The sequence below is a fragment of the Solanum pennellii genome, chromosome 10 (genome assembly GCF_001406875.1).
Source record: "Solanum pennellii chromosome 10, SPENNV200".
NCBI classification, from domain to species: Eukaryota; Viridiplantae; Streptophyta; class Magnoliopsida; order Solanales; family Solanaceae; genus Solanum; species Solanum pennellii.
Window position 1 is genome coordinate 2,783,628 of NC_028646.1, and position 143,727 is coordinate 2,927,354.

Genomic DNA, 143,727 nt, shown 5'->3' on the forward strand with positions numbered 1-143,727 from the left:
AAACATCAATATATATCTAATTGAGTATGTTTTTCTCATTTTGCTCCTAGTATAGAAAATCTAAGTGAAGAACACATACACATACTTAAATATTGTGATTGTTTAGATTAACTTTCTTTCTATACATTGATGAAGATGAATTAAGGGTAAAACATGAAATATTGTTATTTTTGTGAATAAGTAACAAATTAAAGTGAACGGGGAGAGTATTTATATGTCATTATTACTAAAATAGACGGTTCTAAATACTTGTTTCGTCCCATTGTATATGTCATCTCTTTCTATAAATAGGTGGACCATAATACTTGTCATTTCATAAAATTTATGCATAAATTATCATAGTTTACCTATTATATCCTTGATAGAACAGTTAATTAATCTTGAAAATGTAGTATTTATTATAAAGTTGACTTAAGAAATATTAAATAAAGATGGAAGGGTAAAGTTACATCATTACTGAATGCAAGTGCAAAGTAAAAGGTGACATATAAAATGGGACGATATGAGTATTCATCATTTCACAAAATCAATGCATGAATGTCATTGTTCTTCCAATTTTACCCTTTAAAAGTTATTAATTTTGATAGTATAAATTTTTTCAATATAAAAAAACTAAAAATTTGTTCATGATCATTAGTCAAATCAGTTAATCAAAATAAATTAATTCATATTTATTTATTAAAAGATTAACTTCAAGAAAACATCAAATAAGGGTATTATAATAAACGTACCTATCTTCTCAAGGGATATGAGATCCAAAACGATGGTAACTAAATAAAATTTAAAAAATATAATGAACAAATAAATATGAACGGAAGGATTACTCAACCAGTAATATGAATAGTCCAATCTTGATGGACATGTCATTGTTAATTATTGGACCAAATTAAATGTAACATTTAGGGATTGTAGTCCCAAAAAGCTTATCTATCACTTACCACAAGTGTTTTGAAATTTGAACCACATATACTTTCTTTCGTCTTATATTATTTAACCTCCATACATATTAAAAATAAATTGTTCATTTTATTTTTTCTAATTTAAAATAAATTTAAAAAGAATTTTTATTAAACTTTTTTATAGTATCGATGTCACAATCGAAAACTACAAATCGTGATGATATCTACGTTTTCATTCGATAGGTAAGTCAATCCAATAACTTAACTAATTCAACATAAACGTGAAAAGATAAGTAGCAAGAAAATATCTATAATTTTAAAATTTTAAAGTATCATTAATATAGATAAAATTGTATGTATATAGATTTTATATACCATGGAGATAGACAAAATTAAAGATTGTATATAATGATTTAGGGGGTTTCAAACTCTACTTGAGATGATAAGTTCAAAGTCTACTTGAGATGGTAAGTTCAAACTCTACTGAAATAACTGAACATTATTTTCTTATAATTTGAATTTAAAAAATCCTTCGAAGATCTTTTATGTGTAAAAATATCTCTTTACATAAATAAAAGGGAAAAGGCTCAAATATGCCATCAAACTTTTATAAAAGACTCATTTATGTCATCAGTTAAAAATTTGGCTCATTTATGCCATTAGCGTTAAGAAAAAAAGCTCGTTCATGCCATTAATTTTTAACGGTGGTTTTGCAAAACCATTTTTGACACGTGGCCAATTATAAGCTCAATGACATATTTGAACTTTTTCCCTAAATAAAAATTGATAAATTTATAAAACTATAAACAAAATTATTTATATTTTTTAATATTTAATTAAATAACAATATATATAAAATTATACGACACTAAAGGAGGGTGCATGAATATGACAACACAATTACAAGTTGCTAGGACCAATTAATATAAATACAATAAATACAAATATGAAAAAAGGTCAATTATACTGTGGCTTTCTGAAATAATGAATTCACAAACTACTTAATTAATTGCTGCCAACACATCTAGGTCCCAACAGTTAATAGGGACACGAGTAAATTCAGAATTTAAAATTTATAAATATTATTTTAAAAATTTTAATGTCAAAATTTTTATATTTTTATATTAAATGATTATCTCTTCTTTTTACTATAATTTACAAAAAGAAAATGTAAATTTATGTTTCAGATAAAACATAATAATAATAATAATAATAATAATACATTCAGTATAATTTTATAAATAAAATCTAAAAAAATTAAAATTTACATAGACCTTATTCATATCTTGTAGAAATAAAGCTCACTTGAAAAAAAAGTAAAACAGTTCGAAAAGAAAAATACAAAAGACATAACAAACAAATGATAATAAAAAAAACATTACATAATATTCAAAAAATAATAATTAAGAACAACAATAAAACAATGCGAGAATATTACTAATAATAATAGAAGTCAAAATACTAAGAGATAACATAATAATAGAAATCAGATTAATTTAACTTAATCGAACTCAATAATTTAAATTTATTTTTTTAAATTAAGATTTTAAATTTTAGCTCCGTCTTTTATATAATAAATAATAATTTAGAAAAACCTTTCATATCCAATCATTCTTCACCATCAAAATAAGGGAGAAAATGATCGAAAATTACAGACAAAAGTGCACGTTGTTAAAAAGATATGGACGGTGCATATTTAAAAAGCGTAAGCGGTTACGTCAAATTAATTTATTTATATATAGTAGATGTTAAATTTATATATTATTTTTTATATTTAATTATATATCTTTTTTAATGAATTCAAATAAATTGAACTTAATATATATTGAAAAGGCATAATACATAAATATGTCCTTTAACTTGTCTTCGAATCACATTTATGCCCTTCAATTTTGGGTGTGCACAAGTAGACACTAGAACTTGTATAAAGTTGAACAAATAGACACACATGTCCTACATGTCATTTTTCGTCCAACGTGGTGTCTTACGTGTATTTTGCCATGTAGGATTCATGTGTTTATTTATTTAAAAGTTGGATAGTTAAAGTGCATGTTTGTGCATTATGAAAGTTGGAGGTCAAAGTTAAAATTTGAAGTCAAATTTAAGATCCAATATATATATTATGCCTATTGAAAACATAGCATTTTCTATTCAAATTAATTAGACTTCGATTAAACGTCAATAATTTAAAAAATAATACATTTTATGAAATTTCATATTCAGAACTTGAAATTGAAACATTAATACGCGACAAAATATTCATAGCCATGCAAAACGAAAAATTTAAAAAAACGAAAACGTGGACAATTTGGTAGCACATATTCTATCATTTTTTTTTCTTAATAAAACAAAAACAATAAATAGTTATTCTTGCACTGTGAAACTTGTTTTTATTTACACAAAAAATTTAATCATTGATGCTTGAAAACTAAAATTATCACCAACAAACAACTTTTATTGATTTTGTATGATTTTAAATCGTACATTTTTGTCATATTATTTGATAAGATTTCATAATAATAATGCACGTTATCTGATTATACAACTAGAATTTTTTTTTTATCTTGGACGACAACTTAAAAAAAAAAATTAGATCATAATCATATATATTTTTAATAATTATTAAGGTATTATATATAGGTGAACAATTTATATGAAAATGACATTTAATTTTACCATTACCTCATTGCTAGTTATTTTCGTTGCGTTGAAAAGAGAAAAAAAATCATAGCATTTAAAAATTTATTTGATGAGTTTAATAAATAAAATAGTTTTTCACTAGCATAAAGAAAATAAAATTCTTTGGAGGCTAAAGAAAATGAGTAATAATAATAATTAAACATTACTATTTGTCGTGTTTCATGACCAAATAAATCATTTTCATTTTTCTAAATTTTAATTAATACAACTTACTAAGATAATTAAAAACATCTAAACTACTACAAGTAACCATAAAATTATTTTCATGCACTAACGTAAAAGTTATTTACACAATTAGATCACTACAAAAGTATTAAAGTCATGTATATGTTTGTGTATATCAATTGAAAATATATATACAAATATACATGATATGTACATGTAATATACATTCTCGAGGTAATATTTTCCACATCGATTTAGGTCGAAATTTTGATTCCATACTAATCGAAATCTCCGGCAATGATCCTTAACGTTTGTGCATATCAATTGAAAATCTATATGTGATCTACAAATATACATGATATGTACATGTAATATACATTCTCGAGGTAATATTTTCCACATCGATTTAGGTCTAAATTTTGATTCCATACTAATCGAAATTCCGGCAATGCTCCTTAACGTTTGTATATAGCTTCGCGCTCCCGGTGATTCCCAACCACACCCACTTAAATTACTACTCAAAATATTAAATTTCGAGTTTAATTGTGATTTCAAAATCGAAAATCGAGTTTAATTTTACATTTGGGCTTTTCACATTGACTTTTTTTTCTAGAAGCCCAACTATTATAAATGGGTTAGGCCCAATTCATATGTAAAATCTAGTTCTGTTATATCCAATCATAAGTTTTCATGAAGTATTAGTATAAAAGTTGTTTACATAGTTAAGTAATTAGTATGTAATTAAAAGTAATTATATCTATTAGAATTGAAAGGTTAAAAAATATAGAAAGTAATTTGGTGTAACATGTTAAATTATATTGATGGATTTAAATAATATGTGATGCTTTCGGTATGGAGAAAAATATTTTTCGATTTTCTCAAAGTTTGATTGGTCAAGATTTTCAGAAAATATTTTATTTAGAAAATTAAGTTTCTCTAGTAAAAGTACAAAAAACAAATTTACAAATGACATTCATACTGATTGTGTCCGCCACACCCTCCAACATACCTCACTACAATGATGCGATTATTGACCATTTTCAAAATCTCAAAAATGCATTTAGATAATATACTTATTACCACATTAAAATGAATTTTAAAAATACCAAAGTTTGTACTTTGCTATCATTTATGGAATATTAAACTTACCTCGTGATTCACCAAATCCTTGTTGAACAATAAAAAAATAATGAAATAAACAAACCAAAAACTGAATATTCCAAACATTGGAGATTCAAAATATAATTAACAAGAAAAAATCCATAGAAATAATCCCCATTATAAAATCTTAGTACTTTCCGTTTAATTAATTAATTAATTTTCTTACCTATATATTCCACTTCATTACACAATACACAATTCCTCCACTTCCTATAAGTCCAATATTGTCTTATATATTTTACAAACCAAAAAAATAATCAAGAACAAACACTATGAGTTCCATTTCTTCTCATGATTCACAAAATGACATAAATTGTTATCGTGTTTATGTCTCGTTTTGTGGCAAAAATTCTAACGATAACATGTCGAATTGGATATCATGTTACCACCCTTCAACGAATTCGTGGAATACTCATGTCACATCTATTCCAGGTCTTCTGGAGAATCATGTCCTCAAGGATTTCGCGATTACTTTTATTGGTGAGGAGATTTTTGTAATTGGAGGACGACAATGTCACAAGGACGTAAATGGTATTATGGAAAATAATAACGTTCACGAAATCGATATACAAATTCTTCCGTTGGTACTAAAGTACAATGTTGGTAAAAATTGTTGGACTAAATGTGCACCTTTAAAAACTCCAAGGTTTAATTTTGCATGTATGACATCAAAAGAGGGTAAAATTTATGTAGCTGGTGGACAAACAACATTTGATGGTGCTAAGGGTACCTCTTTGGCTGAGGTTTATGATCCTATCTTAGATGAATGGAAACAACTACCTAACATGAGCACCACGAGGTACGGACTGAAGTGTGTGACTATCTCGTCAAATTATAATAAGTTATTACGATCAGAGTATATTTTTAGTTACTTATGTTATATTTTGCCTCAAAACACTCCTTCTATAGACCTAATTATTTTAATACATCAAATAGAATACTTTTTGGAGTTTCACTACACAACATATGTAAGTTCTAACAAAAACCATAACAAAAAGCAATATAATCTTCATTTTTTTAGAAATTACGCGGTTAAGCAAACTTATATTATTTAATTACTCATCATAGCTATAGTTTGCTGTAATTACCACTCGCGACTAACATTATACATTAATTTCGTGGAATGACTTCGAATTTGTATAATTAGTCACGTTTGTATATGTATAATTCATTAGAATATACAAATACATATGTATGATATACAATTATCTAACCGATATACATATACAATTCACCTCTCTCCCAATTTTTTCCCTCTCTCGCTCGTCTCTCTCTCTCCTCCCTTTCCTAATCTCGCTTGCCATATATACAAATGCATATGTATAATATACAATTATCTAAACGATATACATATATAATTCACCTCTCTCCCACTCTTTGCCCTCTCTCGCTCCGCCTCTTTCCTCTATCTTCCAGTCTCGCTCTCTCTCCTGCCTATAACATGTAGCTACGAATTGTATTATCAAACTATAGCTATGTAGAGTAATTAGGTTATTTTTTTAGTGACTCTATGTGAAAGTTCCTCTTCTTTTTTTCTTTTTTTTTTTTTTAACAAATTTTAGCCAATATAATCATTCCATAATATGTGTATATATATTATCAATAATGTATATATAGTATATACAATCATCATTACTTGTTATACAATAAGTATACATGGACCACGATAGTTACAAATGGTACTTATCGCTAGGTGAGTAAAAATCTTGATATCATGCATGTTGAGTTGCGTAACCATCTTATCAAAAAAATCATTATTTAAAAAACTACTCGATTATATTATGTCTTAACAGGTACAAGTGTATTGGTGTGTTATGGCAAGAGAAATTTTATGTAGTGGGGGGATTTGCCAGAAGAGAAAACACTCATGATACTCATCAAGGACCCTACATTATGGAAAGAAGTTCTGCTGAAGTGTACGATCCAGATCGCGACACGTGGGATTACATGGCTAGGATGTGGGACCTAGATGTGCCACCTAATCAAATAGTGAATATTGATGGGAAGCTTTATAGCTCAGGTGATTGTTTAAACACATGGAAGGGACATATTGAGTCCTATGATGGGAAACACAATTTATGGTACATAGTGGATGGTTCAAGTTCACCAATTTCTATATTAGATGACACACAAAATAATTGGCCAAATTTGGAAAGAATGTTTTGCACTATGGCTCCTATAGGGACAAAGTTGTACTTTTTGGCTGGTTATAGAAATATGTTGGGTGATAATTATATAACAAGAACAAGAGTGAAGTACATGTTTTTGAAACAACAACAAATGGAAATGGATGGAGAAGTTTAATTGAACCATTAGAGGAACAAGGGGAAAAAGAGCTTTGTAGCCATGCTTGTGTTATGAAATTGGATACTTGACCATATTATATCTTGGCTTGTTTACACTATTATCAAATAATAGTCAAAATTATCTATTGTATATCCTTATCGAAAATAGAATTGACAATCGATATACACATTGAAGGCAAATGTTACATTGACTTTTCTTTCAAAGCTCCGTATAACTAATTAAAATTATTTTGATTATATCAGGTCCTTCATTTACTATAGATATCACTACAACAAAAATAACTTTTAGCGACATTAAATATTGATACTAATAAAGAGTGCTAACTTCTTTACCGACATTAGTTAAGTGTCATTACAACCTATGTCGCTAAAGGCTTTAGGGACATATAAAAAGAGCGACAATTACCGCTAAAAATACATATTTAAATGAACACTCTTCTAATTTGACTTCATTTCTAAATTGTCCATATGGTTATATACCTATATTGAAATTGTTTTTAATTCCTTATTTATCGCATAATATTTATATTAAAATTTCAATTAATTCTTATTCAATTACACAAAATTTATTACTCATTGAAAAATAAAAAAATTGTATAAAAAAAAATCATATTTATTTAACAAATCTTATTCATTTTACCATATTCTTCGATGATTATTCGGAATCAAAGTGTTTAGGGTTTTGGCTTGTTGTAAATTATCAAAGCATGAAAAGAAGAGAAATAAAAGTTGGACCCGATCACGTGACCCGACTTGCACGGGTCTCTCGTCTTTTTCTTGGTGGTCCAAATCCTCCCACTTCACTTTTTTTTTTATCGAATATTTATATTGGAGATTGATTAAGTTAAATTTATATGTAATATGATTTGATTTTAGAAATAATGTTTTTAATAATAAATATATACATATATATAGGACTTAGAACTAAAAGTTACTAGTTAGAGGCGGAGGAATCTTAATTATTCATCATGATCTATGTTGGTCGCTCCCTTCATCTAATATGTCATCGAATTTTGACAAAAGGTTAAGTTGTCATGTTGCATTTTTTGAAAGTCAATTTGATTAATTTTCAGAGTTAAATTAAATTATATTAATTTGTATTTTAAATAAAAGATTTAAATATTCAAAAACTATATGAAAAGTACTATAAATTGCAATTTTTTGCATATCAATATGATGAATAAATTCATCTTAAAATTTTAATCAAAATTTATAAAGTTTGACTCTAAATATAGAAACCATAACAAAAAATAGAGGACTGAGGGAGTATATTTCTGTTTGAGAAAAAAAAAATCATTCATGTCATTATTTGTTAACTGAATGATATAAATGAGTCACACTTTTAACTAATGTACATAAATAAGTTTTTTTCTCAAAGTTGACATATTTAAACACTTTTTTCCATTTTTAAAAAAATTATTCAATTAATGATGTGGCTGAATCATAATTGACCACGTGCCAAAAAAAAAAGAATTTGCGAAAATGAAAATTATTTTTTTTAGTTAACAAATAATGACATGAATGAGTCTTTCACAAAAGAAAATGACATAAATGAGAAGTTTTTTTTTAAACTTTCGATATATCACATCTAAATAACAGAGTTAAAAAGATATATCAAATCATTTACCCTTATAAACGGAAAAGATTATTTACAGTCTTGGAGTATGAAATTATGATATAATTATAATTTCAGCTTCTTTGAAAGTAATTAGTATTTATATATAAATTGAAATTCAATTCAAGCTAAGAATAACTTGAACGAGACACAACAGTCTGCTTAGTTTGTTCTTAAAAAAGATTAGCAAATACTTTTTAATTTAGAAATAATTAAATTAAATTTCTTATTTCTTTTTAATAAATAATTTTTTAATACAAAAACAGTAGAGATGAGCCAATTATAATATGCCACGTGTCCACTAAATTAGCGTAACTTTAGCAGTTGTTTCAGTTATAGTTTCTTTGTCTGAGGGAACCAACGAAATATATAAATTTTATCGATGAGTTTTATTAAATAATTCCCTTCTTGGATAGAGTTAATTAGTTCTCTTTACGAGTTTGATAAAATTAATCAATTTAAATTTAAATTTTGTATTTTTATTTGACTCACGAGTAACCTATCTTTTATAACGAGAAGTTTTTTTAATATATCATCAAACTAAAAAAAAGAAACGTTCATATTAAAAGTTTAACTCATTATTATGTCATTGTGTTGGAGAAAATGTTCATACATATCACTTGTTTTTTAACTTTAGTTGTGCAATTGTCTCTGCACCTTCCGTTTATATTTTATTTTGTCATAATTTAATTGAATACCGAGTTTATAAAAAATATAATCTGTCTTTTATATTTTGTGATCATATATAAAAAATATATGTAGTGTATTAAAATATTTTTCAATCTTATGACCTTAACATATACCATGCAAAATATTGAAATTAAAAAAAATACTATTGAATATATTAAAAAATGAATTGAGAAAAAAAAACAAAATTTGTTTATAAAAAGAACACTAAAAAAACATCATCTTCTTCCCCTCTTATGTTCATCATTTTAAAAGCAAAAGTAAATGTCAATGTGATTTGCTATCGTCGATTGAAGTTCAACAATTTATCGGCCAGATATAATTGTGGTTGGTGTTACATAATGTTAAATATGATGAATAGAACCAGAAAAAGAGAGCCAATTGTCAAATTTCTGATTTTTGCAGTATGTGCCATAAAAAGACAATTTTAGAAACGACAAAGAAATATGAGAGTGATCACTCTTATAATAATAATAATAATAATAATAATAATGCTCATTTGTTATTTAATTAATACATGGTTTTGTATTTGTCTCTTATTATTTGTCACATTCTAAGGGTTTATATATAGGCCTAGGCATCTAGTAGATCGAGCAAAAATGGTACTATATTTAATGTACTTTTGAAAAGATTTGATGTGTAAAATGGTTTACGTGATAGAGGGGATGTGTAGTGGAGATTTGGGTACAATATTATGGGGTAAATTATATTTAGAATTTTAAGAATCAAAGTTGATGGATTTAATGTATTAAAATATTATTATATAAGAATTTGAATGTTAAATAATTGAGATTAATTTTTTCAATATTTGAATTTGCATAATATTTATTTTCATTGTAATTAATAACTACAAAATTAATTAACAAATCAATCTATTTTTATAGCAATAAATTATTATAAAAGATTTTTTTATATAATGACCGATGGTGATGATGTCTTATATTAACGATGGTTATGAAAGCAGACTGTAAATGGTAGCTTGTGATTGACAGTAGTGATTGGAATTGTGGTAATTTGTGGTAAATGATGGTGATTGATAATGTTTGTGATGATTAATAGTGATGACTGGTGATGGTGATTGTTGATAGTTGTGATAGTGATGGTGATTGTAATTATAAACGATGAATAGTTAATGATGTGGCGACTAGCTGTAATAAACGAGTATAATAATGATTGTGGTTAAAAATAGTATGGTGATCAATAATGTTTTGTGATGACGGTGATGGTTGGTAGCTGTGATACCGATGGTTGGTGATTGTAATTGTAAATAATAGTTACTAATGGTGATAAGTTATTATGTTGAATGCCGATAATAATAATTGTGATAAAAAATAGCATTGTGATCGATAAAAAATGGTAGTTGATAATGATTATAAAGTGGTGATAACAACTAGCAACAAAAATGAATGGAGTAGTTGAAAAATGTCTTCTCCATGAAAAATCTTAATAAAGAACTTTATAAACTATGTATGTTCAACGGTCTAAAGTTTGTTCTAAAGAATAGTAAAAATTATTAGAATTCATAGGCATAATACATATATTGGACTTTGAACTTGGCTTCAAATTTTAATTTTGACCTCCAACTTTCATAATACACAAACAGACACTTAACTATCCAACTTTTAAATAACTAAACACATGAATCCTACATGGAACAATACACGTAGGACACCATGTAGGACAATAAATGACATGTAGGATAATATGTGGGACATGTGTGTCGATTTGTTCAACTTTATACAAGTTTAAGTGTCTATTTGTGTATATCCAAAGTTAAAGGCATATATGTAATTTGAAGCTAAATTAAAGGACACATTTATATATTATGCCGAATTCATAATATGTCTACTCATAAAGTTCATAGTTTGTGACTTGTATTGTATTAATTAGATTATATATTCCCCCTTATCAATATCTCCTTATTCATCATATATATTAATAGAGTCACACCATCAATTTGTTTGGCCTTATAACACTTCTTTATAGATGGTATCATAGACAAAGTATCAAGTAGTGTTATAGATCATGAGTCTTAGTATTACACAAACAAGATCTCCTTGAGAAGGCATATATTAGACAAGAAGATCTCCTTGAGCAACTTTATCACAAATGTAATTTATAGTATTTAGAATGATAAACAAAATACTAGATCAACCAAACAAGTTGAACTTTGCGAATATATATCTAGACACATCAACTAGTTACATTGTATCAGTTAAACACTTCAACTTATAAAATAATTATTTAAACACATTCAAAATTTATGTATCATGTTAATATCAAATATCCACGAAACACAACAATAAAAGTTGAAGTGCCTAAATCTACATTCTCATCAAAAGATATCTATCTGTATATGTAGTTAAAGAAGACAAATATATCCACTATTTTAAATGGTATATGCAGATATCCTCCGTTATACTTTTGAAATATTGGTGCCCATGCCGTCCAAACACTAGAATATACATACCGTTTATACTAACGGACATACACGTGTCATAATCTTATCCACTGATAACAACATTTATTGAATATCATATCAACGGATAAAATAGCGCCACATGTCCCTATTTAATCTTCCGTTAGAGTGAAAAACGTATGTGTTCTAGCTTTTTGACGGCAGGGGCAACAATATCTCAAAAGTATGATGAGGATATCTACATGCCATTTACGATAATCCAAGCGTATATTTGTCCTTTTTCCGATCTATGTATAATGCCTTTTTTTTCTTTCCAACCAACCATAGTTACATTCTAATTAAACAACATTATTCCTAAACAAACTAGTCATTATACCTTGATTATCTACTATAGTCTTCCTTTTTATCCTCCTCCATTTGCCCATCCCAAAGCTAAAAGCTTTTTCTTCTCCCTCACTCTATTGTCCACTTCTACAAGAACCCAAGAAAAGCTTTAGCTTTTCCAAGCTAATACTTAATTAAACTAACCAACTTTTCTCATTGAAAGTTACCCACCTCAAATCCATCATCACTACACACTACACCCCCACATCTCAATTTTCATCAACCAAGTAAAGGGTATTTCTCTGTTTCTTGAACTATAGCTTCAGACCCTTTGTTCAGTTCTTTCAGACAAAATATCAAACAGATAGAGTGCAACAACAAAACCCACCTCAAATTCATCACCACTACCTTCTACAGACTTGTTGGAGGAAAGAAAAACTGGGTCTTTACCTGTTTCTGGAACTGTAGCTTCAATCGCTTTTTTGAGTTCTTTCAGGCAAAATGTCAAACACGTAGAGTGCAACAATGAGCTGACATTTTTGTGTCCATTGGTGATGTTACAGAAAGAGATTACCTTGTTTTCACTCAATGGGAAGACGACAAATTAATGGTGGTATTGATTTTTGGGGAATCGTGCCACCGCCGAGTATGGCTCCGGCAGAAACAAATGGTGGTGGTGAACTAGAAGGAGGAGATCATTGGAGAAACTTTGACAACTCTGTAAATGCTGTATCATTTGGTTTCGTTGCGACTGCTATTCTTATTTCTATGTTTTTAGTAATGGCGATTTTCGAGAGATTTCTCCGGCGAAGACCATCGTCTTCCGGTGGTGATCGGAATAGTTCCGATCAAATGAGAGTTCAGAGGAAACTTGATTATCCTTCTCCTGAGGTATGCTTTTATTTTCACACTTTTTTATTTAGACGCAATGCGTGTTATTCGTTTCGTTTTATATGATATTATTTAAATAAATAAAATTTTTTATGAAATAACGAAATGTTTTATGCTCACGTATCAAAATAATATTAATCCACGAAAAAAATTTTAGTAGCTAAGTTAGTTCATTAGCGAGACTTGAATTAGGACTCGTAATTTTAAACTTAACATATTAGTTACTCCTTTCTATATGCATTCTCATTAAAATGGTTTGGTTATGTAAAATCTACTAGCTAGAGGTACGATTTAGATGTGTTTTGTCTTTTTAGATTTTATTTATGAGATTACATTAAATTTGTTGTTATTATTATTGTTGATTATGTAAAAATTACTCAACTAAATAAGTGTGAAATCCTTTTAAAAATAATCAATATCTTTTTTATTATGTTGCAAATTATTGTTTTGAACTAAATTTAAAAGCTAAAAACACAATAAAAGAGAATCTATTGCATTATCATTATAAAATGAAAAGTTTAAAGTTGGAATTTTGAACATGAAAAATTAGAGCAAGTATTAATGAATTGAAATGTTTATTATATCCTTGGTCCATTTTTTACTTCTTGTTCCTATATTAAACATTAAATATCTATTTTTATTTGTTCAATTAAAAAATTAGAACTTAATTATCGTTATGTTGAGATAAAATGAGAAGTCCAAAGTTAGAGTTACTAATTATGGAAAATTAGACCAAGTATTATTTCCTAAATGAATTGAAATATTTATTACACACTCTTTGTCTATTTTTATTTGGCTATTTATTAGTACATATTTTTTCTGTGCTTTTTGACAGTCAGTTTGATTAATTTTCAAAATTAACTTAGATTATATTAATATTATACATTTCTTTTTGAAAAATTAGATATTAATTTTTTTTATGAAAAGTACTATAAATTACTTTTTTTTTACATATTAATATGATGAAAAAATAATCTTAAAATATTAGTTAAAATTGGTATCATTTGAATCTAAAAAAGAAAATTATGAAAACTAAAAAGGAACATAAAAGTATTAAAAGAGTTTGATACTTTTACTTGTTCATATAGAAAATTAAAAAATTATTTATTGTTTGGTTTTTAATTTATTTCAAATATATTTATTATATTCAAACAGTGATATAATAAATTTATCATTTTATTAATTATTTTTTTAAAAAATGTATCAAGTTAAATATGTACAAGTAAAAATGAACAAAGAAAATATAAGTCAATATTTTAGCCTTTTTAATATTAAATTACGTTACTTATCGATCATACTAAGACGCGTAAATTAAAATAGGAATACTTTATTTTCAAGGACCGCAATGATTAGGCTAACTAACTTTTTTGTGACAGTTAATTGTTTTTTTCTTACTGTCATTATTGCGTCTCACATAATTATGACTATTACAATAATAACTTATAGCTGTATTATTTGAATGTGATTCTGTTCATAATTATCATTTTGTAGACCTTAGTAAAAAATGAATCATTCTTGATCATCATATCCTTGGAAAATTTTGTTTGAATTTTTGATCCAATTTATTTTACTTTAACCTAAGACAAAAAAAGAAAAAGTTATTAACATTATATTAGTTAAACATAAGAGTTTTTCATAATTTATTTGACGGAACTCTGAATTAGTGAGACTCACAAGCTTCGAATAACAAATGCTTAAATCGGAAAAGAAAATGTGTCAATTATCACAAAATATAGGGTGATGAGATTAGGGGCGGATTTAAGAGGGGGGTGAGGATGTTCACTTTATCTCTTCGATAAAAAAATACACGATTTATATAAGATATTTTTAAATTTTAAAAGTTGGCTCAGTGATTTAGGAAATTCAAAATTCATCTTGAAGTTCTATGTTCAAGTTTCTTAGTTCTAATTTATTTTTAATTTTAATAGCTTTATCCCTAGTATTGTTTTAGTTATAGTCCTTTTTCACCAACTTTTTTGTAAATAGTTTTTAAGAATATTGCACACATTTTAGCAGAAAAAATGCTGATCAACATTCTTTTATCATATTGACATTAATGATCTATGTTATTTGGACTCTTTAAAAATATCAACAGGTACATTTTAAATTCTCTAAAGGTAATGCATTTGTTGAGGATTATATTAGAAATATAATTAAATAAGTGTGTTGACTCTAATAGCTTAAGCTTTTAGATGACATAGTCACATGCTTCAACATGATATTAGAGCAGGCAATGATTCCGAGAGTGAATTTCACGGCCACTCATCTCAAAAATAATTTTCACATGCTTGACTTATGAAAAAACAATCAGGCCCACACGTGGGGGAGGGTATTGAGGATATAATAAAATAATAAAAATATGTTATCTCTAATATCTTAAATTTTTAGACGAAATAGTCACACGCTTCAACATAATATCATAGCACACAAAGAGACTCATAATTCAACTTCAATACCTTAATACTTATAGACTATTTTTAATCAGCTAACTCAAACAGACTCATAATTTTTATCAATAAACTTAAATTTATTGGAAACATCTCATTCCTATGATTCTTTTGTCTAAAACCAAATATTTATTAGACAAGAGGTTGCCATGATGGCCCCCATTGTGTTTTCTGCATGGTACACTAGCAAGTATAAAAGACTTTTTAGAAAAAAGACTTTTCTAGTTGAAGCCCATGTTGTGTGTGTCCCATTTTTTATGCATATTAGAAGACATTAAAGCCCCATGATATGCTATTTTATACAAAGAGTTATTCAGAACAATAGTTTTTTAATTGTCATTCTTGTCCCAGCATCTTGTTGAAAGAGAAACTATAGCTTCCAATGACATCCCACCATATTTTGACTTTGGAGGCCATGATGACATATGAGCTTATGTTGGGATTCAATATTTTTTTTTTTATAATCGTGGTGTTCGATTTAACTTGTGTGTATTTTTACTAACTCTACAAGGTACCTGCTATTTTCCCTTAGCAACTAGCAGATATCGAATAGTTGTCATTTTTGCCTTCGCTGAAATTTGAATTTGAGATATCATGATTATTAGTCCACTTCATTGACCATCAGGGCATGTATGTGAGATTTTTTAGAAGGACAAGTGGTGTTATTTTTTATATTCGTACACAATATTTTTCATTTTACTTATTATTTATATATCCATTTTAACGTACGGTGTCAAGTAGCAGTCCTCATATATAATCTAATTTTTCGTAAAGAGGATTCAGATTGACCCCCTCGACCCTACCTGGCTCTGCCCCTGTCCTCGGGGCTAGATGTATCCACACTTTGGACCACACCCTTGGGTGTCAATGCTGGGATTCAACATTGTCTTGACATGTTACCTTTTTTGGGAGAAGATCAATGAATTAGGATTTAAAAATTTAGAATTTTGAAAGATTTATGAGTGGAAGTATTTGAAGTTTCTATAGTGGGTTGCATTATGACATATTTATTAATTGTTCCTTTTCAGTTAAGTACACTTGTCTAGTATTCTTCCCAATATTATTGCTAAAAGCTAAGATTCTTTTGCTTTAAATATTTTGATTAATGGCTATAATCATAATTAATTTATATATACCAAAATGCTTAATGGTGTGGAGAGAATTGTTTTTTAAAAAACAAAACTAATATGTTTCACTTGAGTCAAAGGCCTGTCAAAAATAACCTCTCTATCTTCACAAGATAGGAGTACAACTGCATACATCCAATCCGACTCCACTTGTGAGATTATACTGGATATGTTATTGTTATTGTTGTTCCCTGTTTTATTGTTACGATTTCTACCATGAGAAATCTAAAATGTACTTATTGCCTTTGACTCTAGGCCTCAGTGGCGTAGCCACATAGAGGACACCCTTTGTCGAAAAAAATAGCATATATAATAAAATGATATAGGAAATGATTATATAACATATTTTGGACACTCTTAACCTAACATGCTGCTATTTCTGAACGCCCTTTAACAAATTTCCGGCTTCACTACTGTCTAGCCTCTCATTTAATTGGCCACTTCGTCAACTTCTCGATCCCTTATGAGTGTAGCACACACTTCTATATCTTTTCCTATCTATAGTCAGAGGACTCTGAGCTACTATAAGTCTACAAAAGGTTAAATCGCATAGTTAATGTAGAAATTTTTAATACTGACAGTGTATATAACTTAAATTTCATTTTCTTTTGTTGATGATTCTAACCTATATATGTGGAGCTGCCTAGATAATGTTCTTCTGTTAATACTTACAGATGACTTTTTACGCGAATGGAGTATCAGTACTGATGCCTGGGGAAGAAGTTCCTACCTTCATCGCACATCCTGTACCCGCGCCTTCTACTATGGAATGTACATCTCAACCCCTTCATCACCAAAACGACGCGTCTCCTTCAAGTCCAGCCTCAACTTCTACTAGTCATATCTACAGTTGACAACAATACAGATAAGAAATTGAAATTTATGGTTGTCACAATCACAAAAACCTCTATGTGTAAGTAGATATTTGTTAGGAAAAAATGTCCACTCATACATTAAAACTTAAGGGCTTTTTAACCTTGAGGAACTTTTCATTGTTTTACGTTATAGTGTAATATGATTTGAACACTGGCTTTCTTATTCAAACCCCTTCTTTACATGGAACTAGGATTTTTGTAAGTTGTTCTAAACATAAAGAAGTAAAAATACGAAGAAATCAAAAGGATTAAGTAACTATTTTTTAATTATTATTATAAAGGTATTTTTCATCTTGTATATACGTTTTTCAAGAAGGAATTGTCATCACCAATGGAAGTTAAATCCAATGATCTCTCCTTCCTACCTTCAAGTGTTGATATTTGTTTGTGTCGGTGCAGTGACGGAATTTGAACTCGGGTTGGATAGAAAAAATGAACCCTTTTCAATATTCTGCCAAGGGTCACACTTGTGTCAGTGGGATCAAAAGTTAATAAATACATATAAAATTTAAAAATTGATATAATATACATATATATACTGTAGTATTTCTCAGTGAAGTGGGTTTGAGCCTCTATAGGTCCGCCCTTGTGTTGGTGTTGAGGTTTTACCCTATAATTTATTTAACAAAAGAGATTGAAAGAACATTTTAGTACATTACACACATATTTAAGATATGATTACTAGAATCTTTTTTCATTAAATTTCGTCCAATCAAACTAAGACATTTTTTCTTTTGTCCCTCCTTAAGAGCTACTCTCTTGGTGATTCGAACCAAAAATCCCATGATCGGATGTGTGGGAACAAGAACATACTCTATGAAGTTCCACTAATTAAGAGGGTCTACGAAGGCATTAGGGTAAAAACAATTTTTAGTGTCGATAAATATATACATTAACAAATTAGGGAGCTAAAATCTTTACTAACATTAGTTAATTCTCATCCGATCCAATGTGGATGTAGGTTTTAGGGACATTTACAAAGAGTATTAATTACCGCTAATAATACATATTTAGTAATAATTAAGTTATTGTCATTAATCAATTGCGGCTAAACATAAGCCTTGGTGTCGTGAGGATAGAGTGTACACATACCTTACCACTATCTCACACTACAACAGAACATCTTTAGCGACAATTAATATACACAATAACAACAAAGGCTAAAATCTTTATCGGTATTAATTAATTAACTTTAGTATTAGGTGAATTTCACACATCTCAACTAATCAAACTTATCCAAAATCTTCAAACTTACATAAATCCCTCCAAATTTTTTCCTGTGAACACCCGCAAATACCTTCATACATTTTTTCTCATACATAAATTTCCCCAATTTATTCTGCTTAAAAATAGGCAAAAAAATGACCAAATGAATGATAAACAAAAATTTCATAACAGAAAATTACAAAGAAAACAAATATTCACTAATGACTCTTAATTTAATTCAATAATAATTGTGCATTGTGTGATAAATGCACATTTTCTACATCCCCAATTAGTGCTACAGATTATTATTTTTATTATTTGCATATATTTGTTTCTGTTGCATTTTTTGGGTTTGCTTTTAAGAGCATAGAGTTTTTTTTAATTATTGAACAAAAAAATGGCCTATAATGATAATCCTTTTGCAGAAGAAGCTAACGTAAATCCGTTTGCGGTATGTCTCTAGCACGATAGATGAATTCATTGTATCTGTTTTCTGATAGTATTTGCATTTGATTCGTAGTTGTCTTTGTTATTCCTCGTTCATTTATTGTGTTTCAGTTATCACATTAGTTGGTTATATATGGTTGTTGCTCCTTTTTTGGTATGTTATGTTATGTTTTTTGTTATTATTTTCTATGTCCTCTTTACTTTTGTATTGTTCCGTTAGATGCTATGATGTTCGTTACTCGAGTTGAGGTACCTGTCTACCTCCTCGAGGTAATTGTAAGGTGTTTGTACACTCTTCCCTCTCCAGACCCCGCTTTTGAGTAATTTTGATACATTGTTGTTGTTTTTGATTTGTAGTTTAGAGGAAAGTATTGTTCATGTTGGTGGTGTAGTTTCCATTTTTTATAGTTGTGTTTTTGTCTTGTTAGAACAATATAAATGCCCATGGAGTTAAAATATTGTGTTTTTTTAAAATCATTTTTGTTTGAAAATCTATTGTTTTCAAGCCCTGGAATGGAAAAAATCTTGATAGGAAGTGTTTCCCTCTTTAATGAACCTTATACAACACGATATTGGAGTAATGGTAAAGTCGTCCCCCGTATGCCCTCTAGTCACTGGTTCGAGCTATGGAATAAGTGATTAATGCTTGTTTCATAGTACTTGTGCCTAATATTATACTCCCTTGAGGTGTATCTTTCCTCGGACCCTGTGTAAACACGGGATGCTTTGTGAATCAGGTTGCCCTTAATTAGGAGCTTCTTTAATTTCATTGCATACCTTGCTTATGCATCATTTTACTTACTAAAATGTTCAGAATGGGAGCTCCGCTCGTGGTTCAACAGTCGATATTCCTCTTGATAGTGCAAAGGTGAGATTAGTTAGTTGACAATTTGAACTTTGTATTTTAGCTTACAAATGAACACAGTAATCGTGTGTTTCATTGTGAGACTACGGTTTAATGATCCTTTTTTAACTCGCGTAACTATTCAGGATTTGAAGAAGAAAGAGAAGGAACTACAAGCTAGAGAGTCTGATCTGAAAAGAAGAGAAGAGGTAGGCTTGCTTAGCACTTTATATAGCTTTGTTGCTCGGACTCTTCTAAAATGACAACATGTGTGTGTGTCGGATTCTCTTAAAGTAGTGAATTTTAGAGAATCCGACATTTGTATGACAACATTTTTGTAGAGTCTGGACAACATAGTTTATGTGATATCAAGTTATGCCTTTGTGACGGACACATTGATCCGTCACATTAAAAGAAGTTTACGCGGTAGTAATTCTCTGTTTTCTCTGTTTCTTATAGGATGTGAGAAGGAGAGAAGAAGCTTTAGCAGGAGGTACACATTTTCTCCATTGTAGCTCTTGAGCTAATAATCAAAGTTCTATTCGACGAATAATTTGTTCTTTATATCTGATCTCTCCGTCTTCTTTCGACAGCTGGTGTTGTTATAGAGCATCGTAATTGGCCACCGTGCCTCCCAATCATTCATCATGATATCGCGAATGAAATTCCAATCCATCTACAAAAGATGCAGTATGTTGCATTCACTACATTGTTGGGTACGTTGATTTTCAGTAATATTCTCAACACGCCCTTCACATGTTGACATTCATTCTTCTTTTCATTGAATCAAGCACGTGAAATTACTTTTTTTGATAAAACGTGGTTGGTGAGACTCGAACTTGATATCTTTTAACTTCAAACTTTTTGAATTGCAGGTTTGGCGGGTTGTATGGTATGGAACATTATGGCAACCGCTTGTATGTGGATCAAAGGAGGAGGTTATTGCGAAACTAAAATCTTTTTAATCCTTCAGAGTCGATATCTCAAATGGTCACTCAACTAAAGACGACTTTCTGAGATAGTAATAACTGTTAGTTGAGTGATATCTCAAATGGTCACTCAACTAAAGACGACTTTCTGAGATAGTAATAACTGTTAGTTGAGTGACGATCAGTATAAATCAACTATCTAACTTAACCTTTTATGTATCATTATAGACGTTGGCGCATGGTTTTTCGGTCTTATCTACTTCTTAGGTATTCCATCAGCCTACTTTTTGTGGTATCGTCCTCTTTATCGCGCGATGAGGTATTATATTGTTATGTTTTCTTATAATTTTGTAATGTTCTTCTACATATGTCAGTGACTATTTTCTCATATCTATTCTGTTTGCAGGACTGATAGCGCGCTGAATTTTGGGTGGTTTTTCTTTTGTTATTCGGTGAACACACATTCTTCGTCTTTTTCATTACATTTTTTTGCACTTACTTGTCAGTTAGAAGTCAAGTTTGAGTGTCTGTTTATGTATTATGTCTATATGTATTGTAGATTCACATTGTATTCTGCGTCTTAGCCACAGCAGCACCTCCATTCGTGTTCAGGCAGAATTCCATTACGTAAGTTTGGATGTTTTTCTCGTCCTTTTTCTATAATCGTGGTGTCTGTATCAACTTGCCCTTTTTGACTAACTCCTTTTTACATTCTTTGTTTCAACAGTGGTTTCATAATTGCAATTAATATTATCGGCTGGAATTCGATAGTTGGGGTAAGGCTATGTCGAATTTTCATACAAATCAAACGTCTTCTCAACTTTACGCGATCAGATGAATGTCGAATCCAGCCATTAAACCTTGATTTTACTTGCAGATATTATACTTCATTGGTGCTGGACTCTTTGCTCTTGAATCAGTGATCAGCATATGGGTTATTCAGGTTTAGACCTACTCCTATAGTTAAGGGATTATATGTCATTTTCTCTCATGTGTACACTATGTATATATAATAGATATTGAACCCCTTTTGATTTAGTTGAACGTGTACGTGACCCTTTTCATGATCTACAATATGCAGCAAGTGTTTACGTATTTCAGAGGGAGTGGAAAAGCCGCGGAGATGAAGAAAGAGGCTGCAAGATCAACGATTAACACAGTCATGTGAGAGCTAGAAAATTTTCTGGAGTTTTGAACTTTTGTCAAGTGTGTTCTCTCATTGTTTCTTCTCACACCTTAGCCATTTTAGATAAGCTTGGTTTTTTTTTTTTTTGGTTAATGTGACTTCTCAAGTACATACATAGTGGTTGTAATATGGCTTTTTGGCTATACTAGTGTTGTGTTAATTCTTAAAATCTCAAAACTATTTTTCACATAACTAATGTTATTTGGTACATTAAAGTTGTTTGAATGTAGAGAGTTATGATGTTGCAAGATTTTTAGTTTGTACAATGTGTGTGTGTTTGGTGTCAATCAACAATGAGAATTGAACTCACATATATACCTCGAAATGAAAAAAAGATATTATTTAGCGTTTGTCGTCCCACATCAGTAGGAAATGAGAAGTAGAGAGTTGAGAGGTAATATAAAAGACGAGGTTTGTGAATTGAGTAAAGCATACCTTTCTCGGCCTTTTGGCTAAGATCAAGTGTAGTATCTGTTCTTATCAGTTTAATATCTGATATGTGGGTCATTGACTCACACGATATTAACTCAATTTTTTAAGGGGGGAGATCCATCAAAGTAGCTTGCTACTTGGGTCTTCATGCGTCGCCTAGGCTTTGCACTACAGCCCAGGCCTGGCGCACCCCACCAATTCAAGTTAAAATATTTGTGGAAACTAAGCAAATACTTTACCTTATAAAAGCAAAATAACTACAAATATATACAAAATCCAAATAATATACAATTAATGTATTGTCTATATATATACAAGTAGTTCTTTTAATGTAAAATCAAGAGTAGAAACAACAAAGAAACACACTATTAAAATAGGAAGACCAGTAGGTATTTGGAGCGAAATATAAAGGTGTCTTTTATACTTGCGAAAATTCAGCATGCATAGGGTGTGTTAGAATGTTTTTCTTGAATTTCTTATTTCTTTTTTTGTGTTCGACATATTAGCAAAAAATATTGAAGTATTTGTCTATAATCTAAGCTAATCTTATGAAAGGTAGGGTGTGAAATGGTGGAGATGAGGGCTACGAGGATGGGTTGGAAATGAGGTGTGTTAAGAGGGCAGAAGAGCACAATCAATGTGTGTAGCATTTCCCTCATGTTTGCTTGTTCTTCCATAATTGAAAAGCAAAAAGGTAGAGAAGGAAAAAAGGAACACCAGATGAAGATATTGCATTACATTTAGCTAAAAAAAAAGTATGAAAAACAGGAAACTGGGGATAGAAGCGTATCTCAACGGCAGGGGAACCCGCCTCCCCCTATCAAAAAAAAAAAATATGCATTAAACTGAAAATATATATGCAAGAAAGAAGAAAAGACTATGGCAGAATAAACAAGTATACTGAAATCTCTTTTGCGGAATGCACCTTTCTTGCTTACGCTGATGTACAGGTAAACCATCGTACTACAAAGTCGAAAGAACATGTAGTGAATTGCGTCTCACGGAACATCAGGATGAATATCCGGGTAGGTACTTCAAATCTCTGACCTCATTTCACTATAGATGCACAAACCTCTTGCAATGCCCATCACTGGCGGGCGCCATGCAAAATAATTGTCTCAATAAGCAATTTATTTTTAGTTCCTCTGCAACCAACTCCAACAGCTATATATCTTGTGTGGTCGTTTCACAAAGCCGAGCTCGGCCAGGATTAAGTAGTGATTCCGACATCACCCAACCCTGCAACATGTAAAATGATCAATAACCTCCATAACTAAATAAAAGGAACAGCCTCTGGTGCAAGTATACCATAATCAAATTGGCAGAACAGACAAACAGTGAATTCCATCAATATTTTGCAATTAGGATTGGTTACATGTATAATTGCGTGTCCATGAACGTTCATCACTAGTGGCAATTAGGATATGTTACTTATTTTCTAGTGTTTGGTAAAAAAAAATAAAGAATATTGTCCCAAGAGAATTTTTATATACTTTTAGACAGAGACTATGGGAGTGGAGGTGAGGTGTGTGGGATGAAGGATTTGGGGGAAGGGATATAGGGTCTGAGGTATGTGGGGAGAAAGAGTTTGGAGTTGGGAAGGAGATAATCATCACGGAATGCCACTTATTGAACTAATTTTCCGTGAAATTATTTTCCTAGAAAAAATGTTCTCCAAAACATCTTTGACCAACCAAACCTAGGAAAATTGGAGAACATTTTCCTCCGTGCAAAAGACACCCGATACTCCAGCTCTTATTTCCTAACTCTGTTTTCCTTTCTTACTGAGGAGAGGAGGAGGAGCAGGAACTAAAGGAATGAGATTGAAAACTCAGCTATTCTGGTTTATTACACCTTAGCCCTTCCTGATACTTCTCCTCAGCTTTGTATTTTTTTTTCAAAGTGTAATTATATGTGATTATAGGTACAAACAGAAGGTTCAGCTGCAATAACAATTCATCTCTATGTTTCAATTTTGTTTAAAAGTTAGAAACAAAAAGGATATATCGAAATAGTCTAATGAAGTGGCGAATTTCGCTTCACCTGTTCTTTAGCTTTGCTCTTGAAAGGTATATATAAAGCAGAGACCATTTTATAAGATTCTGCAACATGAGCTTGAAGATCAGCAGTTGATAGCAAGGATGCTGAATGTTCATCTTCATGTTGCTTCCTGGAGGAAGACTGTTTGTTGGTGGATGAACGAATGATGTGCAGAAGCACATGGCCCTGTATTTTAAAGTTAATTAGGTGTGGTAAATTAAGAGTTCCACATTCATCAATGGGTAAGTCAGATGTCTTACATGAAATGCTGCTTTCAGTACATCATCAGACTTGGCTTGGTCTTTGAGCAGCACATATATGTTTTCTTTGGAAGGATTGTATGTCACTATATAATGCTCCTTCTGTTGATCGAGATTGACATGCAATTCATGAGCACGAATACAAGAAAATGGTAGAATTTTGCCACATAACAAGCAAGAGATGAAAGCTTGCTATGTACACAAGACCTCCCCTTGACATTCATCCTTCCTAGAAACATACCTCAAATATGGGCTTGACAGAAAGATATGAGTTTGGATCTTGGAAAGCTTCTTTAAATCTGGGTCCTGCAACCATTTAGTTTAAATCTACAATGAATATATCTGATGAATTTATGATTAGCTGACAAAGGAAACAATGTATTTTCCTTGTAATTACCAAGAACAATCGGCCTGTGCTGTCTCCATGGAAAATTAAATATGTCTTCCCTTGAATTTCCATCCTGCAGTGTTGGAACTCTCCCTAAAGAGCAAGTAGCACAATAAGACATCAACTCGGAGAAAAAAGATATATGGCTGTTAATTTATCTTCCCTTTCCTGCTTTGCTTCACTCGTAGTAAGTTTTTCACATTTTTGGATAACTCCACGGGAAATCAAAATGAAGAAGAAAAGGTAAAAGAGGCAAAACATAATTTCGCTAGATTTGAGTTAATAAAATGATGGAATGTCCTATTGTAAGATGAACCATGCAGTTGTGACGACAGTCGTTAACAGCAAACAAAATCATCGTATGAAAAGAAGCTCAATCATAACAGAAAGCAGGAGTTGTGGAGGGAGAGAAGACTGCAACCAACCTGTCCTTAGGAAAGATTCTACTGCTACTGTAAATCTTGCACGGTTCAGGGTATGCAGCACAACAGATTTCACCTAAGTCATACAAAAGCAATAAAACACCTTCAGTCAAATGGGAAAAGAAAACGGGAAGGAATCAAAAGAGTTTGTTAAGAGATGCAGAACTATAAGTCAATGCACACTATTTAACCTCTCGGTAAGAGCTGAAGACATATCCAAATGAGAGGAATGCAAATGTCTTGACCAAGGATGGATTCCTTTTGGAAATCAAGATACTTAATCCTGTCCCAAGCTTCATAAGAAACAATTCACACAAGTTATTCCAGTTCAAACACATTAGTAATAAGATGCAAAATAGAAACAACTAAGCAGATAAATTTGAACTCTTATTCAAGTAGAAAATAAGCCCTTCAATTCCCCCTGAAAGGAAAAAGGAAACATTTTACGGATTGTCAAACTTGTTTTTGTTATTCTTTTGTTTCTCATAATTCTTGCTTCACTCTTGTAAATTCTTTTATTTTCTTTTTTATCATAGAGAACTCTTACATATTCTCATTACTATAAACTGATATGTTTGGAGAGAAGTGCACCTTATGAACAATAGATCCTTTGAGATTGAAAGTTGGTAAATTTGGTGTTTCAATGTGAATAATATTTTAGCTTCTGAATCGTGAAAAATCAAGGCCAAGATGCTGGAATTTATATTGAACACATTGATTGAGAAAGAAGTCTAATATTACAAAAAAAAAACACAAGATGCCATGTAGTATTGATATATTTAATAGACACATAAGACGAGTTGAGGTGTCTATCTAGTCATGAGCTAAGTTTGAGTTTCTAACTTACAAATCATGCCAAGTTTAAGAGGCTATCTAGGTATTTAGCTATTTTGCATTGAAGTATAATATAATTAGAATAGCATAAGTCATCAAAATTTAGTTTGAAATATCTCTCTAATAATAAAAAAGATAAACAGTAAAACACTGATATTTTATTACTGTAAATATTACCATATTATTATACAAAGTTATACACATCATAACATGTTTCACTATTTTGATTCCTGTTCTTTAACCAAATACTTCAATCACCAACGATAAGATGGAATGGAAGTACAGTAGCCCGACAATTAGTGTAAAAAGAAAAAAAGAAATCCAGTAGTCCAACAAATAGTAATTCATAGTAAAGACCATACTTAAGTCTTAACATCTACGAAACTCCCTGGTTCAATGATTTCTTTATTTCCGCAATTCTTGAATTAAATATTGGTTTGACTCGAACTCAACCCATTTTTAGCTGCGTAAATATGGGCAGATTATATTACGACCCATTTTCTATTCAACCCTTTCTAACCCGCCCAAATTTTACCCAACCCACATGTTTGCCACCATTATGTGTAACAACGAGCCCAAACATCACATAGCATCAAATCTAATGTTTCATGAGTGGAACAAACACATAAAAAACCATACCCTCAAGAGACACTGTCACAAAGTTCTGATGGTTGAATGATCAGCTTGCAGATGTATTTACCAATTCATTCATCAGTCTCATAACAAGTTATATATGTCGCAAGCTTGAGGCACATGAAATATATGCACCAGCTTAAGTGAAAGTGTTAGGATTTGTATGCATATTAAGTATCATTGATATCCTATATAACTTAATTTACTCTGTTGAATGATATTGTAATTATGTATTGATTCTCTTTCCTTTCTAGGATTGTAATAATTTAAACTCCAATAGCTTGAGGATTTAATCAAGCAGTGTTTCTCTTCCTTCCCGTCTTTCTCACAAGTGTCACTTCCAACATAAGCAAGTGAACAATTTCAGTGAAATTCTTTGGAACAATATGAAAATACAACAAAATAGTCGATCACAAAGTCAATTGCAGCTTCCCTACTATGTAAAACTTTACTGGCCGTTTGTTTCAGTTTGCCTTCCACCAAAGCCCTCGGAAGGGAAAATTTGAGCGAAAAGTTAGTGAGAAAATGAGTAGGTAAACAACCACCTCACTTTAAAAAACAGCAACAATGGCCATAAAATATAGTGACTACCTCTTCTGCCACTTATCCCTTTCAAAAGAAGGAAATAACAGAACTGCTACTTCTTCTTGTGGCAATGACACTTGAACCAGTAATGCAACCTATAGTATATTACACAACTGTGGCCAGACCAGGATAAAATTTGTTTTGAGAAGTGGTCTCAAGCAGTGTAATGAAAGGCGCTCGCCTCGTCGCCAAAGGCGAGAGGCGAGGCGAAGCGAGGGTGGCTCGCCATTCTCTGGCGAGGCGAGGCGAGGAGAAAAAGGCGAGGCCCTGGCGATAATGGCGCTGAAATGGCGAGAGAAAGGCGCCGCCTTTTTGATAAAAAAAATTTTGACTTAATAATATAGTCAAAATTAGGGTTTTTTTTTTTACTTTCGAAAATTTCTGAAACTCGCGACTCTCTCTCTCTCTCGATCGATAAACTCTTCTCTTCTCCCTCGCCGGCCCTCGCTGCTCCCTCGCTGTCCCTCGCCGGCCCTCGCTGCTCCCTCGCTGTCGCGTGACTCGCGTCTCTGCTCCCTCGCTGTCGCGTCTCTGCTTCCTCGCTCTCCCTCGCTGTCGCGTCTCTTCTCCCTCGCCGGCGACCTCGCGACTCTCTGTTTTCAGGTAATGTCGCGTCTCTGTTCTTCTTCTTCTTCTGTTCTTATTTTTTCTGTTCTTTCTTCTTCATTTTTTTTTATTTTGGTAAGCTGCGTAAGCAGCAGTGAGGACTCAGGCAGTGAGGACTCAGTGTTAATTTTTTTAAAAAAATTCTTTTCCTAAGACCTAATTATTTATTCCAATATTCCTAAACAGCGAATTAATTGAATTTGATAATCAATGGCGGATGCTAGCAAAAAGAGGGACATTGGATGGAATTATGGCACTCAAGGAGCGACGAAAGATTCGGTCACTTGTAACTTTTGTGGGAGTACTTTCAATGGTGGAATAACGCGACACAAACAACATTTAGTGGGTGGTTTCAAAAATGTTAAACAATGTGCCGCTTGTCCGTCGGAAATTAGAGAAGAAATAAGGGCTTATATGCAAAACAAAATAGCTAATAATCCCAAATTTCAAATGAGGCAACCGGAAGAATTTGTTGATATTGATGATCTTGATGAAATGGATGATTATGCGGAAATGAGGCCTCCCTCCAAAACTCAAAAGATATCTTCTAGTGGAGGTTCATCCACCGCACGGAGTGTGACGAAAGGACCTTTGAACCTCTATTTTTCACAAAAATCAACACAAAAAGGAGGCTTAGAAAAAGGAGGAGGAATCGAAGAAACAAAGAAAATTCTAAGAGAGCGTGCGGTAAGTGCTTTTGCAATTTGGATGTATGATGCCGGGCTCCCTTTTAATTGCGTCAATCACAAATCATTCGATAAATTTATTGAGGCGGTTGGACAACATGGCCCCGGAATGAAGCCTCCTACATTCCATGAAGTTAGAGTCACTCACCTTAAAAAAGAGGTGGATAAAGTAGAAAAAATTGTTGAGGAGCATAAAGTGCAATGGACAAAGTTTGGTTGTTCCATTATGATGGACAAATGGACGGCACGAAATGGCAAAATGATCATCAATATTTTGGTGAATTCTCCAATCGGTAGTGTATTTCTTGGTTCGGTTGATGCTAGCAATGAATCTACCGATTCCACCAAAATGTACAAGTTATTTGAAAGCACTATCGAAAGAATTGGACCGGAAAAAGTGGTACAAATTGTCACCGATAATGCTAGTGAGAATGTCAAAGCGGGAAGTATGATAATGGGTGCGTATCCACACATTTATTGGACTCCATGTGCCGCTCATTGCATCAACTTGATATTTGGTGACATATTCAAGGTTAAGCCATATGCTTCCGGTAATCAAGCTATCCTTTAACTTTATTAAGTTTCTTTATAGTCAATAGTCAATAGTCAATACTCAATAATTTATTAGCTACTAATTAATTTAATTTAATCTTTCTATAACAGTTTTTAAGAAGGCCATCAGAATCCATTCTTACATTAGTCAAAGGCCATTGTTGTTAAACTTGATGAGAAAATTCACCAAAGAAAGAAATTTGGTGAAACCGGCCAAGACAAGATTTGCAACGGCATTCTTAACTTTGAGAGCTATGTACATTCAAAGAAAAAACTTGAAAACTTTAGTCCTCTCAACCGAATGGAATTCAAGCAAATTTGCAAAGGAAACTTCGGGGAAAGAAGTTGCCAATCTTCTTATTTCTATCCACTTTTGGAATGATGTTGTTCGGGCACTTACAGTTTGTAGCCCTTTGACAAAAGTGCTTCGTTTGGTGGATGGGGAGAAAAAACCACCAATGGGTTATATTTATGAGGCAATGGATAGAGCCAAAGAAGCTATTGCACATGGTTTTCGTGGAGTTCAGAAGCATTATGAGAAAGTGTTTCAAATTATTGATGCAAGGTGGTCAGAACAACTCCATCGGCCTTTGCATGCTGCAGGCCATGTTTTGAACCCAGGATTATATTATAAAGCTGAAGAAGAGGGAACTTTATTACAGAGTTTGTGGACCGAGTATTATGCATGTGTTGAGAAGTTGGTCCGTGATACAACAATACAAGATGCACTAATCGCTGAGCTTCCTAAGTACAAAATGGCGGATGGACTATTTGGTTGTGGTCCGGCTAAAAGAGCTAGAGACACAAGGTCACCGGGTAAGTGGGTTGATTTAGATCTTACATTCTTACTTATATTATTTGACTTACTTATAGTCACTAACCTTTAAATTTATTTTATTATAGTTGAATGGTGGTCACTATTTGGTAGTGAAACACCAAACTTGCAAAAGTTTGCCATGAAAGTGTTAAGCCTAACTTGTAGCTCATCTGGATGTGAGCGAAATTGGAGTGTGTTTGAACACGTAAGTAAAAATTTATATCCTATTTTTCATATTATATTATTATCAATATCAACTAGTTAATATCAATAACTTATGCACAGATTCATTCCAAAAAGAGGAATAGGCTTACACTATCGCGTCTCAATGATCTAGTGTACATTAAGTACAATAGAACATTGAAACGCCGTTATGATGCTCGTGATCTTATTGATCCAATTCGCTTGGATAACATAGATGATTCCAACGAATGGTTAGTTGGATGCCCCGAAGATCAAGATGATGAACTAGTATATGAGGATGATGATCTTACTTGGGGTAGTGTTGCTACGGCAATTGGAGCGGACGAGAGTATCTATCATCTTAGGGGACTTTCTTCAAGATCAACAGTACTTGACAAGGGCAAAGGAGTAGAAAGTACATCTTTAAGTTCATCTTCAAGTAGGACTCGGACACTAATTGATGAAGAATACGAGGAGGAAGAAGATGAAGAGCAATATAATGATGTAGAAGATTTTGATCTTCAAGAGTTGGATAATTTTGAAGAAGAATAGACTTTTAAAGTTTTGGTTTATTGTATTTTGAATTGTTTGGTCTTTAAAGTTTTAGACATTCTATTGGTTTTTGAATTGAATATTTGCTAATATGTGTTATTGCTATTAAGACTTTGGATAAAATATGCAATTAAATATTTTTAATTTTTGGTATTAATTGGCGCCTTTATTCAAAAAGGCAAGCGCCTCGCCGCTCGCCTCGCCGCGTGGCGAGGCAGGCCCTTGTCGCCTTTTGTCGCCTCTCGCCGTCCACAACACTGGTCTCAAGTGGTCATGCAATTGAAATCAGAATACTCATATTGCCAATTCAATATGCTTGTTAAACATTGGATTTGATGCAATGTGAAGTTCGGGATGCTTTATGCTCCGGGCTACCCTTTTTATGTTAAGATCAAATCAATATCTACAGCACCAGAAAAAGAGAAAAAGCAGGAAAGAAAGATTAGAAAAGCTTACTAAATCAGCAAGATTTCCAACGCATTCCCCCTTAGCTGTTACATCCCCAATATTTTCCCCTTTAGCGAAGGCCTTATATATAGGAGTACGAGTTGAAGTAGAAGTGACAGCACCTACATTCTGCACGTGATTCAAGATAAACCTTGAGGGCTTAGCTAACTATATGTCCATGCAACGGGAAAAAATATGGAAAAAAGAGGACAGTGGCAAACCTTTGCGACATTCGCAGCACAGGCTAAAGGAAGAAAAAACTGCGGCACGACAGCAGTTACCAGTTCAACACCAGCTCCCAACTCCATCAGAAGATCACCCGCGAACCTTAGCTGAAGGGCAACATATTGAAACAAGCATTATAAGGAATATGAACAAGTTTAACAAAATTACAAGTTAAAGATCAAGCCTTACCCATCCCATAGCCCAAACCAAGAAAACAAAATATAAACAAAAAAAAACACAAAACAAACCAAAAGAAAATTTAGAGAGGAAACAATGGAGCATACCTGTTTTAGATCATAATCGAATTTCTTTCCCTGCCGTGCATAAAGCATCTTCCCCACCCGACCAGCACCATCCTGAAAATTGCATACACCCTCCAGTTTGAATTCATGGAACATGAAAGGAGCTGTTTCTATAATCCATTTTGAGCTCAAGGAATATCATAAACATGTAACAGTTAAAAGAATGAGCGCATATCTGATTTGGGATTATTCAACGCTGAGAGAATCAGAAGCAACAGAACAGTCTTAAACATAGATCTTGAGCATTCTTGACTTCTTTAGATACATAAAGACCCCACTACATACACACAGAGAGAGACACTCAAGCCAGAAACAATTAAAACTAAAGGTTTTTTTCCTCGTTTGCTGTCTCGTCACAATTTTCAGGATGGATTTGATTCAGATTATGAAGCTATCCTAGAAAATAATTCCACATGATTGAATGGGCGCTCCTGCCTCTCAGTCAGAAAAAATTAAAGAAAGTATCTGCTTTTTGGGTGACAGGGATTGTAGGATAATGTTTCATCTCATATGGTGACCAATGGCAGCAAGAACAACCAATCTATAGATATTGGGAAAACTTATGAAATTATAAGACCGTAAAAAGGATTAGTGGCTGCTGGGAGAAACAAAAAGAAAACTGCTGAATTGTGTGAACCGCCTCATCTAAAAGTTAAACTGATAGAGAAGGGACACATTTATTTATCCTACTATGCAATACGCTCCGGCACATGTAGGCCTATTGTTTTAGGCCAAGCACGTGCCAATATTTTTGTCGATAAGTAAGATAGAGACTCTAATTTGTCAGCTCATGTAGCATCAAATTGTGAGAACCAAATCATCTAAAAAGTTCAAGCTCAAGAAGGAAAAACATTTGTTTATTTTAAGTCTGTAACAAAAATAATACTTGTTATTAGGATCTTTGGGAAAATATTGGACTTTGTTGGCATATAAATAGCTTTAAATACACATGTATCTGATATGCAGACTCAAATGCCAAATTGACAACCCAACTCACAAAACTTATTCCAACTTTTTGCATAATATTTTCCACATTCTTATATCAAGTCCCAACTCTAAGTAAAATGTCAAGAGAGAGAATGCAGACAATGTTAAAGACTCCATCTGTACCTTGAGAATCCAGTTAATGGCTACAGCACCAGGGGTAGTTCTATGTTTGGAGACTCCTACTGAATTTAAGAGTGTTTGTGTCGTAAAAACTCCCATTGCACCACCAAAGAAGTGCTACAAGTGGAAATCAAGAGGTAGTTGGTTAATAACCACAACATGTTATGAAAGATTAGCCAAAAGAGCAATCAAGACAGAGCATTTATTTTGTTGCTGTATACCTTTAGTGCCCTCCATGTCATGTATGGTACATAAGAAGGTGTAACACTGTCAGGAAAACCTTCTGGAACCACATAGGATCTTATGAATGACATGAACTCCTGCACCACGTGTACAATAGGAACATTAAAAAAATACATTTCGAATAGAGAATCTTTGTCTATTAAGATTCATGCACAATTTCTTTACTCACACGCACAATGACCATCTTACAATATACTACTAGGCACTCCTCATAGAGACGTACTTTAGTAGCTTACAGAAATTATAAAACAAGAGAAAATGTTCTGATGATTACACCAGAGAAAACCCTTCCACTTTGCTGAAAATATGCCTAATGTTGGAATTTCAGCAGCGTACACTGTATAAACAATGTGCTCATGAAACAATTTAGAGAACTTCTGCTATAGCAATTTTGATTTTTAGCTCACTCGCTAGTTCACCACTTGATCACTTAAGGTCAACTGAAAATTCCTTTCAACATATTTCTCCAACTATTTGAATTATTATAGACAAAGACTATATATTCTTCACCAGAAATTTGAAACTACTAGACGCATAATATAGTTCTTGTTCATTGATGTGAAAGCCATGATACTGTAATCTTCCTCATTTAAGAATCTTAAACAAAAGTTCTCATTTTCCTTTTTACCTCTGAAAAGATTCAGGGAGAAAGTTGATACTGTAATCTTCCTCATTTAAGAATCTTAAACAAAGTCTCATTTTCCTTTTTACCTCCGAAAAGATTCAGGGAGACATGATGAGACAGAGCTGCTTCTACCTGGCACCTGTTATTGTGGATTGTCATACAAAAACAGGCTCTGTGATTGATTAGTCAAGGTGCCGCAAGCTGTCTCAGACACCACCATCATTTTAAAAAATGAGGTAATATTGTTTATGCAACTACTCCCTCCATCTCAAATTGTTCCTTTTTAATCCGTTTCAAAAAAGAATGTCTCTTTCCATTTCCTTTCAACTCTGTAATTCCAACTCCCAACGTTGCATGTTTGAACTCACAAAGATTAAATTACATTTTCCTACATCCTAAACGTTTTTTTAGTTCAAGAGTCACAAAATTCAGTCAAAACATTGTTTATGCAACTAGTATTAGTTTTTTAAGAATTGCTAATTTAAATAGCTACAGAAAGCACAGAGTATCTCCAATTCTAATACATATACCAAACAAATCAATCACATCATCGTAGTAGAGGAATCAAAAGAAACAAACCTCAGCAGGAGCTTGTGGAGAGTGCAAACTAACAGCACGAATCGCATTCTTCTTCTTCTTCTTCTTCAAGTTCAATTGTTCAGAACCTACACTCTCATCAGCAAAATACTTCCATCTACGACCATCGATCTCTTCACAACAAAGCAATCTCAAACTCGAATCAACAAATTCCCGATCTACAACTCCAAAACTAGAACTTTCCGGTACTGAACCAACCGACGTCACATAAGGAGAAGAAGCAAGATCAGCACTAATACGGAGGGTTTCACGAACAAGTAATTTAGCATCCGTTGCTGTTAGCGTCTGAGATGAAGAAGAAGAAGAATTTGTAGGTGGTTTAAGCTTCATTGTTATACTTTTTGGTTATGGAAGAGAATCTCAGATTAACCAAGTTTTTATGAAGGAAAATTCGGAGCTTTGGTAATGTCGAAAAACGGAGATTAAGAGGAAAAAGTGGTGGGACATGTGGAACACAGAAAAGTTAATTTTTTAAGAGGCGTACGTCGTTTGCATTACTCACTAATATTTTGGGATAAAGAAGGTGGGACCCCTATGGAGTCGGGATGACAATAGGACGGGGTAGGACCGGTGTAAAATGGGTTTTAGTCAATTTGAACCTATTTTGCTCAGTTCAATATAATTTTATTGTATCAATATCGATTGTGGTGTAGTGATGAGACTGTTTTAATTCTGTACGGAAAAAAATCATGTTAGAAATGCTACCCTTGAATAAGTATGGGTTTCGAATATTGGGTGAGTTTTTTCTCATTTCGTTGTATTATTGAACTATTTTTATTTTTACTATTTATTAAACTTTTAAATTCTTTGTAAATAGAATTTTGATTTATTTTTGTTATTCTTTAATACTTACCTAAATATTACAAAATTACTTAAAATTTATTTTGGCTTTAATTTATCAATCTATCTATCTATATATATATATAATAAGTCGATCCAATCAATTTTCTTACTCCTAATTGAATGAAATCTCCCAAATCAATCCAAACATATGTGTTCTCATATATGATCCAAACTCAACATATTGTGAAATAACATAACTATCCAAACATAATGTTAAGGGTCACAAAATAAACTTTACCATTTTAAAAAATTTTATGCCAAATTTGAAGCCCCTTTTTCTTTCTATAATTGCATTAATGGTCTATGCTAATGCAAGTATTCAAGATATGGAAGAAGGTTAAAGCCTTTACTTAACAAGATGGATGCAAGTATTCAAGGTTTGGTAAAAGATCAAAAGTTTTTGCTTAACAAGATGGAGGATAGGGTTTCAATAAATTGTTGGAGTTTTTCAAACACAATAATAAGCAAAAATAAATAAATAATTCATATATTGAAAATATGATTATAAAATTAAAATCTAGGTTAATATAAAAAGTATATTGGATGAACACCATGTAATTCCTATTATTGTGTAAGTGCATAAAAAGAAGGGTAATACATATCGTCAGCATATGTCTAACATTGAAAATAATCTCAAAGAAATTGTAAATTCTACATTTCAAATGTCACACAAAAACATACTCAACCACTTAGCATATCATAACATAAAGTAAATAGAAATGATACGAAAATTTTTAAAACTCTTTTCATACAATTAAAGTCTTTATAAAAGTAAGCGGAAGTTTACAATACTTTGTCTCAAACCATCTAAAACATCTTGAATAAATCTTTGGGACCCAGCTCATACAAAAGTCAAACAAAAAAAAGACATAAAGGAAAAGTGATCACGTCCTTGATGCTCTGAGGACTTACCAAATCTTCAACTCCTTGATCTACTAGAAACCTGACCACGGAGATCGAACTCAATATCATCGGACCCTACATTTTATAAGAATGTATGCAAAAGTATGCATTAGTACAAAATGTAATAAATATGATAGCTAGCATAACATAAGCGTTAGCCAACATAAAACATAAGTTTTAAGCATAAGAGTTAATAACATAATCTCCAACATAGTCTATACTTAGACTTTCATATCATAAGAGAATCATTTTCAGAAGTAGCCCAAAGTATACTTGTGAAATGTATAAATAAGACCCTACAATCTCATCCATACTAAGTATCCCTTTTAGGTCATCATAATCATACTCACCATCCTTTGATCTCATCTTAGTCAAACATATTAGAAGAAGCAACTATAGCAACAATCCAAGCTAAACATATAAGAAACACTTCATAAGTAGCTCCAAGTCATACTTGTGCAATTGAGGGATAAGACCCCATAATCCTATTCATACTAAGTATCACTTTAGGTTATCATACATACTCATTAGTTGGGGACTAGTCCCTCTCTTAAAACCGTTGAACACTTACAAGATACTTCTTGAAACATGCCTTAGTTCATCGTTCATGGACAATGGAAATCACCTTTTAGTCCTACATATTTTGGAAGGCCTTTCAAGCTATAATCCATACAATTCATTGCTCATGACATAATACATAATAAGAAATCATAGGTATTTGCCTCCATGTTCACAATAGAGTTTTATGTAGGTATTCGCCTTTACATTACTTTATAAGGATTATAGGTATTCGCCTCCATGTCCGTCATAATAAGATATATGTATTCGGCTTCATGTCATTCTAAAGGCTAATGGGTAATCACCTCTTGTCTTGTTGTAGAAATCATATATTAAGAGTAGTCACTACACACTTCTCATATCATGACATGGCAAATCACCTCATGTTATCTATCTAGGTTTAAGGGACTTCACCTCACATTCCTCTCATACAAAGGTCCTTGGGGAATCACCACAAGCCTAATCAAATTTCATAGTCCTTGGACTTGAATTCATTTTAGGTGAGCAAGGTTCAACCTAGAACCATTCTATGTAAGAGGACCTTTCATATCATATCATATTCATGCATAGATGTGTATGTGAGAATATCCTTTCAACAACACAACAACATATCATGATCATAGACATTTCACTCTCAAAGTATTGCTTAAAACATATATATAAATTTCATAAAACATGCATAATATCATATCTTGCCCTTTTAAGGGTCAAAGCTCGTATCAAATCAACACATCTAGAATTACTACATTAGACATGAATTTCATCATAATTCTAGTGATTCATCACTTCACACAATCAAACATTCATAAGGTAGATTAGATGGGTAAAGTCCTTCCACAACAACTCTATCTAGTAATCTACCATTATCATATAAGTTTCACTCTTAAAGCCTTAATATACATAGTTCATCATATTGACTTTTACTTTCAACACCCTAGTAATCAACATTCATGACTACAATTCTTACTCTCAAATCTTTACCTCTTATATTCATCATACATACCTAGATTACAAGACATCCTAGATTACAAGACATTCTAGTCATAAGCTTCATTCTTAAGCAATTCTAGTCATATCTCATACTGAAGATTGAATCTCAAGTATTACTATCAGGGGCGGATCTAGGATTTTGGAGGTAGTGAGTGCCACAAAATTCATGTAAGATAAAAGGATTGATTGCTTTTAATTTTGGGTCACAATTCGGATTACTGATTTTTATTTTATTTTTATATACAAATTGATCAAATATGCATGTTAGTGATATTTTCTTTTAGATATTCTGAGATTAGAGATAACTAAATAAATCAACTTTTATTTTCTTTTTGGAATTAGATGTTTTATTAGCTGAAACTCTGAGAAAAAAAAAAGTTTTTTCTTTCAATATTGTGAATTGTTAAATTTCACTTCAATATTGTCCACATAGATACACCACTGATTACTATTCCTGATCCGTCATATATACTTCAAAATAATTCAATTCATGTCTATATACTTTTATTCATACACAATTACTATACACATTATCAATTCTAGAAGATCATCTCTAAGTCTTCAATTATTTTCTTTAAGGCATAAACTCACATTACTTCAATTTTATCAATTAGGATAGTAAACTCACATTACTTCAATTTTATCAATTAGGATAGGATTAGCATAGAAATCATGTAATTTCATCTTAATAACATGATTTACTACTAATTTAATCACAAGCAATCAATATCCACTCAATTGGATTCATACTCAACATAATTCACAATATTGAAAGAAACCCTAACGTGGATTTCTTCATAATTGGGAGATTTCTTAGGGTGGCTTAAAGCCAAAATTTAGAAAAAGAAAGGTACGTTTATTTAATATTATATATATATATTATTCTCCGAAAATTGTAATTAATTATAATCTAAAAATTAATTTTTCTTTTTCAAGCGGCAATATAATATTAATTGTAATATTTTGTAAGAAAATAATAAGCATATATAAATTAATGTACGTTACATAACAACACAAATATTCAAATCTCTTTTATTGATTGTAGTTTTGAAAACTTTTCAATAGAATCAATTATTATATAAACTATCAAAATCGTTCTAAAAGTGTTTAAAAATAAGATTAAGATTTCACTCATCAAATATGTCAATTAAGGTATCATTTTTTACTTATATAATATTTTATACTAATACTTTTCAATACATAAATCAATATTATAGTAATTGTTTTTTTAAATACATTCAAAGTTAAGACAATTCTTTTAAAAATTTAATTATTTAATAATTTAATTAGTTTGACAATCTGACAAAGTCAATATTAAAGCATGATTGATTCAAATTAATATGAATTAGAGAAATAATTAAGAAACAAAAAGTAACTATAAATCAAATTGTGTATGATTTTTCATTATTATTACATCAATGATAAAATTTCAAAAAATATGTGCATAATAACTAGTACAACATCTGTCCCCTTTTTATAATATTTCGAAACAAGTATTTTTATAGAATACATAACAACTAAAAAGAACTAGAGAGAAGTAATAATAAATACGTACTTCCTTTATATTCTACTTCTCTATTTTGTTTCCTAAGATCTGGTTGTCTCTTTTTATGTATGTATATCTCCTTCATCTAAATCTTGCCTCTTATTGGAATTTGGTTTTTTTTGCACATCTTCGATAGGTTTTCATAACTTAAGTTGGGGTTTTCGGAGGCCCTAAAGTCACTGCTTTAGTGGCTTTAGAGTTGAGCCGCCCTTGCTCTTGAGTTTGGTTGAATATTAGCGAGTTGAGTTAGATTTTCGCGGATCAAAATGAGTCAAGACAATAAACAGGTCAAGACCTAATTCAATTTAAATTTGTTTGGGCCAAAATGAGTTTGGTCAAAACAGGTTAATAACGAATTAGTAACGTGTCATAATTCAACCCGTCCAATTTTTACCAAGTTTTAACAAGGGGAACTTTCACATATAGCCACTAAAAATAGCCTAATTACTCTCCATAGCTATAGTTTGATAATTACAATCCGTAGCTACATGTTATAGGGAGGAGAGAGGAGAGAGGAGAGAGGCGAGAGAGGGCAAAAAATGTAAGAGAGTTGAATTGTATATGTATATTGGTTAGATAATTGTATATCATACATATGTATTTGTATATATGGATAGCGAGATTGGGAGAGAGAGGAGAGAGGCGACCATATTAGGAGAGGGAGGAGAGACGCGAGCAAGATTGGGAGAGAGAGGAGAGAGGCAAGCGAGAGAGGGTAGAGAGTGGGAGAGAGGTGAATTGTATATGTATATTGATTAGATAATTGTATATTATACATATACATTTGTATAAAAAGCAAGCGAGATTGGGAGAGAATGGAGAAAGGTGGGCGGATTGGGAGAGGGAGGAGAGAGACGAGCGAGAGAGGGCAGAGAGTGGGAGAGAGGTGAATTGTATAAGTATATTGATTACATAATTGTATATTATGTATTTGTATATTTTGGTGAATTATACACATATAAATGTGACTAATTATACAAACTTGAAGTCAGCCCACATAATTAATGTATAATGTTAGTCATGAATGGTAATTATAGCAAACTATAAATATGATAAGTAATTAAGTAGTACAAGTTTGTTTAACCGCGTAATTTTCCCTTTTAATAACTTTATTTATTATTCGAAAAAGGGGCAAAAATGCCCTCAACCTTTTAGAAATGGTTCAAAAATATCATCCTTCCACCTATTACTTTAAAAAATTCCCTTTACATTTTTTAGGTTGAGGGCAGTTTTAACATGGGAGCATTTTAAAACCATTTCTAATAAGTTGAGAGTACTTCTAACACTTTACTCTTTATTATTTTTATAAGCTTTTAGTACCTAAAAAAAAATAATTATATAATATTACATATATAAAAAAGTATTAGGACAAAATTTCTCAAAAATCAATTTAGATTACATATCAAATTAATTTTAATGGGTGAGTTGAGCTAACAAACAGACGGATCAATATAATCAAACCAAACCTAAATGAGTTGGGTGGGATTTGATTTCGCCACCTCGCTATTATTATTAAAAGGCTTGTGCCACTAGAACCCTTTGAGCTATGAAGTTCTATATCCTCTTGTTACAAGGGCCTTGTAAGCTTACCCGGTCAAAGGTTACATACACGAGAGGAATACGCGTTGCATCTTGAAACAAGAGTCACCCATACACGAGAGGAATACACGTTGCATCTCGAAACAAGGGTCACCCATACATGAGAGGAATACAAGTTGCATCTCGAAACAAGGGTCACCCATACACGAGAGGAATACAAGTTGCATCTAGAAACAAGGGTCACCCATACACGAGAGGAATACACGTTGCATCTCGAAATAAGGGTCACCCATACATGAGAGGAATACAAGTTGCATCTCGAAACAAGGGTCACCCATACACGAGAGGAATACAAGTTGCATGTCGAAACAAAGGTGTCCTGATAAAGCTCTTTGTCAGTATTTGTTTAAATCCAGCTCTTCCCGGTTATCTTATTCACTCTTTTTTCTTGCATCTGTCGCCGAATCTCAAGAGCATCAGCCCACCGGCCTACTGCTCTATACACATTTGCTAGAAGAACATAACTTAAATGATAATCGGGATTTAGTTCCATCATTTTCTTTGCAATTCGCTCTGCAACGGTAGGATTTGTATTGCTAGTACAAGCACCAAGTAGGGTAGCCCAAAGGGAAGCATCGTTTCTGAATTCCGAACCTAGAATCAAGCTTTCAGCTTCTTCTACCTCTCCAACCCGACCTAGAAGATCAACCATGCAACTATAATGCTCGATATGAGCTTTGATACCATACTCATTAATCATTGAGAGATAATACTTTCGCCCTTCATCAACCATACCGTTATGACTACAAGCAAAAAGAACCGCGATAAAGCTGATATAATCTGGCTTAACCCCTTCACTAATCATCTCCTTGAACACTGCAATAGCTTCTGCGCCTTTCCCATTCTGAGCAAATCCAGATATCATTGAGTTCCAGGTAACCGAGTTCCTAACATTCATTTGGCGAAAAATCACATAGGCATAATTATCAAAGCCACATTTTGCATAGAGATCAACTAGAGCTGATTCCACGATAACATCACTCCAGCCACCTCTCCTCAAATACTGGCAGTGAACTTCCTTCCCTGACTTCAACGCTGCCAACCCTGCACAGGCACGAAGAACAGTCCCAAAGCAGTAAAGATCAACCTCCCCCATCGTCCTAAAGAGCTCAATAACAATGTCAAACTCACCCTTTTGACAGTAGCCACCCATTAACGCACACCACGAAACAGAATTCCTCTTATCCATTCGGTCAAAAACACGCTGAGACACATCAACCAACCCACATTTTGCATACATATCCACTAAACTACTATCGACAATCACGTTCCCACAAAGACCAGCAGTCACAATCTTAGCATGAACTTGTCTACCTTGCCTCGTCCTACCAGAATTACCTAATGCAGTCAGCACACTTCCAAACGTAAACAAATCCGGGGCCAGTCCATTCTTCTTATGCATTGTATAGAAGAACCCCAAAGCCTCCTCGTGCAATTCGTTCCTCGTGAGAGATGAAATAACTGAGGTCCAACAAACAGCATCTGGTTCAGGCAATTCATCAAACAGCTTAAGTGCATCACCTGATGCATAATTCTTACCATACATATCAATTAACGCACTCACAATCACATTATTCTCTTCAAATCCACGGCTTATCACAACCCCATGAAATCCACTCCCTAATTTCAACTTCCCAATATCAGAACAAGCTTTAATCACAGCAGACAAAGTGAACCCATTTGGCTCAAAACCCATATCAATCATTTCCCCATATAACTCCAGTGAAATCTTAGGCTTCCCAATACGAACATACCCCGTTATCATCGAAGACCAAGCAACAACATCCTTATACACCATTCCATCAAAGAACCTCCGAGTTTCAAGAAAATTTGAACCCAATTTGAAGTAGAGAGCAAGTAAGCTATTCCCAACGAACCGATCCGTTTCGAGCCCAGTTTTGATGACATGGGTATGGAATTGAACCCCATGATTGAATGAGTGAGATTTAGTACATGTCTGTATCAATGTAGCATATACGATTGGTTTTGAAGAGATTTTTTCTGTGGTTTTGAGAAGCTTTATAGCTTGAGACAGTAAACCTGACCTGCAAAGATGGATAATTTCTGATTCTTTAGATGGAGTATTTGTGAAGAAAGTAACAGAGCTGTAATGGCGATGAACAAATAATTTCAAGAACATTGACACTATCTGAAGATGAAGTTTTCAAATTTAGCACTCTCCGATGGCCTTTTATAAGATTGGTTCACACTCACTAAAGACAACTTTGGCTAATTTCAAATCGAAATTTCAATTTTTTCATTAATACGATAAAAAAATATATTTTAAAATATTGTAATCAAAATTCATATTATTTGATTTTCAAAACCACAATTAAAAATAAATGAAAAAAATACTATCGAATATGAGCTAAATAGCTTAAAATATACGATAATGATACACCCGAGATAGCTAAGAGATTATCTTTTTTCATTCAAATCATAAAGAATTGTGTTTACATATTTTCTAATAGAAAGAGCGAAACAAGGACAAAACCTAAAAATTACTCGATACTAAAAAAAAAAAGTTCGACAATCATATACATAATCAAACATCGATATTATTTTACATAAAATCTTGTGTACTTCACTGTCTACGATCAAAAAAGTGTGTATTTTTTTATTTGTTTGTTCTCTATCTACACATTTTTTATACATATTAATTTAAGCATTACAATGTATATGTACAAAATGAGGGAAGCCATTAACAAATAAGAAATTACTTCTATAAGTATTGTAAAAATAAAATAAAATAAAAATTCTTAATTTATAATATTTTCTACAACCTACTAGTAATTAATGGTGACCAAAGTGGAAAAGTTAGTACAATAATAAGAAGAATGATAAGGAGAATAGCAATGCAAGTACATTTTCTTGAACTTTTTTGCAACTCCCTAGCCTCTGTTAATTGTTCTGTTCCTCTTCTAACAAATGAACTTGCATGTGCCACATGACTCTCTATATCATTCAATTGTTGTCCTTGTGCTTCTACTAATGCAGCCATGTCTAGAAATATTTGATGTAGTTCAATCAAATTCTTCTCAATCTCCTTCACAGCATCATGTCTTTCTTGAATTTCTGATATTGTATCCATAATTTGTCCTCTTCCTTGTTCTTGAATCGCCTTTTGTAGGAACGACTCGCTCTCTCCACTTGATATTAAGTTATCTATAAGTTCATCGTCTGCATTCTCTCCTGTAACCGTGAAGTACCTGTTATTAAACACATGAAATGATTTCAGACTAAGAGACATTTCTAAATATGTATAAGTTTAGTAAATAGACTAATAGTACCTTCTTGCCACGGTATCTTTATATTCTGAATTCATCTTCGCTCTCAATGCTTGAAAATCATCCATGAGAACTTTTAGTTTCTTCCCTAAACCGCTAACTACAGAAGTCCTTGTTCGATCAGCAGAGGATCCTGGACCACAACCCAAGTTCTTTCTATTTGCTACATTTGATCTTTCTAAGCCTTCAAGTTTTCCTTTAATAATCTTAACGCGTTTCAAAACAAGTGTCACATCTGAGTCCATTCGAGCCCTTATATCCTTTACTTTTTTTGCACTATGAACGGTTTTGCTCTCTTCGTTTGAATCTTGTAATCGTTTGTGTAATTTCTCAACCTCCTTCATATCCTCTTTCACATTCTCTACATCTTCGAAGAATTTAGCAAGATCAATGCTTTCGTTATGGGAAGGACCGGTGCCCCCAGTCCCTAATTCCAAATCATCCATCTGGACCTGTTGTTTTAGGTCCTGATACTTTTTAAGCGAAGGAGAAAATAAGTCATTCATTTTTATAAATAATCACCTTTTTCCTTTATTTCTTTTCGTAGTAGGTTGAATTACTCTTACTTTTTTTCTCTTGTATATGCCTTCTCTCATCAATCGTCGCCCCGGAGTAAGAAGAGAAGGCAATAAGAGAAATGGCTTCATTAAGAGATAATAACAAACCATGATCATTGTTTGGTGAAGATTTGAAAGTAATATTATTAGAGGTGAACCAGTCAGTTGTTAGTAGTAATTAAAATTCCACAAAAACAAACTTGAGGACAGTAGATAATATAGGAAGATTTGTTGTTTTTTTGGCCACTTGGTATTACATAAAGAAACTTGTCATTATGAATTATTTGACCAAATAGGAAACTAAAATGCTAGATATATATGTGTGATATTAGTGATCGTAGGGGTGGCTCGACAATATTAAAAAAAAAACATGTTTTTTAAGCCTTCGAATTTAAGGGGCTTTATTTTTAATAATAATAGGTTATAAGTTATTATTTTTTAATAACTATTGAATACTATTGTAGTAAAAGTAAATATTTCATGAAAAAAGAAGGGATTATTAGAAGAAATTTGACGTATTTGGAATAATATATCTCATGAAATTTAAAACAATAATGGTTACATTATCAGATTAAAACTAAAATAAATCAATTATATAAAAGTAATTAACAATTTAAGTTTAAGGCATCGTTTGATTTTTGTTTTAGATCATTAATGCGCTTGAGCCGCCTCTGAGTGATCAAAGCGAAGTGCATGATATATAAGTTAAGACGCATGTCATAATATTAACATTTCTTTCCTATATATACAAAATATGGTATTAAGTGAAAATAGTAAGATGTTTAAGGAATTCTGTTTGTCTATTTTTATTTATACTAAAAATAATTTAATTTTCAATTTTTTATTTTAACATTAATGGTATGAATCTACGGCGTGGTTAAACTATATCTTTTTTATTTTTAAAAAAGAAATCTTTAATTTATTTTTCAAATTTTGCGCATGTCAAACACATATTGACATAGAATGAGATACAAGACAAATTATACATTAGAACAACACTTCCTACTTTATTTAACACGATTAACTCTTCAGATTACTTAAAAGATAACAGTTTTACTTGTACAAATCATTTTATGTTTGAATAAAATTTGCAGAAAATCTTATAATTTTTTGGTAGTATATTTATGTCAATTTTTTTATTTGGAGTGGGTCTATCTGATAAAATTCTCCTAATAAATTATTGAAAAAATATATTTATATTATTTATGAGCAACGGAAAGCAGAACCGACCTTAGCTCAGTTGGTAGAGCGGAGGACTGTAGTTGTTGCTGGAATCCTTAGGTCGCTGGTTCGAATCCGGCAGGTCGGAATGTTTTTTTTTCCTTTTTAAATTTTTTTTTTTCCGAAATATTTTATAATCGAGCCGAACCGATTTATAATATCAACCTATCTAGTGTAAGCGTTTGAGAAAACACAACATTATGCGTCTGGCGGGCCGGAATGGTTTTTTAACTTCTTTTAAAAAATATTTTATAATTAAACCAGACCAATTTATAATATTAACCTATTTATGTAGCAAGTGTTTGAGAACACACAATATTAACTTTTTCTATGTAGTAAGCGTTTGAGAACACACAATATTAACCTATCTATGTAGTAAGCCTTTGGAACACGCAATATTAACCTATCTACATAATAAGCGTTTGAGAACAAGCAAAAAAAAAAATTCCGTCAAAATGAAATTTTACCTTAAAAATGTGAGAGAAAACGCCGTTGCCGGGGATCGAACCCGGGTCACCCGCGTGACAAGCGGGAATACTTACCACTATACTACAACGACTTGTTGTTTTAATCACTACTGGTTTACGTTTATATTTAATTGTTATAAGAACTTTGTACAAAATTTTATTATTATAATTGATTAATACAATCTCCTTTGATTCATTTTAGATATGATCCTAAAAAATATAGGATCACTATTCATTTTATATATGAACCTAAAAAAAATATAATCACTGATGATGAGTCAAAATTGAAGTGTCAAATGCTTGCTAAAGAATTTGGACTTAGTTGATAAATTTTCTGGATGTTGCAATCACATAAAAACATAAATTTTGATGCTTAATAGTCAAATTAAAGTGTCAAATGCTTGCTAAAGAATTTGAATTTAGTTGATAAATTTTCTTGATGTTGCGATCACATAAAAACATAAATTTTGATGCTTAATAGCAATATAAGTCTTCCTTCCAATATATGTTGCAATATCTCTAATAGCATGTTCTTACTTCGTCTTTTCCTTAGTAAGCCATCAAATTTGATCACTGCCAAAGAAATAACAATTTACATAGTGAATGATACAGTTATGTTGCTTCTATTAGTGTTAGTTTCACATGGTCTAATAAAACGAGTTCTTTGGAATTCTATATCATTTTCTAACCCCCAAATAAATCATGTTTGAATATAAAATCGAATTCAGAATTCATACCGAATTTATAAGGAATCAAAATCAAGAAATTTTTTTATCCAGTTAAATAATATCATATAAGTAGAAACAAAAAAAAGTACTAATTAACACAATACACTATAAAAATCATTTGATAGATTACCTTATAATTAAGTTTAGTTAACACAATATATTAAGAGTCATTTAATACATTGGATGAAGATATCATAGGATTAAGTTTAGAGTTAAAAATAGTAATTAGTTAACTTTTAGGGTTTAATTATTGTACTTTTCTCTTAAATAAAACACACTCTTTTGCGGTTTTCGTTTCTCTCTCTCTCAATTCATCAATGGCGGCTGATTCCGACTCCTTCTACTTTCCTCTTGAACTTTTAAGAGAAATTTTACTGAAACTTCCGGCTGAATCGTTAATTCGATTCACAGTCGTATGCAAATCATGGTATTCACTTATCACCAGTTATCCTTTCATCTCAGCTCACTTCGCCCAAACCCCACATTCCGAAACCCTTTTTGTCAGGCGTTATGACAGTTCTTGCAACAGAGAACACTATTTATTGTTTGAAGACTCTAAAAATCGACCCTTTAACTTGAATTTCACATCGGAACTGTATTTCCCATTCAATTGCCCACTTGGGTATTTCAGAATTGTTGGCAGCTGCAATGGCATTCTGTGTTTGTCAGATGATTTGTTTGGTGAGTTGCGGAGTCTTATTTTGTGGAACCCTTCTATTAAGAAATTTATAATTTTACCAATGCCTTCGATTAATCCTCAGTCGCCTCATATGTTTGTTTTTGGATTTGGTGCTGATTTGCGTGAGTCTGATGACTATAAGTTGGTTAGACTTGTGTATCGTAAGACCGATGATGTTGTGTATAAAGATCCTCCGGAGATTGAAATTTATTCGATTAATAGTGGGGTTTGGAGGATAGTGATTGGGGTTGAGATTAAGCACTGTATAGTGGAGTTTATGTGGTCTCAGGTTTTTGTGAATGGAGTTGTACATTGGATTGCGTATGATGTGGTTGCGAATGGTGGTGAACTTCGGAGTTTAGTTATGACGTTTAGTATAGCGGATGAGGTGTTTGGGGAGATTATGTTGCCGGATGCTTTAGTTGGTGTAATTGCAACGCATTTATCGGTTGTGTTGTTTGAGGAATCGCTTGCTGTTGTTAAGTATGAGAGGGAGATAGATGTTGCTTCATGTGAAGTATGGGTGATGAAGCAGTATGGAGTTTCGGAATCTTGGAGTAGATTGTATCGTATAAATTTGGTTGCAGGTATGGAGAAAGTAGTTGGATTTAGGAAAAACGGTGAAGTTCTATTTTCAACTAGGAGTAATGATTTGGTTTCGTATGATCCAAATAGTGGACAAAATTGGGGTCTTCGTATTCAAGGGAGCTCTCGCTCGTTTTATGTTCAAAATTACATGGAATCACTTATTTTGCTTAAAGGAAACAATGTCGTTTCGCGTGGGTTGTTGGAATGAATGGGAGATTTATGGACCGAATGAGTAGCTGGACTACAAAAGTTATCGATACAATAAAGAAGAATGTGATCACAAGGCAAGACATTTTACCAAAGTTAATGGTTGTTTCAAGGTAGTGGAAGTGATGTTTTATATCAAATTTGGTAGATATTGTTTAGAGCTATCTGATCAGAAGGTAATATACTGAATGTTGAATTACATGGAATCACTCATTGTATTACATTAGTTGTTAGTGTAATCTTGTTGTGAAACCTTATCCTAATCAAGCAATGGACCTTGTCTTTATTCGTCGATTATCATATCGAGTGTCATATTATTTTGTTGTAGCTACTGTGATTTTCATTGTTCTTTTTTCTTTTTGAGCTAAATATGGTTAGCCCTTTTAAGATGATGTTGCTACTCTTCTTTGTATATCAATCAAATATTTTTAGAACGATCCGTACTCGAAAGACTTGATTTCTTTTCTGCCATTGATGCGAAAATCAAATACAAAACTCGAGTTCAAATTACATGGAACTTCACAATAGACATCTCTGTTTCCCGGATATGTCAATCTTGATGTACTACCCAGCTGCTACCGGGGGCTGTTTTCATACCCCTCTTGATCATCTCTCTTCTGAGTTTTTCCGCTTCCTCAAATCGCCCATTACTGGAATAAATTCTTGCCAGAATCACAAAATTTGCAGGATTCTCAGGCTCTACTTCAAATAAAGCTCTTCCAGCTATTTCTGCTAGCTCAACTTCTCCATAAGTTCGACAAGAAGCAAGTAGTGCTCCCCAAGCTTTTGCAGTTACTTTCACTGGCATTTTCCTAATAACGTCATACGCCTGATGCAATCTTCCTGACCTACTCAATACATCTATCAAACACGCGTAGTGATCACTGCTTGCTTCAACACCATAACGAACTCTCATACGAGAAAAGTACATCTGTGCTTCATCAGGTAGTCCAGCATGACTACAAGCTTTCAAAACCCCAAGAAAAGTAATTCCATCAGGCTTGATATTAGCCTTCTGCATTTGCTCGAAAACTTCAAGCGCGGTTCTTGCTTGACCATGAAACGCGTAAGCTGATATCAAACTACTCCAAGCAACCACATCCCTGTTTCTCATACTAAGAAACACAAGATGAGCTTTCTCAAGACACCCGCAACGCCCATAAGCCTCGATTAATCCACTTCTCAATTGCGGATCTGGATCAATATCATTCCTTATCGAATACCCATGAATCTGTTCGATCAAATTCACATCCGCCATACCAAGACAAGCACGCAACAACGCAAGAACCGTAATCAAATTTGGCCTCAACCCCATCCTCCCCATCTCTCTGTAACACAAAACAGCCTTACTAAACCCATCCTCTGTCTCCGCCAACCCCGCGATAATCGCGTTAAAAGTAGAAGAATTAGGCTCCACATCCATCACTCGAAACAACTCCAACGCCCTCCCAACATCATTACAATGCGCGTAAACCGATATCATCGAGTTCCAAACGACTACATTTCTCTCCGGAGATTCATCAAACAGTTGGCGTGCATACTCTACAGAGACACATTTCCCGTACATGTCTACTAATGCACAAGCAACAAAGGGGTTGGAACCGAAAGAGGCTTTGATTGTGTGTGCGTGAATGGTTGCGCCGAGCTGAGAGAAACTCAGCGCGGCGCAAGATTTGAGGGCGAGAGGGAACACGAAGGGGTCGAGTGAATGAGAGAGAGTTGAATGGATTTGGTGGAAAAGAGAAAGAGCTTGTTCATGTTTGCCTTGATTGACATGAGATGTTAAGAGTTTTGTGTAAGAAAGCAAAAGTTTGAAGTTTGAAGAAAAAGAACTCATTGCTTTGTGCTTTTTGCCTTGTTTTGAATATATATATACCCAATAAAACAAAGTCGTAATGGATTGTTTTTTTTCTCGGGTACCTTAACTACGTTATTTTCCTATTAAATCATTGAACCTCCATAATTTGTTTCGTTTAAACAAACACTGTTGTCTGATGTGGAACCAGATTTGTGAGGGGTATTGATAGAGGATACATATGTTGTTTCAGAACTCATTAATCCAATTGATAATGAAAATGTTCAAGAATAATTGTATTTTACTTAAATCATTTGAACACATTAGAAAACAAATGAGACTAACACGGTTTGTCTTCATTCCTTCAATCAAAATTATTACAATTCGAACACAATTGAAGGCATTTACTATAGAAAAGCCGATCAAAATCAACCAACAGTGTTTTAAAGGAACAAATTATGGGTAGTTCAATAATTTAATAAAAAAAATGAACATAATTAAGGTACCCGAGGAAAAAAACTCGACAAGTTTAAGAATCTGTTTATGTATTTGGCCACAAGAAAAATATAGGCAATTGTTAATATGATACTGCACTATGTATGATATTAATAATATTTTTATCAAGTCATACCAATCAAAAAGTAATTATATAAATAAAAATCTAATTTATACAACACATCTGGAAAAAAAATTGATTGTACCAAAAAAAAATTGCACTAAAATACAACTATTTTCCTATTGAAACACACAGCAGACCCAAAAAATTGTTCATCTCACCTAATTTTTACATAATTTATGCATAAAAATTTTCAATTTATAGATTTATGAATTTTTCGGGTCGGGTCACCGGGTTGTCTGGCGGGCTACCGGATTTTGCAAAACCCCAATTTTCTGGTGATGGCAAAACCCTAAACCCTTAACAACAATGTCGATTACTCTCTCATTTTTCTCATCTTCAGTTCCCACTCTCAAGAAAACCCATAAAATCTCCTCAAATTTTCCTTCAAATGCTTTATCTCATAATCAAATTCTTGATTTTCCCTCATCTATTGCCAGAATTAAGCCTTTGAAACTCGAATTGAAACACAAATGTTGTGGGATTTTCAATAGTGATTGTGGATTTCAATTACGTAGGAAAAATGGGTTTATTGTGAAAGCTGAGAGTAGTGGAGTAGATTATGGGAACAGTGTTGATAAAGCTGAAATTGATGTTCGTGGAGAGAGCACAATGCCTGATAGATTCAGATACTTGAGTAAAGAAGCTCCTGATAAGCCTGTTAGATGGCCTTGGTTCATAGGTATATCAAAAAAACTCTATCATATGTACTTTTTGTAGGGAAAAAAACTGCCGCAAATAAAGTAGAATGGTTATAAATGATTCATATAGTTGACCCCAGAAGGCATAATTGATTGATTGATATGTCTTTGAAACTAATCTTTTGGTAATTTGGCTTTGGTATTGCTGTATGAGAATTGAATTGCCCTTACAAAAAGAAAAGAAGTCAGCTTTTGTTTTTCTGTTTTACTTTCTTTTGATAACAGTGGTGTTTGGACTAGCTTGCTGGCAACTCGACTAGTTTCATGGTGTACCTGCTACCTTCCGCCAACAAAATGGATATAAATATATAGTCGACCCCAAGCAGGCTTAGTTGATTGATTGATATGTTTGTGAAACTAATCTTTTTACAGTCTGATTGTACTCTAGCTTTTTTTTTACTGTTTTACTTGGTTTGATGTTTCATGTGCTGTTGTTTGCTAGTGTAGTGATTAGGGAATTCGTAATGGGAACAGATGAAAGATATTGAGATGAGGATAGAGATCATCCTGTGCAATGCATGAAGTCTGAACGAATGCTGCTCTTATTTGAATGAAGGGGGGAAAATGTGATCTTTATAGAATGAATATTGTTATTTCCTTCCAGTAGTTCAATGGCTTAAGATAATAGCTTAATAATGGTAAACTAGGACTACCTATCCTCCTGTTTGATTCTGGTTAACTCTCATCTAAAATAGATTCTCGTCTCTTTATATTTAGTAAAGTAGCTGATATAAGAAAGGCACCAGAAGGAGAAATTGAACTTTACACAATTCCGGAAAACCATACACTAGTTAAAAGCGGTCTCAAAAGTCACTCTATAAAGCCATGTGCATGATACAATCCCATTCGTACCTGCTTTGACAGAATTGTTTCCTTGAGGATCTTTTTTCACAATTTACACTCTGTTCTAGGTGCCTCAGTTACCTTTCATTTTTGTACTAGATTTTTTGTGTTCTCGTTTTCTAAGGTTCATGAATAAACTACAAGACAGTCCACTTTCTTCAACAGCGCTGGATACACAGCAAATGTATTAATTTGTGCAATCAGTACGTATAGATAGATTCTTAAGTTTGAGAACTAGTTTAGATCTTGAGCCATGGGACAGGTGAACCATATACCTATAATATCATTTGACTGAGTACCTATTATTGAGTGGTATAATATGCATGATGACTGAGTTCCATAGAATCACAATCCCCCCCTCTCTTTCCCATTGAATGAGTATAGCTGCTGCTGAGTCGTTGGGTGATATTAGTGGTAGTGCAGCTACATTTTCGAACCTTCAGTAAGCAGGTCGCTATTCTCTTTATCTAATGAATGCCACAATATTTTGAACAATTCTTCAAAATTGATGAGGGTTTACTGTTATGTCTTTGTTTGGACTACATGATACCGTAAGCTGCTTGATAATATTTTTTTATTGATACTAGTAGAAAGAAACCCAAGATACCACGTAGTTTTGGTGGAGAACTTGCTGGGAACACGTATCTACTGTTAGAGTATTGTGTACTTGTTAATCATTTGATTTTCTTACGATTCTCATTTGGGTAGTAAACCACATTCGTGTTCTGCACTTTTCATGTGTAGCTCTCTATTTATGAATAAGTGTTCCAGCTATAAACATAGAGTACTTCACTGACTCCGTAATTGTTGTCAATATGCAGCATTAGCCTTTCTTCTATATGCCTGGAGGACTGTCTTATGGGAACTGGGTAATTGGAAAAAGGCTGTGGATGCTGTCTTCCGATTTCTCGGTTACATCTCGAAACTTGCATTCGCTGTTGTATACTACTTCATAGGGGATCAGATCACAGCTGTAATTAGATTTATTGAATCATCAATTTATTCCATTCGAGCTTTCTACTCCAGTGTAATTGCATATGCACCAGTACAAGAGCTGACAACAATCATCATTTTGGCCTCTTGTGTTCTTGCTATTGGTGAAGCGGCAGCTCCAGATTCTGTGAACAGCCAACCGTACCTTCTTACAGCAGCTGGAATAATGGGATATGCTGCTGTGAGAGGTTATATTTCCGAGCTGTTCTTTTGGTTTATACTCTTAGGCTTGTTTCTCTTTGCTCGATTTATCAAAAAAAGAGATTATGTGTCTTCCGCAATGCCTGCTGCTGCTGCATTAGCTGCTGTGGGAGAACCTTGGGTTAGACTGGTAGTAATGGTCTCTTACGCTGCTTTGGCCATTCTGCAATACTCTAAAACACCTTTGAATAAAAGTGAAGGGGAAACTACCGGTGCAGTTAGGAAGGTCCCGGTTCCTCTGATATGTGCTGCATTGGCCATTGGTGTCCGACTTGCTGCAAAATGGGCTGGTTATCGACATTTGACTTGGATGATCGTTTGACATGCAACAAGCTTGCCCCCTTTTCGAGCTGGTAGAGCATATTTAGTTGTTAGTTTCTACAGTGAGAGCATGTTCTCTCATTTGGCAGAATTGCTTGTTGTTTCTCTTTTTATTGCCTGTCCAGTTCTTTTTGTACAACTTAGAGCTTATTTTCTTTCAAATTTTGCTCTTGACTGTACTAAAGTTGTAATCTTTGTTGCCTTCTACATATATGAAATTTCTCAATTTTGAGTTCTGTTACAGTTTTGGTCCAGTCGTACCATTGTTTTTAGCAAATCGCATCGTATTCATCATTGTCATTAATGGAAACTTCAACATGAAACAGATGAACTTCACGTGTCCAACTTATTCGAGAAAAAAGGTTAAATTTTATTTTTTCGGTGGGATTATTTTATGCCACCTTCTATATGGGATAATATCCACCATGGTATAAAATAATTTTTGGGATCAGCTAATATCTCAAATAAAAAATGGGATAAATTAATCCCAAATTTTATTTCGAGTTATTACCTTTATTCCACATGTCAAATGACCCTATTATATTTCATTTTTAATTCGGACAAGGGCCTAAAATATCCTTAAAATATTGAAAATGGTACAAAATTACCTTCATCCACCTGTTGGCTCCAAAATATCCTTGTCATCCACCTTGTGTTCAAAATTGACCACTTTTTAAATTGTTTTAAAATTAAACTTTTTAAATATTTTTTAAAATACTTGGCGTTCAATTATTGATTATAATTATAATTTATTAATATAATTTATAAACCAAAACACTACACACTCATTACTAACTAAACCTCACCCAATTAATAATTCAATTATAATATCAAAATCGTCATAAACACTACTAAAACACGATGAAATTATAGATTTCTGAAAATGACATTCAAAATTATTCGAGTCCGAATCGGAGCCCCAATTAAATTTAGGTTGAGCCGCTTATTTAGGAGGACACTTTCTTTCAAAATAGAATTAGAAATTTATGATTAAAGGTAAAGAAGTAATACATCCCGAATTGATTCATGCACTTTTTTTAAAGATAATTTTATAAATATTTATGATTTATTTTAAAACTTTAATATATTATTTTGAAAAAAAGTTACATATGAAGTAACATCACATAATTGAGACGTAAGAATAATTAAGATAAACATAGTTAGACTTTTAAGTTTATTGGTGATTTTTATTTAGCCACTTAAATGTATGATAATTTACTTCTATAATTTTTAAAAACACTCAATTGGCGGTAGCTTGCATTAATAATGTGACGGGTTCATTAATTTAGAGGGATTTAATTATTAATGGGGTGGGTAGTGGATTGATTTATAAATTATACTTATAAGTTAAATTACAACATACAGTTGAGCACCACGTATTTTAAAAAATATTTAAATAGTTTAAATATAAAACCATTAATAAGTGGTCAATTTTGAACTAAAAGGTGGATGACAAGGGTATTTTGGACACAATATGTGGGTGGGAAGGGTATTTTGGAGCCAATAGGTGGATGGAGGATAATTTTGTACCATTTCCAATACTTTGGGGGGTATTTTAGGCCCTTTTCCGTTTTTAATTGTGTAAACAGGTGTCTAAACTTTGATTGGTATTCATAAAATTATTGATATGAGAAAAATATGTCTATTTCAAAAGTAGTTATTTCATCATTCAATGTTATTACTTTATATGTTTTGTTGCCGCTTTAACTATTTTAAGATTGAATAATGTGATTTATTTGCTTAATAGGTAAATCCTTTACATCAATTTTTAAAGAATAAGAAAACAAGGCAATGATTTGGTTAAGAGAACTTATTATAATAGGAAAATATATAAATACTAATATGAATTTGGCACGAACACTTGTTTTAATACTTAAATTATACAGGTGTTTATATATCTTTTAATATATTTGATGTGAATTATTTTCAACCTTTCGAACACTAGTCATGTGCGTGTGTTGTTACAACTTAGAACGGCGCGTTAGTCATCTTTTAACATTTTTTTAAAAATTAAATTTGCCCCTCCAACGGTATTATCCGACCCATTATCCATTTTAAGAACAATCTTCACTTTTTAAGAACCCTAATTACCTCTTCTCCCTCACCAACCCACTCATTCAAAAATGGTGACCTAATTTATCATATTTTTCTTGATTTTTCTCAAATCTTAACTCTTCAAACCTAAAAATGAATCTTTGAAAGAATTATTGTTCTTTAAAATGTAAGATTCAAACTTATTCTTTTTCATATATAATTTTGATTTTTGTTTTCTCACTTTTCAGTTTATCAAGATTGTCGTTACTTCTTGAACAAAAGATTTTGCAAATCCTTCATTTCTTCACAAAAATTCTAAATTCAGCAAATCCTTCACGCTAACGGAAGAAAAATCTTCAGATTAGGTCTTGCAAATTTGACAGGATGAGACTCGGGCTTAGAGATCGGGTTGTATTTTGGAAACGAGTGGTTATATAAAACGGGTAAGATATTCTTTATATCCTTAGCGACATGGATCAATGAAAACGTGCGTGTGTAACAAAGCCCAACCTTCAACTGGGCTGGTGTTCGAAGGGTTGAAAATAATTCATATAAAAGATGTTAGGAGATATATAAACACTCGCGTAGTTTAAATACTAAAGTAAGTTTTGGCCCAAGTTCAGAGATTTTTTTAATGTATTTTCTCTATTATAATCATAACAAAAGTGTGTTGATTGTCTCGTTGATGAAAATATATAAAGAGATAATAATTTGATAACTTGCATGGTAAAATAGAAGTTCTTAGAAATAGTTTGAGATAGTCATGATACCTATTATTCAAACTGAGATTTTTTTTTTTAAAAAAAAGGGAAGAAAAAAAAAATAATCACGTAAATTAAGATAGAAGAAGTATCGATACAAAAATCAAACATCAAAATTTATCTATAATTAGTGGACCAAAAGAACTATTAACTAGAAATAGTAAATTGACATATTAGATTGACTTTGGATTAGTTAAGATGAATTAAGTTAATAAATGGGTAAACAAAATGAATTTCACTTTTTGAAAGTTTTTGAAATTATTAATTGTGGCATGGTCTCAAATACATGTATTTAGTGCGTCCATATATATATATATATGAATTTTGGATATTTGAGATCAAAATTAAGAGTAATTTGTTTCAGATACATTGTATTCAAATAGATTCGTATGTATTTAGGATACATAGACTCTCTCGCTCGCTGCTCTCTATGTATCTGAAATGTCTCGAATATCTTATACATACATACATACATATATATATATATATATATATATATATATATATATATAATGTGATTTGTATGTATTTTAGATACACTAACTCTCTCGTTGCCTCCCTCATATCTCGTTCGCCTCTCTCCTATCTCGCTCGCATCTCTCCTTATTTTATATGTATTTAATAGCGTATTTAGTGACAAAAATACATATATTTAGGTGTGTTTGACTTGAAATTTAGTTAGTGAAACAGTATGTAACTATTTCAAACTATTAGAAAAATTAGTAAATATGATAATTTTTTGTAATTGAAATTTCTAGCTTTTATTTAAATATGGTAGAAATATTTATATGACTAAGAAGTTGTTCTTTAATAAATAAGTGAATTAATGATTCGTTCAAAATTTATTTGGCTAAAATGGATTCAATTGATTTGAGCTAAAATGCATAAAAATCACCTTGTTCAATTCTTTCTAAATTTTGATTATTTTATTTATTCTTTTTAATCAATTTTTAGTATCAAATTAAATTATTAGTCTTCTTTATTAACACTCAATATCAAATAAAAAAATAATTTAACAAAATTTCTCGTGAATCAATCTAAATTAAATAAATATAATACACTCTTTGATGGGCCCAAACATAAACGGGTCGAATGAAATTAGGATTTGATGGGCTAACAACTCGGATCCAGGACAACACAATTAGGGTTTCGCCGCCCCCCTTTCTCTTCTATATAATGCTAACAACTCTCATCTTCTTCATCATCAATCACTTCTCAATTTAGCCTCCTCCACTAACCCTTCAATGGCGTCTTGTATTTATTTTTGTCACTTTTTTTGTAGATCTCTGCACGTAGCCTCCCGGGCTCATCCGATTTATATTTTTTACATGAAGTTAGAAGCCCCAAAGCTCGTGCTATAAGTTTTTTTGCCGTTTAGTGTTGCAGTATTAGCCCTTTTGTACCTTTAATCCATGGCTCATCTGTGTCAAATTAACGGCTAAATCCTTTTTTTTGTTGATTATGATGCCTCATATCACCTTTAGCTTTTCTTCTAAATTCAATGAAAAATATAGCTAGTCAACGAGGCATAGACCAAATTGCGGTGTTTACGTGGGGTTTATGCATTTTTTTCCTGTTGTTTTACTCCTAAGTCCACTGCTATATTATTGATTGATTCTCCAAAAAAATATTTTTTTTTTGAATTTTGGCTATGATTAGAAGATTTATCCGCGCTTCTGAGAGTAATCTATGAAGCATATGATAAAAAAAATGGTTGAATTTCTTAATATGAGCCTAATTTATTTATTGATTTGTTTGAAATTTGGCAGTGATGATATAAATTCAGCTTTAATGCCAGTTCTGCTTCTGATTTTCTGTGATTGATAGAGCTGTTCATATTTCTGAGCCTAAAAATTCTTGCTTTACATTTTCATTAGTTGAGTTTTATTTAATTTTTTGTTGATTATAGGCCAGTGATGTATGGTAATTGTCCGTACCATATGAGGAGCTTTTTAGCTCCATTGATGTTATATTACCTTTAGCTTCTGAGGCCTTTTAGTTTCTTCCTCGTCGCATAAATTTGAATTAGTCGAACTCCAATAGCTGATTATCCTTATTTGTTGTTGTACATAAAACCATTTTTAAGGCTTCTTTATCTGGTGGTTGAAACATAATCCATTTTCGATCAACTCGTTCCCTAGAAGCAATATTATTTGTGTTGCTCTATCGTATTTTTACTCTTTTCATAACCCCTTTTTGTCAATTGTGTTTGGAGTAACACTGTGGAGCAGCTACATTTTAAAAAAATATTTGTGCTTATGATGATATAGTCCATGTTAATGAGGTGTGGTAGATCCAAGACCTTGCTTTGCAGGGAGAACCACTTGGTGAAACTATATTACATATGATCATATTGGATTTTTCTGAGGCTTTTTGATCATTTTGAGTTCACTATACCCTTACTCCTTTAAATTTTGGGTGTAGGGTCTGATAAACTCATATAGTGTTTATGAGGTGTTGTCATCAGCTTCTTCTTTTGTATCAACATGTTTGGAGTTAAATAACAGCACTACATTTTTTTTGTCATTTGTTTGAATTCTTTAAAAATGTTGTTACACTTTTTTGTTGTGGTTTAATGCTTGATGAATTGAGTTTACTCGGGCCTCATTTGTTTTTATTTAGATTAAGAGGTCTGAATCTGAATACATATATACAAATTTGAATATTAAGAGGTGGTCTCTAAATCTGAACGCTAAGAATGTTGTTTGTTTTCAATATTTGAATGTAGAAGTGAAATTAAACATTATATTAATAAAATTCTGCAAACTTCATTCTTTTCGAGCTTCAATCTAATAATTTTCCTAAAATCAATTCTAAAGTTAACCAAACTCTCTTAAAATTGAATATAAACTCCAAACGATATTTTTAACTATTTGTAGGAATTGGCTATCCAAACTAATCGCAAACGAAAGAGCAGTCAGTGATTCGTAAAAGAAATAAAATTTGTATCAATAATTAATTAGATAAGTAATCTAATTGTAACAAATGAAGAAACATAATAAACGGTCAAATGAATTAAACTTGAATAAAAAATGTAGTACACACACTTTAAAGCTGAATTAGAAGAGAAAATTAACAATAAATGAAAAATGTAACTAACGAAAGACATGAGTGATGTTTTGCAATATGTATTACAAATATATTTTGCAAATGTTATAAATGTATTACAAGTGTTACTTAAATTATTTTGGTTGATATTACATAAAAAGGAGTGAAGTTTGTATTATATATTATAAATGTATTGTTCGTGAATTTAATACAATTTTAGTGCAATTATGAAACATATGTAATATAACTTTAATACAATCGCAATACCTTTCCATAAACTTCACCTTTTTCGAGTTTCAATATAATATTTCTTCTAAAATCAATTATAAACTAAACCAAACCCTCTTAAATTTGTGCTATAAACTCCAAACGATATTTTTCAATTACTTGTAAAAATAATCCATCCAAACTAATCACAAATTTGTAAAATTCCAGTAATTAATTCAAAATTTGAATATTTATAATGACTATCAATATTGAACTCTTGTTTCTATAGTTTGAAAGATTTGAAATTTCTATTTGAGAACATGATATTGTACATTTTTTTGATTTTTCGTTTTGGAAATAACTAGTGAAATATAGATAAAAACTGATTCAAAACAATTATTTAAATGAAAAAAAAAATTGAAAAAAAAAAGAAAAGAAGAAGAATTAAAAAAAAAAGAGAAAGGATGATACAGGAAGAGACAACGAAGAAGAATAAAAAAGGAGGAAGAGAAAAAAGAGACGGAGAAAGAGGCGAAGGTAGATATGCAGTACAATATTTTAATTCTAAAAAATTGTTATAGTTTAGTTAAAAAAATTATATTAACATAAATAATAAATATTATTTTAATATTACATATTTATGTGATTTTACCCATTTTAAATTTATTGTCCTTTTTTCCGTTCAAATACTTAAATTTATAAGGCTTACGATTGAACACTTAAACGCAAGCCATTTTTGCAGCAAGCCCAAATGTTTTATGGATGACTTTCAAATCATACTTAGGTGAAATTATTACAAATAAAAAAATGATACCATTAATTGGTAGTGAAATTTTTTTAATTGAATTGAATCGATATAAAATCTTTGATATATTATAATAGTGCATTCAGCATATTGAAAATTTAGATACACCTTTAATGTCACATCAAGGAGATACAATTTATGGCTTAATATTTCGATTAAAGTCGTTTTTAGTTTAAAACGTGACAAAAAAAATACTTGACGAGAGAAATCATGCCTGTTTACCCGGTAATTGAGGTGTCTAAAATGTTTATTTTTTAATTAAAGAATATTTATTCATTGTATTGAGGTGTTTTGGAAATAATTTTTTCTATATGAGAAGTGTTTACTGAAAATTTTAGAAAAGAAACAAGCATTTTTAAAGTAACAGAAGCTAAAAGAAAGTAATTTTTTCGAATATTTTTGGAATATGAGAAAAGTTATTTTTAAATTGATTAGCTAAATATAAGTTATTTATTTTTTAAAAATGTATTTTAAAAAATTATTTGGGACAAGATTTTTTTTCAAAATAAATATATTATGAAAGTTTAAACCTTTGTATAAATATCAATTTCGTTAATTCTCAGTTTCTCCTCCTTTTATTGGACAACTTGCACATTTTGGACAAAAGGAACAAAATATGAGTTTAATTAAGCAATTTATATGGTTGGTGTAAATAATTTATATACCAATTAAGTCAACTTTTACATGTAATGCATCATATGTAAAATTCTTAAATCTCACATTTTAAGAAAAAATATTTATAGAATTATTTGGATGATCACAATAATAATAATAATAATAATAATAATAATAATAATAATAATAATAATATATCTTGTATAATTTCGCAAGTGACGACTATGAAAGCTAGAGTGTATACAAACATTATCGCTATCTCGTAGATGTTGAAAGATTGTTTTTGAAAGATCTTTAATTTCAGAGCAGTAAATTCACAAAGAAGAAGAAAATAGTGTAGAAAACATATGAACTAACAAAGGAAGGCATATAAAAAAGGGATAATACCCAATTACCCCCCTAGCCTATACCCAAAATCCCTACGACACACCTTATCTTTGATGAGGTCCTATTACCCCCTCCAACTTTTTTTTTAAGTAATATATTACCCCTTGCGTGCCTACGTGGCAAAAATCGTGATTTCACCCATGTAGGGCGCGTGAGTGCGGAGTGAGTGCAGAGTGAGTGCAGCTTTTGGCTAACAATGGCCAATAAAAATGAGTCACGTGTCAAAGCAATTTGAAAAAAAATTCAAAAATAAATTTTATTGTTTCTCTCAAAGCATCTTCTTCCTCTTTTCAAAAAATAACCCCATGTTTATGGTTCTTCATTTTTGAAGAAGCTCCATCCATTATCATTCAAGCTCCTTGATTTGAAAAGGTAAAGTAAAATTTAATATATTCTTTACATCTTTTTATGTCGATTATTAATTCTTATTTTATGTCGATTATTAATTCTGAACTTGATAATTATATTAAACCAAATGATAAAATAATAAAAGATCAATTTTAACAATTTGAAACAAAACTCATTATCTTTATTCATATAGATTTATTAATTATGGGGTATAGGGAGTGGGGTGGGACGTGAGAGAGGAGGAGTATATTTCATTAAAGTCACTTTATCGAAAACTGAAAAAGTGGATCCCGGCGCGTGTTCAACAAACAAATCGACTTTGCAGATTATTTTTGCCACGTAGGCACGCAAGGGGTAATATATTACTTAAAAAAAAAAGTTGGAGGGGGTAATAGGACCTCATCAAAGATAAGGTGTGTCGTAGGGATTTTGGGTATAGGCTAGGGGGTAATTGGGTATTATCCCTATAAAAAAGGAACAAGAACAATAAAATAGTGTGATAGTCGAAATACATTGAACAGCAAAACTGATGGATATCCTAATTAAATTCACCACAAACCAAAACCCTCGAAAAGCAAAAACAACCATTCTCTAACAGTAACCTTTTACTCAGGTATGCGACCTTTATAACCTCTTATCTAAGGTCATGTAACAAATAAATTAAAAAATATGTCATGTCTTGTACAATCATCTTTACTAATACTTTTTCCGTCAACGTCTCTCTCATCAGCCCCACTATAACCAATTTCTCAGACCTTCTTATTGGGTATCTAGGCATCTCTTTTCCACATGTCCGAATTACTATCTCAATTTTTTTCCTATCTTGTCCACCGCAGAAGCCACTCACACTTTAATACGAAAATGCCCATTCAGAATACCTATACTCCTAGAATGCGCCCACACATTCATCTTAAAACATTCGCATTTCCTGAACATAAAAGTTTTTGACTAATCAACATTTAGTCTCATACAAATAAGTGAGTCTAATCACCACTTTATAAAATTAGTTTTAACTTTTGATGGTATCTTCTTGTTATACAAGATGTCGGATGCAAGCCTCTACTTCATCCTTGTCTCACCAGCACAGTACGTGACATCATCATTGATCTTTCCATATCCTTTGATTTGAGACCCCAAATATTTAAATCTTTCACTCTTGGGGATAACTTGAGTATCAAGTCTCACTTTCACACCCATTTTATAAGTTTCATTATCGAATTTGCACTTCAAATACTCTGTCTTGAACCTGCTCTTTCTAAACCATTTAGAATTCAAAGTTTGTCTCCATGTCTTCAATTTATTATTGACTTTGATGTGTGTTTTCTCAATCAAAACAATGTCATAAGTTAATAACATACACCAAGATATCTCATTCAGAATATATCGCGTCAATTTATCCATTATGAAGACAAATAGAAACAAACTCAACACTGATTATTGGTGCAAACTAAATCTCAACTACGAAACACTTCGAGTCTTCTCTCATAGTTCTTAACCCACCTGTAAAATTAAAACAAAGAATATCAATAGGGAAAAATTACAAAGTATACTACTTAATACTATTATTAACAAAATATCAATATATACTTATATTTAATTACAAAACTAAGTTTTTACATTTCATACATAATAAAAAATTTTATTTTTTATTTTTTTTCGGAATTTTCTCTCTCTGGCTTTTAGTAGTTTGTGCCATATTAAATGGAGTGTAATTTGGTATTTAGATTATCAATAATTTTCTCTCTTAATAAACATACCCATATTCACACGTTTTTTTTATGTCCTTTTTTTTTTATGTTTTGTGTAGTTATTATTGGGATTCCTTTTATATAAATATTACAAATTCCTTTTCACACGTTTAAGTATTTTTTTTTCGTTTTACGTGTTATAGTCTTTTTTTTTTTTATATCGAGTTATTTATTTTATTTAAAGATTTTTTAGGTTTATCGTACCAATAAAATTAGCATTATTTTCAATAAGACAACTTTCATATATAGCAAATAAAAAATTATAAATAAGTTTTTATGTTTAAATGGATCCTAAAAGAAAAAATAAAAAAGACACGAAATATGAAGACACAATTTTTTAATGTACAATAAATTAAAATGGGAAGAAAAGAAATAAAAATAATTTTAATGGTCAATTTTCATGACATAAGTGACCGTTCAAAGAATTAACTTGAATTTTTTAATGCTCATAACCTTTAATTATATAACAATGAAACTTTAATTTGGAAAATATCTTTTGTTAAAATAAATAACAATAATAATAATAATAATTTTCATCCATACAAACTTACGAGTTAATTAAATTAATTTCAAAATTAAACATAAAAAAAAAAAAAAAAAAGAAACACAAGAAAAATGATGATAGAGAAAAAGAGTAAAAAAAAACATGAATTCCACATAACATATGCTGCTCCGTTTCATTTTATGTGATACTTTTTGTTTTTCGAAAATCAAACAATTTAACTTTGATCAAATATTTGTGTATGGAATCTTCAAAAATTTTAAAATGAAATTTATATATTTGTAAATTACGTAAAGAGTATTATAAGTCACAACAATTGATAATTCAAAATGTTAAAGAATCTATAAAAAATTTACGATAAAAAATTGATTTGTTTGAATCTCAAAATGCGAAAAATGTCACATAAAATGAGACGAATGGATTAATATAATATAGATAAAATAATTCCTCACACAATTAATATGAATAGTTGTGCCTCACAATAAAATAATTCCTCACACAAAGTCATTGCCCTTTTCCCTATTATAAATTATATACTAAGCAAATTTAATATATGAGAATGTTGCTTGTGAGTGAACCAAAGAATTATTAAATTAACAGTTGTAAGATGTGTCACATGTATAAACCTTAGATAAACCATCAAATTGGGAACATCGGACTAAGAAAAAAAAATAAGATTATGAAAAAAGATTAACTAATACTCCCTCTGTTCACAATTGTTTGTCAGGATAAAGTCATACATTTTTTTCAAGAAAAATTTAATATATGGTATAATTTTAACTAATATAACCTTACTATAGCAAGAATATCAAAAGTTTACATAACTTTTCAATTGAACAAAATAGAATAATTATTAAGGACAAAATCTTAAAAAAAATCACAATTTAATTTTTGATTGTTTAGATTGAATAATAAATATTGTACATCTATTTTTAGTATATCTATTTTTATTATATCTGCCGAACAATTGTCTAAGGAGGGAGAAAAAAAAACTTGGATAAACAAATTCTCAAATCCCATAGTTTGGACCCAAAATTTACATTTTTTAAAAAGTTGTCAGACTAATAATATTTTCAGACAACTCATATAATGACACTGTTGTACTAGTATTCTTTTCTTTTTTTTTCACCACTCCTTTGTCTCATAATTACTCATTTTTAAATTAAATCAAGATTTTGACAGAAATCCTGAGAAAAGATTCAATCTTTGAACAATTTTTGTTAAGAGGAAAAAGAAAGAAGATGAGGGGTTTCACATATTTAAGCAAAGTTCTTCATAGTCATTCTTCTTATTCTAAACTTTTGGTTCTCTGTTCTATCAGGTTATTCTTTTTGATCCCTTCATTTTTGTTAAATATTCTTAGTGACTTCATTTTTTTTTTGTTTCTTGATGATTTTTCACTAACTTGTTTGTTATTTGTGTAATATGACTCTGATTTTGAACCAAACAACTCCTAAGAGCTTATTCACTTTAAACTCCTTTATTTCATTACTCATTTGATTCTTAGGTCGTTAGCTTAAATCAAGATTTGACAGAAATATTGATAAAGTTTCAATCTTTGAACAAAAAATGAGGGGCTTTAGATATTTTAGTTAAGCTTTTGGTAGCTAGTTTTCTTTATCTCTTCCTTTTGGGTTCTTGATTTTGTAATGAAAGGAGAATCTCTGAATTTGTTTTGATACTTGAACATATTGTCATTTACTCTTAGATCCAAAGAAGCTAAATGAGAATGTTAGAGTGAGTTAAAGTTTTTAGGAAATGGACTAAAGCTAAATGAGAGTGTTAGAGTGAGTTAGAGTTTTTAGGAAATGGACTAAGGGTTTGCTTATATGGACTTGGGCACTCCTCCGAGTTAACTTTCGAGATTGAGTTAGGTCCAAGTGTCATATCTTTTTAGGTGATCATTTGTTGTTATGACTCCACATGTTGGTTTGAATAATGTGAATTTGTATATAACAATGTAAACACTTAATGACCATTCTTTTTTTAATTCTCGTGGAGAATAGCTCGAGAAATCGGATGCTCTACAAAGGTAAAATTGTGTAGCTTGGATTCAAAAGTTGTAATAGAGTTTTTAATGAGTTGAGCTTGACAAAACATGGCCGATATCATTTTCTTTTATTAAGTTAGACTTGAACTGGTTTTGGCTTTTGGAAACTTATCTCTCTGATTACAAGGTTGTTATGGTTTTCTTACTCCGTCGTTTCTGTTTCTTATAGTCCTAGACACGTGCCTCTTAAGTTTTATACAATGAAAACGTTTATAGAATTCACAACGAGAGCAAATGCATTTATAAACTGACCTACTAAACTATAATGACTCACTTGAAGGATTGATGTTTAATGTATGAAATGTTGTGGTCCTTTAAAGAATGATCTTTTTCATCCATATTTCGTAGAGGATTTTGCTACTTATACTTTTCTTCTGGCTGTTACAGTACTGGAGGTCTGTTGGTATATGCGGAATCGAATGTAGAGAGTGGAAAACAAGTTGTTGAACAGAATCAACCAGAGTCTAAGAAGAAGAGAGTAGTGGTGCTTGGAACAGGATGGGGTGGTACCAGCTTCTTAAAAGATCTTGATATTTCTTCATATGATGTAAAAGTGGTTTCGCCGCGGAACTATTTTGCATTTACACCACTGTTACCTAGTGTCACATGTGGTACAGTTGAGGCACGAAGCGTAGTAGAGCCGGTCCGGAACATAATAAAGAAGGTAAGGAAGTTATGATAAGGAACTTGCTTGCATTTCGTTTTTAGTTTTATGTTGTAGTCACAAGATTTGGAATTAATAGTATAGCTTTGTGCACTGCATCTTAAAAAAATCCTTTTGCCCCTTCAATGCTTCCTCTTTCACTGGGTTTTCGATTGTTCCAACCTGATCCCTGGAATATTACATTTAGTATGTGCTAAAGTTTCTCCTAGGCTGCCTTGTTTTCTTTTGAAGATTTTTCTGCCTCTTATTGTTTAATTTTTGTTGATTGGTCCGGCAGAGAAGTGGAGAAATTCAATTCTGGGAAGCAGAATGTCTGAAGATTGATCCAGAAAACCACACAGTATCTTGCCGTTCTGGTATCAATGATAATTTGGCAGGACATAATGATTTCTCCCTACAATATGACTATTTGGTTGTCGCAGTAGGAGCTCAAGTAAACACTTTTAACACACCAGGTGTTATGGAATATTGCCACTTTCTGAAGGTATGATTCTCTTGCATAAAGCCTTTCTTAACTTAGTTGGGGATGCATGCCATTTATTCCCTATGTTGCTCGGACTCTCTTAAAATATTGCCGGACAGTGTCAGATCCTCCAACAATACACTTCCGTTGGAGGATCCGACACTCACCTTATGATATTTCTTAAGAGTTCGGAGGACATTTTTTACTCCTGCTAGGGACGTGTCTTTATGCATTTCTGAACCTGATCAGATTGAGACATCTCTTATTTTTCTTGAAGTGTAAAATTTCCTTTCTTTAAAATAAATGAATCATGTTTCATACAGGAAGTTGAAGATGCTCAAAGGATACGGAGGACAGTAGTAGATTGTTTTGAAAAATCTGTCATTCCTGGCCTAAGTGAAGAAGAGCGAAGGACCAACCTCCATTTTGTTATAGTTGGCGGTGGTCCAACTGGTGTAGAATTTGCTGCTGAGCTATATGACTATGTTTATGAGGATTTAGTAAAAATATACCCTTCTGTTAAGGATTTTGTGAAGATAACAGTTATTCAGTCCGGAGATCATATCCTGAACACGTAAGATGCACCATTCCTAGATTCACTTTACAACTGAACTTTTAATACATGCTACAGCCTCTTTGATATAGGTGTTGTGCTGAAAGATTTGAGAGTAAGGAAGATAGAGAGGTGTGAAGAGAGTTAAATTCATACAATGTGCTTCTTGTGGGCATTCTTTTGTTATACTTCGCATACACTTCCTAATAAAGTATATTTTGTGTTCGCAAGCTAGAGTGAGTTTAAATGAATAAGTGAGGATTCACATAACCGACCACAACTTGGTTGGGAGTTGGGACTAAGGCATTGTTTTTGTAATTTCCACTCGGTTAAGAGACAAGAAGAATTTTTTAATCAACAACCCTTAAATCGCAAGTTTGTGTCTCTGCAGATTTGATGAAAGAATAAGCTCATTTGCTGAACAGAAATTTCAAAGAGATGGAATTGAGGTTTCGACAGGTTGCCGTGTCACTAGTGTGTCTGATCATTTCATCGGCATGAAAGTAAAATCTACAGGAAAAAACGTTGAAGTACCTTACGGGATGGTTGTATGGTCAACTGGAGTTGGTACCCGTCCATTTGTGAAGGATTTCATGGAGCAAGTTGGCCAGGTATCTTGCATTCCCTTTCTCTTAGTGTTTCATGGCGGTTTCTGCACTAAATGCATACTTAAAAAGTTACTCTTTTTGAGTTTAATTAATTAATCACCATTTAATTTTTTTCATTTCCCCTTTGAAGGAAAAAAGACGTATTCTAACAACTGATGAATGGTTGCGAGTGAATGGCTGTAGTAACGTGTACGCACTAGGTGATTGTGCATCTGTAGATCAACGTAAAGTAATGGTAAAGAAGCCTTACTTTAAATAACTGTACTCAAATATTTAATCAATTTTTTATTTGTAGTACGTTCAATTCTTTATCTATGGTGAACTTTTTCCAGACATTGATAGTGAATAGTCCATGATTTATGGTCCATAAGGATAATAATGCTAGTTTGTTGTGTCACGTCAAAACAAGTACTTTTGATGTTACTCAACGTACAATAATTTTTTAGTGCCCATGAAATACATGCTGCATGAGGATGATCATGCATCTTATATTCTCCGAAATTATGTTTTCAAGATACTATTTTTATTGTCTTTCTATCTTCCCCCTAAATTTTCGTTTCTGTGTAACTACGCGGTTAGGAAGATATTTCAGCCATTTTTAAAGCTGCGGATAAGGATGATTCTGGAACATTAAGCGTCAAGGAATTCCGAGATGTTTTGGAAGACATAATAATCCGTTATCCTCAAGTGGCCTTATATCTGAAGAACAAACATTTGTTAGAGGTGAAAGACTTATTTAGGGATTCAGAGGGAAATGAAAGAGAGGAGGTAGATATTGAAGGTTTTAAGTTGGCCCTTTCTCATGTAGATTCTCAGATGAAAAGTCTACCTGCCACTGCTCAGGTACTTCTTCCATTGTTCGTATTTCATCCGTGTTTCTCTTTTCACCGATTTTGCTCGGACTCTCCAAAAATTATTACCGCACCCTTGTTGGTTCTATCAAAAAATGCACTACTTTTCGAGGATATGTTTGATGAATCCGAGCAACATGTTTTTCACTCAGTATTCTGCTTTAGTTTCAATTTCTTATCTTTTCACATGCTTTAGGTTGCTGCTCAACAAGGTACATATCTTGCTAGATGCTTTAACCGCTGGGATCAATGCAAAAGTAATCCTGAAGGACCTCGCCGTTTTAAAAGCTCTGGACGTCATGAATTTCTTCCCTTCGAGTATATATAACTCACCTTTTTTGAATCTTTCTTTTTCTTATTTTCATTGTTGCATGTAAGCATACTGGGATAACTAACTGCTAAAGTCTGAGCCGGAATCATTCTCGAGAAATTGTTCTTCCATACAACCAAAACTTTTTGAGATAATGATCAAAAACACATTGAACTATCACTTTTTTGCAAGTTTCACACCCCAACTATCATATGTTCCCTTTTCTGACCTGAACTATTACCAACTGTTCTACTTTCCTATCTAAACTATCACCATCTATGTATTAAAGCATACCTAGGTGAGTAGATCGTGATAGTTTAGGTAGGATAATGGAACAACTGATAGTTGGCCTGATCCGCTTTATGTATGATGATAGAGGAACAAGGACTATTTGATAGTCGGGATACAAAATTCGCGAAAAAGGGATAGTTTTGGTGTGTTTTTACCATAAGTTTTAACGCTTCTATTAAAAAACATTTGTGACTTTGACAAACAGATCAGAAATGTGGTCACTGGCCCTTTATCATTTCAGCTTCTTTTCTGCAGTGTGTTTTGCTTAGAGAACCATCAAATATACACTTATCAGCAATTTCTTCGATGTTGTTTAGCTGCTCATGTTGTTTATTGACTCTATGATCTTGGCTTCTAACCTCCTTTTCCTATCGGTAAATAGATACACTCATTCACAATAACTTTCGTTATGCTATTTCAGGTATCGCCATTTAGGGCAATTCGCCCCTTTAGGTGGAGATCAAGCAGCAGCAGAACTTCCCGGAGACTGGGTTTCTATGGGCCATAGCACACAGTGGCTATGGTACTCAGTGTATGCAAGGTAATAATAGACAGCTTTCGTATGACTTGCGTATAATATTAATATATGCGTCTTACTATCCTTTTTAGTCTGTTCTAAAAAAAAAAACAATCCATCTTTCTAGTTATCAAGTTCTTAATTTCAACATTGGCATCTTACTCATACTTACACTCAGAATGACATGACACAAGATTAAAAGGATATGTTTTGGTATGTTACAACTTTAGTTTAAGACGATAAGATTCAAAAAGTCTTCTTTACATTCTCAAACTTCGTTGTCCAATGTTCAGTCAAACCAAGGCATGAAATGAAACGGAGGGAGTGTATCGTTTCTTCCTTCTATATTCAAAGAGTCTAAATCTGATATTTTTGTTTTACATTTCAGCAAGCAAGTTAGCTGGCGCACGAGGTACTTAGTGGTTGGTGATTGGGTAAGAAGATACATTTTCGGAAGAGATTCAAGCCGGATTTGATGAGTTCAACGCCACATAGAAGGCGGTGCGTGTTCTTCACTGTTTTGCTTGACATGCTTAGGTTGTTATGTTTATGCTTGAATCAGGTTACATGCCATTGTATTTGTATCTATTTTTCATGATCAGTTCCTGGAGAAATACACTAAGAATCTTTGCAACTTTGAATGTATAAACTTGTTCCTTAGCAAGTGACTGAGATTGTTAATTAGATTGTAAGTTGTCTCTTTTTTTATTTTAAGATTCAAGCATCTCGTATTTGAAATTTATTGACCTGATTAATTTGGATTTGCGTGGTAGAAAGCAATCTTTGTGGCTGGTGTCATTCCTACTCAGTAGGATTCGGTTATATTCCGATTGCCACATGTCACCTTTTGATATGTCCAAATGTCAAATTCTATTTTTGACTATTTATGATTCTCTACCCGACAGAAGTGACTTGAACTGAAACTTCTAACTAAAAGGGAAAGTACTTTTATCGTTTTATCACAATCTCTGATGGTAATCATAAATTTGTAATCTATCTTAATACATTGTCAATTGCCATTAAACAGACATTAAACACCCTCCACCTGAATCACGAACGGAATAAAAAAGTGGAAGCTTTCTACAAGGAGATAAAAATAAATAAATAAATCAAAGATTATTGTAATTCATTTTGATATATTATATATCACATTACAAAAAGGATTGAACTACACAAAAAAAAAAAACCTTTGATAATTTTCATTCTGAGAAAAATATTTACACCAAAACATTAAAAAAAAGTATGAAACAACATTGTATTAGTGAAAGTTATTGTATTTGAGTAAATTATTACAATTATTATTTTACTCAGCGAATGATATTCATATTGGAAATCATATTAAATTAAATACTTCTCTTTCAAGCAAATATTATTGCTAAAAAATTCATTTGTTGGATTCCATATGCTTCGAACATATACAAGATTTGAAGTTTATGAATTTTTATATCGACTTTAAGTTAATAAGCAAATAGTAATTGACTTTTACAATCAATTATTTATAAATATTTAATGGTATATGAAGGATCTCGATGAAAATAACTGGACTCGTATGAATTTATACTTCTCAGCTAAGTTCGCTCTTAATTTATATAACATAGTTCGATTTATTAAATTCAAACAGTTTAATTTTGATCGAGTCGACGGATAAGATTGCGCCACATGTCACCTTTTAGTCTTCCGTTAGAGTGAACGACATACGTGTTTTTGGATTGCAGACACGCCAATGTCTCAAAAGTATAACGGGGATATCTGCATACCATTTATTGATAGTTCGAAAATATATTTGCCCTTTTCACCTTTGATTTATTATGAAATTTTAAAAATTAAATAAGATTTTTGAATTTTGTAATCATAAATTAGAGATATGTGAAATTTTGTACTTCCGTTATGTTTTTCAAATTGTTTTTGGGTTGAGTTGGACGTCATTGAAATCAATCTTTCTACCTCATCTTTGAAATGAACATAAAGTCTACATGTACTCTACCTTTTCAAACCTCACTATTATATCGGTTATATTTGCATTTTTTTTTTATAACGATGATGTTTGAGTCAATTTACTATTATATCGATTATTTCATAGTAAAATGATGGTGTTCATTAGCATAAATATTGAGTGATTTTGCTTATTAAGATAATTAAGAAAGAAAACTTTTTTAATTTTGTGATTCTAAATTAAAGTTATGTAAAATGTACCAAAACGCCCTTAATCTTGTGGTCTTAAACATGTCACGTGGAAAGTTAAAGTTAAAGTGTTGTCAAAAAAAGAAAAGAAAACATTCTTTTTGAAATAAATTAAAAAAAATAGAAACATTCTCTTTAAAACGGAGAAAGTAATACTTTTTATGGTAGTATTGAATTTATTGTGTGATCTTTTATGTTTATTTTAGAATCGAAATGATAAATTTCAAGAGGAATATGTAAGAACTAAAATTGAGACTGAAAGGGCAGTCCATTTAGTTTGTGTTGTTAAAGGATAAGACTTGACACATAGACATGTCATATATATAACTTGAAAATATTCATGTTTGCTAAGTGTAAAATTTTATTCCTATTGGATATTTATATTTTATATAACTACCAATTAAATCTTTTTCGATTTATATTCATTATCTTTTAAGTTTTAGATCGTATTAATTCATTGACATCTAATAATTCACGAGAGAAAATAAATAAGATTCTCACTTGTTTTTCAAAAAAAAAATATTTTTAGTTTTGTGAAAAAATGCTTCCCTCTGTATCAAACGCACCTAACATGGTTAATTACGATATATTTTTACTTTATGAATTTAGTAAGGTAATATTATTAACGTTTTTAAAAATTAAAAATCGAGATTATGATAATGATATTGTGTGTAGCCAGTGTAAGTGAAAAATATAACTTCTAACAAATCACAAGATATCAATTTTTGTTTTATTTTTTGTAATTTTCGTACTATTGTTTAGACAATTTTACTTATCAGCGTTGATGTATCATATAAGAAACGAAATAATCTCATGTAAACATTTACTACCAATAATTTAAGATTGCAACTCAATAAGAACCACAACCACCTAGGATAGTCCCAAAAAGGGGGCCTGAAGAGACGGAATATACACAAATTTTAACACTACCTCGAAAAGGAAGAGAGACTGTTTCCGAAAGACCTTCGATTAAGTAATGAACATCAGAGCAGCTAACACAAGAATACAAAAGTAAAGAGAACATAGAAAATAATAAGGAGATTGTAACTCGTGTAAATAAAATCATATTGTAAAATCTATTTATCAAATCATAGAATCATATAGCACATAATAATTTTCTTGAAATTTCAAGTTACAAGACAGATATATCTCCCATCATTTTCCAGAATTATACACTAAGAAATTTAACTCACATTTACACTGTAATTGATCAAGAAATTAGTATGCAAAATACTGAAATGTCAAGTCATAATATATCTCACAACTCACAAGAACCATTTTCCATCTACTGTATATATCATAGAAATCATTAGGGTGAAGATTTTGGAAAAAAAATGTTGGGATTAAAGAATCAACTGATATGTGAAATGTCAACTTCCTCAGGAATTTTGAATGTGTCTGCTGCCCCGAATTTCCTCTGTTCTTCCACGACTGAATCATCCTCTTCGCCATCACTATCTCCGTCATCACAATCATGATTGACATGACCTGAAGGGTCGTGTACACTTTTGGATCTGCAATCGTGGGTAGCAAGCATCTTAACTTGGCCAAGATGCGCGATTTCTACCACAACTGTGTCATCATCTACGGGGAGAGGCTGCTTCCATGGTTCTCCATCGATCCTCATGAACGTGTGGTCAGCTGCACCCTTATGAAACTCAAACCGGATACGATGTGCCTACAAACAGGGAAATGTAACAAAAATATTCAAAAGGAACGCAGCTCAAGTATCAGACAATGTGCCTACAAACAGGAAACTAATGGATCTTATATGCAATATGAAAGTTTAACATTTGGACCATCTTGAACCAACTGATAATTGATCACTAAAGTGATAACACGTGAAGTTTACATATGAATATCACTATAAGGCATGTCTATAAAGGTGCATGCATAATATATACACGACCTTATATTTGAATAAACATATTAATATCCCAAACCTGTGCAAGCCGTGTCCCATGTCCATTTGGAGCAAGAAGTACCATTCCATGCCAAGCATTTCTAAAGCCAACAACCTCAATGAGGCCATCATCAACATATGGCGGAGTCAAGTCCCTCTGTCATTTACATTAATAAATACATGATTAGAAAAAAGCGAGAAAAAGATTTTAAGACAGAAATCTATTGATGTGCGCACACATAGAAAATAGAAAAAAGGAAAAGACGGTAGATGGTGGAAGAAGTATATAGAGTACAGACATCTCGGCGTTTGTTGCTATTTGGTGTTCCCCAAGGATTTAGTCCACCAGAAAAGCTAGGCAAGTTTAGGCACACAATTGACCTGATACTGCAAGAACAATGGGACAACCAGAAGAGGTAAAGTGTTTATAACTCAAATGTTGTCATGTTTAGCAATCAACTTGTAAAACATAGAGACAGACGTGACAATGCAACCAGAATTACATTACAGGAGGCGAGTCATAATCTCTTCTAAAGTTTCCTCGTAACAACAACTAATTGATGCTACCTGGGAGGGATGTCAAGGTCTTGCCATTCGCCGTGCTTTTTCATTATCTTAACTTTGGCCAGTTGAGCTATGTTCCTGCAGTAAATGTAAATCCATATATGCTCATAATATATACCATCAAAGAGGCAAATAGTAAAGATAATGAATCCTATAAATATTTACTTGAACAATTGTTTTTCCGCTTGATATTATAAAAAAGCATGAGATCCTATTTGCATAAATTTATCTGCACAAGTTATCGTCAGATAAATCTTGTACTAGTTACTGAGTTCTCCACAAATTTTGTTTTTTCATGTTCAAGTTATATAAGTCCGAGGAAAATATAAATGGTTATTTGAGAATCGTATAAAAGGAGAAAGAACTATGGCTATTTGGTTGTTCTCAAGAGATTTAGCTAAATTAATCATATCAAGCTAATTAATTTCCTTATGTACATGAGAGGTTCCATTAAAATTATTGTAATAGAAGATCTACAAGAAGTTATGAATTAAGCATACTGAAGATTCACCTTGAAGAAGGATGAACAAGGGATGCAAAAAACCATCCTTGCGTACATCCAAGCCTTGCATATGTACTCTAATGAGAAAGCCAGAAATCCATCAGTCAAACTTTCATAAATAATAGCACCAAGTTTCGAATAAAATGAAATGCTTGCTCTCAAGAAATAATCTAGGGTATTGCATTTTTATAAGCCTAGAGTATAGAAGGACACCATAGGCTTAATCTCGGAGAATGCTAAATCACTACCTCAAGGAAAAAGTACACAATAACTTCATTTAAGCATGAACACTGGCAATAAAGTGTAGAGACCATCAATTCTATTTACACGATAAATATTAAGCTGAACAGAAAATGAGATATCCCTTTTCTGATAATACACAATGTGATAGCAAAAATATTTTCAATGTACTGTAACAATTTGAAATTTTAAAAAACCTCTCTTTACCGCATGTCTGAAAAATGAAGATGCAAATGAGCCCTTCCGAAAGATTAAGGATCTACACAAATCCCTTCCTTCCCTCTCGGAAAAGAACCGTTACATCTCACCCATCGTTTTATCAGCTAAGTCAATTGCTAAAATTCATAATAATTTTGTTTTTTATACTTTTTCAGGTATCACAGAACTAGAATCTATTGGGTTCAAGAAAGATATTACTACAAAAGGATACAATGAGTCAGATAATATATGAAAATGGGTCCAAGTAATCTTAATTCCTCGCCTTTCAAGAATTAATGCATAAAAATGGAACCAAGTCATCTTAATCCTTCCATGCACTTCAATACCTGATTGACAAGCTGGTTTTTGAATTTTTCAGGATGCATCTTTCGTTCTGAATGAAATGCATATGACACTTGTGCATCCATCCCTGATGACACAGAGAATTCAAGATTAGATGTGTTACTAGATAACAATAGTACAAGCAGCATTGTACTTTCAAAATACACTCAGGTTTCCTTTTCGGGTTTGAGACATAATTTGTAGCCACCTTATTCATGTCAACTACAATACTAGGATGCTTTCGTATCCAAATACAGGTTGTCATTCAGTTAAATCATTGTCCAATGTAGGCCTTCACAAACTTATTAGCTCTGACTTATTTCAAAAATTTATCAATTGATTCTTTCTAGTTTTATAATCAAAAAAATTCCTTCCTTGTTTCAAAATTTACACTTTGAATTAATTAAGAAAGACATCATCTTTAAGAAAAATAGGGATTATTCTATTTTAATACAAGAAGGTGGATTTTCAGGAACGAAATGAAAATGTCGGATGGCTTTCAGGAACGTATTTCATAATCAAGAGAATATTACTTACCCATGCTGAAATAATTCCAGAATCCTCCACGAAATGTATGGCATCCTTCCTGTGAGATAATTAAATAAGTAGTTTGGTTATTGCTATAAAAAGAAAATTTAAAAAGAGGAGCTTATGCTCTTCAATTTCAACAAAGATAAATCTTGTAACAGACAATAAAATGGAATAACAAATTAAGACAATCAAGAGAATAACATCCCACAAATTGTGCATGCATGTGTCTGCTGTCATTTAATAATCAAATTAGAAATTTGTATAGGAATTTCATACAGAAATTACATAGCTAGCCTGCAGCAGGACCTCATATGTGCAAGTAAATACATAAAAATTTTCGAAAATTTCCAAGTGTAATGAATGTGGAAGAGGTATTTAGGTTCTTAAGTGTACTTTTGTCTTTCAATTTGCACCTTCTTCTCTGTGAAGATTATATTAGAGTATTTACGCAAATAATTTGTATTCAGATAGAATATAGGTCAAGGAATTAGCACACTGCAAGCAATTGTAAAATATGATATTACAATTCAACCATATACTCTTTTTTAAATGAAGTCGCCTTAGTACAGAAAAAGGAAAAGAACAACAAACAAAAGAAAAACGTAAGATAATACCACAACTTGGTTTATGGAGTAGGAGCTCCAGTGCTCCACAGAGGTTTTTCATACAGCTAAATCTCAAAAAGAATGTAACACAAAAAGAAAAGTAAAGATAACAGGGACCTTAGGTGCACATGTAAGATAGAGCTAGACTAATATGATACTGTAATTTTTCATGTTAGACAATAGAAGTTTCCTTATGTACAGCTCTTACCACATTAAGATCATCAGAAGGAGACACCCGGTGAAACGCATGCAACGAATGAGGCAATTCAAGTGGTGCAATAGGATCACAGCAACCCTCTTTTGGTGCTCTCATCCTCATTAGAATGTGCCAACTGTTTAAACGTCAAATCTTTCAATATTTGCTAATTGGTCCAATCAGTGTGATCAATTAAACTATAAAATCACTTGTAATATTGAAAGTACGGTATAAAATGAGACGAATCATCAAACCTTAATAAGAATATCGGATATAGCAATACTAAACTTCCATTAAACTTCTACGCATCAAAATTTCCAAAAAACTTTAAAATTTTATGAAGTTCTGAAATAGTTTATTATTGTTGTGCAATAGTTTAACCAAAACATTTAAATAATAGACATAAATGATAATTTTGTAACACAGATCTATCAGCTTTGAATATATAATTTCCGTAACACAACCATAAAACAAAAAGAGTTTTTATAATATAAACATTGATAATGCTACTTCTATTTTGTGAATTAAGCTTTCATGTTATCAACAGTTCTCACAATAAATCTAATATCTACAAAATGTTGCCCAATTATAATAGTGCACGGAAGAAATTAAAAGGGTGTGTATGCTTCCAGTATCACTTTTTAGTTTACTGCAGGATAAACTATACAGGTAAAAATATATGAAGACACTGCAACTATTCCTTTTTGTCTATCCGGGCTACTTTTTTACTTCTAATATTACCTTTTCCCTTTTCTTTCTGTTCTCGGGGAAAAGAAAAAAGAAACATTTTATTACTCATGAGCCTTACAGGTCCTGCATTGTATTCACTATAATTACTAACTCTCATCTCAATAATATTAAATGGGATACTTAAATTGGTTAGAGCATACAATATTTCTGGTTTGTATCAAACACTGGCAAGAATTTTAGTGAACAATTCAACATCCTTTTAAAGGAATCAACTTTCAATTTTGAAAAGCTCACAGAGCCCAGAGGCCACTATAACATACATAAACTAACTCTTTGAATAGTTTGAATGGAATAACCTGTCTATCTTCATTTCTTTTGCATCCATCACTTTCTTCAAGAATGAGATAACCGAGTTTTGGTCGGTTCCTGGATTCTTCTTTCCCTGCCAGTTACACCAAATGCATATTAATATGGTGTATCACCCTCTATGATGAATTCTGATCAATGTATCACAGATGAGATAAACTTGAAATCCTCCAGCATCTAACTTAAGTGGAAAACGTAAATGAGCTGGTTTGCCTACAAAATCTCATGTGATAGCATAAGCTAAACTAAAAATAATAATCACTCAATGAAATAGCAGTAAACATTTTAACAGTTGTCACACAACTGACTCTATTTGAAGCAATCATTGACAGAAAAATATATGCAGCACATACTGGCGAGTTGCGCAGTTCAGCTAAGGACCCTTACCCAGCCAAAAGAGAATGGAAGGTTGTTTCCAGTTCCCAAAGGCACAGTAGCAATTGGTGGTGGCTGAGATAATTTGAGATCAGATACAACTCCAAGAAGCCAGCCAGCTGTGCCATCGCCACCTGCAACCTAGTAAACAACTGTGTCAAGGCTAAATGCCGGGAAGTAATCATCAGGTAAACTTATAAGAAACTCGGTAAATATAATAAAGCTGTACTCACAATAATCCTCAATCTCTCCTCAAGTTTCGCGGCAAATTTATCACCATTGCTCTTTAGCTTTTCTAGATTCAGATAGAGTCTGCGTAAAACACTATCAGGAGTTTCTTTTCCCAAATCAAAAACCTGAAAAGTTTAAAATGCATCTATGTGAGGGATCTGCCTAAAACCACAGAACAAAAACAGAAAAGACAAAATGATAAAAGAGAGCCATACAATTTATATATCAAGCTTAAAAATGAAACAGTGAAGTGATGTCTCTAAATTCTATATCCCATTAAAGGTTTAGTGGTACTGTCACAACCTGACTTAAGGTCTAACTTTTCAATTGAGAATTCGTAAAGATGACTCAAAAATGATCTTGTCTCACACTTTATGTTCACCAAGCTTTGCTATGTGAATCAATGCAACCAGCGTCAATACCTGATATTTGTTAAGAAGTGATTGATATGTATTAAGAAGATCTCCACCAAGTTGACCTCCACTTTTAGAGTTGATGAATACTAGCACGGGACATGTAGGCACATCAGGCAATTTTACATCATCACTCCGACTTGCATCCTCTGAAAGTATATAGGTAGGGATATAAAAATCTTTCTTGATGTCCTCATTAAAATTGCTTTCGGAAGTGGCCATAACTAGCTGTACCTGCAAACTAAAAAGAGTTGGTGAAAAGAATATATATGAAAAGACAAAACCACCACTTGTTCAATACATGAATATGCTACAATTTGTTATATATACAGTTAATCAATTAATCAACTATTCCTCAATCTCAAATTAGTCAAAAACAGTTAATGAATCCTCCATATTCATTTTTCTGCAATGGTGGTATTCGGGTCACTTTTGTGCAGCTTAATATCTACTTGTTAGCCTCTAAAACTCAGTTAACATGGGGCTCCAACATTAGGTAACCAAGCGTCAGGATGAGTTTTGAAAACACATAAAGAAAATGGACCTTGGACCTAATTCAACCTCGTAGCTAGTTCAAGCGGCTAACATTGCCCAAAAGCATATACAGAGACTACGGTCCGAAACATCAAGCAACATAGGATTCTAACAAAAAACATTGAAGTTCATATCCACTAGGTCAACATTTCCATCCAACAGTCAAGCAATTAAGAGTATCCAATACAAAGTCGGCTCTCATTTACAACACTCAGAGCAATAAAGAGTGTTTCTTTTTGCAACCCTTCACTGAATAACGTAGCTTTTTGAGTTAAGGGTCTTGTGAAATTAGGTCTTAGGCCTAACTCACACCCCAAAAGCTAGCTCAAAGGGAGGAGGATTGCCCAAGCCTTATAAGGAGTCCACCCATCTCATTAATCACCGATGTGGGACTTTTGTCATTCTTTAACACCCCACCTCACGCCCAGTGCTTAGCATCTGGTGCGTGGGCAATTTTAATTTTGGGGACCCCAACATCGGGTGAGACGGGTCCTGCTCTGATACCATGTGAAATTAGGTCTTAGGCCTAACTCACACCCCAAAAGCTAGCTCAAAGGGAGGAGGATTGCCCAAGCCTTATAAGGAGTCCACCCATCTCATTAATCACCGATGTGGGACTTTTGTCATTCTTTAACACCCCACCTCACGCCCAGTGCTTAGCATCTGGTGCGTGGGCAATTTTAATTTTGGGGACCCCAACATCGGGTGAGACGGGCTCTGCTCTGATACCATGTGAAATTAGGTCTTAGGCCTAACTCACACCCCAAAAGCTAGCTCAAAGGGAGGAGTATTGCCCAAGCCTTATAAAGAGTCCACCCATCTCATTAATCACCGATGTGGGACTTTTGTCATTCTTTAACACCCCACCTCACGCCCAGTGCTTAGCATCTGGTGCGTGGGCAATTTGATTTTGGGGATCCCAACATCGGGTGAGACGGACCCTGCTCTGATACCATGTGAAATTAGGTCTTAGGCCTAACTCACACCCCAAAAGCTAGCTCAAAGGGAGGAGGATTGCCCAAGCCTTATAATGAGTCCACCCATCTCATTAATCACCGATGTGGGACTTTTGTCATTCTTTAACAGGTCTATTGAAAACACCCTCTCTACCCCCACAGAGGTAGGGTAAGATTTGCGTACATTTTACCCTCCACAGACCCTACTTGTGGAATTACAAAGCATGTTGGTGTTGTTGTTAAGCAATAAAGAGTATTTCTTCTTGCAACCCTTTCCCAAATAACTTTGCTTTTTCTGAGCCGAGGGTCTATCCGAAACAACCAATCTATCCCAAAAAGGTAGGGGTAAGATTTGCCTAAATTTTACCCTTCCAGATCTCATTTATGAGATTACACTGCGTATGTTGTAGCTGTTGTTAAGCAATAAAGAGTGTGAACCATACAAAGTTAGCATTCATTTACAACATCCAAAGCAATAAAGAGTGTTTCTTCTCACAACTTTTCCCCCAATAACTTCATTTTCTTTGAGACGAAAGTCCATTGAAAAGAGTCAATCTAGCCCACAAAGGTATGTGGTAAGATCTACCTACATTTTACACTTCCCCCACCCCACTTGTGAGATTACAACGAATATGTTCTTTTGTCAAGTCATAAGTGTGACCCATATTAGTGAAGGGCGTTCAACTTTTCTTCTCAATTACATTAAAGGTGCACAAAATTCAATATAACCTCTATACACCATATAATTTTCAAACGAAGGGTGTGCATTAGATCACTCTTCGCCTAAGGTAGTTCCGCCCATGGACCCATACATAATAGCAATCATTTCAACAAACAAAAAAGCCAAAAACATCAACATTTTTTCGTGAGCAAATCAATCAATTACATCTTAAACGCAATTCAGATCATAAAAAAACATGATCACAAAGGAATGCAAAGAGATTAACAATTACTTTTTTATTCCAACGATCAAACAAACATTGCAAAGCGAATTGAATTCGGATGAGAAATTTTTGCGAGTGAAGAGAGAATTTACCTGAGAAAACAGAGGATTGGGTTGAGCAATTCCAACTGAAACAGAAAATGCAACTACTTTAGAGAGAGAAGAAAAAAACAATTGGATCTAAAAGTATCCAATGAGAAATAAGAAAGAGTATGTTTAGGGCAATGGTTGACTCATTTGGGTAATGAATTAATTCGAATTCACGTCTAAAAGTTAACTTGCCGTTGAATCATAAAGAAAAAATATTTATAATTTCATCGTAACTTGTTTTGCTAATCACCCTCAATTATTATTACTAGAATTATTTTTGGTTTCACACTATATAATACCCACAATTTTATATTCTATTTCATGTCTGAAGACAATATAATGTTGTTAACAAGATTTTACTAATTTTTAAGGTTCGAACCTAAAATGTTTAATTAAAGATAGATACGTCTTGATTATTCTAACACAACAGATGTTAATAATAGTACTAAAATAATAAATTAATCCGATGTCATAAAGCTATTATCAGAGCAATTTGAATTATTTAAAAGTGAATAATTAGTGGAATATCATCATTAGTATTACTATTTTGGATTAGGATCACATAAAATATGACATCAATAATTTAAATCTATTTCTAAAGTGAAATTATTATGTCTTAAAATTCAACTTTTATGAGTGCATAATTCATAATTAGTAAATTTATAAGTTCAACTCAATTAATGAATTTCATTTTCAAAATGGGCCCCGCAGAAGAAAATGAACATGTGATACCTAAAGAATATTCACATAGGACCTACCACTAAATTATACTATAATCTATATTCTATAACAATTTTAAAAAAAATCCGTTTTAAAACTTGATCAAACATTAATTTTTTAAATTTATTTATAATAATAAGAAAAATAAAAATATATATTTTATAGTAAAATTCTTGTAAAAATAAAATTATATTCGTTTTTTAATTTGTTCACGCTATTTAACAGAGTGTATACACTCTCCATGCCAGGTGGAAAAAAAATGATATAATAATATCAGTTCAGAATTATTTAGGGGATAATAAGTCACTTGCATAGTTTAGATGTCTTTTTGAAAATTCGAGACAACTTCAGATATTACTTTATGTCTTTTCTAAAAAAAAAACAATAAAACGATGGTAATTATAATAATATAACTACCGCATAAATAAATAATTAGATTTAACTTTTCGCAATAATTTTTTCCTGCTATATGGGATTGGGATCTGAGAAGGGAATAGAAAATCTTGAACTTAATATAAAATTGAACTCACATGCTTAGGCTTTATTTGTTTATATTTTTATGTTTAATTTAATTTTAATTTATTTAAATATTAATTGTTTGTGTTGGTTTTTCAATCAATATAGTATAATAAAATCTCAATTTTACACGATTCAAAATTTAGTAGATCCCCGCCAACCTTTACCTTCACCTTAATCATATAATATTTGTTGTAAATTATATACAATTATCTGTAAGATAACACATTTTAATTAATTACATATCAAAACACAAAAGAATAAGTATAAAAAACTTATTTACTTTCGTAATTATCCAAAAAAATAATAATTTTCATAGAAAACATTTTACTTCCTACCAAACACACCCTTGGTTAGTATGAACAGCGTCGAGTAAATCATTTCAAAATCTTTGGCGTAGAAAAATCGAGAGGATTCGTTAGTTCTATCGAATTCTTCAATATCATTATTAATTAGCTTATTGAGTCCTCTCAATTTATAGTAGATTTACATTTTAATCTGAGTGGTGATGTTTGTTCAGAGATAGCCAGAAATGTATGAATAGACATTGATCAATTATTTTTAAATAGACATTGATCAATTATTTTTGTGTGTTATATCAGTATTATGTGTTTCATAGATGCATTTCTTAAACAACTAGATATTCAGTAGGTATCAATATGGCTTGTGATATAGTGACTATGACTACTCCACCATTAATTAGAGATCTCAGATTCGAGCTCTGTGTATATGGAGAAAATTTTATTGCAACCACCACTCACAAATGGGTCTTGCGGTATGTGATTCATACTTAGTCAGACTCCAATACAGATATCGAATGAAAAATAAAAAGAAAGTATTCAAATTTAATCAAACTTCAATTTAGATACCATATAAAAGAAAACCCGAATATTCAATAAATACTAATCCTACTTGAAGGTTCAACCTGAAATCTTTAAAGAAACTTTAACACTGTCAATGGCTTTTAAATCAGAAGGAAAAAATGGGAAAATTACGCGGATAAGCAAATTTATACTATTTAATTACTCATCATAGCTATAATTTGCTATAATTACCACTCGCGACTAACATTATACATTAATTATGTGGGCTGACTTCGAATTTGTATAATTAGTCATGTTTGTATATGTATAATTCACCAGAATATACAAATAAATATGTATAGTATATAATTTTTTAGCCTATATACATATATAATTCACCTCTCTCCCACTCTCTGCCCTCTCTCGCTTGCCTCTCTCCTCCCTCTCTCAATCTCGCTCGCCTCTCTCCTCCCTCTCCCAATCTCACTTGCCATTTATACAAATGTATATGTATAATATATAGTTATATACAATTATATACATATACAATTCACCTCTCTCCCACTCTCCGCCCTCGCTCGCTCGCCTCTCTCGATCTCGCTTGCCTCTCTCCTCTCTCTCCCAGTCTCTCTTGCCTCTCTCATCCTCCTCCCAATCTCTCTTTCCATATATACAATTACATATGGATAATATACAATTATCTACCAATGTACATAAACAATTCACCTTTTCCCACTCTCTCTCGCCTCTCTCCTCTCTCTCCCATTTTTGCTCGTCTCTCTCCTCCAAATAACATGTAGCTAATTGTAATTATCAAACTATAGCTATAGAGAGTATTAATTATTTTTAAGTGGCTATATGTGAAAGTTTCTCAAAAAAATAGGTCCCAATTTTTAATGCCTAAAACAGTAAAAATATTATTTAAAATATATAAGTTTTATACTCTAATACAAAAAGGCCCATAAGTAAGATTATTTTAGAGTGTTAAACACTCATAATTCAATGTACTTCGGGTTTAATTTTTATTTTTCTAAATTCGACAAAATTAAAAAATTAAAAATTTAAACTTCTCAGTCTGAAGCTAAATTCGAAAGGAAGTTAAACTCACTAAAAATGAAAAAACACCTTTTAACTATCAGAATTAATCTTCGTTTCATAGCTAATATTTAAGATCTCTAATCATAAATAGATATAAATTAATCATCAAAGTAGAAGTATATATTTTTTGAGCCTCATAAAAATACAATGATAATTTATAAATAATAAAAATTACAAAATATTTATGATTGGTTATTGGGAGGACATGGCTTTGTGCAGTAGCATATGGAGTTACTACACTCTCCAAATTGAAAACCCTCACTTTGACAAGCACTTGTACACTTTGCTTGTTCTACACATGGTCCCTTGAATGTTTTGCTTGGTTCTTGACAAATATTTGCCTCTGTTAAAATAAAATAAAATATAAGTAAGAATTGTTATAAAATAAATAAACAAGAATGATAAATTTGACTAATTTAGATTCACGCTACGCAAGATTTACATTCTCTATAGATTAGAGTTAAGAGCTTTAATTAAAGGTAGAGAGTTCTCATATATCCAATGGCGTTAAGTTCATAATTTCTGATAATTAGTCTGGATTCGTGATATACTTTTTTTTTAATTATGGCCCAGAGATATTTCATACCTGTATTGAAGCAGACTGAACTAAATCTGAATTGATGAAATCCAGAACAAATAGTTGATTGATTGAGTGATTATTTTGAAAAAACGATATATAAATTTTTCTAAAAAATATTTTATTATCTCTCATCATTATTGATTGGTAAAAAAAGAATAAAGTAAAAAGATGATATACCTGCATTGCCCATGAAAAATAGCACAATAAGAAACACAACTTTAAACAAAGACAAAGAGGCTGCCATTTTTTTATTTTTTTTTTGGTTATGATTTTTTCAAAATGTATTTTTTTATAATGAAAATGATGAAGCACCATGCTCATCTTATATAGTATTAAAAAATGATTCACTGACTATATTTTTTAAAGAGATTACCTTTAATTATTTGGATAGTAAATCTATTATTTTTAAATAGATTACCTTTAACTTTTTTGGAGGGTAAATCTATTTTTTTAAAAAAAGATTACATTTAATTATCTATTTATTTAAAAGAGATTACCTTTAATTATTTGGATAGTAAATCTATTTTTTTAAAGAGATCACCTTTAATTATTTGGAGAGTAAATCTATTTTTTTAAAAAGGATTACCTTTAATTATATGGATAGTAAATCTAGTTTTTTTTAAGAGATTGCCTTTAATTATTTGGATAGTAAATCCTTTTACATTAATAAGTTTTCATCCTTTTAATTATGATCTAGATACTATTACTATTTAATGTAATTTCTTTCATATTTTTTTTTGAGGTTATTTTAAAAAAAAAACATAAATGGCCTGATGTAACACTTTGCACCAACGTAACTGTACTTTTCAATTTCATCTGTATATTTATACATATATATATGTGGGTTTGTTTTTCCTTTTGAGTTCGATTTGGTTATTCAACATATCATGATATCATATAGTATGACCAAACGGAGGCTAAATTTAAACTCTATTTTTAACAGGTGAATCCTCAAGGAATGGGACAATTGTGGGGTACAAATGCCCTAGTGGAACTCTAGATAATGAAAAAAAAGTTCAAATCCAAAATCTAATTTAACATCTTTATTCTTTTTCTTTTTTCAAATAGGATTAATTATTAGACCAAAAATAAATAAATTATGTGCTTTTTGAATTTTCTAAAGAGATCTTAAATATCTAGAATTATGATTTCTAGTCTTAAGAAAAAATAAAAAAAACATCATAGATTTGATGTGCCTCAAATTAGGACAAAAGAGGCTCAAACCATACACATTCCCCGAGGTCGATTAAGACGTTTATAACGTAAATTTTTACTAACTCGTTTGGTGTGAGAGATAAACATAAAGCCACACTTTTCATCTGAGGGCTCCATCTCTCTCTATATATGTGTGTTATGTGTATTTCTTAGCCAAACATTATATCAATTAACATGGCCACCGTGATTGAGCAATGTCAAGTTGCGCCACCTCCCGGCGGCGCAGCCGAGGTGACACTCCCTCTTACTTATTTAGATTTTTTTTGGTTAGGGTTTCATCGTATGCGGCGGATACTATTCTACAAGCTCTCCATTTCCAAATCCGATTTCGTTCAAAACATTATTCCTCCTCTTAAGAATTCACTCTCCCTCACTCTCAAACACTATACGCCCTTAGCCGGAAACGTTGCTTGTCCACTAGATACAAATGGATATCCTGAGTTACGTTATGTGACAGGAGATTCTGTGTCTGTTACTTTTTCTGAGACTGATATGGATTTCAATTATCTCATTGGTGACCATCCGCGTAATGCTAAGGATTTTTATCACTTTGTTCCTAGGTTAGGGGAACCTAGGGATGCACCCGGGGTCCAATTAGCCCCGGTCTTAGCCATTCAAGTGACACTTTTTCCGAATCTTGGTGTATCCATTGGTTTCACTAACCATCATGTTGTTGGTGATGGAGCTACCATAGCAGGGTTCATTAAGGCGTGGGCTCTACTCCATAAATTCGGTGGACATGAACAATTCTTATCGAATGAGCTAATTCCATTTTATGATAGGTCCGTAGTAAAAGACCCATATGGACTAGGGGTCTCCATGTGGGAAGAAATGAAAAGCAAGAATCTAGATATGCGTGACATTGTGACTCCTCCTCCTGAACACAAGGTTCGAGGGACATTTACTATTAAAAGAGATGAAATTGAGAAGCTGGAGAATTTAATATTGAACTCAAGAAGACGGGGTAGTAATAGTACTACTCTAACTCATGTTACATCTTTTACCGTAACGAGTGCTTATATATGGACTTGTTTGATAAAATCAGAGGACGCGACAGGAGAAGAGATGATCATAGATGATAGTGTAATGGAATATTTCGCATGTGCAGCAGATTTTAGAGCGCGATTCAATCCACCACTTCCTCAATCTTATTTTGGGAATTGCATAGTTGGGTATATCACAAAATCAATAAGGCATGTTGACTTAGTTGGAAAGGAAGGGTTTATAATTGCGGTAGAATTAATTGGAGAAGTCATTCAAGAAAAAATGAAGGATGATGAATGGGTCCTTAATGGTGATTGGTTAAAAGTATTGGGCAACCTAGACGTGAATCGATTGTTTTCAATTTCTGGATCGCCAAAACATGACTTATATGCTGCTGATTTTGGATGGGGAAGAGCCGCAAAGTTAGAATTTATTTCTATTGACAATAATAATGGTGAAATTTCAATGTCTCTTAGTAAATCTAAGGATTTTGATGGAGATTTAGAGATTGGTTTGTCTTTGTCTAAAACTCGAATGAATGCTTTTGCTGCTATATTCACTCACGGCCTTAGCTTTCTATGCCAAATGTGAGTACTTTTCGAGGATTTGGCAAAGACCCCTACCCTTATTATCTTTTGACTCGCATATTCAATTGCTTGATATTAGTTCTTTCTACAGCCAAATAATTATTTTTTGTTTGTTTGTTTTGTTTATGTATTTTGCACCTTTAAGAGTAATGTATCTTCTAAAAGAAAATGTACTGCTATATATATAGTATACTTTTCTTTTTGACAAATCTTCTTAAGGTTTAATTATTGGAAAATACATGAAGTCTACTTAAAATTAGTCTTTTTTATATTTTAAAAAAATACTTATACTCTGCAAAAATCTTATAATTCATTCTTTTTGGAATGAAGAATATTTTCATACCACCTACCTTAAACGAGAGTGTTGAAGAATAAAAAGTTAATGAGAGTTGTTGGTAATATAAAATTTATCAATTAAAAATATAACAAAAATCTAGAAAAAAACATAGGGTACGTAGCACGTGTTAAAGATATAACAAGATAGTACTTATGTTGTGAAACCAAAATGAGGATTTAGCGCATCTCCAATCCTACACTCTATTTTATTCTTCAAATACAGAGTTTTCTATTTTTTAAGGCAATCAAATTCAATTTAATTCTCTATTTTACACTCTAAAAAAAAATTCTCTATTCTCAATATTATATTATTATTTTTATTTCGTTCTTATTCATTATATAAATCATTTATTTCTTTTTCTCAATAATTACTTTATATAATTCTCATGTGATACAAAAAATTATTTTTCAATTTCTTAATTTAATTATTATATTTTATTCAAAAAATTTAAATACCATAAATTGCACGAGAATATTATAAAATATATAAATTATTGAACAAATTCAAATAAAATTAAAATACGATTAGACAAAACATTACATAATCACTCAATTTTCGAAATCATTACGTTGCTCCTATAAATGCTCTATTAATGCATTACGAAATTCAAAATGATCATTTTTGTCCTTAATTTTATTATGTCTAGCTAAAAATTGTTCAAATTGGAGATTTTCATCTAACACTATTTCTATCATTGGAGTTGGAGCTTCTACGACATCTTGAATTGGTGCTTTAAGATCACGGTTATCCTTAACTATCACGTTGTGTAGTATAATATATGTAGTCATTATATTATGTAGCACTTTCTTTCTCCGAAAACGTGAGGGACTTGCAATACTTGCAAAACTCTGAATTCTCGTTCAACATCATTTTTACATGATTCTTGTTTCATCGCGAATTGATTATTGTGTAATTATTGTATTTTATGTTGTATTTAAATTATTATTTTATGCAGTGTATTGTTATGTTGTATTTAAATTAAATTTTTCATCTTACAATTTTAATTTTGTGTATTCTTTATAATGAAAATTAATAATAAAATACATTTTTATTTTTGATGAAAATTATAAAAAAAATATTAATTTGAAATTAAAGTAGCATATATCAAATAATATATTTTTTAAAATATTATATTACATTCAATGACTTATGAATATTAGTTATTTAATTAGTGAAACTATATGTAAAATAATATGTTAATTGGAAAGTAATTGAAATAATAGTAAAATATTAAAAAATGTAATAGAGAGCGTGAATAGTAGTTCTCCAAATTTGGTGAATATAGAGTGAGTTGGAGTAACCATTCTCTATTTTACTCTCCAAATATAGAGAATGGAGAGTAAAATAGAGGTGGATTAGAGATGATCTTAATTAATTTTAAGGTTCTTATTATTATTAGAGAAATTAATAACAACAAAGATAATTTTATCTTATTCGAAATTCTTTTTAAAAGGATCAACATTTTATATACGGTAATTACATTGTATAGGTCAACTAATAATTTTTTTTTATATATATAGAGAGAGATTCTGAAATCTGAATCTCTTGAATACGAGACTAGAGGTTGACTCAATAATATAAGAGTTTAAAAATTTACCTTCAAAATTCCAACAACAAATATTCTTGAATTTCCTTAATGAAAATTCTGAATCTGGCAATGATCCGCAAAGTAGCAACAACCACTTGACTAACTTTCATGTTATTGTCTAATATATTGATGGGAAAAGGGTCTGATATACCCCTCAACTTTGTCATTTGGAGCTAATATACCCCCCGCTATAAAGGTGGCTCATATATGCCCTTACCGTTATACAAACGACTCACATATACCCCTCCCGTTACAAAATGGCTCATATATACCCTTCATTTAACGGAAGTTAAAAAATTAGTTTTAAATTTTATATTTATTACTTGTAATTTTTTTTAAAAAATTATTTAGGGGTATATATGATTCTTCTATCAAAGTTCAAGGTATATTTTAATTTTTTTCATATATAAATTATTTTTTGACTTTTTTTATTATAATTATTTAAGTTTCTTATTCTTATGTTTTTTCTTTCATTCCTTAGTTTAAAGAAAAAAAATTTAAACTATTTTTTTTGTGTGTATTGTAATTTAATTTCGTATTCGAAGAAAAAATTTGGTCATCTACAATAAGTTTTACAAGAATATTAGTGAAACATAAATAAATTTGATTATCAAAATAATAATTATAAATTAGTCATTGAAACAAAAAAAAGGTCAAAAAAAAATATGTTTGACGAGGATTAAATTTACTCATATTGGATTATATTTTTTAGAAAGAAATAATAAAAATTTAGATTAAATTTTTTTTTTTTCATTTCCGTTAGAGGAAAAGGGTATATGTGAGCCATTTGTTTACAAGTAGGGGTATATATGAGCCACTTTCATAACAAGGGGTATATCAGCTCTAGATGACAAAGTTGAAGGGTATATCAGACCCTTTTCCCTATATTGATATATAAGCCAAACCTACTTTGTGCATCAGCCACACATTCAAAATCATGAGTAGATATTTATATGCCAAACCTATACTTTGTGCATCAGCCACACATTCAAAAATCATTAGATATTGATAAGCCAAACCTATACTTTGTGTATTACTTTACCAAACAACAATGACTTCTCTTCTGATTGAGCAATGCCAAGTTGCGCCACCTCCCCACGGTGGCGCAGCTGAGCTAACGCTCCCTCTAACTTATTTTGATCATATGTGGTTTGTTTTTGGCTATATGCGTAGGATTTTATTCTACAAGTTACCAATTTCCAAACTCGATTTCGTTCAAAACATTATTCCTTCTCTTAAACATTCACTCTCCCTCACTCTCAAACACTACACACCCTTAGTTGGCAACATTGCATGTCCACTAAATTCTAGTGGTTATCCAGAGTTACGTTATGTGACTGGAGATTCTGTATCAGTTACTTTTACTGAAACTGACATGGACTTCAATCATCTCATTGGTTACCATCCTCGAAATGCTAATGATTTTTATCCCTTCATTCCTCAATTAGCACAACCTAAGGATGCACCGGGGTTTAAACTAGTCCCCGTCTTAGCCATTCAAGTTACACTTTTTCCAAATCTTGGCATATCCATTGGTTTTAGTAACCATCATGTTGCTTGTGATGGAAATATTATCGTGAAATTCATAAGAGCATGGGGTTTACTCAACAAATTACGCGGTGATGAACAATGTTTAGGTAATGAGTTCGTTCCATTTTATGATAGGTCCGTAATAAAAGATCCTTATAAACAAGGGGCGATTATATGGGATGAAATGAAGCAAAACATGCCGGAGATAGGTGACATAATTGTGATTCCTCCTCTTGATAGAGTTCGAGGTACATTTATTATAGAAAGAAATAACATCGTTAAGCTCAAGAATTTAATATTGTCAAGAAGACCTAACCTAAGTTATGTGACATCTTTTACAATAACTTGTGCTTATATATGGACTTGTTTGATAAAATCAAAGTTCGCGATTGAGGATGAGATGATAGATGAGGATGTTATGGAGATTTTTGGATGTGTAGCTGATTGTAGATCGCGTCTCAATCCACCACTTCCTCAATCTTATTTTGGGAATTGCCTAGTGACGATTGTTTCAAAAGCAAGTCGTGTCGAATTAGTTGGGAAGGAAGGGTTTATAATTGCTGTGGAAGTCATTGGAGAGGCTATCAAGAATCAAATGAAGGATGTGGAATCGATCTTGAATTGTAGTTGGTATAGAGAATTTTGTGGCATTGACATGAAACACACACTTTCAGTTTCTGGATCACCAAAGTTTAATTTGTATGAGGTTGATTTTGGTTGGGGTAGGCCAGAAAAAATAGAAATAATTTCTATTGATAATAGTAGTGGTATATCTATGTCCATTAACAAGTACAAAGATTCACATGGAGATTTAGAGGTTGGCTTGTCTTTGCCCAAAACTCGAATGAATGCTTTTGTTGCTATATTCAACCATGGGCTAAGCTTTTTGTAAGAATGTACCAAGGTCTATCGGAAAATTTATTACTATAGAATCGTGGATTGTAATTCAAGAATGTCAATTCCCTATCTCTATTTATTACTCTTTTGTGGTGCATGTTAGATTTTGAGTATGATCGCACTTTATAGAGTTTTTGTATATGAGTTTGGATCATCTTGAAGTTGTGGTGAGCTGCTTGGTTATTCTGTGGCCACACTTTTCCCTATCTCTATTTGTTAGATTGTTTTGATATTCCGATAAGATATTTCTTATGTCCATTTGCAAGTACAAAGATTCACATGGAGATTTAGAGGTTGGCTTGTCTTTGCCCATAACTCCAATGAATGCTTTTGTTGCTATATTCAACCATGGGCTAAGCTTTTTGTAAGAATGTATCGAGGTCTATCAGAAAATTTATTACTATAGAATCGTGGATTGTAATTCAAGAATGTCAATTCTCAATCTCTATTTATTATTCTTTTGTGGTGCATGTCAGATTTTGAGTACGATCTCACTTCATAGAGTTTTTGTATCTGAGTTTGGATCATCTTGGAGTTGTGGTGAGCTGCTTGGTTATTGTGTGGCCACACCTTTCCCTATCTCTATTTGTTAGATTGTTTTGATATTTCGATAAGATTTTTCTTATGTCTAGACTTGTCATATAGTTTCACATTTATATCGTCTTTTAGAAGCTGTTGTACTTATAACATTAAATCTCAGACATTATTCAACTTTTCACATTTTTATACTTTCGAAAGACTTAGTATTTGAGATATTTTTGTTTGTTGCTTACCTTTCCACTTTATTTATTAAATATCAAATTATAGCTACAATAATTGGATGTTTGATACTTGATATATAATCAATCAAGATCCAAATAGTATAGTGGGGAATATGTAAGTTGACATTTTTTTAAAGAATAAAAAGATGGCCCCAATAATATTCACAACAAAATTTATCTCTATCCACACGAAAAGCATATTTCATTTGAAAAAGAAGAATTAATATTCCATTCTTGTTTCGATAAATCACTTAAATATGCTATATGGAGAAAATATTTACCAAGATCCATTTAGTATTTATGATAATAATTTTTTTAAAACTAAATCTAACAATTTTCTGGATCAAAATTGTATAAAAGTTTGATCCATTTTTTTATGTTTGTCTGTCTCTTTTTCTGCATATAATTTCTCTTCTTTTTCAAAATTTTAATTCAAATAACGATTTTTAATTATATTTTTTTTAAAGGAAAAAAAAATATAACAATCCATAAATTGTCATATCTTCAAATTGATTTATACTGCACCATGAACTCTCAAAATATCACGAGGAAAAGAATACAAAGACCTAAAAATTGTACAAAATCGTATGTGTAAATTGAGATTTCAAAATTTTAAAATTACAGTAGGAAGAATCATTGATGACCAATAAAAAACTTCAAGTTTTCAATTTATTATTTGGATTTTACAAAATTATGATGAGTTTGTATAAGTTGTTTCTCCATATTATTGAAAAAAACATTTTGGAGTTTATATCTTAATTTTAAGGGAAACTAATTAAGTTTAGCATTGATTTTAGGAGAAATTTCAAATTAAAACTCGAAGAAGATGAAGATTTTGGAATTGTCTGTATTAAAATTGAATTAGATATGTTTCATAATTGTACTAAAATTGAATTATAATCATGAACAATACTTTTATAATACATATTTAAAATATATCATCTTTTTGGTGATACCAATTAGAAGAATTTAGGTAACTCACATATATCCTCTTCTTTACGATACTAATTAGAATTAATTTAGGTAATTCACTTATAATATATTTATAATACACGCACAACACATATTAGTTTTCTTAGTTTTTTTTTTTATAATTTTTTTTTCAGAATTTGGTATCCTTTCTCAATTTGTATTTAAAATCGTATGTATACAATTAATATTTGTATCCATTCAAAAATCATGTTGCATAGTTTATAAATTTGGTATTTGTTTCAAAATTCATTCATTCTAAAGGTATGTCAATTAGTTATATATTTTATTTAAAAATGATTACAACAAATATTCATTTATTTCTTTTCAATTCTATATTTCATTCTTACTTTTTCATCATATTATTTTTTTGTATTTTATATATTACTATACAAAATTCTAAATAAAAACTAGAACAAATAAAAATACATATTGAAATGAATACGAAATACAAGATTTTTGAAGAAAAAAATCAATAGACACGGAAAAATATATGAATACAAATATGTTTCTTAAATAACTATAGATTCATTTAGCATACCTATTGAAATAAATACAAACTAATAAAAAAATACAACATAAAACTATAATGAATATAAATAGAATACATAGTGGAATGAATACAATTTAAAAAGGTTAAAATTCTAGAGAGAAAAAAAGAACAAAATTTGAGTTTTCTTTGAAAATATAACTCATAAGAAAATTAAGTAATCCTTACCTTTTTTTGAAATATTCTCTCTCTTGATTTTCTCCCTTTTGTTATTAAATAATTCTATTCTTTAAATAAAAAAATAAATAATAAAAACATAAATAAGATAAATAACAAACTAAAATTTTGACATTTTTACTAAATATTCAAAATGTTGCTAATTAGCGCTCTTAAATGTTAAAATATTGACATTTTGAAAAATTTCTCAAACATCACCTATTTCTTAATAATATAAATCAAAATAATTTATACGACACATATAATGCATGTTGTACATATTCACGAACAAAGGTAGGTTCAATTCAGTTTATAGATCATTTGTCTTATCTTTCGTTAGTTACGTTTTTCCATTCGTTCTTAATTCTACTTCTAATTCAACTTTAATATTGCGTAATACAATTTTAATGCAAATTTGGTTCATTTTTACAATTTCTTGATTTATTTGTTACTATTGGATACTTGTTTAATTCATTATTGTTACAAGTTTCATTCACTTTATAGATCAATATCTATTTTTCGGTAGTTATTTTATTTTATTCATGGATTATTTCTTCTAATTCAACTTTAATTTTTGTGTAATCCGCTTTCAAACACAAGTTTAATTCAATTTTACAATTTATTGGTTGGTTTGTTACTATTTGAATCACTTGTTTAATTCATTATTGATACAAGTTTTATTTAGTTTACAAATCGAAGAATGCTCTTTTTTCGTTTGCTACATTTTGCATTCATGTTTAATTCTCTTCTAGTTCAATTTTAATACGCGTGTAATACATTTTTAGTTCAAGTTTAATTCATTTGCAACTTATTATGTCTCTTCGTTTGTTATCATTAGATAACTTGTCTAATTAATTATTGATACATGTTTTATTCGATTTGAAATCATTGATTATTCTAAAAAAAAATAGGGAAAGAAAGAGAAAAAAAAAGAGCAACATAAAGAGATGGAGAAAGAGTAACGAAAAAAAAAAAGAACAAGAGAGAACACAAGTAAGAAAGAAATAAAGGAGAAAGGATGAGAAATTAAAAAAGGGAAAATTATATATAATGACAAACTAAAAAATTAAATTAAATGTTATAATTGCACTTTGATTTAATTGTACCCTGTAACAAACTGTTTGTCAGTTGCCTCTCTCCCTCAAACTCTCGTTCACCACTCTCCTTTTCTCGCTCGCCACTCTCTCTTTTATACAAACACAAATGTATAAATTGTGTTTGTGTTTGTATAAAGCGAGACAAAATTGTATATATACATATATTTTTGTTTCCCTCTCTCCCTCTCCAGATCTCGATCGCCACTCTCTCTGATCTCGCTCGCCACCCTCACCTTTCTCTCTTATACAAACAGAAACGAAATGTATAATTGTGTTTCTATTTGTATAAATCGAGAGGAAATTGTATATACACATGTAAATACATATATCTTCGTCCTATACATTTATAATTATACAATATAAATATTCTCATGCGAATTTTCTTTTGTCTTTCTCTCTTTCTCGTTTTATACGTACATAAATTGTACAATTGATCTTTTGCATCTAACTGCTTTCTTTTGTATATGTATAGCAAATTATACAACTGGTTTCTTTGTATATGCATAGCGGATTATACAACTTTTTTTTTGTATATGTATAGCAAAATATACATATTTATGTTTGCTATTAAGCGTAATTATGCAAAATATAACTATACTATACAAATATGATTCTTATGTTTGTTATTTGTGAAAGTTATTCATTGAAAATAGGCGAGAGACAGAGAAAGAGTGGAAAACTAAAAAAAAAGTGACAAAGAAAAACAAATTTAATAAAATATATAAAGTTATTATATATTGTTATAAATGATAATAATTGAGAGATAAATTTAAAATAAATAATTATTTTTCTTAGAAAATAAATTCTAATAATCGTCCTTTTAAATTTTGTACCAAATCAATATTAGTCACACATTAATTTTCTTACTGAATCATTCACATGTTGTCCGTAACGAGTAGGGTATTTCTATTTCTTTATGACGACAAGGTACTCCTTCATTTTCGATTTATTTGATTAATTTTGACTTGATATAATTTTTTTTATAAAAAAATTAATTTCATGATATTGAACATGTCACATGACATTTTTGAAATAAAAAATCGTGTGTATATATATATATATATATATATATGAGTTATAATTGTACAAATATATATACAAATTATTTTAGAAAATAAAATTTAAAAATCTTCCTTTCAAATTTTGTACCAAATCAATGTAGGTCACACATTGATTTTCTTACTGATTCATTCACATGCTATCCGTAATGAGTAGGGTATTTCTATTTTTTTATAACGATAAGGTACTCCTTTGTTTTTATTAATTTGTTTGATTTTTAATTTAATACAATTTTTTTAATTTCTTTTTAAAAATTAAATTACATAATATTGAATATGTTACATGACGTTTTTAAAATATAAATTCATAAATGTTCATGATATGTCTAAATAATTGATATGGAGTACCTTCTTTTCGTTAAGTACTCACAAGTTTTACACCAACTCATTTATTGGTCACACAATGATTTTCTTTGATTCATTACCATACTGTCAATAACGAGTAGGGTACATTATTGAAAGTTACTAAAGAGGGCAAACTCAGATAACAACAAACTAGAACTGAAATTGAGTCCAAACTATAACACTATGTTTGGATCATTGTTATACATTGTATTGTATTGTATCGTTACTATATCTACAATGTTTGTTTTGATTGTTACTTAAAATCTATTGTATTGTTAAATTTCATTGTTACGTAACAATGAAAAACCTTATTTTATGGAACAACCAATTTGGTGTGTTCCAATTGTTACTTAATTTCTTTTTCCAATTATATATTTACATAATATTTCAAAATACTATTTTACCCTTAATCTTAATTATATAAATCTAGTCAAACCTCCTACCCTAAAATAATTAGGATATTTTAGTAAATTTATAAAACGATCAAACCAAACAATTAAAATGTTATTAAACAACAACAAATAATACAGTTAAGCCAAATATTGTATCTACCATACAATACAGTATATTAGAGTACAATACAATACAACACATTATGAAACAATGATCCAAACAAAATGTAAATGATGATTGTTTTTATAAAATATAAAAATTTAGGTGATTTTAAATTTATTAAAGTTCCCAAATCTAAAAAATGGTTTTGCATTACGGAAATTATTTCTCTTAACAAATAATGGCATGGACGAACTTTTTTACAAACAAAAATTACGTAAATCAGTCAAACTTTTAACGGACAACATAAATAAGTTTTTTCTAAAAACTCGATAGCATATTCAAATCTTTTCCCTTTTTTATAATAAATCGCAAAGTTGCCGCTATATAAGCCAAACATATTGATCTCATTTTTTAACCAAACAAAAACATGGTTTCGATTATTGAGCAATGCCAAGTTGCACCACCTACATGTGCCATAGATAAACTAACACTCCCTTTAACTTGCTTTGATACTTTATGGATATTACATAACCATCATATACCAAGGATTTTATTCTACAAACTCCAAAATATTGACAAAATTAGTTTCATTCAAAACATTATTCCTACTCTCAAACATTCACTCTCACTCACTCTCAAACACTATCTACCACTAGCTGGCAATCTTGTATGTCCATGGAATTCTACCGGTTATCCTGAACTACGTTATGTAACAGGAGATTCTGTATCTGTTACTTTTTCTGAAACTGACATGGATTTCGATTATCTTGTTAGTTATGATCATATACATAACGCTAAAGATTTTCATCCCTTTGTTCCTAAAATGGCTGAACCTAAAGATGCATCCGGAGTCCAATTTACACCGGTTTTAGCTATTCAAGTGACACTTTTTCCGAATCATGGTATATCTATTTCTTGCATTAGCCATCATGTCGTTGGTGACGAATCTACCATAGTAGGGTTCATAAATTCATGGGCTTTGCTCAACAAAAACAAAGGAAATGATGATCATGATGATAAATTCATCGTTCCATTTTATGATCGTTCTGTTGTCAAAGACCCTTATGGATTAGGAGATTGTATATGGGAAGAAACGAAGAAACATAAGAAAGAGATGATGAGTGACATAATTGTAACTCCTCCTGATAATAATAATAATAATAATAATAATAATAATAACAACAACATGGTCCGAGGTACATTTACTATAAGACGAGATCACATTGAGAAACTCAAGAATTTAATTTTATTAACACGACCAAGCCTGACTCATGTAACATCATACACCGTAGTAGGTGGTTATGCATGGAGTTGTCTGGTAAAATCAGAGAACGCGACTGAAATAATAGATGAAAATGTAATGGAATGTTTTGGATGTGCAGTAAATTATAGAGCGCGATTTGATCCTCCACTCCCTTCATCTTATTTTGGGAATTGTATTATTTGGTACATTGCAAGTAGAAAACATGTTGATTTAGTAGGAAATGAAGGGTTTAGGGTTGCAACGGAATCGATTGGAGAAATTATTTATAAAAGGAACAAGGATAAAGAATACGTGTCGAATGGCGAGTGGTTGAAAGAAGTTGGTGGGGCATCCAATGAAGGGAGATATCTTGCGATTGCTGGATCGCCAAAATATGACTTATATGAAGCTGATTTTGGTTGGGGAAAATCACAAAAATGGCACTTTGTTTTTTTTGGGAGCGGCTTATTGATGTCTCTTGGTAAGTCTAAGGACTCGAATGGAGATTTGGAAATTGGTTTATATTTACCTAAAACTCGAATGAATGCATTTGCTACTATATTTAGTGATGGACTCAGCGTCCTATAGCCAGTTTTTTATTTTATGAATTTTTAGAGATGATGGTCGAAATTATTTCTATTAGTTGTTAATTGACTAATTTGTATTTGTGCTTTTCTTTGAATAAATTTAAATTACAATATGAAATTCTTCGCATTATTTCGTCTAAGTGAGCTTTGTTACAATATAAATAAATGATGTGTATTTATATTTAAAAAAAAAGTTTGAGCATGACTTTTATAATTAACATCATACACCGTAATATGGGTTATGTATGGACTTGTTTGATAAAATCATGATTTTGATTATTGAGCATTGTTTCCTAAAATATATTTATGTATATTTACGTATTATGTCTTTTGTAAAATATAAAAATTTGAAGTAGTTTTAAACTTTTAAAAGTTTTCAAATAATAATTTATTCTGGTATGTGAGAATTTGAATTATTGGCCAAAAATAATTGTCAAATAAAGAAAAATTGTATGGTCAAATATCACAAGTTTCACATGTCTCTTTATTTTTCTGCAGGTAGTGCTTTTTACTTTTGGTTTTACTTTTATTATTTTAATTCAAAATCAAGTATTTATAAATTTTTTTTAAATTTATGCAAATACTTAAAAAATATATTTTAATTTAAATAATATTTAAAATAAATCAATTCAAACAAACTCTAAATCATAATAAAGATATACTCAATATATAAAAATATAAAAATTATTGAGTTATTTAATAAAACCGCCCACCTCCTATTTGAAGATCAATAAATTTCTCCTATAAAACTATAAGTTCTATAGTTTACTTGTCATAATTATATCAAACTTATCCTTGATATTATCGTCAAAATCAAGTACTAGTAGTATAAATTAAGGGAATGGAATCATCATTAATACTTTAACCATGGTTTAAGTAGTTAATTTCGATTTTCGAATGGTTATACAAAGTAAAAATTATTAACTACGATAATGTCTTAAATATGGCTATTTGTGCAATTCAGCGTTGTTAAGCCCAAACTATAGGACTACAAGGCCCAACCAATTGAGCCCAATTATTTAACGATCCGGACTCGAAATGTCATTTTTGATAATTTTAAATAGTTATTGAACTATAGTTAATTAATTTATTGAAAATGACCAATTTACCCACAAATTAATTAACTATAATTTAATAACTATTTAAAATTATCAAAAATGACATTTTGGGTCCGGGTCATTACAAATTAATAACTTGCATATTATCAATTTTACTCATTTAGTTCGTCATTATTACTTGTCGATTGTCATGTTTCGTTTTATGAAAATCAAACTATATGAATTTTGATCAAATTGTCTCTCAAAAAGCAAAATATGACAAATAAAGATGAACTAAAAAAAATAATTTGTAATAACTATTTTTAGAACCCATAATAGTAATTTGAGACGGACCTAGGGGAAGTATCTTAAAGTTTTTTGTTATCCTCTTTAACAAAAATATAAGTACAACATATAACTTGAGATGTTTGACTCTCGAAATTTAAATTATACCACATAAATTGATATTAAAAAATAATATCTAAAAATATATACATAAAAGAGAAATACAACAGATACATTGAGACGGAGGAATAATATTTAAAGTGGAAGAAACTATCATTTAATTTCTATATAACATATTTTATATTGGGGTGATTACGTTTTAATTTGAACAAATTAGGGAGACATTGATATATTATTTGCATGAAGCGTAACCACGTACGTATTATATGAGACACCAAATAATAAATCAGTTCTTTAATAAAAATAATAATAATATTTCCTCAGTTTATTTTTATTTGTCATGTTATGCTTTTCGAAAGTCAATTTGATTATTTTTTAAAAATAAATTAGATTATATTAATTCGTTATTAAAAAAAAATTAGATATTCAAAAACTATACGAAAAATACTATAAATTGCAATGTTTTGCATATCAATATGATTAAAAAATATAGTATAATGTTAGTCAAACTTTATAGTTTGACTCTAAAAAAGGAAATAATGACAATTAAAAGTGGACGGAAATAATAATAATAATAATTATAGTAATAATCAGTTTTGTTTGATCAGTTTTTTCAACCCCAAATACATCATCACTACCATTCATTTTAAATATTATTGTTACGACCCCTAATTCACTAGTCATATATTTAGAAAAACATTTGCTTACCATAGAACACTATTTTATAATAGACAACATTTTAAAATAGTTAAATTATATAAAAAATCTTTAGAAAGTCATTTATTTACTTTAAAATTATTTTAACTTAAATAATATTTAAAATAAATCAATTCAAATGAGTTCTAAATCATAATAAAGATATACTCAATGTATAAAAATACAAAAATTATTGAGTTATTTAATAAAACCGCCCACCTCCTATTTGAAGATCAATAAATTTCTCCTATATAACTATAAAACAAACTTTCACATATAGCAAAGAAAAAATTCATATTTGTATGCTATAACAAAGTTTGCATAATTGCGCTCCATAGCAAACATATAACTGTATAATTTGCTATACATATATAACTATATAATTCGCTAGCCTAGCTATACATATACAATTGTATGATTCGCTGGCCTAAATTGTATAGTTCGCTGGCTTTTTCGCTGCAATTGTATAATTTGCTGGCCTATTTCGCTGCAATATGTGTATAAAATTTGCTTTGCATACAATTGAATCGAAGTAACATGTTTGTATATTGTATAATTATAAGTGTATAGGAAGAAATATTTGTCATGTTATGCTTTTCGAAAGTCAATTTGATTAATTTTCAAAAATAAATTAGATTATATTAATTCGTTATTTAAAAACAATTTAGATATTCAAAAACTATACGAAAAATACTATAAATTGCAATGTTTTACATATCAATATAATTGAAAAATATAGTATAATGTTAGTCAAACTTTATAGTTTGACTCTAAAAAAGGAAATAATGACAATTAAAAGTGGACGGAAATAATAATAATAATAATTATAGTAATAATCAGTTTTGTTTGATCAGTTTTTTCAACCCCAAATACATCATCACTACCATTCATTTTAAATATTATTGTTATGATCCCTAGTTCACAAACACGATATATTTAAAGATTATATATAAGAATAGACGCAATATAAATTTATATATAAGAATTTTATAATTAATAAAAAACAGTAATACATAATAGACGTAAACTTATNATATATATATATATATGACTAGTGAATTTTAATATGTTATCACATGAAAATTAGTTCTATTGCTCACATTTTTTATCTCACCTCTTATGAAAATTATATACATTATTTTTAGATAACTCATACATTTGTTGGTAGATAAAAAAATAATTATAAATTATACACTTCATCAACTATTATTTTAGTAAACAAATATACTATATAAAAATTCCAAAATTATATGGAGACATGCATGAGATTAAACAAATATTCATGGATCACAAGAGTGATGCATCCACATTTGATTCGATTTGATATGTGTTTTATACAAATATTATTAATATATATTAAACAATATGACTTCTCCCAAATAATTAATTAATAAGAAGTTTTATAGATAATACACATGTACTATAATATAAAAAAGAAGATTTGTAATTCAAAGTTTGTTGAAGGCTATTGAACGTACACCTCACAACTCACAACAATAACCTAACGACATTCACATACTAACCTTTATATTTTATTTTTTATAAAACTTATCCGCACTGAATACGTATACTGTTCGACTCAATACATATAAATCACATAATTATGAAAAGTTATATTAATTTGATGCATACATAAGGTGCAAATAAGTTTTTACTTTTTTTTTTACCATGTTGCTAAAAACTCAAGCATGTACGTTCCTTTAGTATATCATCAAAACACATTTTACAAATATTAATTTGAAAAGGATCGGAAGAAATAACACTTTACCACTACAATAAAAATAATTTTTAGCGGCATTAAATATTGACACTAATAAAGAGTGCTAAAGTCTTTAATTTACCGGCATTAGTTAAATGTCATTAGAATCAATATCGCTAAAGACTTTAAGAACATATACAAAAAGAGTGTTAATTGCCGCTAAAAATACATATTTAATGGCAATTAAGCTAACGATCAATTTTTATGTAGTGTATGCAATTATAATAAAGTCAAATACTATTTTTGGTCTATTTTTATTTATTTAATATTGACTTAGACACATTTTTGAAAGAATAATAAATAGTAAGAAACTTTTAATAATATTAAATTAAAAATTTTGAAGAATAATTATAGTCAATAATAAAATATAATATTAGAAATTAAATGAAAAATTATCTTTTAATTTTTTTTTAATTATTTCAAAACTTTATTTCAACATCAATTGGTTCAAAGCGTCGATGATCAAGTAAAAATAAATAAAATAGAGAAAAATATGTGAAAAGTATCTTCTAGAATAGTAAGGATATATATAGAATTAAATAAAGAGGAAGAGGAAGAGTTTGACCTTAGAACTAGCTAAATGTTAGTTTATGTAAGTGAAGATAAAATAAAATGAATTATTCATGTGTTGACTTTTTTTTTGTAATTTTAAATTTATTTAAATAATAAAATTTTGATTCTGTCATCGACGAAAGAGAACGGTATAAAAGTTAAAATTAAATTTATCTATATATTTCCAAGATAAAGACTAAGATTTTAGAGTACCAAATGAGTACACATATACACCAAAATTCATCATTCTTTAGTGTATACACAATATACTAAAGAATTTGAACTTGCAAAATTTCAAAGTTTGAAGAAGTGTGGATAACCAAAATTAATATGTGTACATTGTGGCCATGTTAATATATGTGGTTGTGAAAAAGTTAATCATTTAATCTGATTAATTAATTTATTAATTATAAACTTTTAATCAACAATTGTAGACTGCTGACAGTAGGAGTGAGGCTATGAGAGACCAAATAAGGATCCTTGTTGGTTTATTAACTAATTAATTAATTAATTGATTGATTGATTATATCATTGAAATATAAATTAAAATTAACACCTTGTACTATGCTTTAGGGTACGTGTATGTTGTTGGATAATTTTAAATGACCTCACTTTGTACCCAATTTAGAAAATTAGCCTCTGAATTTCTCATTTTGTATTTGATATTTATATTAAAATTTGATTTAAATTAGATCGATCTCTACGACGCTTATTTTTTGCAAGCATCACAACAATGCTAAGTTTAAATAGCAAAAGAATATGAATTTCTTTCACAAAAAGTAAAAATACTAGTCCTTCTAGATAATTGATTACAATATTATCTAAGTTTCTCTCTATATGATCAACAAATGTACTTGTCAATTATTTTATATTTTTTATTCAGTGACCATTTTATATTTATTTAGTAACGCTTTCAAAATTAAATATATACTTATAATAGTTGGTAAAGTTTATAATTTTTCGATAAAAAATAAGCATAAGATCATCCTTAAGGTGGCTCCGCCCCCCATGTCCACGCCCCGATACTTATTGCCTTCATTCATTTAATAGACGACACTAATAACAATCATAATTTAATTTTAAGATTTGTACAATGACAATATTATTTTTGATATTATTATATTCCTATTGATATAACCATATAAAACAAATATTTATCAACTTTAATATTTTTCGATTAATTCTTTTATCAACGGGGCCTTTAAAAAAATTTGTGACACACTTTAATTATCAAAATGTGTGACGCTTGTCTAAGGTATATACTTATATAATGAGTTATTTACTCTCAAATATTTAGCACTTGTTAGAGCCTGTTTGGCTCAGCTTAAAAGCTGGTCAAACTGACTTAATAGCTGGTTATTAACTTATTTAGCTGTTTGACAATACTGAAAATAACTTATTTTAAGTTAAAAAAAACTTATTTTAAGCCTAAAGTTAAAAGCTGGGGTAGGGGTGCTTTTTTTTTTTAGCCTATAAGCTGTTTTAAGTTGACCACATTTTTATCTTTTTGCCCTTAATATTTTTATACAATCTCCAAATTACCGACATGACCCTAACATCTCTTTCTTCTATTTTTCCCTTTTCACGTTTGGCATAGCAACGTCAACACTTTTATCCAAACACATAACTGCTTATTTTAAAAATAAGTTTCAGCACTTTCAAAAGTACTTTTTTAAAGCTGTTTTTATTAAGCCCATCCAAACGGGCCCTTACTCTAATTAGCATAGAGAGTGACTTCCTTGCAAGGGGCCATGTCAAGGTCCTCAAACTACGCAATCAAACCTCGTTATAACAATATTTTTTTGTGATATTCTAATTTTTGGAGAACTAAATTTTCATGTTATAATTTACTTTTCTACAATAACATTCTACCTGACACATTGTACACTTTTTGTAAAATTATCCTTTTAGAATAGCCATACTCAATATTGTATGATTAGTACAATTTTATAAGAAGTATAGTATGTGTATAACAGTTAAATAAGATCTAAATATCAAATATCAGTATACATATATAATACTATCTTACTATAGCATTTAATGAAACTTTAAGATAAACATTATTAGTGACACCTATAGAGTGGTGTGGCTATTTTTTCAATTTAAGTTATATAATAACTTTGGTCTCCAATATTTGGTCCCAAACCTTCAAAAGGTGACAAGTTAGAATGATGATGATACCAATCATAATAAATGAAATATACACATATCTTTTTGTGAAGTATTATAGAAATTTAATTCAAAAAGACATTTTTCATTACAAAGAAGCAAAGACTTCCATAAAAATTGAACATGAAATATTGTCCTCATAATTGGTAGGGGAAATCTACCAACCATACCAACTAAATCAGTCTTTGTTTGAAGACATTGTTGCAAAGTCAAAACCATTAGTTAGCAGCCACTTGTCCCTAACTATTCTTCCAAAATTCACAATTTTTTTTCAAGATAATTTAATAAGTTGGAAAAAAAATATGAAATTTCCAAAAAATTTCCTTTTGATATGCAACAAAAGGATATCAAAATGGGTAATGCATGGAGTGAGATCATTATAATTATACCTTTGTCATGTTTTTCTTTCAAACAATTGAATTATGAACTCGCTCTTAGCTTATCTAATTTCTAATTTCGATCTTTTCTTTTATATGTGAGATTTTCGCAGTATAACTTGATACAATAGGTTAACGTAATTACATAGATAAAACTTTCGATATTCATATACAGATTGTACGACTTAAATCATTCTTTACATGGGTGGAGTCACATGGATATGAGGGATTTATCTGAATTTTCTTATTTAAGAAATTAAACTGTATATTTAAGATTAATTTATTTTTAATTTATATATCATTGATGTTAATTTTTCTTAATTAGGTTTTTTCAATATTTACTTTTTATATTTTAAATTCTCTTTTTTTAACTTCTAAATCTTCTAAAAATTTCAACTCATGTGTATCATGACAAAAAAAAAAAATTTAAAAAAAAAAGGGGGGGGGGGTTAGTAAAATAATTAAGGGGCATAAATCCTATTGACTTTCAATATCTTTAAATTAAGCACTTATTTCATCATCTATAATCTATAAATAAGTGTCATTAATCCCCCTTAGCTATAGGGACCTACAACTTCACTTTTGTATCCAAAATACTCACTTTCTAATTTCTTTAATTAACACACTTCTTTCTATTTTCTTCAAACATTTACAATTTTCTATATCAATATTCCTAAAATACCAACAAAAAAACAAAAACAATGGGAAGAACACCATCTTCTGATAAAACTGGACTGAAGAAAGGTCCATGGACTCCAGAGGAAGATCAAAAACTCATTCAATATATTCAACTTCATGGCCCTGGAAATTGGAGAAATCTCCCCAAGAATGCTGGTAAACTATATATATATTTTTTAAATATATAGTATAATTTTTCGACAAAAAAAATTTAATAGCTATTATATATATATAAAAAAAAAAAAATCTCTTATATACAATGTGATTTTCCAGCAAAGGGCTTCAGACGAAGCCCTTTTCTCCCTTCTATATCTCCCTCCTAAGAATAATACATAATTGTCGTTTTAACAATGACAGAAGCAAAACTTTCATTAAAGCATTAATAAAAAGAACTTTCAACCTTATATATACCATGTGAATTTTCAATAAAGAGGTTTATTTGAATCCCTTCCGTCCTTAATTAAAAATAATGTATAGGTGTTCTCAATATTTCAATTTTTTTTAAAAAATAATTATGTAGGACTTCAAAGGTGTGGCAAGAGTTGTCGACTTAGGTGGACAAATTATTTGAGGCCTGATATTAGGAGAGGAAGATTCTCTTTTGAAGAAGAAGAAACTATTATCCAACTTCATAGTGTTCTTGGTAACAAGTAAGATTTATATATATATATCACTCTTTCTCTTTCGATATCTACATCGATGTCTGATTAATTCCAATTTTGATTATTAGACATGATAGTATATTTTTATTTTTCTTCCTTAACTATATTTTGAACATTTTAGCTCACATGCATGTATATTATTGTGTTTGTGGTCAGGTGGTCAGCTATAGCAGCACGATTACCTGGAAGAACAGATAATGAAATAAAAAACTATTGGAACACGCATATAAGAAAAAGGCTATTGAGGATGGGCATTGATCCAGTAACTCATAGCCCTCGTCTTGATTTTTTAGATTTATCATCACTTTTTAACTCGACTCAACTTAATCTTTCAAGCTTACTAGGACTACAAGCACTTGTAAACCCTGAAATCTTCAAACTTGCAAATTCCCTTTTACTATCCAACACACATGAAAATCAAGAACTATTATTACAAAATCAAAACTCTCAAGGACCTGAACTCTTGCTCCAAAAACTTCAATTATTGCAAAATCAGTCCTCTATTTCCCAACATAATGATCAATTGCACCACCAAGTTTCGGAAATACCAAATTGCACCCCACAAAATGTTTCATCTTCATCTTCTCAATCCATGCAAGGTAACATGGGACACTATATGATGAATAATGATCAAATGTTTCAAAAAAATGTGATGTTACCTCTTCAAAACTATAGTTATTCTGCCACTGATGTATCTGAGAACTCAACGATTCAATCCTTAAACAACAACAACAACAACAACATCAACAATAATCAGAATTTCAGCTTTGATACGCCTTTATCAAGCACGGAAGAAGAGAAAGAGAGTTATTGTAGTAACTTCAATAATTTCATGAAGTTTGAAATCCCAGAGAGTTTAGATTTTGATGATTTATTGTAATGTCAAAAACATTTGTATAATTTCATATTTGTCATCTTATTTTTTTTCCTTTTTTCCAAATTATGAATACTTGTCAATTGTTTGTTATCTTGCATTATCTTCATTTGATTTATTTCTTTTTGTAAAATCATAATAACAAAGTATAATATGATAATCCAAAAAATATAGTACATAACTTGCTATAGTATATTAAATCGCACTCATCATGTAAGCTTGTTTACATTACTATTCTCTATGGATTAAATTTCCATTATATAAACTTGTATGATGATAATGAAATATATTTGAAGTGACATTTGAATTTATTGGTACATTTGTTTTTTTTTTTAAGAATAAATGATTTGAAATTTTACTAGTTGAATTTACACTTTCAATTTCCTAAATAGTGTGATTTTGTCTTGGCAATTGGCACACACATTTTTCTCATAATAAATCATGTTATGGAGAAGAAACTAATATGGTTCATCATGAGTTTTATGTTTTATATATAAAACCAATACACATTTGATGAGTTTTGATGTATCTCAATAGTATAATGATTGATACTTATCTACAATAATATAAGTCAGTTGGACACTTTAACTTATGAATTAATTATTTAAATATTTTTACAATTTATGTATGGCATTAATATAATTGGGTGTCAAACTCAATGGAAATGAGTTAAAGTATTTAATTGTCAATTTAGATCAAATTATGATGTCAAGATGTACACTTTTTTTTGGTGTAATATACCACAAATTACAATAATTACAGTTGAAAATAAAATGACAAAAATGATTAAATAAATCTTTAGGCCGAGGCGAGATATATATCAATCTTTTTTTAAGGGGATTCAAGATCACTGCGGTATAATCTACATCAAAACAGTAGTATGTCTCTTGACTTGTCCCCTCCAAGATACAACAGCTAGCTTAACAACGTTGTACAATTTAAGCAACTCCGAATAATTGAAGAATCCAAAGCTCCACAAAAAGAACACATTCCTTCAACATATAAATACTTTCTTTTGTATAGTGAATATATATAATTGAAGACTTAGAATATTTTCTTTGTCTCAACTCTCTCTTTCTGTCCTTCACTATACAAACTCAATATAGACAATATAATACTACTCGATCATCGTCTTTACTTTTTTTTTCATCTTTTGTTCTGCTCACAAAGTAAAACCATTACTATTTATAGGTAATGAGTTCTTCCTTGCAATAAATAGGAAGATAATTAATAGTAAACAGGGCAAATGGATGGCCCAAATGTTACATCAGTTACAAGAATAATTAGGTAGTATAATGGGCGAAATGAAGAGTTGGTGGTTACATAAGTTACAAAAAAATAATGACTACTTTCTTCCACAACTGATGAGATCAAAGAGACGCAAATGTAATTCCATCAATAGACATAACATGATACATAATGTGACATATGATATATTTTTATTAATATTAAAATATCACACTAACAATCCCCTACTCATTTTAATATTAAGATATGAAAGTACTTCACAATTTAGTTTAAGGTAGAGTATTATGGATAATGAAGGTGTGTTTTGCATTGAATCTTCACTTAGTAAAATAGTAACATTTACTCTAGAGTCAGTAGTATAGTCTCAGACTTAAACTATGACTGCTTAAGAGAAATAAAGTATCACTGTTTACACACAATAATCAAAGTGTTGACATAAGTTTTTCTAGGCAGCACATTACGACCTTGTACTAGCCAGGTTTTCATGAGTGTTTTTCATAACAAGTTTATTCTCATAGAAAGCGACCTACTTTCACTCTCTCATAAATGAAATCTGTGACACCCCACTCATACGAGATACAAACTTACATTAAGAGTTCAAAGGCTCAATAAATCTCCACAAACTATTATAGGATAAATGCACTCACATCATAGGGATTGAATAAAATTAACAATAGTGCATTTCATAATAAGTCATCGTATGATTTGTTTTTCTCATTGACTGACTTCAACTAGCATGTATGGGTGTGCACGTAAATTTGGATAATTGAAAAATAGACACACTTGTCATATGTGGCATGATATATATAGGATGACACGTAGGACACAAAATATCCATATAGGGTGTCTTGTCAAAAGAATGTATCTATTTGTTTAATTTTATATAAATTTAAGTGTTTACTCGTACAAATCTAAAGTTAAAAACCATAATTATCTGCTAAAGATCATATTTATGTATCATGCTTTCTGTAAAAGTAACATGAAGTAGAAACACTTTTTTTTATTGCCATATATGTCACATTAATTTCTTATTTCATTATATATGGTAGTCAAGGTCATTGATTGTAATTACACTGCATATGCATGCTGTTCATATTGACTAAATATATATGATCTTATCTTAAAAAGGGATTGTTATCAATTCTTCTATGGCTAGTGGAAATTATAGCCGCCCTCACAAATCACAATCAAAGCTTAGACATGCTATACACATTTCTTACAATTAAAATAAAAACTTGTGATTTGCTTAGCTCAATGGAGGAATACTGTCTTTCCTAGTTGTGTTCTTAATGGAAATTACTGTCTACGTCATTTGATTTAGACCTCATATCATTAAAAACAGAGAAAATGTACAAGTATCTCCTTAATTTATGTTCGAAATTTCAGAGACACAATTATACTATACTAAGGTCTTATTACCCTCCTGAACTTATTTTATAAATAATTTTCTATCCCTTTTCGTCCAACGTGGCACTATCTTGAAAAAAAAAGTCAACCAGCGTTAGACGCACAGGATAGTGTCACGTAGGCTGAAAAGGGGTATAAAATTATTAATAAAATAAGTTTTGGGGTAATAGGACCTTAGTATAGTATAAGTGTGTCTCTGAGATTTCGGACATAAGTTGAGGGGTACTTGTGCATTATCCCTTAAAAATATTCATACATGCATGCACCTTAGATGTAACGTTTCAATTTTTTTAATTCGTAAATATAACAAGCCTATAAATTTCTTCACTAAGCAAATTAAATAGTGAGAAAAAGTCAAAATTTGAAAAGCAAAAAATTAAGTTTGATCTTTAAAGAGAAGAGAATTTGGAGAATGTTGTAACGAAAGATACTCTATTGAAGTTATATTTGAATCTGCAAACATTAAATATGATCTGATATTGCTCACTTTATGTTCGTACAATTTTCATCGATTTTATCTTCGTTAAAAACATTTCTACATTTTATATATAGTTTTTCAATCTTTTCAACTATTAAAATAAGACTCCGTTCACTTACCTAATACAAACAAAATGAAAAAAATTTATAGAGAAGATTAAATTATACGTACTAACCAACATAAATATATTTTATACGATTATGCAATTTAACATGTTATAACTTATTATTTCATTGTTTTTATTAGATTATTAATGAATAATTATCATAAAAGAAATTATTATAAATATCTTACAAATGACATCATGGAAGGAAAGACAAATATACAATCTAAACACGATCATGCCTTACTTGATTTGAAGCAAATACAAATCCTACATCATGCTTATACCTACTTTTTTTTGTGAACAACTTGCATCTTAAATAAATAAATAAATCATAAACAAATAAATAAATAAATAAAACAATTATTTGAGCAAAATAATTAGTACATAAAATTTGATGAATCAACTATGAAGGGTGTCTTGTGGTGACGTTTTGGCCGGAATTCGAGTGAAATTTTTCTTGAACATTACATCATCCATCTAGAAAATTCTCGAAATAAATGTTATCAATCTATATTTATAAGGTTAACCAATAAACAGAAACAGAATAAGATGAAGCAGAAAAATACAAAATAATTCGAGTCCACAAAAATTATTGTCTCCTTGGACAAACAAAATATACAAATTGAAGCCTCCATATATATATACAAAAAAATTGTAATAAAAATACATATTTCTCTACGTAATAAAAAGCAATATATAATATGAATAAATATGAATATCCATTTTTATTCACATGAAATATGAATCAAAATAAATAATTTAATTATTTTCATTTAACTCATTTTCGTTCGATCCATACTTAATTTACCCATTTATCATTCCTACCCATAACCCTCTTGTACTTTTTAGCCCTACTCACAAATCTTTGCACGATCAGTAAATGCGAAAATTTAATATCTAATCTCGAAAATATTTTTAAATTATGTGAAATTAACAAATATATTTTTAGCTGCTAATTGTAAATACTCCCTGGAGCTATATTGCCGTATGGTTCTATTTTGGGCTTTTTATAATTGCAAAACATGGGCCTCATGATTGGGCCTTCGAATAAGTTTTTTTTATATGAAAGAATTACGTTTATACGCAACTTATTTTATTATATTCTTTAAAATTTTCTATCATTTGAAAAAAGAACAACTTTCACATATAGCAAATATAAAAATAATATTTGTATGCTATAGTTATAGTTTGCGTAATTGTACCCCATAGCAAACATAAACATGTATATATCGCTATACATATACAAAAGAAAGCAGTTGAATATAAAATGTTTTTGTTTCGGTATGCATATGCCAAAGATCAATTGTATAATTTGTGTTTGTATAAAATGAGAAAAAGAGAAAGACAAAAGAAAACTGGCAGGAGAATATTTTTATTATATAATTATAAGTGTATAGGACGAAGATATATGTGTTTGCATATGTACATACAATTTTCTCTCGCTTTATACAAACAGAAATACAATTTATACATTTATTTTATGTTTGTATAAGCGAGAGATGCAAGGGTAGCGAGCGAGATTTGTGAAAGTGGCGTACGAGATTTGGGAGAGAGGAGAAAGGGGAATGAAAATATATGTATATATACAATTTTCTCTCGCTTTATACAAATACAAACGCATTTTATATATTTGCGTCCGTATAAAAAGCAAGAGAGGCGAGGGAGAAAACGAGAGCGGCGAGCTAGATTCACCAGAAGAGAGGCGAAATAACAACAGTTTGCTATAGGGTACAATTAAATCAAACTATGGTTATAACATTTAATTTAAATTAACAGTTTGCAATTATAAACAATTTTCCCTTAAAAAAATTACGACAATTTCTGCTCTCTCCTATTCTTGGATACATCACTTTACGCGATGACAATATGTGTTTGCTCTTTGACTTATCACACATAGNCCATTAAAAGGAATTGGAACGAGTGCCGCGCCAGGATTATCCGAAGGATGTAAGTACAACGGATTGCTTGAATCAATCAAGCTGGGTGCACTTGTAGTAGTTGAACCCGATTCATCGATCGCCATGATTAACGAAACGAACACGAATCCAGAAAACCTCAATCACTCAAATCAGAGTAAGAGGAAGAAGAGGAAAACAGAGACGAATCCAGAAAGTCTCAATTACTCAAATCAGAGAAAAAAAAACAGAGTGAGAAGAAGAAGAAAACAGAGACGAAGAAGAAGATGAAGTTCTATCGATTCTTAACCAAGCTCTGATACCATGTTAAACTACAATTCTGCCATTGATGGAAACTCCATTAGAGTATAATGTGAACATATGTATTGAATATGAAAGCTTAACTTTTCATTGTTGAAGATGAGAGTGCTTTTATACAAAACTGAAAATCAGAAACTAACTACTAAGTTGGTTATGTAACTAACTAACAAACTATACAAACAATTAATATAACTAACTAGGCTGATTCAGCATTAGTTTGTTATAACTTAAATATCATTTAACACCCCCCCTCAAGTTGGAAGTATACTTCTTACGTCCAACTTGTTGAGAATAGCTGAATGTTTAATCCCTGTTAATGCTTTGGTTAATACATCTGCAAGCTGATCTGTAGTGGTGACATGATGTAGAGTCATGAGCCCATCATGCAGCTTGTTCCTTATGAAGTGACAATCTACTTCAATATGTTTAGTTCGTTCGTGGAACACTGGATTCCTGGCAATGTGAAGAGCTGACTGGCTGTCACAAAATACTTCATAAGGTGTGGAAGTTGGCACTGCAAGTTCTTCAAAAAGTCTGTTCAACCACACCAATTCACCAACAACCTTTCTCAAAGCCCTGTATTCTGCTTCAGCTGAAGATAATGACACAACTTCTTGTTTCTTGGATTTCCAGCTTATTGGAGTGTTCCCTAGCAATACAATATACCCTGAAACTGACCTTCTAGAATCTGGACATGCTGCCCAGTCGGAGTCACAAAAAGCTCTTACTTTGCAGTCATGACTGTTGGACATAAAGATTCCAAGTGTTGGATCCTTCTTTATATATCTGAGCAAATGAAATGCTGCATGTAAGTGAGGCTCTCTAGGGTCTTGTAGGAACTGACTTAAGTGTTGTACTGCATAAGATATATCCAATCTTGTGTTAGTGAGAAAATTTAATTTCCCCACCAATTTTCTATAGAATGTAGGATCTGATAGAACAGGTCCTTCCTTAGCCTTCAACTTCACTGTAGGATCAAGAGGAGAAGAGGAACTTGGGCAATGTAAACAATCAAACTCTTTCAAAAGATCTAATGCAAACTTCCTCTGTGAAATTAGAACTCCATCTTGTTTGTATAAAACTTCAAGGCCTAAAAAGTAATTCAACCTTCCCAAATCTTTGATTTTGAATTGATCATGCAGGAATCCCTTGAGTGAATCTATTTCTGCAGAATCTGTGCCTGTAAGGATAACATCATCCACATATACTGCTACAAATACAATTGAATTGGTAGACTTCTTGTAGAATAAGGAGTAATCATTAACTGAATGATTGTAACCCCTAGAATACAAAGCAGCAGCCAATTTTTCATACCACTGTCTGCTTGCTTGTTTAAGCCCATAAAGAGATTTATTCAGCTTGCAAACTAGACCTGGTGCATCAATCATCAAACCAGGAGGCACTTCCATGTAGACCTCCTCATGTAAATCTCCATGAAGGAAGGCATTGTTGACATCTAGTTGAGAGATATCCCAACCTCTTTTTACTGCAATGGCAATCAAGGATCTAACTGTTGTCATCTTTACTACTGGTGAGAATGTTTCCACATAATCAATTCCTGCCTTTTGAGTATAACCTTTGACAACTAACCTTGCCTTGAATCTCTCAATGCTTCCATCTGCCTTATGCTTTACTTTGTACACCCACTTGCAGCCTATAGGTTTCTTACCCACAGGCAGTGGTGATAAATCCCAAGTGTGATTTGCATGTAATGCCTCAAATTCTTGAGTCATGGCTGCTTGCCAAGCAGGGTTAACAACTGCTTCTTCATAGGTCAGTGGCTCACTATCATGGCATACATTTTGTAACAAAATTTGACTGTCAGGACAAAGAACATCAGAGGTGATATGGTGTTTGTTGGTAAACAAGGCATGTAAAGACAGTGAAGGAATGTGTTGTTTAGATATATTGGTTAGGCAGTGATAATCCTTTAGATATGTAGGTGCTTTATGAGTTCTGTTGGATTTTCTAATAGGTATATTGGATTGAGTTCTGGGGTTATCAACATCAGTTTGTAGGGTAGTAGTATGAGGTGGTGATCTAGTCTCTGTAACACTTACACCTTCATTATCATTAGAATAAGGTATATATACCCTTGTGTCATCATAGCCAAAATCATGATTAATGGAATTAGAAGGTACATCATGTGATGGTTTAGAAGTGGAATCAAAAAACACACCTTTTGGTGAAGATACAAAAGGAAAGATAGTTTCATAAAATACCACATCTCTAGAAATACAGATTTTTCTAGTGGCCAGGCTCAGCACTTTGTAACCTTTTGTTCCATATGGATATCCTACAAAGATGTGAGGTGTTGTTCTAGGTTCAAACTTATCCCTATGAACCATTGGTTTTGTGGGGTAGCAGAGGCATCCAAAGCTTCTCAATGATGAATATTGAGGTTTTCTTTTGTAAAGGATTTCAAATGGGCATTTCCCATGTAATTGACTAGAAGGTAATCTGTTTATTATATGAGTGGCTGTCAAGATACATTCTCCCCAGTATTTATGAGGCAAATGAGATTGAAACATCAAAGCTCTAGCTGTCTCTAAGAGATATTTGTGTTTCCTTTCGACTATACCATTTTGTTGTGGTGTGTATGGACAAGATCTTTGGTGGAGGATGCCTTTGGATTGAAAGTATAGAGTAGTCTCCTTATTTATAAACTCTGAACCATTGTCTGATCTAATGGTCTTTAATGTTGTGTTAAATTGATTCTCAATCATAGAAATGAAGGCTTGAATTACTTGAAAAACATTACTCTTACTACTCAAAAGATGTGTCCATGTGGATCTGCTATAATCATCAACCATGGTGNCTATAGTCATCAACCATGGTAAGAAAATACTTGTGATTATCATGTGTGGTAGTATGATAGGGTCCCCAAAGATCTACATGAAGAATCTCAAACAGTTTGTTGGATTGTGCTGTGCTTTTAGGAAAAGGTAACCTGGTTTGCCTAGCCATAGGACAAACTGGACAAAAAAATGGTTGTTTTGATTTAAAAGTTGTAGGTATTGAACTTATAGATCTCATCTTTGAAAAAGGTACATGGCCAAGCCTGTTATGCCACAGTAAATCTTCATCCTTGGGAAGTAAGACTGAATTTGATACAATCTGTTTGTTATCATTGCTTGAAAAAGAGTCAGTTACAGAAGAATGTAAGATACATGAATGAGAAGCAAATGTAGAAGTTTCTGTCACAGAATTGGAAGATGAAAAACATGAGGTATTAGCATTTTCAGCCCTGCTATGCATCAAACACTTCGAGCACAAGAAATACAAACCATCCTTGCACTTACCAATCTCCTGAGGCCTCTTCATTGAAGGGGCCTGCAATAGACAAGCAGTGTCATTGAATGTTATAGTGCCTTTCAAAGGAACAGTAAGTGAGTGTATAGAAATTAAATTGAATTTGAAAGAAGGCACATACAACACTTTGTACAGAATGATTCTAGGTGTAAGTGTTACATCTCCTAGCTCAGTCACTTTTACTTTGTACCCATTTGGTAGGCTTATCAAGATGGGATATGGCAAAGATCTAATGTTTGTTAGGTAAGATTTATGGAAAGTCATATGGTTCGATGCCCCTGAATCTAAGATCCATAAGTCAGACTTTGATTCAAAATGTTGACATGAAGATTTACCATAATCAATAGAAGAAGTACAAAGTATATTACCTGCAAAGTTTACAGAACCATTCCCCATATCAGGATTATCCTCAATTGCTCCAGCATTGTTTGCCTGGAAATGATGTAGCATTCTCACAACATTGTGATACTGTTCTTTTGACAAAGTCACATTGTCATCTGCATCCTTCTTCATTTGATCACTCCTTTCATTACTCATTGAGTCAGCAGATATGCCATGAACATTTGCTGCAACTCTCTTATAGTTGAAATTAGGATTAAAGTTGTACGCCTGTGTGTTCCTATTGAAATTGGGATTCTTGGTAGGCTGAGATGTTGGATTCTGCTTGTTGTGCTCATTTTGAGTATTTTGGGGGTATCCATGGAGCTTATAACAAGTTTTCATTGTGTGCCTTGTTCTTTTGCAGAAATCACAAAACAACTGGGATTTATCCACATAATTCCCTGCATGTTGACGTCCTGTGCTACTGGTGGATCCACGATTAAAATTTTTAGCTCCAGCATTAAGAGACACAGAGTCCATATTCATCACATTATGTGGTTTAAATTCTCGTTGTTTCTCTTCTTGAATTAAGATCGAAAAAGCTTGAGCCATTGAAGGCAATGGATTCAACATAAGAATACTTCCTCTCACAGCAGTATACACTTCATTTAAGCCCATGAGAAACTGTATTAGACGACGATCCTGCTCAGCTTNGACGATCCTGCTCAGCCTTATACACATTTTCTTTTGCCCCACACGAACAAACACAGACACATTGATTTTTGTTGCAAAGATTGTTAAGTTCTTCCCATAATCTTTTCATTTTTGTATAATATGCAGTAATATCAAGAGTACCTTGAGTTAGATCATTGATATCCTTCTGAATTTGATACAGTTTTGCCCCGTTCGTCTGATCATATCGATCTTCAAGTTCCTTCCAAAGTTCCATCGAGTTACTGACATATTCTACACTATCAGAAATCTCCTTGGACAGAGAATTGAGAATCCACGATGTAACCATGTCATCGCAACGTTCCCAATGCCGGATATGATCTGAATTGGTTCCAGGTTTCTTGCAATCTCCATTAATGAAGCTTAACTTGTTTTTCGCTGATAAGGCACGGAGTATACTTCGTCGCCATGATCCATATCCTTCTCCATTAAAAGGAATTGGAACGAGTGCCGCGCCAGGATTATCCGAAGGATGTAAGTACAACGGATTGCTTGAATCAATCAAGCTGGGTGCACTTGTAGTAGTTGAACCCGATTCATCGATCGCCATGATTAACGAAACGAACACGAATCCAGAAAACCTCAATCACTCAAATCAGAGTAAGAGGAAGAAGAGGAAAACAGAGACGAATCCAGAAAGTCTCAATTACTCAAATCAGAGAAAAAAAAACAGAGTGAGAAGAAGAAGAAAACAGAGACGAAGAAGAAGATGAAGTTCTATCGATTCTTAACCAAGCTCTGATACCATGTTAAACTACAATTCTGCCATTGATGGAAACTCCATTAGAGTATAATGTGAACATATGTATTGAATATGAAAGCTTAACTTTTCATTGTTGAAGATGAGAGTGCTTTTATACAAAACTGAAAATCAGAAACTAACTACTAAGTTGGTTATGTAACTAACTAACAAACTATACAAACAATTAATATAACTAACTAGGCTGATTCAGCATTAGTTTGTTATAACTTAAATATCATTTAACAGTCCTGGCTTATTGATTTATTTTAAGTCGATATAGTTTGGTATAAATACTTATAACACAAAGTTAAAGGGTTAACCTCTCTGATCCAAAGCGTTGGTGTTTTAGTCAAACTAATATGGTCCAAAATAAGTGTTACTTTAGAAAATTTAGAGAACATTACCCTAAGGCTCATGTCAGCATGCGCCTTATAAGACTCCTTGAAAGACTCATGCCAGTGTGCCCCTACAAGGCTCATGTCAGCATACGTCTTTCAACTAATGATTGATGACATTTATCATTCCGTTCGAATATTGCCCCTTTAGTTTGATCCTCACTATTTTGCCCTTTTGACTTCAGACTCTATGAAATTGACCCCATAAAACATACGCCTATTCAAACACATGGTGTGAACTTTCAGCCCATATTTTGGGCTTCCATGCAGCCACTAAATAACACCTTTTTGGGCTTGAACTTCCAATTTTTCCTATTGTTGGACTTGAATTTGAACCATGAAATATGTATAATATTTAATCGATTCTTCTCCATAATACTTCAATTTGAACCATGAAATATGTATAACATTTAACCATATGATGATTTTTTTTTCATAAGAGATCTTCATTTTTACGCATAAGATATTTTAAAAAGATAATTTTTTTTGATTCATTTTGTAAATGGCCAAGAAATCTCATTTCTTGATTTGTCAAATGGAGTACATAGCATTTTGATTAGTCTTTAATTAGTGTTGATTAGTGAGTAATTAGTTGTAAATGTTAAATTGCTTTGGAACTTATGCACTCGCATATGCAAGAATCTTTAGTCTCTTGAGGATCCTAATATATAGTTTAGGTGCATTATAGTTTTTATTATTTCTAAAGGTAGCAAATTTTAGGAATAACAAACATAAAAATTATATTAGCGTTCTATAGTTACAGTTTTGTTATTTGTGCTCCATAGTATATTGTGAGCATCTAATTTGTATAAATCGCATGTAGACATCTCGTTTGTATAAAAGCATAGCGTTTTTATACAGTTGAATCGAATTAAATATTTGTATATCAAATCTCTCTCGCTACAACACAAATTATACATTGTAATTTGTAAAGTTTGTGTTTGTATAAAGAGAGAAAGACAAAAGAGAACTTGACAAGAAAAGATCTGTATTTGTATAATTATAAGTGTATAAAATAAACATATACGTATTTGTATTTGTATATACAGTTCTCTCTCGCTTTATACGAACACAATTTATACATTTGTGTTTGTATAAAGTGAGAGAGACGAGCGAGATTCCAGAGTGGCAAGCTAGATTCTCCGAATGACAGAGTGTTTTTACTATATATTATAATTAAATAAAACTATAGCTATAATATTTATTTTAAGTTAATAGTTTGCTACAATGCATAATTTCCTGTTCTAAATATTACTAACAAAAATTCAACCAATTTTATGTTTTAACTTTATATCTTTCACTTCATTGTTAATTTCAATTTCTTTGTTCTTGATTATGATATTGATGATTAAATTAATCCTAATTATTTGCAGTTGATGCTTTATCATTATTGACAAATTAAACCTACTCACCTGTCCAAAAAATAAAAAGATATTATAGAATTTTGTGAGGATAGCATCCAAAAAAGCCCTTATCTGTTCCATGTGATCAATAATTGAGAATAATGAATCAAAATCAGACAAAATCATCTTTTACTTAATTTTTTAATATCCACTTGGTATTAAATATTTATTAAAATCAGATTAAATTTAAATTCGTCTAAAAGTCTTTATAATTCTGTTTCAGTAGAAATAGAAACATCCTCTCACTCAACGAAAGGTTTAAAATAGAAAAAAATAAATATTTTTATATCTTCACATTTAAAATTATAAATTTGTTAAAATATTTAAAAATATTTATCGCTCCATTACTATTTTTATTTAATTTTTCAAAGAATGTGTCTTTGACTCTTTAAACCAATTACAGATAAGCCACACCGTTGGCATTCAATGTCGATAGCAAAATTTAAATGTTTTATTTTATTTTATTTTATTTTTAAAAAAAATTTCAATAACTTTAATTGGTCATATAAAAAGACAAACATTCATTTAATTAGGTGTAGGGTAATGTCAAAAGGGTTTATTCAAATTTTCTAAAAAATATTCCTCATGTAATTATAGTGGATGTGAGATTATTAGTTTTTGACATATCACTTTTTCATAATATAAATTATTGCTTCGTCGCGCGCTAGTAATAACACGTATATAATTTTATCTCTATTTTATAAAGATAGAAGTTTAAGAAAAATATTTTTTAGAAATCTTTCGCTTAAATAAAATATATGAAAAAGGAAATATAATAACATTAAAATTAACATTGAAAAGAATAACATAAACAACAAATATATACATTATGTAGTAATACCAAAAACAATACTAGTAATCAATTTCAAGAATTAAATAAAATAAAAAACAAGCTCAACAATATTAAAATAAACCTAATTTATTTTCTCACAAAAGAAAGAAAAAAAATACATAAAAAAAATTAAATTAAATTTTTACACATGATTTTTTTTTTTTTAACATGGAATTTGTTCAGTAAACCACTTCATAACCGAAAAGGGTGCTTTAATTAATGCCAAAGCCATTTCTACCAATACTGTTACGCAAATACAGCATGGACATAAACAACTCAATGTAATTCTGCAAAAAAAAATAAAAAAAAAATTAGAAAATAATAAGTTAAAAGAAAAATAAATTGTTATTTTTGATCAAAAACAAGAAGAATTATTTCAATAAATTGTTTTGGCTAAGTATTTAAAAACTGCTTATTTTTAGAAATTTAATCAAGACTATGTAGCTCCGATACTATCTTCACTATATAAAGGAGCTAGGTTGAGAAAAAGAAATCAATTAATTCGTTGAAGAATTATACTGTATAAATAATAATTATTAAATCTTCTTGACACAAGATTAAAATTCTAGTGAACTAACAAACTCACTCATAAGAATTAACTACTAAAAAAAAAGAAAAAAAATTCTTCTCATATAAAATCCATTAAAATTTGGGTTGATTTATACAAATTTTGAATATTCTTTATAAATTCTCCTTTTTTATCATGACGATTTTAGTAAACCATAAAAGAATTTAGAAAATTCGAGTTCTGAATCTCCTTATTTAAATTTCTGGCTCGATATAAAATAGAAAGAAGATATAGAGAATAATGAACTTACCCAACAATCCATATGATAACACCAACAATGGATAGAAGAAGAGCAACAAAAGCAAAGGGAAGACCTAATAGAAAACCTAAAGGTCTACATTGACAATCATCTCCACAACAACACATTTTTTTTTTTTTAAATCTTGTAATATCAAGATTTGTTTTTCACCACAAAATAAAAAAAAAATCAAGATCTTTTTTTTCTATTTTTTTTTGTTGGTTTTTTCTTTGTTGATCTAAAGTTTGTTGAAAAGAAGAGACTAGAGAGGGAGATAAGGAGTAATAATATATATAGGTAGGTAGGAGGGGGGGGGGTGATGGTGAATTTAATGATATTTCCTTTATAGAATATGGTTTTTATGTAACCAAAATTAAACCTTTTTCGTGGCAACTTCTAATTTATTTTTATTCTATTTATGAAATTTTCATATCTCACCAAACACGTTATGTTATTTTTTTATTGTATATATAAGTTGACCAACCCCCCTTCCAAGCTCTTTCCATTATTCTATTTTTTTTTCTTAAAAAGAAAAAAGCTTGATTAATTCTAGATAAGTAAAAAATAAGGTTAAATTGGAATATAAATTAATTTGCTTCCAATAATAATTGAGCGACTTTTAGAAATAATGTTTCTATCTTTATAAGGAAAAGATGAGATGTTATATACTTTATTCTATTAATATATAGAATTTATATATATATATAATAAAAATATTTTTTAGCGGCATTTGATATTGAAATTAATAAAGAGGGTTAAGTCTTTATCAGTATTAGTTAAGTGTCATTAGAACCAATGTCCTTAAAGACTTTAGCGATATATACTAAGAGTGTTCATTGTCAGTATAAATACATTAATACAACTAAGAATTAATTACCTTTAATAATATTTTTTATTTAGTGTATATATTCTATAAAAGGTATCGAATGAAAGAACGCATTTATTTTTCTTGATATTTGTAGAGTCAACAAAATATATATTTATTTATCATTTCAAAGTAGTAATGTGTGCATTTTTCTTATCGACCCTTTTGTATGTATCTATGAGAATCCCAAACATAGACATCACAAATTTGCACTTTTCTTCTCTCGTTTTTTAGGGTGAACGTGACGGTGAGAGAATGTACATAAGATATTTAAAGAAAAAAAAAGAAAAATTTTATTGTAAATGATATAAGAGATGGACTTATTCTATAAATAATTATATAAATTTTAGAAATCTAATTCAAGATTACTTGAATAAAAATTTATTTAGAATAATAAACTGACTAATGAGAATTGAACATCTGTTTAACTATGATACACCCTGAATAAGTCATATGACATAAGCTGACAACTTAGGATCGTGTTTGTATTCTCATTCTGCTTGAATTGGATATTAGTAAGTTATATCGTTTCTATTTATCGAAAAAAAAGTAATTTTTGGAGAGAAGAGGATAATTAGGAGAAATCTAAATTTAAAATACAGTTATGAAAAAGAAAAAAAAAAGAATAATTTTGGTATCTCTAACAACTAGTGAAAACAACACATTGTGTAGCAATTTTTCAAATGCAATTTTTCGTAAAGCTTACTCATCTTTTCTTTAATAAAATATAAATACGCAATTCAGTTTACTATATTTTTAAAATTTCCTATTATTGATTTTTTTTTTTTTATAAAAATCGCGATTCTTTACTATTTTTGAATATATCACTTTACGCGATATTAGTTGGACACATCACTTTACGTAATGCATCGATCAAATACATTATTTTACACAACATAATATTACGTTGAGTGATGTATTCGTAACAGAGACATGATGTATCAAAACTTTGAAATTGTCCAAAATCGGGCATGATGTATCAGGATATTTTGAAAAGTAACCGAATTCTATCGATTTATGTAATTTGTGTAAAATTCTCAAAATAATAATCTTGAATTTAATGGTCAGGTATTTTAGGCCCAGTGGGCTTCATGGTGTACTGGATAAAGGTTGATTTATACAAGAGATGTCCTTTTAAGTCATTATATATAGGACAAATTACGGAAGTAACATATTTTTAATGCAAAATTAAAATCTATTTTTTAAAAGTTTGTAATTAAATTTTCTTTTAAAATGGATACAATAATATAAGCGCTGATACATTAATCTAATGTGCCATATACATTAGATTTTATATATGATACACTAATTTGGTGCGCGAGATACACTAATATGATGCGCAAAATACATTAATGTAATATGCGAAAATGAAATTTTTTTGAAATTTATAAAAATTATCAAGGATAATAGTAATAAGTAAAATAAAAGGTGAAATTTCTATAACAAATCTGTATATATAGAGTTAAAAGATAAAGAAAAGTCTCCTTAAATAAAAAAAACTGTAAATGGTAATAATAAAAATAAATAAGATAAGTTGTCTATAACATATGTAATCTAATGGGATAAAATTACATTTTATACATCAATAATACTCTACTTTATATTATACTAGACACAAGTGTCCGTATTAGTATGGGTCCAATATCTATTTTTGTTTAAATATATGTGATGTAAATAAAATTTAAAAAGTTGATTAAATTTGTATATAATTTTTAAATATTTTAAGTTGTTAATTGCTTTTTATTTGCGCAAATTTGACGTGGAAAGATTCATTAAGATGTTTATAATTAAAGTATTTACGTGTCAGAACTAATTAGCATATGCACGTGCATAGCATGGGCCCAATACGTGTTCACAAATATATTTTATGAATCATATAATTAAATGATATTATATCATCTCTCTAACTTTAAAAATAAATACATATGAAATTATTAATGTTGATAAATTTTAAGCAATATTGATCAAATAAATTTAAATTTTTGCTCTACAATAAATTATAATATATATTTATATGTAGTAGTAAATTATCTCATTTTTTTTCACTCAAATCTAAGGTGAACAGATTCATTGAGATGTCCATAGTTTAAGCATTTTTCTCATCCCTTTGTTAATTTTTATTCAAAGTAGTTTCAAAATATATACAATATTTCTGACATTCAAAAATAATAAACTTACAACAAAAAGATATGAAATTAAAACTAGAGATCATAGCTAAGCGGGTACCTCTCGCTTCCTGGAAAAGAAATCCATAAAGTTCTCGGTAGGATTGACAGCATTCCCCCTCAAGGCACGATTCCGAGAAAGAATCTCTTGAAAGGTCTAATAATTTCAAAAAGTTTGTAAGCTAATTAAAAGGTAGAACTTTTTAAAAATCTTAAATTTTTAATTTATTTACTTCATAATTAATAAAGATAAAATAATAAACTTATATTAGTAATTATTTTTTTAATAGATAAGTCTTTTTAAAAGCAGACAAATAATAAGAGTGTGCCAAGAAAGATTAAAATGACATAAGAGATCTCCTCTCCAAGACAAAATGATACTATTTCACATTTCCAAAGTTATATCGTGTAGCGAATCTCAAACAAATTTTATTGATTCAACTAAATTCATTACTTCAGGTTCAAAATTATAATATGTTTGCAAGAAAATGTGATGTATATGCATATAAGAAAATCAAACTCATCTTAAATGTTTCTCACTAATTTTGAATCTAGAATACATCAACTGATGAGAGAAATATTAAATTTTGTATTCTCTTATTATTAATTAATTTGCATATTTTTTTCATCTTCCTTCCCAAATCAAAAATCATTTCATGTAAAATATGTTGGCTATCTACCTTTTTCTTTATGCTTTCAAGCCCATCATAGCTAGTTGCCATTGTATTATTTGCTTTTGCAAATAATAATAATAATAGAAGTAATACTAAGTTCAATATGGAGTTTGAGTTGTCCATATATGGATGATAGGAAAAATTATAACTCAAAAATTGTGAGAGGAAGATTATATAAAAAGAGCTTATTGTAAGCTAAATATATAATCAAGTAAGGCATCAATAGGCATCCTGCAAATATATATAAAGGAAGTATTAGTAGTGAACTTTTTTTTAACCCCACGATAATCTACAACCGCTATAATCTCTGTCACAACCTCTATCCTTCGGGTTAGCACTCTGTGATGAGCAGTTTGTGGGAAATGGATAAATCCCTCACTATGTTATAACCTTCAAACTACATAGCGGATGTAAATCGCACTAGATAAACCCTAATCGACAGACTCGACTCAAAAGACATCGAGGAGAGATCGATCATAGATCATTCGTGTGGATAATCACCCTCCAAACCAACTGAGTCATCCCGAAAGGAGATGAAAATCTTTTTAATCATGTGCATTAGAAAGAATTTTTGGATCTTTTGTGTTTAATGATATGTAATTTCAAGTGATTACATGTTAAGTCCATTAACCAAGAACTTACATCCTCCACATGTCACTTGTCCCTCCTAATTAATAATACACCCAAATTTTTAACCTTTTGTCTCCTTAATCCATTATGACTAGTCATCTTGTAAGATAAGTTACTATATACGTATCTTAGATAGTTTTGAACGTAAGTTTTGTGTTCATCACTTGTCTCATTTTTCTTAATGATAATTTGGTGCATTGTATCTATTGTAAAAGTGACCATAAAATTGAAGAATGATAGTATAACAATAATAATATTAGCAAGAAAGCGGATAGACGTTCTAACCTATTGGATTTAATACTGTTCATCGATATTTAAAATGTATTGATCTAAACAAATCTTTCAACAAATACAATAAAAGTTGATCATAAAGTCATGATCATTTCTACGGATTGCTACTTACAAAGTTATCCAAATAAAATTAATTTAAATTCAGATCGTATAAATTTCTCGAAGAGAATAAAGTGATCTATTGCATGCTCCATGGCTACCAAAAGTTCTTATGTCCCTTTTGTCTTAGAAGTGACGTGAGATAAAGGTTTCTTATCCTATTATAATAGACATATATGGCGTGATGCCCATGTGAAATACTAATAATTAATTATATTAAATAATCTTTAAAAATGTGGTTCATGTATATTTCTATTTTAATGAATATTTAGAAGATAAATAAATGATATAGTTAATTCTTTTTTAAGTTTATTTACTAGGTAATTAATTTTGAAGTAAGTATTTGAATAAATCATAACGAGGCTTTTTTTTTGCTTTAACTGAGGTTAAGAAATTTGATATATCTTGATTCTCAATTCATTTTATTTATCACTATGCCATAATCTTGAATGTATCAGTATCATTTATCCTTAAACATTGATTTGAATTCGAGCAACAAAAAGATTAGTCAAAAGTGTATTTCCCTCGACACATAAGGACTTCTTGAGATATGAAGCCAGATTAAAGAAAAAGTCATAAATTCAGTTGAACTTATCTCAAAAAGTCTAATGCATGTTTAAATTGTTTATTACACACAATTATTATTTAAAACGAAATTTATCTACCAGGTAATATAAAACTAATGTGATAATAAATAAAATAAAAAACAAGTGCGTCTAATAAAACTAAAACAAGAAAATAAATCCGAATATTCCTCCTTCTAGCCTACGTTTAATATCTCTTCTTCTTCACACTCCATCCACCATCCACTTATTTTTTATTTTTCATTGCAATTCTTTTAACACTTAATTTCTTCATAAATTCTATTTTGACAACTTTGTTGGTAGTTTGAGTTTAAAAAATAAGGTGGTGGATGGCGAGTGACAAAAAAGCGAGAATCGAAGGTGGTAAAGAAGAATAAATCGATACTGACACTGATGGTGATGAATTTGATGGTAATTTTTGTACCTTTTGATGACCATGATGTGATTTCAATGATGAATTTGGTCATGAATATTGAAATTTGTGTTGATGCTTTACAATTTTTATGAGGATGACGTTGATGATGTGATTCCAGTTGTGAGTTTGATGGCAAGCGATACAATTTATGAAAGCTATTTTGATTTTTAACGATAAAAATATAAATTTATTATTGGTGTTGAAACAATAATACTGAATTCATAATGATGTTTATCGAAGAAGAAACAATTTTTAATTGACATAAAAATTTTTTTTTTGAAGAATTCTTTTTCGAAATCTAACATGATATCTGATTTAACACTGAAATGAATGTAATACACCTTAACTTTTAAATAGTAAATATATATGTGTAATAAATCGACATGATACTTTAAAATATGACACAAAAGTATATGCTTAGACCCTAAAGTTGCTTTTGTCATTGTTCTTTATCCATATCCGAATCGCCGCACCAAAAATGTCATTCTCCACTAACTAGATTAATAAAGTTTTGATGATGGACACTTTTTAAAAAGGCATAATACATATATTGAATTTTAAATTTGGCTACAAATTTTAACTTTGATCTTCAATTTTCATAATACATAAACAAGCACTTTAATTTTTCATTTTTTAAACAAATAAACAGATGAGTTCTACATGGCAAAATACACGTAGGACACTATGTAGGACAAAAAGTGACATGTAGGATGACATATAGGATATGTGTGTCTATTTTGTTTAACTTTATACAAGTTTAAGTGTCTTTTTGTGCACAAACAGACATTTTAACTATCCATTTTTTAGATAAATAAACACACGAGTCCTGCATGGCAAAATACACGTAGGACACCACGTAGAACAAAAGGTGACATGTAGGATGACATATAGAACATGTGTGTCTATTTGTTCAACTTTATACAAGTTTAAGTGTCTATTTGTGCACACCCAAAATTGAAAGACATAAATATGATTCGAAGCTAAGTTAAATGGTATAATTATGTATTATTCTTTTAAAAAACACTAGTGTTTTTCTCATGTTCCTAAATAGACAAGTTGTTCGTAATTGCTTTTCTTGAATATGTAATAATCAATTTTTTTTTAATTATGTGCATATTGAAATTTGTATATCCAATTTTTTTTTCTTTCAAATTTACTTCCGGAACAATTTTAAACGTGTCGAATTGAATATTGGAAATTTAAAACATCTCATAATAATGTATTTGAATTTCAAAGTGAATTTTGAATCACTTTAAACTATGAGCCAGACCTTAAGTGCTTGATATTTAAACTTTGAATCTCTAGGTGAGTTTTTAAACCATCGAGTCAAACTTTAGTTTTATAATTATAAATTATATTTATATACGATGTAATTTTTTAATGGAAGAATTTCTAGATCCGCCCCAGGTGCAATATTGTTCAAGTTCAACTTGCTTTTAACTTTTTTTAAAGTTTGGATGCTTTTTACCATATAAATCAATATTAAATAGGAGGAAAATAAGTTAATTAGAAAAATATTTTTCAAATATTAAAGTCAATTTTAGACGTATTAGTTTAAAGTATAAATTTTGAAAGACATTTGGATATATTATACATATACTTAATTTTAATCACAAAATTAAAAAATTTATCTTACTTTAATTTATAATTATATTTTGTTCCATATCAAATTAAGACAATAAAAAAAGAAAAAAAGAAAAAAAAAGAGGAGAAATTACAAGCAAAGAGATTATCTTTGAACAAAATTTAACACTTCCACTTGCATCAAATGACATACACAACTATATGAAATTGTCATGTTTTGAAGAAAAAAATATATTTTTAGCCAACATGCATCCATTTGCTCTTTAATGGACGGAACTAAATAAAAATATTCTTTCATCATACAAATTGAATATTCCAGAAACTTCTAAAGATCGGTGCATACTGAACTCTGGTACACAAAAAATAAAATAGTCGTGACGCGATCTTGAAAAGTTATTGCTAATGATGATTAAATATTCCAGAAACTTCTAAAGATCGGTGCATACTGAACTCTGGTACATAAAAAATGAAATAGTTGTAACGCGATCTTGAAAAGTTATTGCTAATGATAATTGAATATTCCAGAAACTTCTAAAGATCGGTGCATACTGAACTCTGGTACATAAAAATGAAATAGTCGTGACGCGATCTTGAAAAGTTATTGCTAATGATAATTGAATATTCCAGAAACTTCTAAAGATCGGTGCATACTGAACTCTGGTACATAAAAAAATGAAATAGCCGTGACACGATCTTGAAAAGTTGTTGCTAATGATGTTTTGGATCAGGTCCTCCTGGTGCCACTCTATCTATAACATCCACCAATACCCTCCTATTACAAATTTTCTTTTTTCCCAAATAAGAACATATTTCTTGTAAAATCTTCTTGCTATCTATCTTTGATCTTATAATACTTTCAACCCCACGATAGCTAGTTGCCATTGAAATATTCACATTTGCAAAGAATAATAATAATAATAATAGAAGGAATACTAAGCTCAATTTGGAATTTGAGTTAGCCATTGAGATGATATATAGCTAGGAAAATTAAAACTCTTTAAGAATATAATTTGTGATAGGTGAAAGAGCTTATTGTAAGCTATATATAATAATAACAATCAAGTAAGGCATCAATAGACATCATGCAAATATATAAAAGTGAATTCAAAGGGGGAGTATCAATAGTGGAAACCATTTTAATCATGTGCATATAGAAAGTGTTTTTGGATCTTGTTTACTTGAATTCTTTTTTGGATTATATGGGGTTTTGTTTAATTAATTTTTTTTTTTTTGCTTTTCATCATGTTAAGCCCATTACCTAAAATCTTTACATAATGCATGTGATCACTTGTCCCCACTAATACACTCAAACTTTTGTTTCACTTTTATTTTGTCTCCTTAATCCATTATGAGATTGGTTTGTATGTGTTGGATGACTAGTCATCTTGTACTATGAGACATTACAACATCATATTCAATTTAATTTCATAAATAAAGTTCGAAAAAAATGATTAGTCGATAAATATATAATAGGTGTAGTTGCATATAAGAAATATGTGCACCGTTTATAAAATTATGATTCGATTAACTATTTGTATAAAAATTTCATTTAAGTTTAAAGGACACTTAAGTTAAGTGATTTTTTTAGGTTTAACCATTTGATATTTTAACTGCTTAATTGAGGTTCCCTCTAAAACATAAATTTTGGGATTTAATATCTTGTTTAATTTGAAAGTCTTTAATTTTTGCCTTTAGTATTTAAGTAAGAAAAAATGATTAAAAATATTTTTGACATCAAAATAACAAATAACTTTCGCTTGATATAAACTTCTATATTTTTTTTTATCATAATATAATATAAGTTATATCTTAAAATGCATAACAAATTATGCCACTTAAAGAAATTTACGTTGAGCAAAATAAAAGTTCTTTAAACTTATGTCTGGTGAAATTAAATCATAGAAATACTACAATAGCTATTTATGTTGTATAATTTAATTCCTATAGAACCATTACAAAATTATCTTTAACTTATGTCCATCAAAATTAAGTCATAGATAAGGATGCTTTAGTCCATAAATTTTCATTAAACAAGCAACATTAACAAAAATGAAATATCATTATATTTGAATATAAAAATTAAAAAACACTCCCAAAATAATCCACCTTCTTCACACTTTTCGATATCTTTTAAGTGTGCATAGAATAATTAAACCATATCCAAATATAATAGTTTATAAATTAAGTCATATAAAAAAAAGGCATAATACATATATTGAACCCTAAACTTGGCTTCAAATTTTAACATTGACCTCTAACTTTCATAATGCAAAAACAGACACTTTAACTATCTAACTTTTAAATAAATAAACACATGAGTCCTACATGACACAATATACGTAAGACACCATGTAAGACAAAAAATTACATGTAGAATGACATGTAGGACAGTTGTGTCTATTTGTTCAACTTTATACAAGTTTAAGTGTCTATTTGTGCACATTCAAAGTTAAAGGGCATAAATGTAATTTGAAGTCAAGCTAAAGGGCATATTTATATATTATGCCTAAGAAAAATTAACGTACAACAAACTCGATCAAAAAAGCATACGTAACATTTCAAATGTCCTGCTCAATTAATTCTTATGTCACACTTGTTGTACCTTTACACTCAAAACTTTTATGTACCTTTTGTCTCCTTAATCCATTATGACAAGAATTGGTCTATGGAAGTTATTGGATGAGTAGTCATCTTATCCTATAAGTTACTATTTCTTCTATAGTTTCCAAAGTAATGTTTGTCCCAATAAAATCAACACTAAAGGGAGTACAATTGTATTTGTATAAGTCGATTTTGAAAGTTAATATTTGATATTTAAAATTTGCTGACTCGATTATTTAAAATTCAAACTAGATAAACTCTACGAAAGACTTAGAAGTGACATCAGATTAGGGTTTATTATCCCATTACAAGTTGTTCCGGTGCCCATGTGGCATACGTAAGATTGAATAGTCTATTAATAAGTGGTTTATATATAATTTTATTTATCTAATATGAATAGTTCCAAGGACTTTCATGGATTCATTTTTTGTCAATAAATAAATAAAAAAATAGAAAATAACATATTTAAAGGTATTAACAAGAGATATATTATATTTTACGTGTCGCGATGAAGTGATAAGTATAATGATGAAGTATTTGTTTTATCTCACCAACACAAACAATTACAAGTAGTTATGTCAATCAAGATTAAATGAATAAAAAGGGATTAATGTTGTTTTTATTTTTTATTGTACTAAAAATGATTTTAAGCGATGATTAAATAGCAATAATATTTTAATTGTTGTTAAAAATATTATGTAGAGGTCATTAACACTCTTTGTGAATGTCTCTAAAATTTAAAGCGACAACAGATCCAATTGTAATTAACTAATTTTGTCGGTAACTCTTTGTTAATATATATATTTATTTCTGCTAAAAAATTGTTTTTATTGTGGTTTCTAATCAATGAGATTAGAATCTGAATCCTCATACTTCTCAATCCACTAATTTATCAGCCATTTATCGCTACTATCAACAATAATAACACACTCAGTATAATTTAACAAACAAAATTCGAAAAAGTAAGATATATATGAATCTTACCTTACTTTTACGGAGATGGAAAATTCATTTTCGAAAAAACATCGACTCAACGTATTTTGATATTGTTCTAATTGCACCTTTGTATTCTAATCGCCGCACCAAAAATGGCATTTAGCCACTAATTGATGAAGAATCTTTTGATTCAATGGACACTTTTTTCATTATGAATTTTTAAATACATTAATTGTTCTTTCATGATCCTAAATAGGCAAGTTGTCTATAATTGTTTTTTCTTAACAATGTACTTGTCAAAATATAAAAAGAGTTTTTTGGATCTTATAACCTAATATATTTTGGAATATGAAATTTTGTAAATAATTTGATTTCATGTTAAGCCCATTACACCTAATATTTGCATAATCCATGTCACTTGACCCTACTAATAACTGTTTTTTCTTGAGAATCTACTTTATCTAACTGACAATTATAAGATATATTAAATCTTTTGGAAATTTAACAATATAGTACTAAGAAATTACAAAGTTTTAAGATTATATAATTAACTAATCTTAAAGCTTATGTGGAAAGAACCAAAACAAGCAACGAAATGACATAATCTTGTTGTGTTCTTCTAATTAAAGTGTCTTTTCTTTACCATGTTTTGTATAATATATACTGCTTTCTTTGTTTTAATTTAAATGTTTTATTTTTTTTGTTTCCTTAAAAAAGATTATTATTTTTTATATTAGTGAGACCTCTATAATACCTTCGTAATATATCTATATACTAACATGATATCATTAAGATTAGCTGTAGGACACAATGATACCATCAAATTATATCGATATATTGTTATGATACATATCATTGATGTGTACTTCAATCATTCAACGACACCTCCAAGATACCATTATATACTGACATGCTATCATTCAGTATTGTTTCACATAATCAGTAATACTCCTCATGTCATGTACGATGCCATTAAAATATGTGAATATACTATTGTGATAGCGCAAACGTTACCTTCATTCATTAATTCACAATACTAGTCATTGTTAATGATATCATAACAATATATACATATACTGTTATGATATCATTAAAGTTTCCTGCATTCATTCATATACCTCCAATATATATAATACATACTATCGTAGACTAATTAACATTCTTTCAAGGGAGGAACTCATAATTTATCGATGATACCATCACAACTATCATATACTGACATGGTATCATTAAGGACTATTTTTTATAACATGTAACTCTCTTCAAATCATGTATGATACCATCATTATATATGAAAATACTGTTGTGGTAGCACTAAAGTTTCCTTCATTCATTTATTACAAAACTACCCATACTATATCAGTTTATCCGTATATTGTTGTGGTATCATTAAGGCTTCCTACAGCCAAAAAAGAAGAAGAAGAAGAAATTACCTATGTCATTTATCTTCTCACTACATCAAAAATGACCTTTAGCAATAATTGATCAACGATTAGCTTAATTGCTTAAATGTGATTTTTAAAGGCAATTAGCTAGCACTCTTTGTAAACGTCTTTAAAGCGGACCCAATTGCAATTAACTAATGTTTGTAAAGACTTTAAAACTCTTTATTAATGTGCATATTTCTTTCTGCTAAAACTGTATCTGTTATAGTGTCTGTTGAGATTAGAATCTAAATCCTCATACTTCTCAATTCACTAATTTATTTGTTACCACCATCAACAATAATAACATAATCAAAATATAATTTCACAAATAAAATATGAGAAAGTAAAATAAAACTAACTTTACTCCTACTTTTATAAAAGTAAAAAGTCTATTTTCGATAAATCTTCGACTCAGTCTCTTTTGACATTGTTCTAATTGCACCTTTATATTCTAATCGCCGCACCAAAAATGGCATTTAGCCACTAATTAATGAAGAATCTTTTGATCACTTTTTTTATTATGAATTTTTAAATACATTAATTGTTCTTTCATGATCCTAAATAGGCAAGTTGTCGATACTTGTTTTTTCTTAACAATGTACTTCTCAAAATATAAAAAGAGTTTTTTGGATCTTATAACCTAAAATACTTTGGAATATGGAATTTTGTTTAATAATTAATTTATTTCTTTTTGCTTTCATGTTAAGCCCATTACACCTAAAATTTGCATAATCAATATCACTTGACCCTACTAATAACTGTTTTTTCTTGAGAATCTACTTTAACTAACTGATAGTTTTAAGATATAGTATTAATTTTTGGACATTTAACAATATAGTACTAAAAAATTACAAAGTTTTAGATTATTTAATCAACTAATCTTCAAGCTTATGTGGAAAGAACAAAAACAAACTACGAAATGACATAATCTTGTTGTGGTCTTCTAATTAAAGTGTCTTTTCTTTACTAATTTTTTTCATTTCTCTAAAAAAAAGAGTATTGTTTTTTTATTTAGTAAGTTTTTCAATTTCAACATTATATGTGACATATTAGAGACCACAAGATTTAAATGATTATACACATCTTTAATTTAATTAAGACTACAAAATTTAAAAAAGTTTCTTTATTTCTTAAACATTGTGCGGAAACACTTAAATTAATCATTTTTGGCTCGTCATTTTGTAGGTGACCATGTTCTTTTGTAATGTATTTTATTTCTTTCATGTCTTTTTAAGTTCTTAAAACGTTTAATTAGTAATGTGAGACAGATCGAGTTAAAATTCTCATTATAGGTTTGACAAAACTTAATAATTTTTGAATAAAACTTGTCTTCTTAAAAGTTTAGAATTCGTAAGCTAAAAATTTTGAATCCGTCTCAAAATTGTAAAGCAATATTTTGAGAGGTTTTAGAAATAACTACAAGAGAGCATAGTTATATTAAACTATATATATATATTATCCAACAAGGCATGTTCTTATGGTTATAAAATCACATGCTTTAAAAGATTCCATATGAATGTAAACAATGCATATATCCAAAAAAAATAAAAAATCAAATGCATTAATCCCTCAAAAGTGTTATGGCCTTTGCCCTTTTGGCCATTTACCAAATACTTTAATCAAGTCATAATTCAATCTAATTTGAAAATATTGCAAAATGTTCAAAACTAGTCTTAGTGTGGAAGCTCAATGATGCCCCTTGGATGCTTGAAAAGACCATATTCTCACCCTCCCTCCTAAAGTGATTACAAAAGTTTCACTAGTTTATGACTTAATTATTTAAATATACGCTAGTTTGTAATATTACGAGATTTTAGTGCATTCAGATACATCAAGATACATGTGTCGCGGATTCATGGGGTCAAAGTTAGGTGTAGTTTGTTCTATGTACATTGTATTCAAGTGAATTCACATGTTCTGGGATAAATGGGAAAATCTCACTCGCCTCCCTCTCATCTTGCTCTCCACTCGCATAACTTGCTTGCTAATCTAATATCCCAGGTATATGGGCGAATCTCACTCACCCCCCTTCTGTTCTCGTTCACCTCTCTCCCTATATCAATAAATCTAGTAGCAAAATAACATGTATCTAGGTATATCTAACTTGAAATTTGATATAAAAAAAATTAACTAGTGAAATTAAATATAATTATTTTAAACCGTAAGAAGAATTAGTAATTATGATAGGAATAGATGTATAATTAGGTAGTTTCTTCTAAAAATTTATCTTGCATTATATTGTTTTCCCTCTCTCAATTAAGTAATACTTGGTGTAACTTTTTTTTTTTTGGGTAAAGTTTATCCTTTTCATTTTTTTGGTTTTTGTCTATTAAGCTTTCAGACATTTGCATTTGCCCTTGATAGAAAATAATTTGCTTTTTTTGTGATCCTATTCCACATTTGTAGGTGATCAAACTTTGTCAATGTGTTAATGGATAGCTATACCTACATTATTACATTCCTAGAAATACAGCAACCACTACCAAGTGTACATTTAGTTTTTGTTAAAATATATGGATAAGACTGCTTCATTCTTAACTAGAGATCTCGAGTTCAAGCTCTGTGTATAAAAAGAAACACTATCCTGAATAGACCTTGTAAGCAAAGGAGTCATTGTGCATTGTGTTTAGTAAAAATCTATGTTTCACCTCTGATTCTTCTGTAACTCTATTTTAGTTCATTAAATATAATGAACTTCTTTGTTTAATATTTGAAGTAGTGCTTACTTCACATTGTACATACAATTTCTTCGTGTCAAACATTGATTATTATTATCTTTTACAAACTTTAAAAATTATGAGTTTTTTTTTTAAATATAAATATAAACTTATGGTTCAAATTTTAGATTCAAAAAATTAAAATCACAAATTTGAAGTTCAAATTCGGTGATTGATTTCAAGTGAAATTTTGTTTGGAAGTATTATAAACGAGAAAATGGCCAAAAGCCCCCCTAATCTATATTCGAATTTTCAACTACACACTTTAACTTTACGGGAGTACTATCACCCTCCTAAACAGTTTAAAACTGAAATAGTTTCACCCCTGAAAAATCATAACCACACCTACATTGACCTGTAAAATTCACGCGTTTGACACGTGAAAATTTAATTAATTTATTATTTTTCTTTAATTCTCTTATAATTCTTTCCCCCTTTTTCCTATACTCATTCAATTTCTTCAAATCCTAAAGCAATTTTTTTTTCCCGATCCCTTCAAATTCCTATGATAACTTCACAATTACTTTAAACACCAAAGTCCCTCAAAATTGGATCATGAGAAACAAGAGAGAGATGAGAGGATGGGGAGGCTACCCCCCAGAACAACCAGCAGTCGAATGCCGAACAACAGAGAAATCCTCAAACGCTAGATACAAAATTACAGTTCTTCAGATCAAATTTGTGTTGTTTTGTATAAGAACAGGTTCACAATACACCCACCAATGTCCAACAGGAAATGTAGGAATGGAGGGGGGGGGGTTGCTGGTGTTTTGGGTTTCACGAAGGCGATGACAATGGTGGCGTTTCGCCGGTCAGTCGAGTAGCGGAGAGATGGAAACCTAAAAACAAACTAAAAAAAGTGAGGGGAGGGAAAGAGAGAGGACGAATAAATCTAATTCAAATCTCGTTTTTAGGTGGTATAAATACATCTCATTTTATTTTTAATTGATTTGATTGGTTTATAAATTTTTTTTCATGAGAATCTAAAAGCTTGTGTGAAATCGACAATGGTAAATTCGGTGAAGATGGTGATGGCAATGATGGTTTAGAGATAGTGAATGGTGGAGGAATTTGATCTTTATTGTTCTGGAGAAGAAAGACAATAAATAAATAAATAATAAATACATATATTTACGAATAAAAAAATTAAATAAAGTTTTAATATTTGTCTTTTGTGCTCATTCTCTAGAGAGTGAAATACACTCTCTTTGCCAGCTAAGCATTTAAGGGGGTAATTATTTCAGTTTTAGATAGTTCACGAGGATGATAGAATTTTCGTAAAATTAAAATGTGTAATTGAGAATCCGAATATAAATTGGGAAGGCTTTTGACCATTTTCTCTATTATAAACACATACATTTGTTTAGGTGATTGATTTCAAGTTAAATTTTGTTAAAAAGTATTACACACATATTTGACTATTGAAAAGATTAGAATTCCAAAATTTTCACGAACTTAAAAGATAACAAAAAAATAGTTCTACTTTTTTCACTTTAAATTATCCACAAAAAGAAAAAACTTCCATTTATATTCACGAAAAACACAACTTTAATTTTCAAATATTATTTTTTTTAAAAAAAATCACAAAAAAGAAGAAGGAAAAACTACACAAAATAGACCTTATTGTGAAATTATATATCCAAATTAAATTCAACCAAAACGATTTAGCCTTAATAGACAAATGACCCAAACTATTAACCTGCTTAGTCCACTTTCTCCTTTATTATTTCGTGTATGATGTCAACATAACATTACTATCATGATTAATCCTCTGTGATACTCCATCGGTATATAGATATTATATCGATATCATATAGGACCAAACTTAATTGACTCTATGATACTTCGTTGATATATTGATATTATATCGATATCGAATTAGACTCTTTTCTTGAGAAATAAATAAAAAAATAATTAAGAGAAAATTATTAAATTCACAATCTTATTTATTAAACTTCAAATTAGTAGAAATGATGATTTTTATAATTTTTTTAAAAATTAAAATATTGAAATATTAAAACATATCTCAATGATACCACGACAGTATGTAGATATACTATAGTGATATCATGGATGATTGAGTAATCTCATTGAAGGACTAAAGCAAGCCTCAATGAAAAAATTGTTCAGTTACTCATTTATATCATAAGAGTATATTATACATTGATGGTATTTAGGAGAAAGAAGCAATCCTACAATGAAGACACTGCTTATTTACTCTTTGATACCATCAAAGTATATTCATATACTGTGATAATATCATAGACGAAAAAAAACAACCTGTGATTCTTTTTTATTTTTTTTCGATACATGTCCTCTTAAAATAACCCCCCCCCCCCCTCCAAAATTTCTTTTTCAAATTACAAAAAGATCTTTAAAAGGGTAGGAAATTTTGAAAATTATAATTAAATAAAATCTGTATTTAGGTAATTTTTCAACGAAAGAAAAAGAGAAAATTATATGAAACAACATATTATTAATTTAAAATAAATGATATAACCATAGTTTCATTTAATTCTAATTCGTAGCGAACACTTTGCCGTTTACCTCTCTCCCCAGAATCTCGCTCGCCACTCTCCTCCGCCTCTCTCACTTTTACAAACACAAATGTATAAATTGTGTTTGTATTTATATAAAGCGAGAGAAAGCTATATATACAAATATATATTACTTCGCCCTATACACTTATAGTTATACAATACAAATCTTTCCCTGCTCACTTCTCTTTTGTCTTTCTCTCTTCTCAGTTTATACAAACACAAATCATACAAAATACAATGTATAATTTGTGTTTGTATAAATCGAGAAGAGAAATTTGATATACAAATATCACTATTTCAACTCGATTAAATTATATACGAATTCAAACTTTAATGCAGATATACAATCACAAAGTTCATATACACATATTCAAACGTAATTTTCATAGACACCGACACCCGATTTATACAATCAAATGTCGTTTGTTATGAAGTGCAAATAACATAAATATAACTATAGAGCATAATACTATTTTTATGTTTGCTAAACCTAAAATTACTCGGAAAAAAAAACATGATCAAAAGACCCAAATTTGAAGTCGAAAATTAGATGAGCCCATGAATCCATGAAAGTCCAATAAAAGTATGACCCGGAAATCTATCGTCTTATCCAAAGACACAAACACAAGCCATTAGTTAGTAGTAGTAAGTAGTGACCAATACACTGATGCCTAAAGTTCTTCTTCTTCTTCACTGAGAATCACAAAAATGGCTTCACTATTGGGAACTTCTTCTTCTTCAGCAGCAGCAGCAGCAATTTTAGCTTCTACACCCTTCACTTCTCGTTCCTCTAAGTCTGTTGCTTTATCCCTTTTCCCATCTTCAGGTATTTAAATAAATGTGTTTTTTCAACTTATTGTGTTCGCATTGTTAGTCGGTGTTCAAATTTTATGTATATTATGTCATTTCTAGTTTTCCTTTGAATTGGGTTTGATTTTTTTTTGTGAATTTTTGGGTTCTTGGTTGTTGATTATGAGCTAGAATTTTGATGGGTAAGTGTTTTTTTTTATTGTAAAGATTGATATTTTTGTACTGATTTTGGTCCTACTGTGTAATGGGTGTTTACATTTTTTTGATATCTCTATACTTTGAATTGGTTTTTGAGAGTGTGTGAATTTGGACTCTTGGTAGTATAGAGCATTTGTGTATTCAGGTAGTTTTTGGATTTTTTTGGTATTCGTATTTATGAGGTTTACTGTGTTTAGGTGATCGTATTTTGTGGATGTTGTTACGGTTCCTTGCATATAGTTGTTACTGATTTGCTATTCGTTGTGATGTTTCTTCACTTGTTCTTTTCGTTTTATTAACTTTGTTGAGCTGACGGTTTTTCGGAAACAATCTTTCTACCTTGAAGAGGTAGCGATAAGGATTGTGTATTCCCTCGACTCTACTTTGTGGGATTTCACTGAATATTATTCTTGGATTATTGGTAGTGGTTATGAGTTTATGAATTGATGGGCAATGTTGTTGTAGGACATAGCCAAGGGAGGAAGTTTTATGGAGGAATTAGACTCCCAGTTAAGAAAGGGAGGTCCCAATTTCATGTGGCAATTTCCAATGTTGCAACTGAAATCAGCCCTGCTCAAGAACAGGTACCAATTTTTCATGATATGGTGATTTCATCAGGTGTTTTGCTAAACAGTTTGGGTAATTTGTGTGGAAGATTTCTATTTTCTATATAATAATGTGGGGTTTGGGTGTTTGGTTGTGGAGTTTGACAGAATTTAAGTTGAGGCTATGAAGCAATATTTTCTGAAAAGCTTATACACTGTCCCTTTGTCTACTCCCTCCGTTTCAGTTTCAATTTGTTTGTCTAGTTTTGACTCTACACAGAGTTAAAGAAAATA

At 30.6% G+C, this 143,727-nt stretch overlaps 19 protein-coding genes, 1 long non-coding RNA gene and 9 other non-coding genes across 30 annotated transcripts in view; 20 read left to right on the forward strand and 9 right to left on the reverse strand.

The window, feature by feature from the left end:
- Positions 1-5,287: 5,287 nt before the first annotated feature.
- LOC107032626 (influenza virus NS1A-binding protein-like) lies at positions 5,288-7,229 on the forward strand. The gene is made up of 2 exons (XM_015234220.1): positions 5,288-5,724; positions 6,719-7,229. The coding sequence occupies exons 1-2, from the start codon at positions 5,288-5,290 to the stop codon at positions 7,227-7,229; spliced, it is 948 nt and encodes a 315-aa protein (XP_015089706.1).
- A 5,406-nt stretch (positions 7,230-12,635) lies between these two features.
- LOC107032543 lies at positions 12,636-17,803 on the forward strand. Its single transcript, XM_015234151.2, has 2 exons — positions 12,636-13,167; positions 17,416-17,803. Exons 1-2 carry the CDS (start codon positions 12,865-12,867, stop codon positions 17,593-17,595), a joined length of 483 nt encoding a protein of 160 aa, XP_015089637.1. The 5' UTR covers positions 12,636-12,864; the 3' UTR covers positions 17,596-17,803.
- A 1,323-nt stretch (positions 17,804-19,126) lies between these two features.
- On the forward strand, positions 19,127-22,453 carry LOC107001760 (secretory carrier-associated membrane protein 2-like). Its single transcript, XM_015199736.2, has 12 exons — positions 19,127-19,273; positions 20,084-20,137; positions 20,260-20,322; positions 20,573-20,606; positions 20,707-20,829; positions 20,989-21,051; positions 21,271-21,361; positions 21,449-21,494; positions 21,602-21,669; positions 21,770-21,818; positions 21,920-21,985; positions 22,124-22,453. The coding sequence occupies exons 1-12, from the start codon at positions 19,220-19,222 to the stop codon at positions 22,208-22,210; spliced, it is 798 nt and encodes a 265-aa protein (XP_015055222.1). The 5' UTR covers positions 19,127-19,219; the 3' UTR covers positions 22,211-22,453.
- Positions 22,454-22,659: 206 nt separating this feature from the next.
- Positions 22,660-22,855, forward strand: LOC114074527. Its single transcript, XR_003574952.1, has one exon. It is a non-coding gene; the product is annotated as a U2 spliceosomal RNA (small nuclear RNA).
- Positions 22,856-23,355: 500 nt separating this feature from the next.
- LOC107002445 (protein root UVB sensitive 6) lies at positions 23,356-35,233 on the reverse strand. Its single transcript, XM_015200480.2, has 13 exons — positions 34,747-35,233; positions 33,521-33,619; positions 33,303-33,416; positions 32,175-32,246; positions 31,887-31,997; positions 31,675-31,794; positions 25,962-26,063; positions 25,774-25,846; positions 25,358-25,441; positions 25,202-25,266; positions 24,961-25,062; positions 24,704-24,886; positions 23,356-23,899 (listed from the first exon to the last, which is right to left on the reverse strand). Exons 1-13 carry the CDS (start codon positions 35,092-35,094, stop codon positions 23,825-23,827), a joined length of 1,548 nt encoding a protein of 515 aa, XP_015055966.1. The 5' UTR covers positions 35,095-35,233; the 3' UTR covers positions 23,356-23,824.
- Positions 28,366-31,293, forward strand: LOC107002444. The gene is made up of 4 exons (XM_015200479.2): positions 28,366-29,665; positions 29,778-30,482; positions 30,570-30,688; positions 30,769-31,293. The coding sequence occupies exons 1-4, from the start codon at positions 28,639-28,641 to the stop codon at positions 31,216-31,218; spliced, it is 2,301 nt and encodes a 766-aa protein (XP_015055965.1). The 5' UTR covers positions 28,366-28,638; the 3' UTR covers positions 31,219-31,293.
- A 5,724-nt stretch (positions 35,234-40,957) lies between the features above and the next one.
- LOC107032418 (pentatricopeptide repeat-containing protein At1g03540) lies at positions 40,958-43,379 on the reverse strand. Its single transcript, XM_015234017.2, has one exon. It carries the CDS (start codon positions 43,341-43,343, stop codon positions 41,550-41,552), a length of 1,794 nt encoding a protein of 597 aa, XP_015089503.1. The 5' UTR covers positions 43,344-43,379; the 3' UTR covers positions 40,958-41,549.
- Positions 43,380-43,912: 533 nt separating this feature from the next.
- LOC107001933 (syntaxin-124-like) lies at positions 43,913-45,139 on the reverse strand. Its single transcript, XM_015199885.2, has 2 exons — positions 44,494-45,139; positions 43,913-44,412 (listed from the first exon to the last, which is right to left on the reverse strand). Exons 1-2 carry the CDS (start codon positions 44,994-44,996, stop codon positions 43,980-43,982), a joined length of 936 nt encoding a protein of 311 aa, XP_015055371.1. The 5' UTR covers positions 44,997-45,139; the 3' UTR covers positions 43,913-43,979.
- Positions 45,140-46,272: 1,133 nt separating this feature from the next.
- On the forward strand, positions 46,273-46,356 carry TRNAY-GUA. The gene is given in 2 exon segments: positions 46,273-46,309; positions 46,321-46,356. It is a non-coding gene; the product is annotated as a tRNA-Tyr (tRNA).
- Positions 46,357-46,755: 399 nt separating this feature from the next.
- Positions 46,756-46,827, reverse strand: TRNAD-GUC. Its single transcript has one exon. It is a non-coding gene; the product is annotated as a tRNA-Asp (tRNA).
- A 902-nt stretch (positions 46,828-47,729) lies between these two features.
- On the forward strand, positions 47,730-49,264 carry LOC107032308 (F-box protein At3g07870-like). The gene has a single exon (XM_015233897.1). It carries the CDS (start codon positions 47,781-47,783, stop codon positions 48,936-48,938), a length of 1,158 nt encoding a protein of 385 aa, XP_015089383.1. The 5' UTR covers positions 47,730-47,780; the 3' UTR covers positions 48,939-49,264.
- A 114-nt stretch (positions 49,265-49,378) lies between these two features.
- LOC107032309 (putative pentatricopeptide repeat-containing protein At1g03510) lies at positions 49,379-50,786 on the reverse strand. The gene has a single exon (XM_015233898.2). The coding sequence runs from the start codon at positions 50,772-50,774 to the stop codon at positions 49,488-49,490; it is 1,287 nt and encodes a 428-aa protein (XP_015089384.1). The 5' UTR covers positions 50,775-50,786; the 3' UTR covers positions 49,379-49,487.
- Positions 50,787-51,510: 724 nt separating this feature from the next.
- Positions 51,511-54,648, forward strand: LOC107031841. The gene is made up of 2 exons (XM_015233329.2): positions 51,511-52,030; positions 53,714-54,648. The coding sequence occupies exons 1-2, from the start codon at positions 51,658-51,660 to the stop codon at positions 54,406-54,408; spliced, it is 1,068 nt and encodes a 355-aa protein (XP_015088815.1). The 5' UTR covers positions 51,511-51,657; the 3' UTR covers positions 54,409-54,648.
- A 3,840-nt stretch (positions 54,649-58,488) lies between these two features.
- LOC114074521 lies at positions 58,489-58,648 on the forward strand. The gene has a single exon (XR_003574950.1). It is a non-coding gene; the product is annotated as a small nucleolar RNA snoR134 (small nucleolar RNA).
- Positions 58,649-58,848: 200 nt separating this feature from the next.
- LOC114074517 lies at positions 58,849-58,938 on the forward strand. The gene has a single exon (XR_003574945.1). It is a non-coding gene; the product is annotated as a small nucleolar RNA U36a (small nucleolar RNA).
- A 24-nt stretch (positions 58,939-58,962) lies between these two features.
- On the forward strand, positions 58,963-59,054 carry LOC114074565. Its single transcript, XR_003574985.1, has one exon. It is a non-coding gene; the product is annotated as a small nucleolar RNA Z223 (small nucleolar RNA).
- Positions 59,055-59,110: 56 nt separating this feature from the next.
- LOC114074520 lies at positions 59,111-59,196 on the forward strand. The gene has a single exon (XR_003574949.1). It is a non-coding gene; the product is annotated as a small nucleolar RNA snoR117 (small nucleolar RNA).
- A 260-nt stretch (positions 59,197-59,456) lies between these two features.
- On the forward strand, positions 59,457-59,572 carry LOC114074566. The gene has a single exon (XR_003574986.1). It is a non-coding gene; the product is annotated as a small nucleolar RNA Z278 (small nucleolar RNA).
- Positions 59,573-59,608: 36 nt separating this feature from the next.
- LOC114074513 lies at positions 59,609-59,719 on the forward strand. The gene has a single exon (XR_003574941.1). It is a non-coding gene; the product is annotated as a small nucleolar RNA snoR97 (small nucleolar RNA).
- Positions 59,720-65,855: 6,136 nt separating this feature from the next.
- LOC107002655 (external alternative NAD(P)H-ubiquinone oxidoreductase B1, mitochondrial) lies at positions 65,856-71,890 on the forward strand. The gene is made up of 10 exons (XM_015200768.2): positions 65,856-66,183; positions 67,300-67,576; positions 67,854-68,060; positions 68,363-68,613; positions 68,984-69,203; positions 69,331-69,435; positions 69,780-70,043; positions 70,248-70,369; positions 71,074-71,193; positions 71,558-71,890. Exons 1-10 carry the CDS (start codon positions 66,104-66,106, stop codon positions 71,643-71,645), a joined length of 1,734 nt encoding a protein of 577 aa, XP_015056254.1. The 5' UTR covers positions 65,856-66,103; the 3' UTR covers positions 71,646-71,890.
- Positions 71,891-74,398: 2,508 nt separating this feature from the next.
- LOC107031892 (diacylglycerol kinase 5-like) lies at positions 74,399-83,187 on the reverse strand. Of its 2 annotated transcripts, none has more exons than XM_015233382.2 (13): positions 83,033-83,187; positions 80,516-80,740; positions 80,096-80,218; positions 79,875-80,003; positions 79,478-79,563; positions 78,444-78,567; positions 77,637-77,685; positions 77,105-77,187; positions 76,329-76,396; positions 75,821-75,895; positions 75,553-75,640; positions 75,294-75,410; positions 74,399-75,028 (listed from the first exon to the last, which is right to left on the reverse strand). In XM_015233382.2, the coding sequence occupies exons 2-13, from the start codon at positions 80,726-80,728 to the stop codon at positions 74,702-74,704; spliced, it is 1,482 nt and encodes a 493-aa protein (XP_015088868.1). In that variant the 5' UTR covers positions 80,729-80,740; positions 83,033-83,187; the 3' UTR covers positions 74,399-74,701. The 2 variants fall into 2 exon arrangements, with proteins under 2 accessions (XP_015088868.1, XP_015088869.1); XM_015233383.2 differs by having other exon boundaries at positions 74,428-75,028; positions 80,516-80,747; positions 83,033-83,186.
- Positions 83,188-86,228: 3,041 nt separating this feature from the next.
- Positions 86,229-87,025, reverse strand: LOC114074192. Its single transcript, XR_003574638.1, has 2 exons — positions 86,924-87,025; positions 86,229-86,509 (listed from the first exon to the last, which is right to left on the reverse strand). It is a non-coding gene; the product is annotated as an uncharacterized LOC114074192 (long non-coding RNA).
- Positions 87,026-88,052: 1,027 nt separating this feature from the next.
- LOC107032570 (malonyl-coenzyme:anthocyanin 5-O-glucoside-6'''-O-malonyltransferase-like) lies at positions 88,053-89,610 on the forward strand. The gene has a single exon (XM_015234176.2). The coding sequence runs from the start codon at positions 88,136-88,138 to the stop codon at positions 89,534-89,536; it is 1,401 nt and encodes a 466-aa protein (XP_015089662.1). The 5' UTR covers positions 88,053-88,135; the 3' UTR covers positions 89,537-89,610.
- A 2,798-nt stretch (positions 89,611-92,408) lies between these two features.
- LOC107002690 (malonyl-coenzyme:anthocyanin 5-O-glucoside-6'''-O-malonyltransferase-like) lies at positions 92,409-94,319 on the forward strand. The gene has a single exon (XM_015200828.2). The coding sequence runs from the start codon at positions 92,509-92,511 to the stop codon at positions 93,877-93,879; it is 1,371 nt and encodes a 456-aa protein (XP_015056314.1). The 5' UTR covers positions 92,409-92,508; the 3' UTR covers positions 93,880-94,319.
- A 5,423-nt stretch (positions 94,320-99,742) lies between these two features.
- LOC107001978 (anthocyanin 5-aromatic acyltransferase-like) lies at positions 99,743-101,262 on the forward strand. The gene has a single exon (XM_015199920.2). The coding sequence runs from the start codon at positions 99,743-99,745 to the stop codon at positions 101,144-101,146; it is 1,404 nt and encodes a 467-aa protein (XP_015055406.1). The 3' UTR covers positions 101,147-101,262.
- Positions 101,263-108,773: 7,511 nt separating this feature from the next.
- LOC107032627 (transcription factor MYB41) lies at positions 108,774-110,360 on the forward strand. The gene is made up of 3 exons (XM_015234221.2): positions 108,774-108,974; positions 109,339-109,468; positions 109,637-110,360. Exons 1-3 carry the CDS (start codon positions 108,842-108,844, stop codon positions 110,358-110,360), a joined length of 987 nt encoding a protein of 328 aa, XP_015089707.1. The 5' UTR covers positions 108,774-108,841.
- A 9,788-nt stretch (positions 110,361-120,148) lies between these two features.
- LOC107032628 lies at positions 120,149-120,724 on the reverse strand. Its single transcript, XM_015234222.1, has one exon. The coding sequence runs from the start codon at positions 120,722-120,724 to the stop codon at positions 120,149-120,151; it is 576 nt and encodes a 191-aa protein (XP_015089708.1).
- Positions 120,725-123,522: 2,798 nt separating this feature from the next.
- Positions 123,523-124,679, reverse strand: LOC107001689. The gene is made up of 2 exons (XM_015199647.2): positions 124,365-124,679; positions 123,523-123,833 (listed from the first exon to the last, which is right to left on the reverse strand). The coding sequence occupies exons 1-2, from the start codon at positions 124,478-124,480 to the stop codon at positions 123,710-123,712; spliced, it is 240 nt and encodes a 79-aa protein (XP_015055133.1). The 5' UTR covers positions 124,481-124,679; the 3' UTR covers positions 123,523-123,709.
- Positions 124,680-142,487: 17,808 nt separating this feature from the next.
- LOC107002213 (magnesium-chelatase subunit ChlI, chloroplastic) overlaps positions 142,488-143,727 on the forward strand; it is a 3,324-nt gene continuing 2,084 nt past the window's right edge. Inside the window, exons 1-2 of the mRNA XM_015200145.2 lie at positions 142,488-142,706; positions 143,354-143,472. Coding sequence (XP_015055631.1) covers positions 142,589-142,706; positions 143,354-143,472 — 237 coding nt within the window. The 5' untranslated portion in view covers positions 142,488-142,588. The remainder of the gene's footprint in view (positions 142,707-143,353; positions 143,473-143,727) is intronic.

Excerpts from the sequence above, each read along its gene's own strand:
- LOC107032626 (XM_015234220.1), top strand. The coding sequence starts at position 5,288 with ATGTCGAATTGGATATCATGTTACCACCCTTCAACGAATTCGTGGAAT. Across the intron at positions 5,725-6,718 it reads CCTAACATGAGCACCACGAG|GTACAAGTGTATTGGTGTGT; the intron begins GTACGGACTGAA and ends ATGTCTTAACAG.
- LOC107032543 (XM_015234151.2), top strand. The coding sequence starts at position 12,865 with ATGGGAAGACGACAAATTAATGGTGGTATTGATTTTTGGGGAATCGTG. Across the intron at positions 13,168-17,415 it reads TTGATTATCCTTCTCCTGAG|ATGACTTTTTACGCGAATGG; the intron begins GTATGCTTTTAT and ends TAATACTTACAG.
- LOC107001760 (XM_015199736.2), top strand. The coding sequence starts at position 19,220 with ATGGCCTATAATGATAATCCTTTTGCAGAAGAAGCTAACGTAAATCCG. Across the intron at positions 21,362-21,448 it reads CCTCTTTATCGCGCGATGAG|GACTGATAGCGCGCTGAATT; the intron begins GTATTATATTGT and ends TTCTGTTTGCAG. Across the intron at positions 21,670-21,769 it reads TTCAGGCAGAATTCCATTAC|TGGTTTCATAATTGCAATTA; the intron begins GTAAGTTTGGAT and ends TTGTTTCAACAG.
- LOC107002444 (XM_015200479.2), top strand. The coding sequence starts at position 28,639 with ATGGCGGATGCTAGCAAAAAGAGGGACATTGGATGGAATTATGGCACT. Across the intron at positions 29,666-29,777 it reads GGTTAAGCCATATGCTTCCG|TTTTTAAGAAGGCCATCAGA; the intron begins GTAATCAAGCTA and ends TTTCTATAACAG. Across the intron at positions 30,483-30,569 it reads TAGAGACACAAGGTCACCGG|TTGAATGGTGGTCACTATTT; the intron begins GTAAGTGGGTTG and ends ATTTTATTATAG.
- LOC107002445 (XM_015200480.2), bottom strand. The coding sequence starts at position 35,094 with ATGAAGCTTAAACCACCTACAAATTCTTCTTCTTCTTCATCTCAGACG. Across the intron at positions 33,417-33,520 it reads TGACATGGAGGGCACTAAAG|CACTTCTTTGGTGGTGCAAT; the intron begins GTATACAGCAAC and ends TTCCACTTGTAG. Across the intron at positions 32,247-33,302 it reads CCATTAACTGGATTCTCAAG|GATGGTGCTGGTCGGGTGGG; the intron begins GTACAGATGGAG and ends TGCAATTTTCAG.
- LOC107032418 (XM_015234017.2), bottom strand. The coding sequence starts at position 43,343 with ATGTTCTTGAAATTATTTGTTCATCGCCATTACAGCTCTGTTACTTTC.
- LOC107001933 (XM_015199885.2), bottom strand. The coding sequence starts at position 44,996 with ATGAATGACTTATTTTCTCCTTCGCTTAAAAAGTATCAGGACCTAAAA. Across the intron at positions 44,413-44,493 it reads AAAGATACCGTGGCAAGAAG|GTACTTCACGGTTACAGGAG; the intron begins GTACTATTAGTC and ends GTTTAATAACAG.
- LOC107032308 (XM_015233897.1), top strand. The coding sequence starts at position 47,781 with ATGGCGGCTGATTCCGACTCCTTCTACTTTCCTCTTGAACTTTTAAGA.
- LOC107032309 (XM_015233898.2), bottom strand. The coding sequence starts at position 50,774 with ATGAGTTCTTTTTCTTCAAACTTCAAACTTTTGCTTTCTTACACAAAA.
- LOC107031841 (XM_015233329.2), top strand. The coding sequence starts at position 51,658 with ATGTCGATTACTCTCTCATTTTTCTCATCTTCAGTTCCCACTCTCAAG. Across the intron at positions 52,031-53,713 it reads TAGATGGCCTTGGTTCATAG|CATTAGCCTTTCTTCTATAT; the intron begins GTATATCAAAAA and ends GTCAATATGCAG.
- LOC107002655 (XM_015200768.2), top strand. The coding sequence starts at position 66,104 with ATGAGGGGTTTCACATATTTAAGCAAAGTTCTTCATAGTCATTCTTCT. Across the intron at positions 69,204-69,330 it reads TCATGGAGCAAGTTGGCCAG|GAAAAAAGACGTATTCTAAC; the intron begins GTATCTTGCATT and ends TCCCCTTTGAAG. Across the intron at positions 70,370-71,073 it reads CATGAATTTCTTCCCTTCGA|GTATCGCCATTTAGGGCAAT; the intron begins GTATATATAACT and ends ATGCTATTTCAG.
- LOC107031892 (XM_015233382.2), bottom strand. The coding sequence starts at position 80,728 with ATGGCCACTTCCGAAAGCAATTTTAATGAGGACATCAAGAAAGATTTT. Across the intron at positions 77,188-77,636 it reads CTGGAATTATTTCAGCATGG|GGATGGATGCACAAGTGTCA; the intron begins GTAAGTAATATT and ends CTGTGTCATCAG. Across the intron at positions 75,411-75,552 it reads ATAGCAACAAACGCCGAGAT|AGGGACTTGACTCCGCCATA; the intron begins GTCTGTACTCTA and ends TGTAAATGACAG.
- LOC107032570 (XM_015234176.2), top strand. The coding sequence starts at position 88,136 with ATGGCCACCGTGATTGAGCAATGTCAAGTTGCGCCACCTCCCGGCGGC.
- LOC107002690 (XM_015200828.2), top strand. The coding sequence starts at position 92,509 with ATGACTTCTCTTCTGATTGAGCAATGCCAAGTTGCGCCACCTCCCCAC.
- LOC107001978 (XM_015199920.2), top strand. The coding sequence starts at position 99,743 with ATGGTTTCGATTATTGAGCAATGCCAAGTTGCACCACCTACATGTGCC.
- LOC107032627 (XM_015234221.2), top strand. The coding sequence starts at position 108,842 with ATGGGAAGAACACCATCTTCTGATAAAACTGGACTGAAGAAAGGTCCA. Across the intron at positions 108,975-109,338 it reads AAATCTCCCCAAGAATGCTG|GACTTCAAAGGTGTGGCAAG; the intron begins GTAAACTATATA and ends ATAATTATGTAG. Across the intron at positions 109,469-109,636 it reads CATAGTGTTCTTGGTAACAA|GTGGTCAGCTATAGCAGCAC; the intron begins GTAAGATTTATA and ends GTTTGTGGTCAG.
- LOC107001689 (XM_015199647.2), bottom strand. The coding sequence starts at position 124,480 with ATGTGTTGTTGTGGAGATGATTGTCAATGTAGACCTTTAGGTTTTCTA. Across the intron at positions 123,834-124,364 it reads GTTATCATATGGATTGTTGG|AATTACATTGAGTTGTTTAT; the intron begins GTAAGTTCATTA and ends TTTTTTTTGCAG.